This window comes from Sturnira hondurensis, unplaced genomic scaffold (genome assembly GCF_014824575.4).
Source record: "Sturnira hondurensis isolate 20B ecotype Veracruz unplaced genomic scaffold, ASM1482457v3 Scaffold0007797, whole genome shotgun sequence".
Classification (NCBI taxonomy): Eukaryota; Metazoa; Chordata; class Mammalia; order Chiroptera; family Phyllostomidae; genus Sturnira; species Sturnira hondurensis.
Window position 1 is genome coordinate 1,304,149 of NW_028080428.1, and position 133,643 is coordinate 1,437,791.

The 133,643-nt window shown below is 57.2% G+C and overlaps 2 protein-coding genes across 26 annotated transcripts; one reads left to right on the forward strand and one right to left on the reverse strand.

Moving 5' to 3' along the window:
• The first annotated feature begins 16,184 nt into the window (after nt 1-16,184).
• Nucleotides 16,185-23,748, forward strand: SLC22A12 (solute carrier family 22 member 12). Of its 4 annotated transcripts, none has more exons than XM_037053080.1 (11): nt 16,185-16,857; nt 17,571-17,674; nt 18,131-18,285; nt 18,363-18,531; nt 20,177-20,300; nt 20,470-20,585; nt 21,241-21,455; nt 21,935-22,043; nt 22,291-22,494; nt 23,016-23,120; nt 23,563-23,748. In XM_037053080.1, exons 1-10 carry the CDS (start codon nt 16,456-16,458, stop codon nt 23,077-23,079), a joined length of 1,662 nt encoding a protein of 553 aa, XP_036908975.1. In that variant the 5' UTR covers nt 16,185-16,455; the 3' UTR covers nt 23,080-23,120; nt 23,563-23,748. The 4 variants fall into 4 exon arrangements, with proteins under 4 accessions (XP_036908975.1, XP_036908976.1, XP_036908977.1 ...); XM_037053081.1 differs by lacking the exon at nt 23,563-23,748 and adding an exon at nt 23,404-23,556; XM_037053083.1 differs by lacking the exon at nt 16,185-16,857 and adding an exon at nt 17,248-17,345.
• A 3,659-nt stretch (nt 23,749-27,407) lies between these two features.
• On the reverse strand, nt 27,408-121,496 carry NRXN2 (neurexin 2). Of its 22 annotated transcripts, none has more exons than XM_037053096.1 (22): nt 120,753-121,494; nt 109,601-109,618; nt 104,759-104,788; nt 102,451-102,522; nt 97,774-98,075; nt 90,418-90,441; nt 82,659-82,820; nt 81,516-81,960; nt 78,502-78,888; nt 78,118-78,321; nt 71,958-71,984; nt 70,379-70,498; nt 69,587-69,968; nt 68,823-69,013; nt 66,980-67,153; nt 66,458-66,577; nt 53,175-53,356; nt 49,234-49,405; nt 44,923-45,012; nt 41,289-41,614; nt 39,037-39,115; nt 27,408-28,742 (listed from the first exon to the last, which is right to left on the reverse strand). In XM_037053096.1, the coding sequence occupies exons 1-22, from the start codon at nt 121,477-121,479 to the stop codon at nt 28,438-28,440; spliced, it is 4,539 nt and encodes a 1,512-aa protein (XP_036908991.1). In that variant the 5' UTR covers nt 121,480-121,494; the 3' UTR covers nt 27,408-28,437. The 22 variants fall into 22 exon arrangements, with proteins under 22 accessions (XP_036908991.1, XP_036908980.1, XP_036908990.1 ...); XM_037053085.1 differs by having other exon boundaries at nt 27,408-29,327; XM_037053095.1 differs by having other exon boundaries at nt 70,379-70,507.
• Nucleotides 121,497-133,643: the final 12,147 nt, after the last annotated feature.

Consider the following 133,643-nt stretch of genomic DNA (forward strand, 5'->3'; position numbering starts at 1 on the left):
CCCGCTTCCCTCTCACACCCAAGGCACCGCAGACCAGTGAAACCCAGTTCCAATCAAATGCCCTCTCTGCTGAACGCCCTCTGGTGTCTGGTGGTGACCGTCGTACTTCCCCCGCCACAGGCCCCCGTGGGTCCCCAGCCTTCCTTCACTAATAAATTCTAAATGGTTTAAATTACACAAAGTATATTATTGTTATCATGGAGTTAAATTACAAATTAGTAACCGAGCAATATCCAAAAAAGACCCCTTAAACTAAACAACACACATCTAAATGACCCAGAGCTCAAAGAAGAAATCACAACATCTGGCCAAGATGGAGGCGTAGGGAGAGACATCGTGCCTGCTCGTACAACCAAAAGAAGGACAGCAACATGGTTAATAACAAAAAACAACCCAAACTACCAGAAAATCAAATTGTATGGAAGTCCAACAACCAAGGAGTCAAAGAAGCATTCATCCAGACAGGTAGGAGGGGCAGAGGTGGGAGCCAGGTGGACAGAACTCACAGGGAGGCAGCAGCTGGTGGAGTAGACGGTCCCACATTCCCGTGCAGATAAATACGGAGGAACAACTGGGGAGTGAAACAGACCGTGCAACCCAGGGCCCCAGCGCAGGGGAATAAGGCCTCAAAACTTCTGACTGGAAAGATCTGTGGGGGTTGCAGTGGCAGCAGGAGAAACTCCCAGCCTCACAGGAGAGTTTGTTGAAGAGACCCACAGGGTCCCAGAATGCACACAAACCCACCTACCCAGGAACCAGCACCAAAAGGGCCCAATTTGCTTGTGGGAAGCAGGGGAAGGAACTGAAATCCAGCAGAGAGCAGAGCAAGCGCCATTGTTCCTTCTAGGACCCCTCCCCCACATATAGCGTCACAACCCAGCGACTGGATTGCCCCGCCCTGGCAAATACCTAAGGCTCCACGCCCTCAGTACATAACACGTGCTCTGAGACCAAAAAAAAAGGCCTAAATGAAAGAACAGATCAAAGTTCCAGAAAAAGTACACCTAAGCAACAAAGAGATAACCAACCTATCGGATGCACAGTTCAAAACACGGGTGGTCAGGATGCTCACAGGAATGACTGAGTACGGTTGCAAAATACAGAAAAAAGTGAAGGCCATGAAAAGTGAAATAAAGAAAAATGTAACCCACAGGGAACCCACAGTGACGGGAAGGAAACTGGGACTCAAATCAATGGTGTGGGCCAGAAGGAAGAAATAAACATTCAGCCAGAACAGAGTGAAGAAACAAGAATTCAAAAAAATGAGCAGAGGCTTAGGAACCTCTAGGACATCTTTAAATGTTCCAACACCCGAATCACAGGAGTGCCAGAAGGAAAAAAGGAAGGGCAAGACATTGAAAACTGATTTGAAAAAAATAATGAAGGAGAACTTCCCCAATCTGGCAAAGGAAATAGACTTCCAGGAAATCCAGGAAGCTCAGAGAGTCCCAAAGAATCTGGAGCCAAGGAGGAACACACCAAGACACATCATAATTACATTACCCAAGATTAAAGATAAGGAGAGAATCTTAAAAGCAGCAAGAGAAAAGGAGACAGTCACCTACAAAGGATTTCCCACTAGACTATCAGCTGATTTCTAAAAAGAAACCTTACAGGCAAGAGGGGCCTGGAAAGAAGTATTCCAAGTCATGAAAGGCAAGGACCTACATCCAAGATTGCTCTATCCAGCAAAGCTTTCATTTAGAATCGAAGGGCAGATAAAGTGCTTCCCAGGAAAGGTCAAAATAAAGGAGTTCATTATCACCAAGCCCTTATTACATGAACTGTTAAAGGAAATTATCTAAGAAGAAGAAGACGATCAAAACTAGGAACAGTAAAATGACAACAAACTCATAACTATCAGCAGCCGAACCTAAAAGCAAAAACAAACAACTACCTGGCTGGTGTAGCTCAGTGGATTGAGTGCAGGCCTGCGAACCAAAGTATCGGGGTTCGATTCCCAGTCAGGACACATGCCTGGGTTGCAGGCCAGTTCCCAGCAGGGGACTTATGAGAAGCAACCATACATTGATGTTTCTCTCCCTCTCTCCTTCCCTTCCCCTCTAAAGATAAATAAATAAAATATTGGAAAAAAAACAAAAAACAAACAACTAAAACAGGAACAGAATCACAGAAGTGGAGGTCATATGGAGGGTTATCAGTGGGGGCGGAGGGAGTAGGGGATGAGGTACAGGGAGTAAGAAGCATAACCCATAGGTAGGTACAAAATAGACAGGGGTAGGTAAACTACAGTATAGGCAATGTAGAAGCCAAAGAACTTACATGTATGACCCATGGACATGAACTAAGGGGCGGGAATGAGGGTGAGAGGGGGTGTGCAGGGCAGAGGGGAATAAATGGGGGAAATGGGACAACTGTAATAGATAATCAATAAAATATATTTAAAAAAGAAATCACAAAGAATTTAAAAATGTTTGGAAATGGATTTAAATATTTTAAATGACATCAAAATTTGTAAGATGAAGTTGAAGCAGTGATTAGAATAAAATTTACATCATTAAATGCCTACATGAGATAGGAATTCTCAAATACATCAGCTTAAGAAATCAGAAAAAAGAGGAGCTAATTTCTTAATGTAAGCAGGAGACAGAAGATAATAAATGGCAGTAATCTGAAAATCATAAAAGAATCACTGAAACCTGAAGCTGCATTGTGGAGAAGATCAATAAAATATATAAACCTCTAGACAGTATGAGAAGAAAGAGGGAAAAGACCCATCACCAATACCAGAAATGAAAGAGGAAGCATCACTAGCCCTGGCTGGTGTAGCTCAGTGGATTGAGCGTGGGCCTGCAAACCAAAGGATCGTGGTTCGATTCCCAGTCAGGGCACACGCCTGGGTTGCAGGCCAGTTCCCAGCAGGGGACACATGAGAGGCAACCATATATTGATATTTCTCTCCATCTCTCCTTCCCTTCCCCTCTAAAGATGAATAAATAAAATCTTTAAGAAAAGAAAGAGGAAGCATCACTACAAATCCTACAGACATTGAAATGATAAGGGAATATTGTGAGCAATATTTCACCAATAACCGCTTAGATGCAATTAACAAATCTCATGAAGGGTAAAATGACTAAAGCTCACTCAAGAAATAGATAACATTGTTAGCCCTGTATCTAGTAAAGAAACTGAATTTGTGGTTTAAAACCTTTCCAAAGAGACAACTACCAAACCTGGACGGTTTCACAGGTTAATTGTGCCAAACGATTTAAGCAAAAAAAAAAAAAGTACCAATTTTATTCAACATCCTCCAAAAAATTGAAAAAGAGACACTTTCCAACTCATTTGATGAGGCCAGCTTTAGTCATCTCCCAAAATCAGAAAAAGACATTAAGGGAAGTAAACTATAAGCCAAAATCTCTTACAAACATAGAGACAAAGATTCTTAACATTTAGAAAAAATCGACTTCTGTCAAGATGGAGGCATAGGTGGAAACACTGTGCCGTCTCCCACAACCAAGTTTGACTACAACAAAAGTTTTGGAGAACTAGAACACACCCAAAGACCAGAGCACGGAATTATACGGAAGTCCGACAGCTACGAACCGTTCAACGGGGACGGTAAGAGAGGCGGAACCAGCAGCGGAGCTGGGTCGGGCAGGACAGATCCCCCAACTTAGGCGCTAGGCGCTCGGGCAGCCCAAAGCCAGTCGGGGTGCAGGGCAGACTGACCAAGGTCGTACATTCACGCACAGTGCGACGGACCACGCAGGCCCCAGGGGACGAACCCAGTGGTGGAGGGCTGACAGCGGTGGCACACTCGAGTGCAGTGGAATGAAATGTGTAGGCCCGGTGACAGTGGTTGCTGCGGTGCCGGTGGGGGTAGCGGCAGCAGACGACGGAGGGAAGCCATTGTCCCTCTTTGACCCCGCCCCCACATACAACGTCACAACCCAGCGACTGAGTTGCCCTGCTCTGGTGAAAACCTAGGGCTCCAATCCTGCTACTTAACAGGCACGACCAGCCCAAAAGATGGCGCATGAGGAACTCAAAGTCCCAGAGCCAATAACCCTAAGCGACCAAGAGATTGCCAGCCTCTCTGACGCACAATTCAAGACACTGTTTATCAGGATGCTCACAGAACTGGTAGATTATAGTCACAAATTAGAGGAACATATGAAGGCTAAACTAATTGAAATGAAGGGAGATGCACAGGAAACCAATAGTGATGGAAAGGAAACTGGGACTCAAATCAATGGAATGGACCAGAAGGAAGAACAAAACATCCCACCAGAAAGGAATGAAGAAATGAGAATTCAAAAAAATGAGGAGAGGCTTAGGAACCTCCAGGACATCTTTAAACGTTCCAACATCCGGATTATAGGGGTACCAGAAGGGGGAAAGAAACAGCCACGAGTGGAAAACTTATTTGAACAAATAATAAAGGAGAACTTCCCCAGTCTGGCAAAGGAAATAGACTTCCAGGAAATCCAGGAAGCTCAGAGAGTGCCAAAGAAGTTGGACCCAAGAAGGAACACACCAAGGCACATCATAATTACATTAGCCAAGACTAAAATGAAGGAGAGAATCCTAGAAGCAGCAAGGGATAAGGGGACAGTCACCTACAAAGGAGTACCCATCAGACTGTCAGCGGATTTCTCAAAAGGGACCTTACAGGCAAGAAGGGGCTGGAAAGAAGTATTCCAAGCCATGAAATCCAAAGACCTACAGCCAAGATTGCTTTATCCAGCAAAACTTTCATGTAGAATGGAAGGATAGATAAAGGGCTTCTCAGATAAGGTCAAGTTCAAGGAGTTCATCATCACCAAGCCCTTATTATATGAAATGCTAAAGGGACTTATATAAGGAAAAGATGATGAATAATATTAACAGTGAAAGGACAGCAAACACACAGGTATTAACAACCACACCTAAAACAAAAGCAAACCAAGAGGACAGCTAGATCAGGAGTGGAACCATAGAAATGAAGATCACATGGAGGGTTAGCAACAGGGGGGTGGGAGGAGGAGAAGGGGGGAGAAGGCACAGAAAATCGCATAGATGGTAGGTAGAAAATAGATAGGGGGGAGGGCGAGAATAGTGGGGGAAATATAGAATCTAAAGAACTTGAGACACGCGGTTATAAACTAAGGGGGGAGAATGGTGGGGGAGGGAGTGTGTGGGTGGAGGGGAATGAAGAGGAAAATAGGACAACTGTAATGGTATAATCAATAAACTATATTTAAAAAAAAAGAAAAAATCTAAACATTTAGAAAATTGAATTCAGCAATATACTGTATTTAAAGAGGCAGTACATCATGACCAAGTGGAGTTTAAAGACTTCTAAATTATTTATTTTTAGAAAGAGGGGAAGGGAAGGAGAAAGAGGTGGAGAGAAATATCCATATGAGGGAGAAACGCTGATCGGTGGCTTCTCGTACACGCCCTGACCAGGGACCGAACCCACGACCCAGGCCTGTGCCCTGGCCAGGTAATCAACATGGCCCCCTTTCCCTTTGCGGGAGGATGTTCAACCCACTGAGCCATGCCAGTCAGGGCACCACGTGACGTTTTCTCCAGGAGTGAGAAGTAGGTTTAATACTCAAAAGCCAAGGTAGACAAACAAGATTATTAACTAACCATGTGGTCGTCTCCATAGGAACAGCATTTCGCAAAATTCAGTATGTATTCCTGATCAGTGGCGTGCAGTGAGCCGAGAACACAAGGGAACTCGCTCAGCCTACAAAGGGCACCTGTGGGCAGCCTAGAGGCAAGTCCTCCTGATGGGGGAAGGCTGGGCGCTGTCCTAGTAGGGTCAGACATGAGTCTCACCCACACGGGTCCGAGTCCGGGCACTAGGCAAGAAAAGCTAAATAAGAGGCTTACAGACTAGAAAGGAAGGCACAACCTTCGTTATTTGCAGAAGACAGAATTGTAGAAAATCCTAAGAAATCTACGAAAATGTTACTCGAAATAAGTAATGAGTTTGGGAAAGCTGTAGGCTACAAGGTCAATACATGAAATTCCATTGTATTACTGTGTGGTAGTAACAGTCGGAGACTGAATAGTCAGAAAACATCACGTCACAACAGCACAGGGGAAAAGTGGTATCTAAGGATAAATTCAAGGAAATAAAGGCCAGATCTGCACACTGAAGCCTACAACACATCGCTGAGAGACATCCACGGAGACCAAAATAAATGGAGAGATGGGCCATACTCATGGATGGAAAGACTGTAACCAAGACGGCAATCCTCCACAAAGTAATTTCCACGTTCAATGCACTCCCAGTCAATGGCCAGCCCCAAAGGGCCTGGCATGGAGGGTGGGGGTGGGGCACCCAGGGGTCCCTCAGGTCCCACCAGGCTCAGTGGGTAGTGGTGGGGACTGGGGGGCTGCATGCCTCCAGCCCCGTGCCCCCAAAAGGAGCACCCCAGCTTCTCCCTCTGGTCACTTGCAGCCTGCATGATTCTAAGAGCTGAGAATGAACCTGCTCTCAGACACACAATCATCCTGGCTTAGGAAAACCGCCTGGGAAGGTCAGGTTGGGAAGGTGAGACCCTGAGGACCCCTGCTTGTGCAGGAGAAAGAGCAGCAAAGGAGGGGGCGGATGTCTGTGGTGGGAGAAAGCAGAGGAGACAGGGTGGGGAGGCGGCTGCTGGCAGAACCCAGAGGCCAGAGGCCAGCAAGCAGGACCGTGCAGTTCGACGCAGGCACCCATGTCCTCGTGGCTGCAGACAAATGCGCCCTTTATCTCCGAGAACTGGGAGGACCCGGAAAATGGTGCATGTCTGTGGCATCTGCGTGCACAGGTGTGAGCGCATGAGTGCACCTGCGTGCAGGCACGCTGCATGTCCGTGTAAATAAAGGCTGGGGCTGACATTTGCTGTCCAGGACACGGCTGCATCCCGGTAGAGACGCAGGGAGAATCACAAGCCCTTGGAGGACAGACTCCGGCAGGTTCCCATGGCCCGGAGCCCTGCCCTCGGCCCCCTCCCAGGCCTCCCTGCACTGTGCTGAGACAGCACGGGTGGGGAGGGGGCCTGTGAGCTCTGTCCCCAGTGTCTGCATTGCAGGTGTTCTTTCTCAAAAAGTTAGAATTTTTTGTGAAAGCTTCAAAGCAGACAATAGCCCCATGTGGAATCACCTTCCGACCCGGATTTGCCACAGCCTCTCTCCATGGTGCACAGCCAGGTGCCTGTCCTTCAAATGGCATCGGCCCTGCCCGATCTGACCCTGAGGCCGCTCCCCCCGCCCCCTCCCCCAGGAGCCCTCCTCAAGTCAGCCTCCCAGGGCTCCCAGGCGTCTCCCACAGTCCTGCTCAAAAACTACGATGATGCCCTGACCTGTGTGCCTCAGTTGGCTGGGCGTCATCCCACAAAGGGAAAAGTTGCTGGTTTCATTCTCAGTCGGGCACGTGCCTGGCTTGCAGGTTCGGTCCCAGTTGGGGCCTGTATGAAAGGGAACTGATGGGCGTTTCTCTCTCTCACACGGATGCTTCTCTCCCTCTCTTTCTCCTTCCCTTCCCCTCCCTCTACAAATAAATAAGTAAATTCTTTAAACAATGATGGTGATGATGATGACAATGACGATGACGACAGTATTGATGTTAAGCACTCACAGGCTGCCAGGGACCTTTCTCAGTGGTGGTCCTACATAAACCCATTGAGTCCTCACAAGAGCTTTATAAAATCAGAACTCTCACTACCCCATTTTACACAGGAGGACACTGAGGCTCAGGGAGGTTAAGCCCCTTTCCCGAGGCCGCACAGCTCTGTCAGAGCAGGGATTTAAATCCAGACAGCCGGCTTCAGCGTCTGTGTGCACAGCCCTCGGGCCAGGTGCCTCTCAGTGCGGGGAGTCCTTGGGGTTGTCAGGAGCGCGGCCGGCACTGGCGCCGTGGTCTCCGGCTGGGTACTCCTCATCCGCAGAAGCGGAAGAGAAGGCTGCTGGATGTACAGTGTGTGGGCGGTTCCGGCCAATTCCAGCCACCATGTTTTCTGGTGAAGTGGGAGGGATTTTGCCAAAATTTTCCCTTTCCCCAGCTAGTCCTTGCATCCACCTGAAACTGCCCCTCTTGGCAGGCTGCAGCTCACAAAATCGGAAGGAGACAGCTTTTGGTAGGAGGACCAGGCCCTTCTAAGATGCAGCTGACACAGTGGGAACCTGCAGCAGGAAGAGGGGCCCTGAGGCCCAGGCCCAGGGACGCAGCACAGGGGCCAGGGGCCAGTCGGTGTTTGCAACCGGCCTTGTTAAAGTGTTGCAGCTGGCCCAGGTCAGCTGCGGACAAGGCCCTCACGGAGCGGGGCAAAGTTCAGCCTGCTTGTGCAGTGAGTTATGACAAGTCCAGTTCTGGTGGCAGGTGAGTATCTCTCGGTTGAATTTTAACTTGAAACGTCTTTTTGACACAGCAAGGAGTGTGAAGTCCCTTTGGTGAAGGAGGGCCAGACCTGCAGGAGCCGCCAGGCACATGGGGGGAAGGAGCCGGAGGGGCTGCCCTGGCCTACATAGAGAAGATTTGTTCGGGGGGCCAGAGGCACCAGGAAAGGGGTTCCTGGGAAGCCCGGACGAAGGTGGCTGTGGTCAGGGCTTCAGAAGCTCACCCAAGGGGGCCAATTAAAGCCACGAGAGACTCAGCCCCAGGCCTGGGCCACCTGCTCGAGATGATGTGGTACCAGCAGCCCGAGGTCGCTCCCAGCACCGCCATACAGCCTCTGCATGGGCCATGGGTACATGCGGGGGGCCGGGCCTCACCCTCTCCTGGGAGTCAGGGGCTTTGAGGTCACAGAGAAACGCATTTCCATGCAGCCACAACCCGTGACGGCTCTGGGATGGTGCCAGGCACAGGAAGCAGGGGTTCTGCTGACGAGTGCCCGCTGGGTACCTGGCAGGTGCCACACACAGCAGCACAGGTCGCGGTGGGCAGCTCCCAAAGTTGGCTGGGGGTAGGCCGCTCCTCCATCCAGGAGAATCTCTTACTGGCCCTCTGGCTCCATGAAGGTACAGCCAGGTTCAGGAGAGGAGGCCACGCTGGTACACCAAGAAGCCAAGGGGCCACTGCCCTGGACTCCCAGGCTGTAACAGACATCAATTTGGGGTGCTCTCTAGGGGGGTGCTAAGCTAGGGGAAAGGGAACCCTGGGTCAAGGAGGAGAGAACATGAGGGAAGGGGCTGCTGCTCAGAGGGGAGCAGGACCCCACGAGAGTGAGGAGGGGCCGGTGCTGAGGCAGGGAGTCGGCCTGGCCGAGGGCAGCGCCTCCCGGCGTGCTCCTTCACCACCGCCAACGCTCAGGCCAGCTCCGGAGTAAAGGGATAACGTTGGAGCTGGACCTGCCTGCGTGGAGCCCTGACTCTGCCAGGGCAGCTGTGCGACCCAGATCCGCCACGTTGAGCCTCAGTTGTCACACTGGTACGAGCGGGTGTAAGAATGTTGAGGGGTTGTTGGAAGGATTAAATGAGTTAATATAAGGACAGAACTTCGCATCGGGTCCAACACCGAAAAACGACTCGGCGACCCGTAGGTACCATCACCGTCGACACCACCATCATTACCATAATCATCACCAGCTGGCTGCCACCATCGTCATAAAGCACTGAGGCACTCCTCAGCTGTTCCGTGGGGAATTCTGAGTGGAGCCTGTGGCCAGCTCTGGGGCACATTGGTTCCCATGAGCAGTAGGGCTGCTGCGTTTTCTCAGGAGGGCAGCGGCCCACCCGATTAGGACTGCCCAGAACAGCAGTGTGGGAAAACAACAGCCAGGAGACCAGATGCTCAGAGGGTCTGGACAAGGAGTTGGTGTCTGGGGATCTAACTATCTTGACTTTGACACTGGGGCAGCCAGAGAAGGGGTCAAAGGGGAGGACCCTCGGAGAACCATGTCTTTTTTTTTTTTACGATTTTATTTTTAGATTTCCAGCCAACATGGAGGCGTAGGTGGAAACACTGTACCCCCTCCCACAACTAAATTTAAAGACAGTGAAGTTTTAGTAACAAAACACAGCCAAAACAGTGAAAAGTGAACTGTATGGAAGTCTGACAACAACGAACCACTCAGCCAGACCGGTAAGAGCAGCGCAGTCAGCGGCAGAGCGGGGGTCGGGCTGGAACGATCTTTCGGTCCGACCGACCCAGGAGCGGAGGCAAAGGTGGTTGGTTGGTGGATCCCAGACGTGGGGTGGCGACGGACCCACCCAGTGAGGGCACAGGGCAGCTGGCTGACTGTGGTCACACATTCGCACACAGATAAACTAAGCGATGGATTGAACAGTGAGACAGATTGCTCAGGCCAGGGCCCCAGCGATGGGGAATTAGAGCCTGAAAGCACCAACTGAAAAGACTTTCTCAGGGTCAAGGGGCCGGGAAAGGCTTCCAGGCTCACAGAGAGTTCGTTGGAGAGACCCACAGGGTCCTGGAGAGTACACGGGCCCACACACCTGGGAACCAGCACCAGAGGGGCCCAATTTGCTTGTGGGAAGCCGCAGAGGGGACCAAAATCTGAGAGAGAGTGGAGCAGAGCAAAGCACCATTTTTTTTTCCTCTCTAACCCCGCCCCCACATACAGCGTCACAACCCAGAGACTGAGTTGCCCTGCTCTGGTGAACACCTAAGGCTCCGCCCCTCATACATAACAGGTGCAAACGGACCAGAGCATTACGGCTCAAGAACAACTCAAAACTCCAGAGCCTATAATTCTAAGTGACCAAGAAATAGCCAGCCTTTCAGATGCACAGTTCAAAATACTGGTGATCAGGATGCTCACAGAATTGGTTGATTTTAGCCACAAATTAGAGGAACGTAAGGAGGCTAAACTGATTGAAATGAAGGGAAATGCACGGAAAACCAATAGTGATGGAAAGGAAACTGGGACTCAAATCAAGGGAGTGGACCAGAAGGAAGAAAGAAACAACCAAACAGAAAAGAAGGAAGAAATGAGAATTCAAAACAATGAGGAGCAGCTTAGGAACCTCCAGGACATCTGTAAACGTTCCAACATCCGGATTATAGGGGTACCAGAAGGGGAAGAGGAACAGCCACGAGCGGAAGACTTATTTGAACAAATAATAAAGGAGAACTTCCCCAGTCTGGCAAAGGAAATAGACTTCCAGGAAATCCAGGAAGCTCAGAGAGTCCCAAAGAAGTTGGACCCAAGAAGGAACACACCAAGGCACATCATAATTACATTAGCCAAGACTAAAATGAAGGAGAGAATCCTAGAAGCAGCAAGGGATAAGGGGACAGTCACCTACAAAGGAGTACCCATCAGACTGTCAGCGGATTTCTCAAAAGAGACCTTACAGGCAAGAAGGGGCTGGAAAGAAGTATTCCAAGTCATGAAATCCAAAGACCTACAGCCAAGATTGCTTTATCCAGCAAAACTTTCATTTAGAATGGAAGGACAGATAAAGTGCTTCTCAGATAAGGTCAAGTTCAAGGAGTTCATCATCACCAAGCCCTTATTATATGAAATGCTAAAGGGACTTATCTAAGAAAAGGAAGATAAAAAATATGAACAGTGAAAGGACAGCAAAATCACAGTTATTAATAACCACACCTAAAACAAAAGCAAACCAAGAGAACAGCTAGATCAGGAGCAAAAACATAGAAATGGAGATCACATGGAGGGTTAGCAACAGGGGAATGGGAGGAGGAGAAGGGGGGAGAAGGTACAGAGAATAAGTAGCATAGACGGTAGGTAGAAAATAGACAGGGGGAGGGCAGGAATACTATGGGAAATACAGAATCTAAAGAACTTGTGACACATGGACATGAACAAAAGGAGGGGAATGGTGGGGGAGGGGTGTGCAGGGTGGAGGGGAGTGAAGGGGGGAATGGGACAACTGTAATGGCATAATCAATAAAATATATTTTAAAAAAAGATTTTGTTTTTAGAAAGAGGGGAAGAGAGGGAGAAAGAGAGGGAGAGAAACATCAACATGTGGCTGCCTCTCGAGTGTCCCCTACTGAGTGTGGGACCTGGCACAAAACCCAGGCATGAACCCTGACTGAATCGAACCAGCGACCATGTGGTTCACAGACCCGCACTCAATCCATTGAACCACACCAGCCACAGCAGAACTATGTCTACTGTTGCCAAGTGGGCCACGAGGCCCATTTTACAGATGAGGGTATGGAGGCCCCCGGAGCCCAGATTCAACTAGACACCATGAAGCCGCATGGCCTCTCTCCAGCCCTGCTGGGGCCCTGGTCTGCGTGCCAGGTCCTGCTCCGGGCACGGTTGGGTGCGCGACAACTCAGACACAGCCCTAGGAAGCTTTCAGCCCATTAGCTGGCAGAGGGGAGAGCTCGAGGCTCGTGCAGCGGGAGGGGCTGTTTGGAGGTGTGAGGGGTAGGAGAGGGAGCAGCTGCTCCACCCGGGGGGCATGGATGGAGGCAAGAGCCCCCAGGTAAGACAGCCCACCAGGAAATGGCACAGGGCAGACAGGGCACGGGGCTCAGCCGGGCCACGTGAAGGAGGCAGGGAGCAAAGGTTTTGAGTGTGGGCTGGGAGGGGAGGGCTCAGCGCCTGGGCCGGTCTCTGAAGCACCAGTGAGTCTATGAAGGCTCTGAGCAGGAGTGACAGCTGGCAGCTGGTAGGTGCCTTCAAAGGGGCCAAACCAGATGGGCCTCTCAGGAGTGCGGCCCCACCTGAAAGAACCCCCCATGGCGACGAGGGGCAGGAGGGGGGCGGAGATGCTACATTAATAGTGTGTCCCAGGTTCGGGGAGCCCAGAGGCACAAGCAAAGTGAGCTGGCTGTGGCTGCCCAGGGACTGTCTGAGTCACTGACAGCACGTCCTCCTTCTGGCCTTCCTCCTGCCTGGCCTGGGACCAGGGGCAGCTGCTGTCGCCACAGGAGTTGGGGGTCGGGAGGAGTCACGGCCTGGCAGAGAGATTTGCTCACACAGTGAACCCCCAGGTTCCCCCCCAAAAAACCAACCACGTTGCCAAACAGCCTGCCTGTGTCCATTCCTGGAGTTATGACAGCCACCTGCTAATAATACCTCATGGTCCCCCAGGCTGGCCCCAGGTGCTGGGTACTCACAGCACCACCCCCCCTCATCTCCATGGTCACCATCTAAGCCAATGATGGCTGCCTCCCACCCTCCACCTGGACCAGGACAACTCGAGGATGTCACCTGGCTCTGGAGCACAGTGGCCTCCCTTTCTGCGTGGTCCTCACTGCCCTCTCATCTGTCATAGCAGCCCTTCCCCTGCACCTGCACAGCCCAGCGGCCCCACCTGCCTCCACCACCGTCCCCAGGCCCAGCCCGACTCCTGGTCCATGACACCCCTGGCCCTGGCAGCAGAACGGGGCACCGCCTGCACTCTCACCCAGTTCCCTGCCCGTGCCCTCTGCTCAATGGCCAGCCCTGCTTCTGCTTTCACTGGCCTGCCAGGCCCCGCAACCTCACAGCCACCAGAGGGTCCACAGGCCACGCCCACATGCCCCGCCTCATCTCCTGCAGCCCAGAGCAGCTCCTAGGGCCCCTCCCACAGCCTCAGGGCCCCTCCTGCAGTCCCACCACCGTGAGAACCCCGTACTGGAGACAGCTGTTCCCCGGTGCCCTCCCTTCCCTGCATGCCCACCCCGCCCGCCCGCCACGTCCTGGGGCCTTAGGACCAGTGCTCACCTATGAAGGTGAATGGAGACCACTCGTCATACCCTCTCGTCCCCTTCCACGGCTCGATGCACACGAGCACAGCCACCGTGCATCCAGCGGCCAGGGCAGAGCCACGGGGCCGGAGAGCCTGCATCCCCATCACGGCTTGGAGGAGGGCTGCCCACTGGTCAGACACTGCCATCCGGAACTCTCCACGATCCAGAAACACTTCTGTGGTGCTGGAGCCATGACTCGTCTGGGGCTTGGGTGGGGCAGCAGCTGGCATCACCCTAACTAACTGGACCGCCCCCCTTCCGTGAGTGACCGCTCGCCATCCTGCCTCACAGTGAAATCCTTCCACGAGCTCTCTGTATCTGCGGCCCCCCATCCTTCCGTCCAATTCCCCAACAATCCCACACCCATCTGGCCCACCCACTGCTCCCCAGCAATCCTGCCAGCCACGGCCCTCGAGGATGTCCACCTGCCCGCCCAAAGGTCAGTTCCGGTCTTCACCGCATGCCGGGTGCCAGCAGGACGTCATCACGTCGGATGATGTGTCATCATCTCTGTCACTGGGGACGTCAGCGCAGCCCTGGGTACTACCTCTCCCGCTTCACCTGCACAGCCTTTTTGGCTGGACCCTCAACTTCCTGAGCCCCCCAAGTGGAGATGAGGCCCTGGCGGGTGGGCTGGTTGGAGCATCGTCCAGTACATAGAGGTTCCGGTTTTGATCCCTTGTCAGGGCACTTATCTAGGCTGCGGGTTCAGTCCCAGGTCCAGGCACAGACAGAAAAGAACTGGTTGATGTTCTTCTCTTGCATTGATGTCTCTCTCTTTCCCTCTTCTCTCTCTTCCACTCTCTCCAAAAAGCACTGAGCAAATGGCCTTGGGTGACGATAAAATAAAATTAAATAAATAAATAAATAAACAAACAAACCCTGGAGACCAAGGGCCCGACGGGCAGCCTCGTAGCTGCCAGGTGAGCTCACCCAGACCTGGACTGGAAAGTGCCTCTGGGCTCTCAGAATGCTTAGTCCCCAGCCCCCCAAGCCCACCCCCCCAGAGACTGGCTGCCTCCCGACGCCCCACCTGGGTGGCTAATAGCCAGGTCAGTCTCACCACGTGCAAAACCAGACCATCGACTCCCCTCAACCTGCTTCTGTCCCCACCCATGTCCCCAGCGGGAGGCTGTCCTTTTCCTCCCCTCCCAGAACTCATGTCCAACCCACTCAAACCAACACACCCCGAGCGCAAGCACCTCACCCCAACAGCCCTGCCACCCTGCCCGAGCCTCGTCTTCACTCGTGGGGAGCACACACCGCCACCAGGGGGCTCTCCCCCAGCAGCCCCGAAGGGCTGGTCCTCACCCGTGTCTCATCGTGTCGCCCCCTGTACGCATCTCCATGTGCTGGCCTGGGACCGCTCTACCCTCGTGTATTGCCACTCCTTCCTTCGGTCTTGCCACTGCAGCCACACTGGCCTCCTCACGACCCCTAGTGCACACTGGGTACATGCTCACCCCAGGACCTTCCTGCTCGCTCTTCTCTCTTCCCAGAATGCACTTCGCCCAGGCATCTGGGTGCCTTGTTCCCTCACCCAACCAGGTCTCTGCTGATGTCACCTCCAGAGACATTGTCCCTTACTCTACCCCTCTGCCACTCTGCTTCTCTGCAAGGAATGTCTGTTTCTATTCAGCACATTGTATCCATTTAATTCCTGGCCTGTGTCCCCTCTCCCATGGCATGTCCTTCCACAGAGGCCAAGGCAGGGACTTTTCTTGTGTGTCCACTGCTGCTCCTCTGGGGTCTAGAGCAGAAGCCGGTCCACCTTCACTCAGCGATCCCCCTCAACGAATGAATGAGTCCCCATAATAATAAGAGAAGAGCAGACCACACCCTCCCGGAGACCGAGGGAATGGTCCGGCCAGGAAATGAGAAGGGGTGGTTAGGACACGGGAACGGCCCATTTAGGAACAACCAGATAGCCATTTGCAGTGACAGGCACAGATTCTGAGGTTACAGTCCCCCCGGCGTGGGAAACAAGACTCAGCAGAAGGACTGAGGAGCGGAACGAATTTGACCAGTGAGCTGAATCGGGCGCTGGACGTTGGAGCTGCCCACCTCCCAGCAGGGGCAGGGAGATTCTGATGAACCCTCAGCTGAGTGTGTAATAAGTAACTGAGACACCTGCTCCCTCATCCATTTGACCTGTACTGATTGTGTGCCTACTGTGTGTCAGGTTGCTCCAGGTGACTGAGGTACAGCACCGCACAGAACAGGGCTACCTTTAAGGAGCTCACAGTGCAGGGCTGGGCAGCCAGCCAGGAAGGAGCTGGATGTGGAGTGATGAGGCTGCGGGGTGCCGGGAAGTGCGATGGCGAGAGAGGAGCCTGCAGCCCCTGGCAGCCCTGGGCAGACCCAGCCCCCACCCCCCCAGCCCTCAGAGACCATGCTGCTGGCCTGGCCTCCAGCCCACGCAGGGCAGGGGCTGCGGGTCTTTTGCATTTGCTCCCTCAGATGCATGTTACACTTTGTGGAGGAAATGATTTCTAACCCTCATTCCACAAGTCCTACCTGGTTACACGTTAATTCCAGTCATGTTAACTTAAGTCTCCACTCTCTCCATGTCCCAAATTCATCTCCCTGTGATCCAGGGTCCCCTGCATCTCTGGGGAAGTGCCAGGAGCTTCAGGGTCATCACACCCAGCCTCAGGTCCCAGGTGCAGCCAATCAGAGTGACTGTGGCTGGGCGGAGCCCCAGAGGACCTGGCCAGGAGTCGGTGAAGTGGAGGGGCCCTTGCTGCCTCCAGAGAAGCAGGTCCTCAGGGTGGGCTCCGTGGCACTGAGCTGACCTGTGTGACACGGGAACCTCCTCTAGTCCCCTGGGGAGCTCCATGGCCTTTTCAGAACTCTTGGACCAAGTGGGAAGCCTGGGCTGGTTCCAGGGTCTCCAAACAGTGGCCTTGGTGGTCCCCATCATGTGGCTCAACACTCACAGCTTGGTGGAAAACTTCTCAGGCGCCGTGCCCAGCCACCGCTGCTGGGCGCCCCTCCTGGACAACAGCACCGCCCAGGCCAGTGGCCTGGAGGCCCTGGGCCCTGAGGCCCTCCTGGCTGTGTCCATCCCACTGGGGCCCAACCATGGGCCCCACCAGTGTCGCCGCTTCCGCCACCCTCAGTGGCAGCTCCTGGACCCCAACGCTACAGCCACCAACTGGAGCGAGGCAGCCACAGAGCCCTGTGTGGATGGTTGGGTCTATGACCACAGCACCTTCACCTCCACCATCGTGGCCGAGGTAAGGGCCTCCCCAACACCCCCCACCCCCCACATCCTGGCACCTTAGAGGCCAAAGTCACTGCCCCAAGTTGGCAGGACTCAGAATGGCCCAGTCCCGGGAGGCTTCCCCACTCGCCATGAGCTTCCAGCCACCCTACTGGCCACCCTTCCAGCCACCCCTCTATGGAGGGGTTGGTGGCAGAAAGCAGCCTACAAAGGCCCTGGCTGGTGGAACAGAAGGTGATACTGAGTGGGCACCCAGGGTTCCCCTTCTGCCACTTATCAGCAGTGGCCTGGGCAGCTCTCTCCCACGCCTGCCATTGCCCTGCCAGTCACAGGGATTCAGGGAATGTTCGATAGATTCCCAGAGGCGACCCACTGGGGTCATGAGACAAATCACAAGAACGTGGGGAGGTGGCTCTTCCCAGCCAGCGGGAAGGAGCTCTTGGTGCAGAAGCAGAAGGCAGTGGGCAGAGGAACCAGCTCCAGCAAGGCAGGGGAGGTCAAGTGAGGGGAGAAGGCTTGACCCCCAACAGGAAGGCAAAAGGGAGCCATGGAGCAGCTTAGGCAATGGCTGACAACCATCACTGTCCCACAGGGCACCTACAGCCCTAGAGTCGCCCAGCTGACCACCCACACCCAGCTCCCCAGGTCCCCCCCCCTCACTCCTCTGCCGCCTCCCACCTGGGCCTCCCTTACCTCCTGAGCTCAGCTCCCCCCCTCTCACACCAGTGGGACCTGGTGTGTGACTCCCAGGCCCTGAAGACCATGGCCCAGTTCATCTTCCTGGCTGGGGTCCTGGTGGGAGCCGCCATCTTTGGCAGAGCCTCTGACAGGTGCGTACCTCCCACCCATGCCCATATCCACGGGCCTGGTTGGCCTCGCCACCCCCTTGCTCCTAGATGCCTGGGTGTGGGTCTTGCTCCTGCCCCCTCCAGCCGTACAGTGAGCTGGCTTGGGCCCTCTCTGGGCCTTGAATTCCCTGACTCTCCTCGGGGGCTGCCGAGGGTCTTGCTCTTCTCAAACATTCACTGCTGAAGCCTGCTCAGCCACAGGCCTGCCTCCAGCTGCTGCTTGGGTGCTTCTGCTGACGGAGAGCTCATTTCCTGCCCAGACTGCCTTCCTGCCCACTCGTGCTCACAATCCCTGAGTGGATGAAGTTGGGGCTCTGGCCCCCAGTGTCATTTTCTCATCCCCTCTGCTCCATGTGCAGGGCGGGCTCTGGTGGGCCAGGCCCTGTGGCCAATGCCATGGCTGGCTGAGGACCTGGCTCCCTGGTGCATGTGTCACAGGTTTGGGCGCAGGCTGGTGCTGACCTGGAGCTACCTGCACATGGCTGTGTGGGGCACAGCGGCAGCCTTTGCCCCAACCTTCTCTGTGTACTGCCTTTTCCGCTTCCTGGTGGCCGTGCCTTCTGCAGGCATTATGATCAACACTGCCATTCTCAGTAGGTGCCCCTGCCCTGGGACCAAGCAGGGAAGGCTCTGGAAGGCTTCAGGGATAACCTGTATGGCTTCCTTGCAGTGATGGAGTGGACGTCTGAGGAAGCCCGAACCTTGGCGATGACTTGCAACTCCCTGGGATACAGCCTGGGGATTGTGCTGTTGTCCGCAGTGGCCTATGGCCTGCGTGACTGGATGCTGTTGCAGCTGACCCTCTCTGTCCCCTTCTTCCTCTTCTTTGTGTACTCCTGGTGGGTGTCATCCCACACCTCATGCAAGCCTCTACCCAGGGGAGCAGGCAGCACTCCTCTGGGGCTGCAGGCGGTGAGGGGTGCAGGGCTGAGGCGGGTAACAGGAGCCTGGCACAGGTGGCAGCCTCGGGCCTCGATGGTCACCCACTGGTCCAGGTGTTCAGGATGCATCTCCTTCATCTGCTCCTCCTGCTCCTCAAGGGAGCTTTCTTCTCCCTTCTGCATTCTCCCCCCTTCCTTCCCATCACCCTTCATGACCCCTGTCCCCACCCTGCCTGACAGGATGGGTGCCCAATGTGCCCACGGCTCTTCCTTCAAACACTGCTGCCCCAAACCACCTCCTTCCCCACCTTCCCTGGCCACCAGCCTCCTGCTTCCAGCAGCCTGTGTGACATTACCACAATTGGTGTCCCAGCACCAAAATGTATCATCTCCTCACCTGCAACTCCCCAAGGCTCCCCAGGGACCCTGGCGTTGGCAGCTGCCCCTCCCACTGCTACTGGAGTCAGTGGCCACAGCTCCTCCCTCTCCCTCCCCGACCCCCGCCCTTGGGTCCCAAAGGGCACTGGATCTGGTCAGCTCCACCTCTCCTGGGCACCTTGAATCCTCCCTCAGCCCCCTGTCCTGCAAACTCCAAAGGACCTCAGGTTGCTAGTGGGTGTGATGCAAGTGACCTCACCCTGCTGCTGCTCCCAGGCAAAGCGTGTCTGGCTGGTGACCTGCAGGACCAAAGCCGGGGGGTAGAAGCTGGGTGGGAGCGGTGGGCACCCCAGGGACCTGGGCCAGCTAGGCAGACAGTACAGGAGGTCTGGACTTGATATTGAGGGGATGGGAGCCAGGTTAGTGTGAGAGTCAGGGTCCTGCCTTGGGGATGGGGCACCAAATGACACCCAGACAGTGGCTGCTGTTGTCTCAGCTTGGACAAGAGGGACAAAGTGAGGCAAGGGACATGGGGCCAGTGGAGCACAAGAGCTACTAGGTGACAAGAACTGCTGACAAATGGGGAAGGGAGTGGACTGGGGATGTGGGGACCAAAGACCCTGCTCCAGACTTGAGCCCCAGGCAGGTATGAAGCCATCTGCAGGGAGGCACAAGGGGAGAGGAGCCAGCTCAGGCAGGAAGGTTCAGGCCAGAGCGGGGAGCATGGGGCTGTGTGACCCGTGGGAAGTGTCCGGTCGTGGATCAAGGGCCCTGGCAGGCCCCTAGCCTGTGATGGGCTGGCAGGACAGTGCTCCTGAACCACGGGGGTGTGAGAGCAACCGTGCTGCACCCAGGGCCACCTAGGCCCACCCAGGCCCAGCTCCCAAGACAGGCAGGGGAAAGGCCCTGGGGTCAGGAGCCAGGCAGGAAGGGGAGAACAGGGACCCCCAAACTCAACCCAGTAGAGGGAGAAGAAGAGAGGAGAGAGGAAAGACAGCCTGCTGGGGAAGGAGGGTGGCTGAGTAGCTGTGGCCACCACATGTCACAGTGTCCCTAGCTGCCCACCCACAGACCTTACCACACTGAGCAGTGAGGCCACCTCCTTGGTCAGAGGGGGGAAGAGAGGCAATGAGGCTTGCGTAGGCCCGACCCAGGGCTGACAATGCAGCCAGGCCCTGGGGGCCACAGGCAGTGACCCTCCACTTGTCCCTCGCCCCCACCCCAGGTGGCTGGCAGAGTCAGCAAGATGGCTCCTCATGACAGGCAGGCTGGAGAAGGGCTTGCAGGAGCTGCAGAGGGTGGCCGCCATCAACGGGAAGAGGGCAGTGCGGGACACACTGACCAAGGAGGTGAGCCAGGCCAGAGCCTTCCCCCAGGGCTGGACCTTCAGACCCACCCCCTGACCTTGCACAGGGCTTCTGGGTGGCCAACCTAGGGCTCCAGGCCCCTAGGATAAGGGCCCTGAGAGCCGGCCTGCCTGGAGCCCCAATGCTAACAGTGCGCTCCCCTCGCCCAAAGGTCTTGCTTTCAGCCCTGCAGGAGGAGCTCAGTGTGAGCCAGGCTCCCTCCAGCCTATGCACCCTGTTTCGCACCCCTGGACTGCGCCTCCGCACTTGTGCCTCCACTCCGAGCTGGTAGAGGTCTCTCAACCCCCACCCCTCCTGGGCTCCAGCTCAGTGCTGGCAGCCAGGGAACTTGGAATCAGGGCTCCGGCTGGTCCCACTGGCCCACAGGGGCCCCAGGACAAGCCCTGTAGCCCTGGCACCTCTATCAGTCAGGCAGGCCAGCCCAGGTGGGCTCAGGTGGCAGACAGTCCCTGCAAGAGTAGTAAGGAGGACTCGGACTACAGGCAGAGACGAACAGCCCAGGACGCTGAGAAGGCAGTCGGAGAACGCACTCCCACCAGCGCTGGGAGGACTCCGGGAGGAAAAGGGGCACTCCCCAACCCCAGGAGTCAGGGCCACTCAGCAGAGACTGAAACCACCCATGCTCCAAGGGAGTGGAGATGCCGCCATCGACAGGACGCAGCCACTGCCAGAGAGGGCATCTAGGAGACTGAGGGAGGAATATGAAGGCTCCTCCTCTGGTCCCGCCTCCAGCCTCCCACCAGTGCCTTCCATTGGCCAATCGTAATGAGGGGCAGCATGGCAAAGCACCCTGGGAAGTGTAGTCTGCAGAGACCACCCTCTACCATACAGAGCCTACAGCGGGAGGAGAGAGAGGGTGTGAGGACCATCCAGACATTGAACAGCTCACTCCTCAGCCGGATTCTACCTGTCCCGCCCCCAGGTTTGCCTTTGGCTTCACCTTCTATGGCCTGGCCTTGGACCTGCAGGCCCTGGACAGCAACATCTTCCTGTTCCAGGTCCTCATTGGCGTCCTTGACATTCCAGTCAAGATAGGTACCCTGATGCTGCTGAGGTGTCTGGGCCGCCGCCCCATACAGGCAGCATCTCTGGTGCTGTCAGGGCTCTGCATCCTGGCCAACGTGCTGGTGCCCCTTGGTGAGCAGACAGGCCTGGGGCACATCACTGCCACCATAGGCACCCACCCAGGGAGGAGGTGGGTGCTGAGCCAGGACCTGTGACCTCTTGCTCCCTCCTCAGAGGATGCCATTCCAGTACAGGGGCCCAGTTAGGAAGGAGGCTTCAGGGGTGACTAGGAGAGGTGGTGGTGGTCTGTCCTGGGCACTGGGAGCAGGGATGGAGTGGGGCAGCGCATGGCGGCACTGTAGAGATAAAATAAGACCTCAGAGATGGACAGTGTCAGGGAGGACTTCTGGATTCTGGCTCTGGCTGTCTGCGTGGGGAGCAGATTGGGGGCATCAGAGAAAGTGGCTATGAGGTCACTTAGGACATGGTGCCTGTGTAAGGTCTGGGGACACCCAAACGGAGGTGACTCACAGACACTGAAAGGTCAGGAAGAGCTTTCATCTGACCCTTGGCCCCCACTCCCATCCCTACTAACACTGTCTCTACTACAGAGATGAGGTACCTGCGTTCAGCCCTAACCTTGCTGGGGCTTGAGTGTATAAGTGTCACCTTCACCTGCATGACTATCTACACTGGGGAGCTCTTCCCCACTGTGCTCAGGTGAGGCTGTGCCTGGGCCCAAGAAGGGGGCTGCCCTGAGTTGGGACTGCATGGTGGGGTTGTGTCCGCAGACCTAGACATCTGTGCCTTGTGTCTCTCTTCCCTGTGGTCTCAGGGATGGTTGCCCATGTGTCTCTGTCTAGCCGGACCCACTGGACCTCCCTGGGCAGAGTAGGGCTGGTCAGAGTGGGAGGCCCGGGCCATGAGTAGGCAGCGTGGCCCCTCACAGGTACACCTGTGCCAACAGGATGACCGCCACAGGCCTGAGCCAGGTCGGGGCCCGCGGGGGAGCCATACTGGCGCCTCTGGTGCGGCTGCTGGGCAAACACCACCCCACACTGCCCCTGCTGGTGTACGGGGCTGTGCCAGTGCTGAGCAGCGTGACTGTACTGCTGCTGCCTGAGACCCAGAGCCTGCCGCTGCCCGACACCATCCAAGATGTGCAGAACCAGTGAGTGGGCCCAACCCCGGGATCAACATCTTCTCCTTCTGGAGAATCCCAGAACAGGGTGGCCTGGCCACCCTCCCCCATCACTGGACAAAAGTAGAGGCCCAGAGAGGGATAGCACTGTCCGAGACACTGCTTGAGAGAGTGGAGGCCAAGGCCCAGGTCTCCCAGCTGACAGTGTGGAGTGTGAGCCCTGCTCTTTATTCCACCATTGGAGGCCCTAATGGCCCAGCCACCCACAGCTCCACCTTGGGAGAGGTCAAGGGGGAAAGAGTATAGCCCTCTGTAAGATGGAGAACCCAGGGTGCAATGGCCATTGCTGGGTGTCCTCACTGACCCAGACTCTGTTACTAAAATCCCGTGTCACTGCCCACCCACCTCCATGGTATGCTCGGGGAGCTCGGGGAGCTCAGTCCTGGGCCCCTGAGAGCAGCAGTGTCTCTGAGTCCTCAGGATGGTTCAGGTGCCAGGGTCAGGGGGCGCTGCACCTCGAGACCCAACCCCTTGCTGTCTTTCCTGAACAGGGCAGTGAAGAAAGCAACACCCCGCACCCGGGAGCATCCTGTTGTAAGATCCACACAGTTTTAATCTTCCCTCAAGAAGAACCTTCTGTTCTCTGCAGAAGGCAGGTGATCAAAGGACTCAGTTTTCAGCCCAGCCTCTTCCTGTCTGAGGAGGCGCCTTCAACACACTAAGGGAGAAGGACGGTGTGGTGGACAGGGGCCACCTAGCCCCGACTCTCGCTGCAAAGAGGAGCTAGACCCAGGTCCGGGAGGGTCCTGCCTGTGCACCCTGAGCTCTCTACTCTTGGTGCCCAGGCTTGAGGCGGACCATCCCCTATGGTCATGACCTCTTCAGCTTCTCTCTGCAGCCTGAGGGCTCTGCACAGGTACTGTGATCTTGGCTCCTCAGGTTCACCACAAGGTGGCTCTGGACCCCTCACACCTCTCCATATTCCAGCCACGCTACGAGTCCTGTCTGTACCCATATCTTGTCCCTGGAATCCCCCTGCCACCTTCTCCACAGTCCCACTCTCAGTCTCCTAAACCCAGGCCAATGTCCTCATTCCAGGAACCCAAAGCCCAGCCTGAGGATAGAATGAAACCTGTACCCACAGCTGGGGCCATATGCCTGTGTCCCACCCTGCCAACCTGGGAGCCCCCAGAGGGTTGGGATGTCCCCAGCTGCCACACAGAGCCAGCGGAGGATCATCGGTGGGAGGGAGGAAAGAGAGCGAATAAAGGAACAAAGGACTGGACCTTGCAGACTACTCGATTGGCCCAGCAAATGCCCAGGCACAGGCCCCTTGCTGGCGTGGCCCTTTCCCAGGCCAGCTTTCCTGCCCAGAGAGTCCACCTGGGCTGCTGCCCTTTGTGGCCCCTGTGGTGGGCCATGTGCCACACTGGGCACATCAGGCTCTCATCTCATTTCATCTTTTCCTGAATCCTTCCAGGTAGACTTTGCCCTTTTTCACGGAGGGGAAACTGAGGCTCAGGGACACTGACTGCCTGTGACACATAGGTAGGAGGGGGCAGAATCAGGAATCAGGCCCTGGTCTGCAGGTCTCCAGAGCCCATCTCTGGCCAGAACACCCCCGGCCTGCCATCAGGCCTTACCATCCCTCTCAGGATAAGCGAGGCCCACGCAGGGTCTCCTGGCAGCATGTCAGAGAATCACCATGCAGAGCCTCAGGCAGGACAGGGCAGGCTCCAGAGGCCCCTCTACCAGCTAACAGGTGTGGCTGCAGGCAGGAACCCCTGCTGCCCTGTGGGACGCCCACCTGCCGTGTCTGATAGTCTCTGGGCCACGGGGCCTGTGTCACTGCTTCCAGGCACCTCAACGGAGGGTTGCAAGCTTCCACGTGCACACACAGACTGGTCATATGCACATACATGTGCGCACAGAAGACAGTTGATGAGAAAATAGAATAGAGCTCCTTGTTCCCCCCCCCCCCCCGGGGAGACAGGGTTACTCCCTGGCCTGGCCCCGCAGCTGGAGCCCCAGGGCCTCTGGGGGTTATCTCCTTTAGTCGCCTGCCTATGGCCAGCCCTCTGGGAAGACCCCTGGACTGAGGTTGTCCCAGCCCACCCTAGACTTTCCATCTTTGCCTACTGCCCAGCTGAGCCCTAGCTGTCTTTCCTACCCTTACTCAGCATTCCTGGGGCTCCAGGGTGTCCAGAAGCTTCCAGAAGGCAGAATCCAGGGCTGATGAGAGATGGCTCCTCCTCTCCCCTGGGGTGTTCTCCAGCTCACCAGGTGGTCAGAGGGGCCTTGCTCCTGGCCCTTCCCGGTAGTCACAATCTTCCAGGACCCAGGGCCCTGCCCCTCCGGGGCTACTAGAGGGTGTCATCACATGTCGGAGTGGGCGCCCTGTGAAGAAGGGAGGCCGGTCCTGCCTGTGCGGCTGCCACAGGTGTGCATTACAGCTGGGTGCTGCCACCTGAACGGCAGGCCTTCACCTGGGACACACCCTCTATTTCAATGCCTGCCACAGGGAGCTCCTGGCCCCGGGAGCTCCTAGAGAATGAAGGGGCCAAGGGGACTGGGTGTGGGGAAGAAGAACCCACCAATCCCCCCATGGTCTCTCCCCCTGTTGGTGGTAGAGGCCTCAGGCAGTGAGGGCAGAAACATGACTCAGGCCAGTAGATCACCCAGGAGGGCGTATGCGGAGGGGCACTTCTGGGCGCCTCAGGCTCCATACCCACCTCTAGGAGGGGGACATCCCGCCAGAGGAGTCCAGCACTGGCCAAGCTGCTGTTCCCTTTCCTGGAGGCTTGCATGACCAGGGCAGGTCTGCAAGGTCAGGCTTCAGCCAGACTTCACTTCAAGCTGCTTCCCCACACCCTGTCCTTGGTCCCCCCGAGGTGGAACCCCCTGACACATTCCTCTAAGTGCTGTGAAGGAGCAGGGTGCCTGGAGGTCCAGCCACCGCCAGGCAGCTGTTTGCACCCTCGTGGGGGTCACTGCCAGGCCACCCAGAACTCGAGGATCCAGCTTAGGCCCAGCTAAGTTCAACATCAGATGCCTAAGACAAAGGAGCTGAGACCAAGGGGACCATCTCTTACAGATGGGTAAACTGAGTCAATGGCAGGGTCCAGGACTCTTTCTCCTTACAACTAAGCTTTTGAGTGACAGGCGCTCTTAGCCTCCTGATGCAGAGAGGAAAGTGCCCAGTCCCACAGCCACACGGCTGTGAGCAGGACAGGTCTGTCCTGCATGGTCGCTGTCTGGCCCCCTATTTCTAACGGACTGTTTGGGGCTGTTCTAAACATTTATTTTCTTTCTTTTAAAAATATTTATTTATTTTTAGAGAGAGGGAAAGGAGGGAGAGAAACATCAATGTGTGGTTGCCTCTCACACACCCCGCACTGGGGATCCAGCCCGCAACCCAGGCCTGTGCCCTGACTGGAAATCAAACCAGAGACCCTTTGGTTCGCGGGCCGGTGCTCAATCCACTGAGCCACACCAGCCAGGGCTAGCAATTCCTTAAGCATGTTCCTTCCCTTCTTGACACCAAAGAACTACTGCCTGCCTGTTTTTATTTTCTTTGGCTTGTGGTGTTAGGGAGAGAGGTCAGCAACAGAGGATGCAGGGGCAGGGCCATCGCCTGCATGGGGACAAGACATTCCAGCAAGACTGCCCCAAGTCAGGGCCTCTGCCAGGATTCCACAGGCACTAGAGCTGACCTTGGGGGTGCCAACCTCAGGCTCCAAGAGTGTGAGCAGTGCGGGAATCAGGGTACCAGAGCCCCCCCCAGCCAGGGTGGCAGGTTTAGGAAGGCAAGGAGAGAACAAAGCCATGGAAATCCACACCCCTGGGAACTGGGGGTGGACCACTCCACTTTCCTTGATAGGACTCTGGGGGAGGACTCAAGGACCTCTGGGGCCAAGCCCCATAGTGGGGTGGGTCCCAAGACAAAAGCCTCACCTTAGGATGGAATGAAAAAAGGGGAGATGAGCCAACCTGGGTGGGCTGCTGCAGGCATTGACCCCAAGGGCCTGGGAAGTATCTAAGGCTCGGGAACTGGGAAACACCAACAGAGCTGTCTCGGATGGAAGCTCAGGAAACTGAACCAGGCAGTGAAAGGTGATGGCCAGTTAAGGGCACGAGAAAGCAGAGCCCGGAGGGGAGGTAAGTGGAAGGCAGAGGAAATCTGAGTGTTCAGTGAGTGGTGACCCATCACCACTGCCAGGGAGCACAGACCGCCCGCACTCTGCTCTCCTGCGGGTGCTCGCACACTCAGGTCCTCACCTCCAACCCCACCTGCAGAGTCCCTGCTCCTTGCGACTGAGAGGCTTAACGCAGAGCCCTCTCTCTGCTTGTCTGCTCCCGTGGGCTTGTCTAGTTTCTCCACGAAAGAGCAAACACCTGGGGATGAGGCTGCTTCCACCTGCAGCCCCAGGGACTGCCAGCGAGCCAGAGTGGACAGGGAGGCTGTGGCGGGGGAGGACCGGGTCCAGACCTCTAGAGATGTAAAAGGAGCAGACTCTGGAGTTAGGCAGAACTGGGGGCAAATCTGGATTCAGCTGCTGATTCACCCACCTTGAGACCATGGACCAGCCACTCGCCGGAGCTCTTGCCACCCAGGTGTAACTCTGCCTCTCCCACGAGCTGTCGTCACCACTAGGGGGCAATACGATCCTCCTGCCTCTGGGGATTCGTCTCCATTCACAGAAGCTAAGGTCCTCCAGTGGGTTGACCCAACCAGGAGCAGAGACCGGCCTTCCGGTCTGGAAGCCACCCCCCCACCCCCCCACCCCCCGGTGACGAGGAGACAAAGACAATTTGCCCTTGGAGCCCAAAGCCACGCTCAGCCCAAAAGTTTGGGGGGCTACTTACCAACTCTCAATGGGCCCAGAGCCAGGACCACTGTCCCAGCAGCTCCCACCCTGAACAAACTGCACAGGACCGTTGGGTTTGGAAAGTTTTTGTTTTCTTTTCCCACACATTTCCGGGGTTGGGGTGTTTTCCAAGACTCAGACACATTAACAAAGAGAAAAAATTGGGGGAGCAGGGAGCCCGTGGGCAGAGAAGTGACCCCAGCAGTCCGAGGGCAATGCCTCGCTCTCTCCCCTGCTGCTGGCGCCCACCGGGAGCCCCAGGCTGCTGCTCACGGTATCTAGATTATTTGTCTTTAATATATATCTGCATTTGCCTTTCCCCTCCCCCCACCCCCCCGCCCCCCACCCCCGCTCCTCCAGCAGTTCCCCCAGCAATGCACGTCGCCCGGCGGCACACAACAGAACAGGCTTCCCCAGGCCCAAGCCCCTTCCTTGGCCTGCACTAGGAAGGCACCTCCCCCAGTGGGCGGAGCCCCGGCGCTCGCGGGGCGCCTGCTGCCCCGCCCCCTCCCTCGCTGGGCGCTCGCCCACCCTCCCCCCTTCTCCCGCGGACTCTGGAAACCCAAAGGAAGGAAAGGGAGAAACCAGACACACACAAAAAAAGTGGGAAGGAGGATGGGGCAGAGAGACTGCAAGCCTGGGGTGGGTACTGGAGGGCTTGGAAGAGAAGGAAGGCGGGAGGGACAGAGGGAGGAAAAAGAAAAGTTGAGGAAAATTAACAGGACAAATAGTGGACACTTTACAAACCCCCCGGCCTTCCTTCCCGCCCAACCCCACCAAAATAAAACTACTCCCTTTAAAAAAATAAATCAACCCAGGGCTGTGAGCACGTGCCCTGCCCGGGAGCGCAGAGCGGAGAGGGACAGCCAGCCCTACGACTGACGATGCCGCCACCCCAAACGGCAGGACGAAAGGGATGAGCACGGGATTTTCCTTTTCTTTCTTTCTTTCTTTTTTCTTTTTTTTTTTTTGCGTTTCCTCTTCGTGAGAGAAGTCTGAGGCAGCCACGGAGTGGGGCCCCAGAGCCCCGGCAGGGAGAGGACCGCACCCTACTCCCGGGCCCTCCCGGAAGGGGCAGCTGGCAGTGGGACGAGGTGCCCGGGGCTCAGACGTAATACTCCTTGTCTTTGTTCTTCTTGGCCTTGCTGGGCGTCTTGGGGGCCGCCGGGGCCTTCTCCTTCACCACCGCCCCATTGCTCTGGGCCGAGTTACTGATGTAGTTCCGGCTCTGGTCCACCTGGTAGGAGCCCTCGTCGCGGTTGCGGTACTTGTACATGGCATAGAGGAGGATGAGGATGCAGAGCGCCGCGGCCGCCACGATGCCCACCACCATGCCCGTGGTGCTGCTGGACTCCCGGATCACCTCCACTGCGCCCGGCGGTCCCCGTTCCCCAGGCCCCGTGGGGTTGGCTGTGGGTAGATGGGGGAAGCCAGGGGCAGAGGTCACACCAGGGCGCAGGGGAGGGGGCCTCCGAGGCTCGAAGGACGTGGGGGCCCCGGGCCCCAGGGGTGGGTTCTCCAGCAGGGGCTGCAGCGGGTCTCGGTGGTTCATTTTGCCCGCTGGCAGGTTGGGGGCTGGGGCAGAAGGGGCTAGCAGCACCCCAGGGACGCCCGTGGCCCCATCTGTCCTGAGGTTGGGCCGGGGAGCGGGTTTGCGGGGTGAGAGGAGGGTGGTGCGGTCCGTGACCAGGGGGAAGGTGGTGTAAAAGTCCTCGTCGTCCGTGGGGGGGAGGCTGGAGTCAAAGACCTCCCCGGAAGCAAAGCCCGAGGCCTCGATGGGCTCTTCGCAGTCGCTGTCGTCCTGCTCGGCCTGGCACGGGCCCCCGGCGGAGGGTGGGCGGCGGGCAGAGGGCGGGGGCAGGGTGTCTTGAGTGGCGCCCACGCCCGTGAGGAAGGGATAGAAGGTGGGGGGTGGGGGCACGAAGGGGGACCGAGTAGCCACGGGAGGGGGGTCTAGGGAGTCCTCCGTGATAATGGGCAATATTAACTCTCCTCCTAGAACAAGAGAGAGAAGAGAAAAAAGAGGGCATCAGCGAGGGCCGGGGCGCAAGTGGCCGCCACAGAGAGAGAAACAACAGCCTCACACACCCAAATCGGTTCCAATTGGCTTTGGCGGAGACTAGAGCGGGCCGGGCCCGCCCGCCAGCCGGCCGCAGCACTGTGCTTTAAGCGGGCAGCGGCTGGATGCCCTGGGCACCCCACGCACGGGCTCTGTGGCTCTCTGGGTTTGGGTCTTTTGATTGTCTTAAGAAACCAAAAGGAACAGAAAGGAAAGGAAATAGAAAAGAAACGGAAAAAAAAACTCTACTGTTTTAAGGCTTTAAAAACAGATAACGAGAGCAGCATTTAAACAAACCTAACAACAATATCTTTTAGGATTTTTTTCTAGATATTTCTTTTTTTGCTTTTGTTTTTGCTTTTGTTTTTAAAAAAGAAGATAGCATACCACGGAATTCAGGCAACTTACATCAACAAATAGGCCGTGTGATTTTAGCATGAAGAAAAAAATTACAAACAGAGCTGTGTAAGCGGGTTCTCCCGGAAAAAATAAGAAAAAACAACTTTTCTGTACCACGTTTTCTGTCTATCTGATATCTCCCTCCCTCACTCTTCTCTCCCTGGATATCTGGCTGCCTCCTGAATACTCTCCTCCCTCACTCGTGCCCTCTCCCCCTTGAGAAACTAACAGCGCTGAAATCTGCAGTGCAGGCTGGTGTCGAGGAACGGTTACCACCACCTGGTGTCGGCGTGCAGAGCAGGGGGCAGTGGGGAGAGGTGCATGAAGGCGGCTATGTATCACTACAGGGGTGAGACGACTTGGGAGGGGATGGTCATGGGAGGGAGCTTTGAAGGCTACCTGCAGGTCGGCCATGAGGAGAGGAGACACTGAAGGTGGGAGGTGACAAGGTCTATGAGGAAGAGTAGGCACAGAGGAGACAGACACACTGAAGGAGAACCTTGTCCCACGGGGCTGTGAGAAGGGTGGGGAGAAGCCATGTAGAGGCAGGGTGGTGGGGAGGGGCAGGGAGTGAGTGAAGGAAGCGGGCAGGGTCACACAACTCCTGAGTTATCCCTAACTCCCCAACGTTCTCCTTCACCCTCCACCTCTGACCCCCACTGACCCCCCTCCCCCTCCCCAGAACCCCCATGGGCCACCAGGACCTGGCCAGGGCTTGACTGCCTCTGGCCCTTATTATTGTTAAAACAATAATAAAACAACGGAAAGAAGAAGAAAGCAAAAAAAGAAAAAAATACATACACAGCCATCTGGGAAGGAAGCACTTGATCATATAGGGCCCAAGGGAACGAGCAGGGAGGGTTTGGGGGGCATTTGGTCTCCTCCCTCCCTGGGTCTGATGAATGGGAACCCTGTGGCAGAAACTGCATTTCCCATCAGCCCCAAAGGGTGAGAACTGCAACTCCCATTAGCTGTTGGAGGGGCGTGGACCACAATCCCCATCAGCCCCTGAGTCAACAAATACAACTCCCATTAGCCCAGTGCCCCCACCCCACTCTCAAACCAAAGCACTGCAACCCACTAGCGATGGGTAGAAGGGAGCTGGAGCCCGGTTCTAGGAGGCCGGAAGTTTTCTCCCTAGCTCTCCCTCCAGCACAGTCCAAGCCCTGCCCCCATCTGGGTGCTCCCCCCTGGTCTCTGCAGGGGGCGACCTCAACCGTTCACACTACAAGCCCTCTACCCCCTCTGTAGTAAGCATCACCCTGCAGGGTCCTGGCGGCCCCGCAGCAGCCAGCCTCCAACCCCACAGCGCTTCCCTACCACTCACACGCCTCACTACAATACCACGAAACAGCTGCTACTGAAACCCCATGCTGCCTTCCTTCTCTGACGATCACTCCAGCGGCTCTGAGCTGTGGCAAGCAAGTCACACAGCATGAGGTGCTGGGTCTTCCTGGGGTCCAGGAAACATCAGGCAAGCTTGCCCCAGTGAGGACCTAGCAGAACCTGCAGGAGACTCCTCACTGCAAAAGTCCAACTGGGGGGCTCCCCCTCCCACTGGGCACTTGGGGGTGCGGACCCACAAAGTTGCTGGTGCTGGGACCCCAGGTCCAGCTCTATACCACAGGTGCACGTCGGGATGGGGTGTCCCTGGGAATCTGACGGGGACTCCAGACAGCCTCCCTCCCTTCCCCTACTTCATACGGCTGCAGCATTTGGGAAACATAGGTGCACTTATCACAGGTGCCACCCACCCTCTGCTCTGAAATGGAATGCCAGTGCCTACACCAGGCCCACTTCCTGGAGCTCCATTCTGGCCAAGGAGAGCACCAGCCACTCCTGAGCAGCTCGCCTTCCCTGGACCCCTGCCTCCTGCCAGCCCAGCAAGCTGAGCCCTTTCTGCCTTTAGGGAACAGAAGACCCCCGACTGGAACCCCACCCATGAATCCCATTCCCACCCAAACAAGGCGTACCTAGCCCCCAGAGGGGTGTCTAGAACTGAGGCCAAGTGTCAGGGACTAAGCAATCAGGGGCTTAAGTCCTTAACCACTGGGTGCCCCACCCAGGTTGTGAGGGCCAGAAGGCCACTAGCCCATAGGGCACCACATGCAAATGAGCAAAAAGGCGGCCTCTGGACTTAGGCGCAGCCCTGCAGACGCACAACTTGGCGAACAGCAGCTCTGCACACAACTGGAAAAAGGTCTTCTGTCCTCCTGGGGGACACAGCCCCACCCCTCCAGGGCCCAGGACATGGGGCTTGGCAAGCAGGCACTGGCTAGATTTCAGCCCCTACTCACCTTTTCCAGCAGAGAACACCTGTGTAACTGTGTGGCTTGACCAAAAGGATGGTGCCCCTCCCCGCCCTGAAACACCAATACTGCAAGGGCACCCACCAAGGGGAATTCAAGGTCAGAGACAGAGATACTTGTGTGTGCACGTACACACCCCTCTGAGGGCCTGCTCCTGTGTACCTGGGGACACATCTCCAAGAGTGTGTGTACACGAACCTCGATGGGTCTGAGCATGTGAGTGCACATCAGTGGGTCTGAGCAGACACGTGAGCAAGCAAATCCCTGGCTCAGAGCTCATGAGTACAGGTGTGGACGCACCACTGAGCACACATGAGCATGCCACCAAGGGTCTGTGCCCATGCCATGTGCTTCTGGGTACCTCTTTCCTCATTTTCTTTGTCTGCTGGGCAATGAAGACTATATTTCCTAGATTCCCTTGCAATTTGGTGTGGCCATACCACTGAGCAGTGGGCAGTACTGGCCCTTGAAAGCCTGTGTTCAATCCTCCTTCCAGTTAATTTGCAAACCACCTGTTAAAAACGGAGGAGCCACCAAATGGAGGGAGTGCGGGTTCTCAAAGCACCCCTGAGGCAGAGCACCTGCTGCTCAGGAGCACCTAGGCAGGGCTTCACCTGAGAAACTCCCACTGGGATTTGAGGGCTGTCACAGGGACAGATGTACTCTAATACAGACACCACTCCAGACACGAGGGCTACCAAAACCTGTGGCACTCGTGTAACAACCCAAGGAGAGAGATCTGGCCCTGGACAGATGAAGAGCCACCTGATGCAGTGCAGGACACGTGGAGGCTGACGCACCAAGGGAAAGTGACAGCGAAGTCAGGGAGGCAACGTTGGCTCTCACTTTCTGCTTTGTGTAACGTATTGCAAGAAGGGGGAATAGCTGGGCAAGAAGTGGGGGGAGGCAGAGAGGGTTAGAAGGAGCCCAGAAATGGGGGCCTGCAAGTGTCCAAAGAGCCACTGCTTCCAAACCCCAGGTTGTAAGACAGAGATCGAAATGGCTTTGAGGGGCAGTGGCCCAGTGAACCCCCCACATAAGCAAGGGGCTCAGCCTTGCCACGGAATCAGACCAAAGGTGTGGCCTCCTCCCCACCATTTCAAATGCACTCAGGATGGTCACCAGTGAATTGAGAGACAGGCATGGGGGCAGAGAAACAGGAAGTCAGCTGGCTGGGGAGTTGTGTCTAGGAGAGAACCCAGGGTACAGTTACTTGAACTGCTTGAACCTTTAAATGACGGTGGGCCCCCCAAATATGGATGAGCGGGAATGGGCTGTCAGCACAACAGGACCCCCAAAGAGGACATTTTTCCAACACCCACTTCAGAGGTGGACAAGGAGAGTGAAGACCAGAAAGGACCTTCCAGAAGTCAGCAACAGGGCCCCAAAGGAGAGGGGGCTCCTCCTAGACAGCAGAGCCAGAGGGGCGGGGGTGGGGGCAGGGCCTCATGCCCTGTGCGCTCCATGCTGGGTGACTTCTCCCACACCAGCAACTAGGAGGTGCACATCTTCCATCCTTCCCTTTTTTGAATGAGAGGTTTATTGTGGGTTTGCCTGTGGCCCACCGCTGTATTTGGGCATGTGCCCGGCTGTGGAAGCAGTGATATCCACTGTCCTTTCAGTTCATGAGTCTCCAGGCCACACACAGGTGCCCACGAGCCAGGTCTGAGCCTGATGGAGCGGCGGCCATCTCCCAGTCACCCTCACCTTTGAGAGCACAGCTCTAACTGGGCGGTGTTTTGGGTGTCTCCCTTGGGGAGGGGTGGGTGTGCTCTGTGGAAGGGAGGAAGAACGGAATGGGTATTGGTGATCTAAAAACCAGACTGCAGGAAAGAAATCACTAGCTGGCCACCATAACGGTTTCCGCTTCCTCCTGGGGCCCAGCAAGGCCATTCCTCCCGGCCTTCCTGGAAGGTAGGTGGTGGCCCTGTGGCTGGGCTCCAAAGGGCAGAAATCAGTGAGAACAGCACGCACCTCCCAGGCCTGTTCCATAAAACCGCCCCCCTTTGTGACCCTCCCCGTTCACCCCCTCCCAGCACAACTGAGAAAGTCACCATGTAAAGATTGTGCATCTCTTTCAAGATGGAGACTGGGCGCTGAATCAGCACATGGGGAAGAGAGGCCCACCACTCAGGAGCACTTACATACAACTTTGCATGACGGGGAAATAAATCTGTGTTAAACCACAGATGCTGTGGGGCTGCTGTCACAGAACTAGTGTCCCCTGAGACACTCCAGAATTGGCACACGTCAGAGCCTCTGCGAATCTGAGCTGAACGTGAGTCCGAGCAAATGTGGCAAAGGGCCCACGGGTCTACAGGACCCAGCCTGAGCGCACCTGAGCACCCCAGGCACGTGCATGGGAGCAGTGCTCAGGAGGGATGTGCACATATGGGCAGTTCGCGAGGCTCCTTCTGTGGGTCTAGCCACATGCAGGCTCACATGAATCTGAAGAGCTGTGTGTACTCACCTGTGTGTGCATTTGGGCGTTTTGCTGGGTCTGAACACAGGAGTGTGAGCTGAGAGTCTGTGATTGTGTGTGCCCTCCCACACGCAGCCACATGGGCACCTCTGAGCAAATGCTCAAGTGCAACAGTAGCTGTGTGGGCTTTGTAGACGTGTGTGGAGGGGGGACTATCTACATGCATGCCTGCCTTGAGGGGTCTGAGTGTGTGTGCTCTGAGCTCGTATGTGCACGTCTGGGCACATGGAGTCTGCCTGAGAGGTGTAGCTCACATCTTTTTTTTTAAGTTATTTTTTAAAAAAGATTTTATTTATTTATCTTTAGAGAAGAGAAGGAGAGAGGGAGAGAATATCAATGTATGGTTGCCTCTCATTGGCCCCCACTGGGAACTGGCCTGCAACCCAGGCACGTGCCCTGACTGGGAATTGAACTGCGATCCTCTGATTCGCAGGCCTGTGCTCAATCCACTGAGCTACACCAGCCAGGGCTGTAGCTCACTTCTGTGAGAATGAGCATGCATCCCAGTACCTGGGGACATCCCTTTGAGGATGTGTGTGCATGTCTTGGTGACTGTGAACATATGTGTGGGGGACTGTGGGTCTGAGTGCCAGGGGATGCTTGGGTGGGGTGGTGACACACACACTTCTGTGACCCTGAGCATAGGCCTGCACATTCCTGAACCCCCCATTTGTACATGTGTGCACCCCTACCTTGCACATGACTGACCTGAGCATGTGCACATGCATCTGTAACTCTAGAACATCTGTGAGCAACTGCATGGCAGTGTGTGCAGGGCCCTCAGGTCTGGGCACATGCATGTGCCTGTGAGCTGAACACGGACATGAGATTCTGGTTATCTGAGGACACATACGCATGGCTCTCAACGGCTTTGAGCATGTGTGTGTACATGCTCAGGCCCAAACATACATGCCTGAAATAGGAATGCTCCTAGAGGCCTGAGCGTGTGCATGTCATTCCAAACACCTGGTGTATCTCTATAGGTGTGTGCAAGTATACTGCAGGGTTTGCACATGTGCAGCACTGAGCATATCACATGCCTTGGTGCACGAGACATACTGAATGTGCACTTTTGCGCGGCTGAGTATGCGTATAAGTATGAAGCAAAGGGTCTGAGCAGGGGGCACCGGTGAGTCCATGGCCGTGTGCAGGAACGTGTGCAAGACTATGGCTCTGAGTGCATGCGTGTTTCTCTGTGAGATTGCATGTGTACATGGATTTGTGCTGCTGTGGGTCTCAATGGCCATTCTGTGTACCAATGTCTGGGGTTCTGAGCACATGTGTTACATAAGTTCTAAACATGTGTGGGTCTCTGCTGGTGTGGGTATGAATGACATGCACTGTTCTAAGTTTGAACATATGTGTACCTGTGCAAGTGGGTCCATGTGGGCTTGCTGACAGATCCATGTGTGCCTCTGGTCAGGTGTGTGTACATACGCATGTGTGCACATGTAGATGTGTGCCTCTGTGGGTCTGAGCCCGTGAGCACTTCCCGTGAGTCTCAGCAGGTGCAAACTCAGATCCTTACAGGGCCAGGCCCATAACAAGATGTGTGGGGCAGGCCAGCTGGGACAGTGAGCAGCTGGGGGGGCGGGGCGCAGGCGGAGGGGGGCGTTACTAACTACCCAGTGCACAGTGCCCAGAAGGCACTCCCCCTCAAAAGAACTTAAATGCTGCATCCATGAAACAATACTGTTTGACTGGTTTGCCAACCTCAGGTAAGATAACCATGTTAGATGATGGTCTCCCCAAGCTGGGGGAGGGGGTGTGGGTCCCAGGCCCTGCACAGGGGCCTGGGGCCGGGGAAAGGGTGGAAAGGTGAGCAGGGATGATACTAGCTTCACACCTGGCCTGAGCAGAGGACCCGACAGGTGGGAAGGCAAATACCCTGGGCTCAGCCCCGGGGCAGCGGCTGTCTCTAACCAGTCTAATACTGACCTTGGAGCCCAAGAGGCCGGGTCCTCTGCTAGACAAGAAGCCCCCCTGCCCTGGGGGCACAGGAAGTGTGTGTGTCTCAGCCCAGGGCCACCCCCAGTACGCGGCAGCGTGGTCTAGATCAGCCCAGGGAATGCTGGTATCGCCCCAGTTCTTGACTGGCTGCCCATCCCGGTGACAAGAATCCAACCTGAAGCATTTTAAGTGGCGTAAATGTGAAAGAGCAAATGCCCGCTCGTGTGGGGAGACCACCTGTGGCTCCAGTTGGTTTCCCCTGGGGGCTCAAGTGTGCATTATGCCTTCTCTCCCCTCCTACTTTTAGTATACGTGCTGCCGAAGGGAGCACTCTCCCCACCTACCTGTCCCTGCACCCAGCCTCTATTCTTCTTCTACCCGCCACCCTCCCATCACGCACTCAGCCCTTTTCCCAGGAAGAGCTGCCCGGCCACCCGTGCAGTCTACTTCGGCCCCTCCTCATTCCCTTGTCCCAACAAAGCCCACCTGTGCACACACTCAGCGTCACACCCAAGCCCCTAACAAGACTCGGGGCTGGGGCTGGGCAGCTAGAACCTCGGTGGACTGTGTGTGGCTCTCGTGTGGTCCAGTGCGCCTGTCTGCATGGTGGCCGTGTGGCCCAACTCCCCTCTGCAGGGTCCAGGGAGAGCAGAGACACCTCCTTTCACCCCGGCAGTCCCCATCCCAGAGCGTGTGCACAGGGGCACACATGTGTAAACACATGTAGTGGAGCTGAGGACCCCTTTCTCGTGACCCACGCAGCCCTTGGTCCCCTGAGCCCTATCCCAGGGCTCTCATGGACCATCCATCATCCATCACAGCCACTCCAGCAGACCTGGGCTAGAGGCCCTGTGTCTCCACGGGAAACCACGGTCAGTGATGAGTCAGAGGGGACAGGACACAGTGGAGGAGGAGTGCCATGTTGAAGCTGCCAGGTGCCCAAAACAATGGTGGAGTGTAAGGGCGCATTCCGAGCCAAGATCCCCCAGGGAGGCAGGGGAGCAGCCCCAACAGAGGGGCCTCCCCGTGGTGGTGGGCTTCTGTTCCAGGAAGCACGGGCCCTGCGCTGTGGACGGGGAGGTCTTTCCAGCCTGGCAGCCCAAGCCTCCCCAAGGCCCCAGGGCCCAGGACCACTGGAAAGAGGCCCCTCAGCACTGTTCTACCGGGGGCACACAGAGGACAGTCAGACTTCGCCTCTGGGGGCGAAGGAGGCCTGCACCCTAGAAACCCCCTTCCCTTGGTCTCTGGAAGCTGAGCCTCTGCTTCAAGGCTCCAGCCACACCCCTTCCATGGCTGTAGCCTTCCCTCAGCCTCAGCGTCTCCCCTGGGCCTGGCAGACGCCCCCCAAGCCCACCTCCCAGGCCAGATTCACAGGACATACCCAGGTCACCCTGCCTGCCTCAGGGACCACCTCACCTCTCTTACCCCGCATGTACCTGCCCCAACCTCTAGCCTTCCAGTACCAACAGCCCACCCACTCCAAGGTAATCAGGAGAAGTTTCTGCAAACCCAAGCAAAGGATGTGCGCTCCCGTGGGCTCACCCAGGCTGCCACTAAGGCCCATGCTCCCTGGATGGGAAGCCCGGTCCTTCCTCCATCGCCACCGCCAGCCTCAGGCACAATGAACTCAGCTCCTCAGCCACCCTCCCTGCCTGCTCGGACGAGCAGCCCTCGCACCCACCCAGCACGCTGCTCCACGCCCACAGTTCTCAGTCGGCACTCCAGGCCCACCCCACTTTGCCAGTCTGGTCTCTCTCTGGGGCTGCACCCTTGACTCCAACTGGAAAGAGCACACACAGGGTGGAATGCCACCCCCAGGAAGCGCTTTCTCCCAGCCCTGCTCTCGCCTGCTGTAACTCTCCAACTGGAAATCTGCGCCAGACCTCAGGTCCGTCTCCCCAGAGGGCCACATGTCCGGCCAAGGGGTACCTCCCACCCAGCTCACTGCTGGGCACCGAGCTGCTGTGCAGTAACCGCCCTGGCTTGGCAGTGCTGGCAGAATGTCTGGCCCCCTCCCTGAGACTGGGCAGGAGGAGGCTTCGGGATCCAGCAGAGATCTCCTCTACTAGTGACCAGGAGAACACCAGGCTCAGGGACTGATGGGAGTTGCAGTTCTGGACCCAAGAGCTGATGGAAGTTGTAGTTCCCAAACCTGCATGCCTCATCTCCTCTCCCCCAGGACTTATGGGAGCTGCAGTTACTCAACTTTCTAGGGAAAAGTCTCCTCGTTCCCTCCCAGCACCCCTTGGCTCTTTAACCCCAGGACCCCAAGCTAAGGACCTCACTACCTCTGAGGGCTGGGACACCAAAAGGCCAGAAACTACCTCTCCAGGGGGCACCTGAGGGATTGGGGTGGGGCCCAGTAGGAAGGGTAGAGCTATGAGGAAAAGCTAAGGCCTAGCAGCAGGCCCCTTGGGCTTGGGCCAGGTGGAAAGGACAGTCGCCCCCCCCTCCCGTCAACAGTGCAGTGGGCCCCGGGGCAGGGGAGGGGGGAAAGGTACTCACCAGTACTGGGCTCACACTCCTCTAGGTCCTCGTCATCGCTCGGACACTCAGCCGAGGCCACCAGGAGGTCATCTGTGTTCTGAGGGGTGAGAGGAGGGGTGGGGAAAGAAGAGGGTCCCAGGCTGGGTCAGTAGACCCCCACAGCCACCTCTTGAGGTGAGGGATGGCATGGGGGACAGGGGCCTAGGCCGAGACACACACCCTGGCCCATGTCCAGCTCTCTCATCGCTTGGTGGGTGTCTGAGGGCCCTCATTTCCCTGGTTCCAAAGGGAGACTAAATAGCTCCCGCCCAGCAGTGGCTCCCTATGGCTCCTGGGGATCGAAGAGACGACAGCATGTCCAGACATCTGGGGAGACTGGATGACACACCTGGGGCCTCAGGGCTAGATCAAGGGGACCCAGGGACATTGGCACGACAAGGCACTGGGCCTCCAGAGGCCAGCACAGGCAGGGGCAGGGAGCAAGACCTGGAGTTTGCTTGGCTGCAGCCTCACAACCCCATCACCCTCATCTCTCTCCCAAGCCGTTCCCTGAGCTGGGAACCAGGCTGCACACAATAATTAGGGCTGTGGTTGTCATGACAACGGGAGTTGGCTTTGTCAGCATTTTCTCTCCTCCTGATCACAAAGAAAGAGAATCCCCGAGATGAGTGAGTGTAAGGGGGAGGGATCCTCAGAGGGGTGTCAGAGGAGAGACCTAGGGAGGGAAACCCAGGGCCCAGGCAGGAAGGGAGATTGAGAGACTGACGGGTGTTGGAGAAGCCTGGGGTGGGGAAGGGATGAAAGGGTCACACTCTGCCTCTTCCCCACCCCTGATCCTCAGATACTGCTGTCCACCCCCAAGGCCTTGGCAGGGCCTGGAGGACCCATTTTTAGTCTGTATCCCTGCCCCCTCTTCACCAACCTGCCCTGTGGGGGCTTCTCCAGCACAGCTGTGACCCCCAGGGGTCCGACCCCTCTCTTTCACCCGATGGTCTGCCCATCGCCCTCCCACTGGACCTGGATGGCTCTTCTAGCCTGTGTTTGGGTGGGTTGGGTGCCTAGAGCCAGGCCTTTCTCCCAGGCCAAGGCCTGGCAACCGAACCCCGTAGGTGTACTGGGCAGTGAAGGCAGAGGGGAAGGAGGCCCAGGCTTATCGTTCCTGCCTGGAGCTGGCCGGATCTTGATGGCACAACCTGGCCAAGATAAGGGGGCCTCGATGGAGCTCATTGAGCCCAGCCCTCACCTACAGAGGCTAAAGATGGGCTCGTGCTGAAGGCAGGACACATCCCCATGTGGCCCCCAGACCACATGAGGGGACAGAGGTCCCTCTAGGGGCAGAGGCCCAATTGCCAGGGCAATGCAGGGCCGAAGAAGCTTGGGCAGCGGGGGCAGGGTGACTAACCCAGGTCCCGGGTCCCTGGCTGGAGCACTCCTGAGACCAACAGTTAGAAAACTCAGCCGGGCCCTTAGGCTACCTCAGTAAGTCACACATGCTCAGTGTTTTCACCCACCAGGGAAGCCAGGCCTGCCCTGCCCCAGGAGGGTTTCATTCTCCAGGTATGGCCCCTTCTGGTGTTCCTCTGGGTAAAGGGAAGATAAACTCAAATCCTGGGCTTGTCCGGACCCAGGGAAGGCACCTGCACAAGTGGGGCAGACCCCAGGGGAGGATAAGGCACCAGGGGACTGTCTGCATGGACACCCACAGGGGACACTGGGGCCTGCTACACGGTGGTGCCCGCTCGAGGTCACAGGACTTGTGACAGCAAGGGACTGGACTCGCGTTCCCACTGCAGGGACTCCAACCATCAGGAGGAGGTTGCTCTAAGCCTCCACCAGTCCCCAGACAAGGGCGCCACCACCGGCTAAACCTCCAGCGCCTCCACTGCTGTCACCTCTGTGCCATGCCCAGAGCAATGCCATCCTGGTTCCGTCTGTCTCCTGCTTGCTGCCCACGCAGCACTGAGCACGGCTTTCGTTATGCAATGGGCAGGGACATCACTGCAGCCTCACCCCGAGTCCAGACTTCCTCCCTTGGGTGGGGTGGTCCTCCCTGGTCCAGCTGGGGTACCAAACTGCCCCTCAACTCTGAGAATGGCCCCCTGGAAATGGTGGCCACCTCCACATCTGGGGTCATCAGAGCGAAAGACACTTCGTGAAAGGAGACCTTGCCCACCGTGTCTGAACCATCACCATGATGAGGACAGCAGCCTCCAAGATCCCACCATGAAGACATCAGTCCAGTCCCCCACCCAACGCTGGAGGGCCCTCACCTGGGTGGTACTGTCCCTCAGCGTTGGGGAGCGGCCCCGGCGTGTGGTTGTAGTGGCCATGGTGGTGGTGGTCTCCATGATGGTGGTGGCCATGTCCGCCAGCAGGGTGGTGGCCGTGGTCTCCGCACTGAGCAGCACAGACGGCCCCTCCCCCACTAGGCGCAGGTGGCCCTCGGTCCTCACGTTGGGGTCGCTCTCGGCGGCCAGCGCCAGCACCTTGAGCCCATTGTAGTAGAGGCCAGACACCTGGCCCTGGAAGGGGCGGCCCTGATCCCGGCCCCCGATCTTGATGGCAGCCTGGCTGTTGAAGATGGTCAGCTGGCGGCCTGGCGGGGAGGGGAATGGGCAAGGGTGACAGACAGAGGGACAGGCAGTGGGGGAAGACCAGAAAAGAATGGGGAGAATGGAGAAGAGCCAGAGGAGGGAAGAGGAGTCAAGGTGAAAACCAGTGAGTAGGGGGGGGGGAGAAACGAGGAAGGGGCAGACACCAAAGGGAAAGTCCTTATCAGCCACAGGCCCCAACTCAGCCAAGTGGGGACCCCAGGGGAGAAGGTCCCCAGGGCACACATGGGCTGGGAAGGGGCCAGCTCCCCGCTCTGCCCACCATGCTCATGCCTCCGACCTTCCTATCCCCTCTCCTCGCCTGCTCCAGGGGCATCACACCCCCCTCCTTTCCCTTCCCTCAGTTTGATCCCCATCTTCGCCCCCTGCTCCCCCAAGCGCCCCATACCCAGCTCCAAGCCACGGAGCACTCAGAAGCAGCAGGTAGAGCACACACAGAAGCAGAGACAGAGAAGGCGACCACCAGGCCGGGGGTCAGTGCGTGTCAGGCAGAGAGGGAGGCGAGGCCAAGGGACGGACAGGACAGTGCATGGGAGGAGGACAGTGCGAGGGTGGGGGAAGCCTCGAGGACCTCACTCTGCCCTCCCGGCCACCACAAGGCCCTCTGACCTCTGGCCAGGCTCCCCACTCTCCTCCTCCCCTCCAGGCCCCACAACGCCCAGGCATCAGGCCTTGGAGGGCAGAGGCCTCCCTCGCACCCCCCCGCCCCGCCCCGCCCCCCCCCCAGGCCCCGGATGTGCAAGCACAGAGCTGGAAAACGTTAAAGGGACCTTTCTTCGCTCACTGACAGCCGAAAACAAAAGCGCTCCAGCTCCAGTCTCACTCCTCACTCAGCAGTTACACCTCCGAATTCCCACCTGGGTGGGTTTTTGCTGTTCTGTTTGGTTTTAATGGATCTGGGGGTCGGTTTAACCCTCTGAGTTTGTTGCTTTGGTTTGGTTTTTAGAAAAAATATTTATTATGTTTAAGTTTAGATTTAACTTTGGTTTTGGTGTTGCTTATTTTGGGGAGGGAGGGGCGCAGACCTACTATGCTGCCCCCTGCTCCTCTGGGCCTTCAGCTGCTGGCTCTGGGGGGGTTTAAGACCTGGCTTAGCCCTTGTTAGCCTCTGGTTAGTGCCTCGTTAAATCTGGTTTAGAGTTAGGTGCTTGGAAGCCCCGCCCCTAAAACCTGGGCTGAGGACAGTCCAACTTGTGAAACCCACACTCTCTTTTGAAACACACATTCCTGGGACACCCACCCTTCTCCTGCCTGGCCTCCAGCCAAAGCCCAGCCTCCCTACGTCTGCACGGCCCCTCCAGTGGCCTCCCCCCTTCTCCAGCACCCCCCTCAGCCCTGGAGCAGCACCTCCATCTCACGATCGGGGGGCTGGGCACTAATAAGTGGGGGTGGGGCTGGGCCCCGCAAGCTGGGTACTAATAAGTGGCGCAAGAAGGTTCATAGCAGCCAAACAGGTTTGGGAAGGAAACATTTCACAAACAACAGGTTCCCTTCTCCTGGGACTTCCCAGAGCCTTTAGAAAACCAATGTCCCCGTGCCTCTCCACACAGGAAGAGATGGGATTCAGCAGCTCCCAAGCTCACTTCACAAGTCCCTTGACTGTGAAGCATCTCATGGGACTCATGCTTCACAGGACATATTTTGGAACTGAAAAATGGATTCATTCAATAAATATTTATTGAGCACCTACCATACGCCAGGTGCTGACAGTAAAATAATCCCTCCAAGGATGCCAAGCCTGTTCCCCAGTACTCTCCGGCTCCTTACTGCATTCGTCCTCACAGCAACCCCTTGTGAGAGAGGCTGAGAGGGCCTCCCTGTCCCTTCCTCTCCAGAAGGGTACTGAGGCTCAGGAAGGTGTTGACCCTCTTGACTAAGACACGTAACAGGTCAGTTCCTCCTTCCACAGTTGGGGAAATACTAGAATATTGAGCCCAATGCTTCACTTCACAAAAGAGGAATTAGCGCCCGGAAGAGCAGGTGTAGTAACCACGCGGCTGGGGGAGGACAGCCAGGGTTCCCGTCACCGGGCTGAGCTCTTCCCCAGTCTGGACCACAAGTCCTGCTCTGCCTCCCCCACCACCCATAAGGCCTGTCCTGCTCCCCCTACCCCCTGGGGTCCCAAGTTGTCCCAGCCTCAGCCCAAGCTGCTCCCTTGGCCTCTCTAATTCCGGGAGAGGGAGGTGGGTAAAGAAGAGGAAGCTACGTGGGTTAGCAAACTTGGCCCCTCTGGCCCCACCTGCCATGAACTCCTCAAAGGGTTAAAGTTCGCCCCGCTGGAGAGAGCCACCCAGTGTGGCTGGGGGCTGTAGGTTTTAGCGATGTCTGTTACAGTCCCTTTAACTTTTTGTCCTGTTCCGAATTTATCACATCTGGTTATCAGCAAGTTTAGTCCCCGCTGGCTGTGTGGGGGCTGGAAGTGGCGTTTGGGGGTTTTAGTTGGGGGAGGCCCCAGTGGACATTTAAAAGCACAGTTATCAGCTGGTTAGATGGAGGTTTAACAGTTATACTTCCCCCCTAGAGTTTAGCCTTAGAGGTACAGAGCTCGCCCCCTCTCCAAAGGGAATGGGATGGCTTTGCCCTTGGCCCCAACTTCCCTTGGTGACAAGTGGCCTTCTCCCTCATACCCAGCAGCGCCTCACCACACGGCCTCTCCTGAGAGCAAGTGTTCTGTCTTCAGACACCCCAGGGGGTGGCTCCCTCCTGCCCTCTCCCCTCACTCCCCGCCTCCAGCCCAGCTACTTCTGAGGAGCTTTCTGGGCCATGGTGGGCCTACTGCAGACGTGGTCCTACAGCCACTCCCCTGGGGGGCGGCTTTTCCAGTAGGACCTGAGGCCCCCACTGTTTCCTTTTCTCTTCAGATGAAGTCTTCCTACCCTTCTCTGGATCCTAGAATCAGCATTTCCTGCGCCCCAAAGCCTTCCTGCTTCTCACGCCCTGTTGCCCTTGGCTGGCCCTTGACTGGCCCTTTACGAAACCTCTGAGCTGACCACCACCCCCCTCCTGCCCTCCAGTCTGCTTCACGCGGTGGTCCAGGAATCTCAGATTGTCCCAGTCCTGTTTCGGGCTTAGAAAGAGACGAGAACTCTCGTAGGAAAACCCCGCCCCTGCCCCGAACCGCCACCTACAAGGCACAGATCCTTGACTACGGAGGGAAAGGGGGCCTCCTGGCGGGACAATGGTCCCTTCTCTGGGGTGGGCAACGGGGAAGGCGTGGGTGGGAGGAGAGAGCTCTGCACCTTTAAGATCGTGTTTAAGTTAACTAGTTGGTTAGTTAGTTCTGGTTAGTTACCTTTGTCGAGCAGCCACTCATCTACTACTCGACCGAGCCGGTAGGGGATTCTCTGTCTAGCAATCGCCAGGCGCTCGTTATCAAAGTGTCCTTGGAGAAGTTTAGAGAGACAGTAGGTTTCTCAGGCGGCGAAGTCCAAAGGAGACTCAGAGAAGCAGCAACATCCAACGGACAGGGGCGAGGCCCACCCGAGGCGGGAGGGGCAACGCCAGGTCCCCGGTCCCCGGTCCCCGCCTCCTCCCCTAGGCTCCTAGCCTGAGCCAGCCCCACCCTGGGGGCAGGAGTGACCCAAAGAAAAAGACATGGACAGAGAAGAAAAGGAAAGGGAAATGACAGAAAAGGCAGCTGGAAGGTCAAAGGTCAGAGGTTAAATAGGTCTGTCTGTGCTCAGGCTGTGGGCCCTCTTCCTTCCCAACCCCAGAGTGGGGCAGCAGGCGGGAGGGGCATTTAGCAGGTTTAAGTTCGGGGGTGGGCAGCCTCTGCGGCCCAGCTGGTTACTGCATTTAGAGGGTGGTTTAGAAGTGGGAGGGGCAGGTTAAGCAGGGGTTTATGCGGCATTTAGGGGGGGGATGGCCCGACACACTCATTTAACAGTGAGATTTAAAAACCACTTCTCCAAGCTGGTCTCGGATCCCTTTGCCTTCCTTGCTCAACTCCCAGCTTTCCCCTCACCTCCCACGCCACCCCACAGCCCTGACCCCACCACCAACTTCCACCTTGAACCCTCCAGCCCCGCCCTGAAGGCCCCCAAGCCCAGCGCTGCCCTCACTGTGGGCACTCCAGGCCTCTCACCCTGGTTGCTGCTCCTGTCTACCAGCACCACTGCGGTGACCTCCCAGTGCGGTGCCTGGAGTGGCAGCTGGACTGTCACCCAGCAGCTCCACCCACCCCTCTTCCCTTCTCTCCAGGATCTCTACGCCATTTCACCTCCTCTTCCACCCCTTCCTCCAGCCAGTGTCCCCTCCCTGCTGGCGCCCTCAGTCCTCCTCTGTCTGGCGGCACCCGGCTCTCCTCCCCCGCCACAGCTCCGCTCTGAGACCTTCAGGCTCCTCTCTGCTCAGGTCCCCTCTCCTCTCTGCCCTGTGGGCCCAGCCCAGCTCCTGACCCCTCTCACTCACAAGCCTTTCTCCTTCAGGCTCTGCCCCCACACTCCCTAACCCACACGCTCTCGATTCTCAGCTGGTCACCCGGATGTGCACCTGTCCCTCTCTCCACTTGCCATTCTGCAGGCCCCGCAGACAGGGAAGGAGGGTGTGTGTGCGCGTGTGTGCGTCTGTGGACAGAAGTTTGTCCGTGTGCCCAGGAGTTCTGTATGCTCCTCCCTCACTGTGGGCTCAAGGCGATCACAGTAGGCAGCCGTAGAAATGGCAACGATTTCCTTTGGGAGTCTGGCCACTCTTCCCTTGGAAACCACTTACATACTACTCAGTAACACACACTTTGGGTGGCGGAAGGCTTTCCCTCTCATCTCCCACTGCACGGCTGCGCTCGCCTGCCCAGTAATGCCCGGACCTGGGCCTGGGCCTGCCTACAGACACCCCCCTTGAACAAGCCCACCACACGTGTGCACGGCGATGATGAGGCCACAAGACACTGCCTTCCCTACATATTCAGGTCACTCGTGTTTCAGTCAAAAATGAATCATTTGTTTAGTCACTCAACAAACATTTCTTGAGTGCCTGCTGTGTTCCTGGTGCTGGGCATGAGAGATGGAAAGATGAAGGCCTGGTCCTGGCCCAACACGAGCCCCGGCCAAGCTGGGAAGACTGGCAAGTAACTAGTAGTGTTCGGTGTTCTGTTACAGGTAACACAGGACACCCCATCCTGGGGGTCATGGTAGGGGTGGGAGGGGCCAAAGAAGACACTGAAGGAGGAGAGGAGGAGTCAGGCAGGGAAGGGAGGGAGGGGAAGTTCACATGCAGCGGCAGAGGGGCAGGAGGCATTCAGGGACCTACCTGCGCTGGGGTACTTGTGTGTGTGTGTGCACGCGTGTCTGTGTATTTGCCCATGCGTGTCCCGAGAGGAAAGGAAGGACGTACATCTGCCTCAATGCGCTCATAAGGATTCTAACAAATGCTCTTTGCTGAACCCCTCCTCTACGCCATGCCATTCTAGCGATTGCCTTGGCTTATCTCAGAAATTCTCACAGGACAGCCATGAGGCGGGTATTAGGCCCACTTTCAGAGGTGGGCGCTGGGATTCAGAGAGGCTAGAAGACTCTGCAAGGCCACACAGCTCGCCAGGAGGAGATCCCGGACTGCAAGCAGGTCCTGCCGACTCGAGGTCCCTGGGCTCTGTCTCTGGGCTCCCTGAGCATCCGGGCACCGGGGCTCTCCTCCCACGCATGCTGCCAACCTGGCCTGCTGCTAACCTAGCCTGCTGCTGTGGCTCAGGGTGACACTCAACTTCCGCAGAGGACCTGCTCACAGTGCACACAGGTGGCCACCGGGCCCTCGGGTTCCTCTGTTTGCCGGTGAGGGGGCACCAGCAGTCTTTGCCACTCCGCCCAGACGGGGTCCCCGAGCAGGGGAGGGCAGGCGTGACTCCTCCAGCCTTGCCTCTGGCCTGCTGGACTCTGTGGGGAGAAACTCAGGATCTGAGCTGTGACTCCACGTGGTGAGGCCTTCATGCCACATCCCCACTGCAGTCCAGCCCCGTCCAGCGAAGCCTGGTGTGCGCACTGCTATGAAGACCCCTCTGGTGGGCATGCAGCTAAGAGGGAGACAGAGAGGTCTGCTGCCCACAGAGCAATCGCACCCATACCACCTGGCCTGTCAGCATCTGTGCACGCGTGGGACTCAGCATAGGTACGCCTGTGCGTCTGAGCGGCCTCACACACGCCCCGGGCCCTGGTGTAGGCTGGGGTCCTTGCCAGGGCTTTTATCTCTCGTGTCTGTCTGACCAGAAGAATAGGTGTTTGCAGCCATCTGGGTGTCTGGGGTTGGCCCATGTGTCCATCGGCCTCTGTGTTCATTAGTGGGCCATGTGGCCCTCCAGGCCTGGGCACTGCCCGAGAAGGTCTGGGTACAGGCTCTGTGAGATGTGAGCCCACACGGGCACCTTTCTTCCAGCCTAAGCGAGCCCATGAGGGTTTGCACACCTGCACCTTTCACTGTCTTTCTGCCCTCACTCTTCTTGGTCAGCGTGGGGCAACTTCTCTGCCTCCTCCTCAACTGTCATTTCTAGCTAAGAGAGGGACTGGGGCCGTGCATGCTCTCTGCTTCTCAGTCAGCCCCCAGGTACACGACTGCAGTGTCTCTGAGCCCACATCGCCACGTCCTGTTTCTGTTTCCCTGCAGTGGCTCCGGTTCCCCTCCCTCTTAATCTTCCGCACAGAGGCTCTGTCCACCCCTCTTCTCGCTGGCTGTGTCTGCGTGATAGCGTCTCCAAGTCTCTCAGCATCACTCCAGGAGCCGCCTCTGCCTCTGCTGGTGTCTCGGGGACTGTTTCCGTGCCTCTCCATCGCGGCTCCTCTGGCCCACTCTCTTTCTAAGGCTCTTTCTCTGCCTCCCTCCGTATCTTACAGAGTCTCAGCTCGGCTTCCTCATTTCTTCCACGTCCTCAACCCTGCCCCTCTGTGCTCCTCAAACCTTGGTTTGTCCTTGGCCACCACGGCTGTCACACCACTGAACTGGGTCCGTTTGCACTACTGTGCTTGCCTCTCCCTACCAACACTGTGGACTCCCTGCCAGCAGGGGCTGTGTCCCAATCACCTCTGTGTCCCCAGGGCCTAGCACAGGACCTGATACCTAGTAGGTGGTCAATAACAGTTTGTTGCATGCACTCGACCTTATTTTTTTCACTCTTTTCAACTGCCTCTCTCTCCCTTACCCTCTGAGACACTGGGGTCCCTTGTCTCTGGGTCTCCATGGTTACTTCTCTTCCTTTATCTAGATCTCTGATATGGATCTTTGATTTGCTCTTTGTAAGGACCTCGGTTTGTACCTTGGTTCTGTCCTTGAGAACAGCTCCACCTACTTGCCAAGATATGTTTTGGGTTATTTCCGAATCTTCCCTCCTTGATTTCTGCATCTGCCTCTCCATTCCCACCTGTGCCTGAGCTCTGAACTCATCCTCTCCTCAGTTGTGTCTCTCTGCTCCTACCCTTTCTCCTCTTCTCCCTCGGCCCCAAACTGGACCCTGGCCTTACAGCTCAGCCCCGCCCTCTGCCTCCCAGTTCCCACACTCCAAGGACCACATCTACCCAGCCCTACAGAGGCCAGCCCTGCAAATCCCACTGGTTTTCTTTAGCCACGCCCATCCTTATCCCAGCCCCAAGCCACACTTCCTCCACGCACCCGGGTCACCTACCTGCTGGGTACCGCTCATTGACTGGCCAGCTGTCCACCTGCAGGGTGGCATTGCCACCACTTCTAGTGAAGCGCACCACATGGTATTTGCCGTCACTCACGATGGCATTGGGCTCATCGATGGTGATGTCGTCCGTGCCCACATTAAAGATCACCCCCACAGTGCCCTGGTCCTGAAGACAGAAAACTAGAGGTCAGTGACTGGGAGGGAGCAACTGTTCACTCCTAGCAATCTACCCGCGATCACCACTGGCCCAGCCCCAGGGCATGTCACAGCTTCCCAACACACCTCTCTGGGTCACGCTTTCGCTGGGCCCAGCCCAGGCTCCAGAGAGGCCCTGCATGGGGAGCCCTGCAGGGCCACCCAAGATGCAGATCAGGGAGAGCCTGCCCGAGACGTGCCAGGCTCTCTCCGGGCGCAGTCCACACATACTCTCTTCATCCCCACACAACCCTCTCAGGAAGCCTGCAGCACCCCGTTTCACTGAGGAGGAAACCGAAGCTCAGGAAGTTAAGAAGCATCCCCAAATCTCACAGCTCATAAGAAAGGAACCCCAGATTAAACCTTCATTGGTCTGACTTCAAAGCCAAGGCTCTCTCCCCTCTGCCAGCTGGTCTTGGGAGACAGACTCAAATGGCTGGGGAGGGGGGTGGGGAGACACCGGCACAGGCTCACTCGGGCCCCCTGGGTCACGCGGTCATGAGAACCAGACCATCACAGAACACACTGCACTCCCGGGGTCTTCCTGAAAGACTGTTCCCATCCTCCCTGGGCATCTGGAACCACCTCCTACACCCGATGGATATGAGCAGCTTCATGGCACTGGGGGTGGGGATAGGGCAGCTCACAGATGTGGCAGTGATTGGGGACTGGAGAGTTGGGGAGTGGGATGTGCAGCTGTGGCTCACTTGGAAACCTACACCCCATCCCATCCCCACCTGTGGGTCCAGTTCTCCTAGAACCTGGGAAAGCCGCGCGTGCACACACAGAGAACCATGCACGCATGCAGCATCTCTCCTCAGAGGCAGTAAAGCAGGGAAACTGAGGCTGGGCCTGCCTAACAAAGTACTAGCAAGCCCCACCCATCCCCCACCCACTGCTGACAACATCTCAGGATCTGAGTGCTCGTCTGCTCCCACGAACGTGAGGGGAACAGCCGCTGCTCCTCAGCACTATTGTTAGTAGTAACATCACCTAGCAGAGTGTCAGCCCCTTGGACGCCTCCGAGGGTTTCTCCCCATGAGGCTCAGCTGGGCAGGGAAGGTGGTCAAGGAGCAAGTGCAGCCTGGGAGCCGGGCAGGCAGAGGGCCAGCCAGGGCAGCCGGAAGGCAGGACACCTGGGTTTCCCAGAAGGCAGCCGAGCTCAGAGCCCTGTACTCCGGGGGAGCGGCAGCTCCCCAGAGCTGCTCCCGACGTGAAGTCGGTTGTCACTTCTGTTAAAGTCATTAATTCCTAATTCCCCAATTACCTCATTAGGCGGCGGTGGGGAGAACGCGGCCGCTCCTACAGCAAATAATTATGGGAGTCAAAATTAATTTGGCAAAGTAGAGCGACGCTTTATTAGAAACGTCAAATTGCTTTTCTCTTATTTTGCTGCCGCCTCCCCACTCTCTGCGAGCTGCTAATGACGCTGTGGTGGGAGCTGATGTGTCACCAGGGGGGAGGGAGCTTGGGGGCTGCTCCCCAGGGCCTGCAGCCCATCTGGCGCCCAACTCTCCCCCGGGAGCTGGCCTTCTCTGGTGGCTCCTGCATTTCCTCCAGGGCCCCCACCCTCATCGGGCTCCCCATCCGAGCACCAGGCACCCGTTCCTCCCTGCCCTCAGCAGCACCAGGCACCAGGCACCAATAACCCTGCACCAGGCAAGGTGTGGGGGCAACTAATGGGAAGGGAAAGGAGACCTCTTCTCCTAGCACTCTGCTCCCCCTACCCTTTCTCCTTGGCACTTGCCCTAAACCTACAGGCAGAGAGACACACAGAGGGTGTCCAAGAGGCAGACACAGAATGCACGTGGATCAGCACATCCAGGGGGGTGACCACAGACGACATCAGCCAACACAGGGGCATCAGCTGACACTGAGTGCTGCCCAAGGGCCGGGTGATGTCCTAGGTGCCTCACGTACGCGGTCTCGTTTGAGCCTCCCAGCATCCTTCTGCCCTCCAGTCATGTCACTACACAGATGAGAACTCCGAGGCTCGGAGAGGGGAGGGGGCTGCACAAAGGCAGAGCAAGGAAGTGGCAGAGCTGGGACCCAAGCCCAGGCTCCCCGCTCCAAAGCCACACATAGCCTCTCACATGGCCCACACATGGGGACTGGGGAGCAAGAATAGCAGCCCCTAGTCCCAGAAAGGGGCACAGAAGCAGAGTCCCACCTGCCCTGTGTGGCCAGGAGACAGAAACAACAGCAGACAGCACTCCGCCAGGGAATGCAAATATGAAGCGACATACCTGCCACAAACACAGTCTTTTTCTTCATCCCTCATGGTACCCCACGGTCACACCCTCACTCCTGACACAGTCCCCATGCCCCCGTGGTCACTCACACACACTCTCTCGCTTGCCCGGGCATGGAACTCCGGGGCTGTCTCCCCAGGCTACTCTTCGCGCTGCACCCCTTTCCTCTGCCCACCCAGCCCGCTCTCCTCCCGCGCAGCACCCAATAGCTGCCACTTCCACTGCAGCTCCACTCTGCCCACAGGACATCTCTCCTCACACCTCCCTCCTTTGCTCCCTGGTGTTGGGGGAAGGGTGTGCGGCCATGGGACCCTAGGAAGCTGCTGTGTAAAGCGGGTCCAGTAGCCACCGCCCTAATCAGATGGGGATGGCAGGAGCCCAAATAAACCTGCTCCTTGGCTTCCCTGCTGCCCTTAAAGCCCTGGGACTCCCTCGTGGACCTTTCCAGCACACAGAGCCTGGCCTGCCTGCTCCCCGCTCCCAGCTCGGGGGTCCTGGCCGGGTCAGTGTGGGGGCTGTGGGCACGGAAAGGAGGGGCAGTAAAGGGCTGTATAGGTGGAAAAAGAGACTAAGGTCAGAGCCCCAGGGCTGAAGCCATGGGGAGGAGACAGGGGAGAGGCTGAGCGCAAAAACAAAAAGAAGCCAGGCCAGAGGCCACAGGGAAGAGTATAGGTCAGAACCAGAGACGGGAAAGAGCAGGAGAAGAACAGGGCTTGCCTGAAAACTCGGTCTAGGGTGAAAACCATGAGGACAGGAGTGGCGGGCATGGCAGGAGGCCCCGAGGGAGGCACTGGGAAGGAGTGGAGGTGGAGAGAGGAAGCAGGCCCTGGGAGGAGGTGGGCAGAGAAAGGCAGAGTGGGGGCCAGAGGTCAAGGTGGAGATGTGGCGCTGGGTCTAGAGGTCAAAGCAGAGTGAGCACAGCCAGAGGGTCTGTAGGGGTGGCAGGCTCAGAGGCGGCTGGGAAAGCAAAGGTCATAGAAACAGAGGTCAAAGGCGGGGCAGAGGCAGGGTGAGAATTTGAATATGATGCAAAGCACTAGGGTGGGCTGCTTGGGACAGAGAGGAGGAAGGAGGGCGGCAGGGACAGGTGCAGGACACAGAGGCCGCCACGGGCATTCTAGGAGTGAACAGGCAGCAGCCCAGGGCAGCCACTGACTTGGGGATATTTCTGAAGGCTGCGAAATGGCCTGGAAGACTCAAGGAGGCCCTTAACTGCATTTGGAAAGGTCAGAAGACACAGGTGGCCTCTAGGAGTGCAGCACGGGGCACTTCCAATCAGCAGGGTGACTCTGGGGGTCTCATGAATAACCAGGAAGGGAAGGGGTCGCAGAGGCAGAGCTACTGAAACTCCAGGAATCGGGGAACAGAGGTTCCAAGGGCTTTGCTCAAGGGGAAGATTTGAGGGGCTGACCCCACGGCAATGGAGGGATGGGTTGGGTTTGGGGTAAAGGGGCTGGAGTGTCAGAGGCCAGGGCCCTGGGTCCTTACGATATGCAGCTGCAGGTAGTCTCCGAGGCCCGAGGCGCTGTCCACCCGCACCAGCACAGCGCTCCGCTGGTGCGTGCTGAAGCCCACGGCCAGGCGGTCCATCCTCGTGCTCGGCCGGTCATTGGGGGGCCACGTGTAGGTGATGAGCGCTCCCCCCTTCCCAAAGATGTATGTGGTCCCGGCTGTGGAGAGAAGGAAAGGGAGAGGGAGACGTGACATCAGGAGGGCAGACCAGCAGGCCCCCAGGGCCAGGACGAGAGCACTGGGACCCCACGTTCAGGGCGAGGAGCCGCAGCCTGGGTGCCCACAGCAGCCCCAGGCGCTGCAGTCCCGGGAGCTGGTTGGCAGGCGGGTGCCCGGGTGAGAGCTGTGCACACGCAGGGACAGACGTAGCTGCCTCATCCAGAACTCTGCCTTAATTACAGCAGAACAGAGGTAACAGAGGGAGTGCGACAGAGACAGCGAGCCCACAGAGAGGTTGCAGGCGGACCAGAAGGACTTCTGGGGGCAGGGAGGACCCACGGGGCCTGAGCCTGACCCACTCAGCTTCTCCCAGGGCTGGCAGAGAGGACAGATCCAAGGTGTGTGCCTCAGTGGGGCCAGAGCCCAGCAGGCGCCCCGGCAAAGGGAGCCCCAGGCGAGGGCAGGAGGAGCAGCAGGGGCTGCGTTCCATCCTGACTCACTGCACTAGGCTGGCCCCCTTCCAACACCTGCCCCCACCTCACCCAGCCCCTCTAAATCCTGGTCCCAGTCTGCCCAGCAGTCCCTGCTTCTACTCACAACTAGGGGGCTGCCTGGGTCCCCAAACAAGGGGGTCTTGGAGCCCTGCCCAGAAAAGAAGAGACAGACATGGGAGTTGGGGAGGCGGCTGAGACTGACAGCCAGAGGAAGAAGAAGGCAGAGAGACAGATGGACAGAGAGGGACAGAGAGGGGTGTAGGTGAGAGAAAGCAGGAGAGTGGGAGCCCGAGATGAAGGCTCCTTCCCCCTGCCCCCCCCACCTCTCTCCCGTCTCCTCTTCTCCATCAGGCTGCCGGGGGCGGGTGTGAGGTCCCTAACGATCTCAGCCCCAAAATAGACCCCATTAGTCTCCATGTTCCCTCCTGCAGCGGACTGGGTTCCCTAGGGGTAGCGGGTGGGGGGCTGGTCACCCAGTCTCCAGGAAGGGAGCCTTATGCAGAAGGCCTGGAGGACCCGTGCTCTGGGGCCTTCAGAGAAGGGAGACAACAATCCTGCATTCTTTAGAACCCAAATGGAGCAGATGAGAGTCATAAAATGCTTAATTAAATAATTAGCTACTAATGACTCCTCTCAAAGCATTTCTTGGGGGGGAGAGGGGTTCAAGGGGGATTTGTCCAGAGAGAAAGAGAGGGGCAGATGGGGCCAGAGGGCAAAAGCCTGGAGTAGACTGGGAGAAAAGTGGGGCCTGGGAGGTGGCAGAGCTCTGGGTGGGATGGAAAACCTGGTCCAGGAGCTGGGCTCTGGGTTGGGGGGGGGAGGAGCAGACCTGCTCTGCCAAGGTGGTAGCCCAGCTGCTAGCACTCGGGCTGGGCCCCTCAAGCACCTCCAGGTCTCTCCCCCCAGGGGCTCAGCAGCCCCCCTGTAGCCAGGCAACATAGTTGAGGGATAGGGGGCTCTAGCCCAGGAAGTTCCCAGGGACCCCCAAAAGAGCGGACTCCCAAGAGCTTTGGAGGGAGGCACCATCTTCTGTCCCAGGGAGGGCTGAGGAGGGCCAGCTGTAGCCTGGGTCCTGGCGACGCAGTGGGGCCAGCAGCGCCCTGGGCTTAGGGGCAGCAGGAGCTGCCCCCCAGAGAGCTGTGGCGATGCCCTCCATCTCCTCAGGCAGGGCCAGAGAGGAGAGAGGATCCCGGGGGCAGGACAGGGGTGAGAGAACCAACCACCTTGACGTCTAATAACTGACATCTTCCCACAGTGCGTGCCCAGAAAGCACCTCTCACACCTCTCACCGAAGGGGTAAGGCACCCCTCCTACTCTATCCCACTGAAGGGCCAGTGCTGAGAGTTGATTCCTCAGCACGAGACGCCCCCAAGACTAGGGTGGAGAGCTGGATGGGAGCAGGGTACAGAGGGAGCTGCACCCCCACCCAGGGTGGGCCACCTGCCTGGAGAGGGCAGGGCCTGAAGGCCAGAAGTAGGGTACACTTCCACCAGTAGTGAGTCCCTCCACTCCCAATGCAGCACTCTGGAAAATCAGCTGTTTCCATGGCAACCGTAATACCCAGGGTCCTCCCTACTCCCTCCACTTACTCACAACCGCGTGGCCAAATTTGGGGCTGGAGAGGAACAGGGGAGCTAAGATGCTGACCTTCCTCCACAACCCCTCGACCTCCCTCACCAGAGACTGCTACCTCTTCATCCCCTGGGCTCCGGGGTCTCCCAGGGAGACGAAGGAAGGGCTTATGGGGCTTCTTGGGCCCTCAAACCAGCAATGGAAATGCCATCTACTTGGGGCCTGCTCCCAATCTCCCAGGTCAAGGGGGAAGGAGGCTCTTTCTCCTCACTCAACCCCTCTGGGAGCCCACACTGCACACTACCCTGGGGCAAGCCCTGCCTGAGCCCAGGGAGGGCCTGAGGGGCAGGCAGTCAGATGTCCCACTGGGCAGTGAGGCCCAAAGGACCAGAGTTGGAGTCAGCACTGCGAGCCCCAGGCCCCACAACACACATGCCTGGTGACACACCTGCAGGCCCCACACCAACACACAGGCAGAGACGCACCAAGCTGCACACAAAGACCTGGCCTGGAGAGGCAGACCCCCCCACAGGAGACACGAAGCACCCGGCACCCTGGCGGTGAGCACACAAAGGCGGGGTGGGCGGCGAGGGCAGGGGCTGGCACATGCAGGGCAGGAGGGCGCATGGTCCCGCCCCTGAGACCCAGGGCGCATGGGCCACCTGCCCACGGCCTCCCCATTTCCCAGCTCCAGAGCCAGGCCTCCCCGGGGATTTATGACCCAACTGGTCCCACAATGCAGCCAGTTGATTAAGCTGGGCGAACCTGTAAAAGCCTAAGGGCATTTATTACACTGGGGGCAGGGAAAGATCCAGTGGAGAGACATACTTCCAGGGCCGAGGACATGAAGGATGAATGGTTTATGGGGCTGGGGCGGCAGTAATTACCCTGGAGAGACATTTCTCTCCCCAGCGCCAAGATCCCGCCAGAGGGTGCAGAAGTCAGGTAGAGAGGACAGCTGGACTGGGGGGGCACGGACAGTGTTCTGCCAAGTGCCCCTGGTGGGACCCTCCTGGGCCTCCGGGGCCTCTCGCCTCTGGCCCCGCAGGCTGTCCTCTGCCCTGACCACCAGACAGAGTCCTAGGGGGAGGCACAGAGATAGGACATCCAGGTCTCCACGCCACATCTAGAACCTCGGGAAGGTTCTGGAAGGGGCTACGGAGTCAAGAGGGGCCTAAGCCAAGACGCAGGTGTTGCGCTGGAGTGGTCCAGACCACTGGTTTTGATCTCCCCAGGAAGCCTCTGGTGAGCGACATCACGCATCATAGTTCGGGGCTGCCGCACACCCTTGAGGCCCAAGACAGAAGCGCTCTGGTCCTCCACCCAAGGGCCTAGCGCTGGCACCTTCTGCCCACACCCAACAGAGTCCCTTCAAAGCCTCCTAGACCCAGAAAGTCACTGATCCAGTAAAACACTCTAAACGATCAAGAGTCTTCCATGGAGTTCCCACACACCTGCGCGCTAGAGAAAAACGGCCAACCATTAGTGATGGTTAGCTAACCCAGACCCAAACAACACAATTATCCCGTGTAAACACCCCGTGCGCAATGCTCCCGTGGTTAAAACTGCATGTGCAGACCCTCCAGCTGCCCATCCTCCTGCAGCAACATGAGCCATGACAGAAATCTCCTTGTAGATCTAGAATCACAAGAGAACAGAAAGTCCCACGCAATCCAGAAAAGCCATGCTCCTAGGTGCCCCCGGGCCACCCCCGCTCTCGTACCCAGAGCCTCACAACCCAGGGGTACGTCCACAAATGCAATTTCCAGGCTCAGCCCTCCCCTGATCTAGAATCCCAGCGCAACAGCCCCTTCAATGTGCGAGCCCATTCCTGGCCATAAACCATCCAGTCAGAAATCCAAGGTAACACACTCACATCCAGAATCCAAATAAATGCCAGCCCTCTTTATTAGCCAGAGGGATGAATCCAGAACCCCTGGAAGCTACTGACCCAGAGCTGAGCTGGGAGCGACCCCTCCATCCCTGGCTTCGGAGGGGACCAGAAACGAAGGTCGGAGGCTGAGAAGCTCCTCAAAGACTGAAACCAATGTTGGGGCCAGGGACCAGGAGAGTGTCACCTCTCAGGCCACTTTTAGGGCCCAGGCGTCCTGGTCCCCCTGAGCCTAGACCAACACCAGGTGCCGGAGTGTCTGGGGGCATCTGGAGAGTGGGAGGGGTGTTATGTAATGGGGGCCTGGGAGGGGTGGGGGTCGGAAGGGTCAGTGGAGGAAAGGATGAAGGGGAGGAGGAAGGGAGGCCAGAAAAAACACGGCGAGACCCCAGGGGGGGAGTGGAGCGGCAGACCCACAAGCAGAGGCTCCCACACTGGGGGCGGGCACTAAGGAGACACTGGGACAGGGAGGACAGGTCTCCCCTGGCCTAGAAAGGTCTCCCAAGTTGGCCTCTTCCTCCAGCCAGGCCTGAGGCCCTAAGAGAAACCTGTCCTCTGCCACCCCCACCCCATGGCTAAGGTGAGCAGAGGTGGGGTTCAGCCATGGCAGGTAGGCTCCTCCCTACTCTTCTCTCTGCCCTCTGACCCTCCTTCCTCTCACGGGCCCAGCCCCGCCCGGGCCCCTCCACTCAGTCTCCCACCACCTTCCATCCCTGTCCTGGGTGCCCTCCAGCTCCTCCTCTGCTTGCACGTGGCGCTGGGCAGACATCAGCCCTCTCGGGGGCATTCTCTTCCTCTGCCCAGCAAGGGGGTAGCCATCTCTGAGACAATCCCAACACCAACATACCATAGGGTCCCCCACTAATGCTCTTTCCTCCATTTTCTCTCCTTTTTCCGTTCTTTCCAACCTGACTCCAGAGCCCAGGCCCCTCCTTCTAATCTGCTCATCTCCCTGGGCCAGTGCCTCTCCCCTCCTCTTTGACCAACTCTCCTCTCCAACCCACAACGCTCTCCTCCAACACCCCCGCCGCACCCCTCTTCTCTCACCCCGCTGTGCCTCTCCCCATGGCTCAGAAAGACCATGTCTTCTCTGGGTCCCTTTGGGAGCAACACTGGGCCTGACGGGAGCCCAAGGGGACAATGAAGAGGAGGGAAAAAGGCGCAGAGGACCACGGAACTCACGGGAAGAACCAGAGTGAGGTGTGGGGTGGACAAGCGGAAGAAAAGGAAGAGATGGGACGATGCTGCGTGGTGAGGGGCCTCGCCGGGACAGAGGGGGGACCAGACAAAACTCTGCTGGGGCAGAAAGAAGAGTGCAATGAAGAGGAGACTGGAAGGGGCCACTCCTGGGAATCGGATGAAGAGAGAATAGAGACATAGAAAATGAGAGAAAGATGAAGTAGAAGAAAAGCAAGGAAGAGTAAAAAGGGGTGGGAAGTGATGGGGAACGAAGACTGGAAAGCGAGGATGAACAGATGAAGACCAATAATGGGGGGCAGGGGCAGAGACGAGTGCAGAAATGGAGGCCATGATGGGCCTCAATGGGAAGGGACGAGGACACAGCCACAGAAGATGACGGAGGAACAGAAATGAGCGAAAAAATGAGAGGTGATGGGTGAGCAGGAATGGGAGGTGGTGGGAGCACAGGCGTTGGAAGCAGCGAGGGTGCAGAGGGGCGGCTGGTGAAGGTGTGGTTAGGAGAGATGACGGGGTCGAGGTAAAAGATGCCAGGGGCATGAAGGCGTCCGAGCGCCCAGATGGGAGGCGATGGGGCTACAGAGATGGGAGGTGACCAGAGTCCCGGGTTGGAAAGCGATGAAGGTACAGGAATGGGGAGTATTGGGGGACTGAGACGGGGCCAGAGACGGAAGTGACAGCGCATGAAGATGGGAGGTGACGGAGGCGGAAGTGGGAGGCGATGAGCGGTTCGGGAGGTAAAGACTTGCAGAGGCGGGAGGTGAGGGAGGCAGAGGAACGGGCGCAAGGGGCCCATGAAGGTGCCGGCAGGGCCCACAGGTGGGAGGTGACGCGGTGCACAGAGAGGGGAAGTGATGAGCGGGCTCAAGGGGCATCGGAAGGTCTGCGGGATGGGCGGTGACGGGAACTCCTCGATGGCCTGTGAAGGAGAGACTGAAATGGAACATGACCGAGTGCCGTGGAAATGAAATAGAACGTGAAGAAGGACAGACATGGGAGTGACGGGGAGCACAGAGAGTGGAAATCACGGGGGTGTGGTGGGGGAGGCGTGGAGAACGTGGGGCTGGAGATGGAAGGCGGTGGGTGCAGAGACTGGAAGAGATGGCAGGCAGGCGAAGGACCTGGAGGGCCCAGGATGTGAGGTGATGAGGGGACTGAGATGGGAGGGCATGGTGGGCAGAAACCAGAAGAGGTGACAGAGGTCAGAAGTGGAAGGGGGTGGGGGTGGAGAGCAAAGGTGAAGTAGGTTTTGAGTTGGAAGGGCAGAGGGCTGAGGTGAGGTGACAGCGGAGGTGACAGGAGCGGAAAGCAATGGGGACTGACACCAGGTGAGGGAGAGCATGGGGAGGGCAGCTCCAAGCCACAGGGCCACAGAGGTAAGAGGTGCTGGCGACCAGCAGCGGACAGCAGGCGTGGGGCAGAGACGCAGGCGTGTGGGCAGGCGAAGCCGGAGAGGAAGGCAGTGAGGCCGAGAGGAGGATGGGACAATGGAGGGAGGACTGGCAGGTGGTGGTGGAAGGACAGTGATGGGGAAGAAGGGAAGGTTGCTGGGGGGACGGGGTGAGACAGAGGTAGTAGGTGAGACATGAGCGAGGAAGAGATGGGACATGTCAGAGGCAGAGCTGACAGATGGGCACAGAGGTGGCAGAGTGGTTACAGGGGGACAAAGCAGGGGGACAAAGGTAAGAAGATAACGGGGTACACAGATGCTAGAGCAGCAACGGGAAGGTGAGGGTGAGGTGGAGGTAAGCCAGATGGAGAGAGAAGCGGTGGAGACGCAGGAAGTGATGAGGAAGAGAGCCTGGGGAAGGGAGAGCTGGACGATGGGGAAGGGACAGAGACAGGGAGGTGATGGGGGACGGAAACATAACGGTGATAACTAGCCAGAGTGCGGGAGAAGGAGGGGAAGGGGAGGCAAAGAATGAAAGTGGTGAAGACAGAGATGAGGTGATAAAGAGATGGGGGGCAGGGTTGTGAGGAAGAGGCGAGGGTGGGGCTGAGAAGATGGGAGCTGGAGATGCGAGGTGAGGGGGCGCGGGCCGCAAAGCAGAAGGACTGGGCCTGGGGCACACAGGCTGGGGTGCGGCCCGCGGGGGCCCTGGGGGGCCAGGGCGGTGCACACCGGCTGTCCGGGGGCCGGCCGGCCGATGGGCCCCGGCACAGCCCGCCACTTACCGTGCCCGCCGCGGGTGAGGAAGGGCATGCGGTTGATGGCGATGGGCACGGTGCCGTGCTTGCTGTGGAAGTGGTGGACGTGGTGGGTGNCGCAAAGCAGAAGGACTGGGCCTGGGGCACACAGGCTGGGGTGCGGCCCGCGGGGGCCCTGGGGGGCCAGGGTGGTGCACACCGGCTGTCCGGGGACCGGCCGGCCGATGGGCCCCGGCACAGCCCGCCACTTACCGTGCCCGCCGCGGGTGAGGAAGGGCATGCGGTTGATGGCGATGGGCACGGTGCCGTGCTTGCTGTGGAAGTGGTGGACGTGGTGGGTGGTGCTGAGGCTGGAGGAGACCCGGGCCCCGTCGGCCGCCCCGAGCAGCAGCAGCAGCAGCAGTAGCGGCAGCAGAGGTGGCGGCGGCGGGGGCCCGGCTAGGGCGGGGGGGCAGCGCGGGCACCCCCCCGGCCCGCTCCCCCCGGGGGGCATTTCGGCCCGGGGGCGGCCGCCTCACAGCCCCATGGCCGGGGGCGGGGACGCGGGGCTGCGAAGCCCCGCGAAGCCCCCCTCCGGCTCCGAGCCCCGGGAGGGGGGGTAGGGGTGAAGAGAAGGAAAACCAGAGCCCAAGCCTCGGTCCGGAGCCAATGAAATCAACCGGATCCCGCCGGGGAACCCGGGGTCTGCAGAACGGCAACGCCAAGGTCCAGAACGCCTGGGTCCATCGCGAGAAGCTAAGGGTCTCCCCGCATCCCGGCGGGGTCGGGGCGGCACAGAAGGCCGTCAGAAACCCGGGGGAGCGCCTAAGGGAGGGGGCATAGTTCCGGGTGGAGAGGTGGGGAAGGCGAGGGGGCCAAGCAGGGAGGGGACCGGGCGGGGGGGGGGAATCCTGCGGAAAAATCGAGCTGGGGAGGGACTGAAGCAGAGAATCGGGAACCCGACGGAGACTAGGGCCGGCCGCGCGGCTGCCGCCGCTGCGGCCCGACGGAGGCCCGCGCAAAGGAGGGAGCGGCCAGGGGGGAGGAGGGGCGGGGGAAGGGGGAAGGGAAGCAAATCCGGGTGAGGGGGGAATGGAATGGAGGGAGGGGAGAGGAGAGGAGGGGAGCAGGGCTGAGCAGAGGAAAGGCGCGAGCCTGCGAGATTCCGGCGGAGCGATGGAGGCAGCGGAGTGTTGCTGCAGAGGCAGAGAGGCTGGAAGGGAGAGGGAGGAGGGAGACAAGGAGGCAGGAAAGGAGGAAGTGGAGAGGGGAGGGGAGTGGGAGCGCGGGAGGAGGAGGGAGCAGGGCGGAGGGACCGGAGCGGCTCCCGGTCTGCGGGCGGCGCTGGACAGCTCCGGCGCGCGTCACCTGGCTAGCCCGCTCGGCGCTCGCCTCTCCTCAGCGCGCGCTCCGCCTCTCCCTCGCGCCGGGGCACGCGCGCCCCTCCCGCCCCTTCCGAAGAAGGGGCCTTGCTGAATAATTGAACAGGTCTGAGGCTAGCAAGAGAGGCGGCTTTCTTCCTCCTCCTCCCCTCCCCCGCCCCGCACCTGGACGAACCCCAATAGTGCTTGCTGGTTTGGCGTGCAGAGATGTGGCTGCCAGACACCTCTCCACGCACCCCTCAGAACACACGTGCGCGCTAGGATGTGCATGGGCCTGGAAATAGAGACACACGTGCCCATACAGGCATCAGTGTGTGCGCATGCACACATAGGCTGAGACACATACATGCATACATATGCTCATAGAGACTGGCACATGAACTCACACTCAGCCGAGCATATGCACATGGTCACAGAGGCATACACAGGCACACATACATGTTTGTCACAGGCAATGAATGGCCAAGTACACACAGACAGCTGCTGCAGGCTCACCCCCCAAAACCAGGGTCATCCATATGCACACACTCAAAAATACTCAGGAGTAAGACACAGCACACACGGAAGTCTCCTCACCACCTCCCTAAGGGGCAGCCCCTAACCTCCTGAACACTCCTCCTGGACTCCTCCAACCCCTCCTCTCCACTCTCCCTGCTCCTCCCCCAGCCTCAACCTCTCCCTCTGAGGAGAGTTTCCAGGACACCTGTCCACTGAGTGTCCCACTTGGGACAAAACCCTTCCTGGGACGTTTATGTCCAGCTGAGAAAGTCACCTCTGCTAGGTGTGCCTCCACTGGGATCTGCCCCCCAGACTTTTGGGGGTCTCTGGGAAGCACCTGTCATAGCCCAGGACGTAAGTGCAGGCAGGCTCCCTTCCCTTCCCGTCATCTGGATGTCACCTCTGCACCATCAGCTTGGGTTCTGCCCAGAGGATGCTCTGCTAGGTCTTGGGAGCGGGGAGTAGAAAAGTGGGAAAAGAGGGAGGGGAGGTGGAGATAGACCCTCGAAGGAGTCAGGAAGATAGGGTAGTAGGGTGAGAAATGGTGAAGAGGGGGCAAAAGGGAGTAGGGGAACAGGAGAAAGGTGGAGGAGAAGGGGGGAGAAAAGGGCAGCTCCTGCTTATTGACTCTGAATTCCATCTGGGAGCAGAAAGTGTCACCAGGAGCCCCACGCCTGCTGCACGCAGCTCCTGGATGGTGTCAGGACCCGGGACTCATGACCCTTTGTGGGTCCCTACCCTTGCTAGATGCCAGGACCCCTTTTGACAGTGGCCCTTTGGAAGTGAAGAAAGAGTCCTCAGAGGTACCCAAGAGGAGGGTCCGAAGTGGTGTGTGGCCCCTGGAGGGAGGAGAGACTGCACAAAGGCTGGACACGTCCCCCCCAAGACTTGTCCTCCTGCCCTCTCCATCCCATGCTTGTGCCCCGGGCTCTGAAATATAGACTGACACAGCTCTGAGCAGGCAGAAAATTTATGGTCCCAGAGGGAAGGAGGGAGGAGCCGGTAGCAGAGGAGAGGAAGGGAAACCGCCTAGAGGCCAATCAATATCAGTGAGTGGGAAGTGGAGCGAGTTGGAGGGGGGTGACACTGGGGAGTGTGGGGGGAGACAGAGGGTAAAAAAGAAGGGAGACAGAGGTGTACGAGAGATCAATAGAGGCTGCAGAGAGGAACAGAGCAAATGGAGAGATGAGAAACAGCGGGGCAGAGACGGTGACGGCCTGACGGCCTGGGGGAGGCCTGAGACAGGCTCTGAGAGACAGAGCAGCAAGCAGGCCCAAGGGGAGCCCCTTGGCCTGGAACCTCAGTCCTGGGGCTTCAGCTGCATGTAAGGAAGTATCTCTCCTTTTGGCTCCCTTCCCCTCTCACTGCCTATTGTCTTATTCACCCTCTCCACTTCCCTTTCTCATGGAGGAGATGGGTCCTCGCCCTTTGAGCTCTCTCCTACCTCCCAGAACAGACTCCTGAGCCTAAAAGGGACACAGAGATCCCTTCACCACCAGCCCAGTTTAGTTCCCACATCACAGATGGAGAAACCGAGGCCATAAATAGGGAGACGTTGGTCTGCATGTTGGACCTCTTTCATCTCAGCCTCAACCCACCCCACACCCTCGCCCCAGCCAGCTCCACACCCCAACCTCACCCTCCGAGGACAGGGTCAGGCTCTCTCCACCCTGGCCATTCCCACCCATGTCCCTCTCTTCGGGTGAAGAGCCCTTTGGTGCCCAGTGCTGCCCCCAGGACCTTCACTCTCAAGGGCTGGGTTGGGGACAACTGAACAGGCCTGGGCCTGTTTCCTGCTTGATGTTGAGCTTCAGTGGGGCCTCAAGAAGACCAGTCCCAAAGAGACAGCATGAACACGAAGCAGTGCCAACAGGGAGAACCAGGAGGAGGGGCAACCCCGAGAGAAGAAGGGGGCTGTGGCTTGGAAAGCCCTGGCAGAGTCCCCGACTCTCAGACGCCTGCCCCGTCCTTCAGCGCAGAGAGCTCAGGGGAGCCCCAGGGCCAGGGTTCGGAGGCTCCCAGGTCACACCCACCTTGTTTCTACGCCCACGGCTCTGCCGCCAGACTGCAGACCAGGGTTCCTGCGCGGTGCCACCTGCCCAGCCCCGCCCCCCCCACCTGGAACCAAAGAAATCCCAACCTCTCTTCCCTGCTGAAAGATGGGGTGATTCCCTAAACCGGCATTCGTTTCTAGGCCCCCTTCCAGAAGGTTCCACCATGAAGCAGAGTAGCGACCATGGGCAGCAGTGCTTCTCGGTCCTGATCCCCTGCACCCTCAGCAAGCCAGGCCCACCGCCCGCACCACCAGCACCCTGTGCCTGCGGGTTCCCCCGGGCTCTACCACCCGCACCCCGGCTTAGGGCAAGGAACCAAGGTCTGCTTCCTTGTGAGTTCAATAGGATGGTTGGTCTCCAGCCCACTGCCTTCTCTGAGTAACAAATTATAAGGGCTTTGCAAGCTCCAAAACACTAAACATCAGTGAGGATTGTTATTATTAGCAGCAAAGGTACCACCATCTTCCGATCTGCACCCAGCTGAATGCTCTGGAGAGGAAGGGGCCCCCCCAGCCCCATCTCTATTCCCAGCAGCCAGGGCTGGAATGCCCCTGAGCTGCCCGTTGTCTGGGGGTTTTGGAAAGTACCCAGAATGGCAGGTCAAATGAAGAAAATTCTGGGGGATGGGCAGGGCCCTACCTGAGGGCACAAGGATGGTGTCAAAGGAGATGGGCTGAATATTTTTCCTAGGGAGAAGGAGAACCATGACCCACGCAAGAGCCGGTTCCGGAACCAGTCCACTGCATAAGAAAATCAGGACTCTGCCCAAATGACTGTGGCTTCAAGGTGTGGCACAGCGGCCGAGGTGTGAATCCCCGCTCTTAGCCCCAATCTACTGTTGACTTCCTCCAGAAATCCACTCACCCCTCCATGTGTGTGTGTGTGTGTGTGTGTGTGTGTGTGTGTTTGGGGATCTTTCCTCCCAGGCAGCTGAGTGGTCACCTCCCTGGTCTCTCAGCAGGGCTGACGCCCTAGGAAGGACCACTGAAGCGATGCCTGAGGGAGCAGCCCATTCCCCAGCCCCTGCCCCAGCCTGATCACCCAAAGGGAGCTCCAAACGCCCCTCCAGTAGGAGGCTGCCTCTGCCCCTTTTCTGCCCCAGCCGCCCTCTCCCTGCCAAGCTCTCACCAGCTGCTGGCCACCGGCCACTGGGGACCGGAAACTGCTGCTGAAGCTGTCCTGGGGTGGGGGTAGGGGGTCAAATAATATGCAAGTTGGCAGGTAGATACCCAGCCAGGGAGTAGAAGAAGCAGGCAAGGACACTAGGGAGTGCCCTTGTGGCTCCAAGGGACAACCTGCAGTTGGGGTTCTGGGTGGGGGGAGAGAACAGCACACCCAACGCCCAGGGAAGCCAGCTGTCCAGTGGCCTGGCCTCCTGGGAATCTCCTGAGTCTGCCCTGCAGGGCATGGTCCTCTCCAGGCAGGAGACAATAGGTGTCCACTGCATAATTCTGAGGGCACCAGAGAAAAGGGGGTACAGGTCAACACCAGCCCCCGACCAGGGGCGAGAGTGTGTATGTCTGAGCTACACATACATACAACACAGAAGACCATGGCCAAATTTGCATCAGGAGAGCAACAGAGGCTGCCACCTTCGGTTCTGGGTGAAGGGAGCAGTGTCCCGCCAGCTCAGAACGAAGAAGAGAGTCCATCTATGAACGGGTCGCCCCAGATATTCGGGCAGCAGCCCTCCTGCACAGGCCTGAGAGAAAAGACTGAGAGGGCACAGTAGCCAGCAGCTCCCCTTGGGCTCTCAGGACAAGGAGGGAAGAGGAGGAAGCAGGCATCAAGGCTCTCAGAGACCCTACCCCCTCCCCAGCTGTCCCCAAGGCGAGGAATGGGCCCGGACCTGCCCCTAGCAGCCCCAAGCCTCCCCGGCACTCACGGTCATTGCAGACAGGGCCTCCGTAGGAAGTCATGGTGCAGTCACAGGTGAAGCCATCCCACTGCTGCAAGCAGACGCCCTGGTTGGCACAAGACTCTTCGGTGCAGGTGGTGCTGGGGCCTGGAAGAAGCAGGAGGAAGGAACACACCATGTTCAGCTAAGCCCCCTTCTGCCCAGAAGGTACGGAAGCTTCAGGACCAGGCTGAGAGATCCTCCTCTCAGATCTGCTAGGCTGAAAGGGCCAAGTACTGATGAAGGGGGAGGGGGAGGGGTGGGGAGGGGGAGGGGTGGGGGACGGCTCTAGGACTGCCAGGCTTGGCCTTGAACTGTGATAAGGGGCCAGGGTGGGAGGCAATGAGGACAGCAAGTGACCCTTCACCCCCTGTACCCCTGCTCCAGAGCTGAGGGGCAGGCTTGTGCAAGGCCTGAGCAGAAAGGCCATTTTGCTGCCTTGGTGTGTGTCTGCAGCTGGCCCTCCTACAGCCTGCAGGGTCACACCTAACTCCTCCACCCTGCACTCACCGTCACAGCCCCTCTCCACCTGCCCGATGCGGTGCAGGGCATCAGCGATGAGGTCTGGGAGGCGCCCGTTGAGGTCCACTGAGGCCAGGCAGCCCTGAAAGCCATCCCGGGAGGCCACCAGCTTGGGCAGGTTGCTGAACATATTCTTGCTCAGACCACCAATGTACAACTCCCCTGCAAAGGGAGTGAGGTCAAAAACCTGGGCCTCCCAGTCCCAGTTCCCCTCCCAGGATTTCACATCTGGTTGTCAGATCTTCCTGCACGTGCAGTGTCCCAACCCAGACTCCAGTTTCCTCTACGGAGAGCCAGTGCCTTACACAGCCCCACCCCCACCTCTTTCTTCATCCTTCTCCACCTTGCCATCTGTCGGCTCCTCTCCCAGAGAAGAAGCCCAGATGCAGGGGGTTGGGGAGCTGGGGGGAGATGGGAGGGAGCAGCTGGAGAAAATTGCTCCACGCTCTCTCCCACACATCTGATTCCAGTTCCGGCCTGTAATCAGGCCCTTTCATAGATGTGCAGCCCCAACCCCCTCCCACCCCTGTGCCCCCCTTCCAAAGTCTCCCATCCCCAGAACTCCTTCAGGCCTCCCCCAGCCTCTCCCTACTCTGAGTTCTCTCCTGGCAGGTGGGGTTGAAGCCCAGCTTCGTCTCCCCAACTAAGGTTTGACCTGGAGACTCTGGGTGACATGGGGAACTTCTCCTCAGGTCCACCTGATCCCCACACCACTGCCTAGCCACCTCAAACATAACTCCCTGGACGTTTTGGCCAGCCCACAGTAGAGCTTCAGCAGGTCAACCCTGATGTCCTGGCCGTAGGCTCAATGCAACACAAGGCAGGCCCAGAGCACCCTGGGTTTGCAGCCACTGTGGGTTACCTGTGGCACATCGCCCCCTTCTGGGAGCATGGAGAATTGACAGAACCATGCCATGAGATCTGCCCCAGGATCTGACCAAGCTTCCAGTTCCAGCTCTGCTGCCTGCTTACTTGACTTCAGGCAAGCCATCTAGCTCCGAGAAGCCTCTGCTTCCACCTCTCCAAGAGCAGGATGAATCAACAGTCTCTGAGGATCCCCCTCAAGCTCAGACAGTCTGAGTCACATTGATACCCATGGGTCCCTAAGGAACTGAGCGCTGCCTTGGGCTTATGAAAGAAATTGCCCTCATTGCCCCACTGGGGTCTGAAATAGCCACAGGTATTGTCCTCACTCTTGTTCCACAGCCCAGATGCAGGCTCATCCTCCTCTTCCCTGCGCTCTGAACTACCCCTTCTGGGCAGATGATAACTACTTCGATGGGTGCTGAAAAGGCCCTGGGAATGTGGGTCTTGGTGTAATGCTAGCCCACCAGGGAGCCCTGGGCCCCGAAAAGTGCCCAGAGCCACCCCAGCCAAGGCCCACGGTATATGACCAGGGCAGCATGCAGGAGCCCAGCTACTGCTCCTGCCTCCTCCACTGCCCCTCCCACCCCTCTCTAAAAAGCACCTGCCAGGATGCTAAGCTCCCCATTCTCTCTCCAGCCCCATCCAAGGCAGGCTTCTCCACCTCGGAGGACCAAGGTCTTCGGGGGGCCTGGGCTACCTACTCCTAGCTCTAGAGCAAGGCCACCAAACTCCCCATGAGACACATCCTGTGGCCAGGCCCTCAGTGCTGAGAGGACAGTCTTGCAGGAGAGGTGAGCCGACCTCTGACAGGGGCACGTAGTGCTGGACACAGTGGGAACAGGGAAAGGTGGAAACCGTGGGCGAGGGAGGAGGCAGAGTCGCGCTGGCGGAAGAGCACCCAGAGCAGGGGTGATCCTGCGGGGCTGAGGGGGTAGCTGGTCTAGGGCCAGGCCCCGGGCCCCACCTTTGAGGTCAAGGTTGCGGGCGCCATTGGAGTGCTGCGTGACAGTGCGGGAGTCGATCTTGAGCGTGTGCACATTGCCTGGGTCCCTGGACACCACCACGTTGTGCCACTGGTTGTCATTGACCGGTTTGTCCGAGTTCCCCTTCATCAAGGACGGGCCATTCCCCAGGTCAAACACGTAGTGGATGTACCTGCCCCATGGTAGGGAGGAGACACTGGGTCAAGGTGGCAGCGATGCTGGGAAGGAGGGACTACAGCTGGCAGGGGCCCCAGGAGGAAGGGGTAGAGTGGGAGACCTCCCAAGGGAGAAACCCAAATCAACAGCACCAGGACCCCAGTCCTGGGGAGAACATGCAGAGGGAGGGCCACTAGGGAGCTGGGGGGGGGAGAGGGGGGTGGAGGCAGCACGGTCTCCTGGGATCAGGGACAGGAATGCTCTAAGGTGGGGTTTTCTCGGGTAAGAGAGGCCACGGGAACACGGCCCTGTCTTCTGCTGGTAGAGAGGGCTGGAGGGCTCAGGCCCAGACAGTGAATGAAGAACAGACACAACTGGAAAAACCCTGGCAAGGAAGTAACTGGGGAGTCACCAAGGCAGGAGAAAGGGTGCTACTTCACCATCTTGGCTGGTGGCTGGGCCCTGAATCAAGCTTGGCCTGCGGCTGGCGGGGGATTAGACATCCCAGCCAGTGGCTAAGGGGCCCTATCTTGGCCAGCAGGGAGAGGGGACCACTTCCTTGACAGCAGTGCAGCGCCCAGCACCTCACCCCTTGACCAGCTCAATGACAATGAAGTCGTTGCCGTTGCCAGAGTTGAACAGGAGAAGCCCATCAGGGGCTGTGGTCTTGAACTGGAAGAAGAGGTGCATGGAGGCATAGGCTTGAAGAGTGGCAAGTGCCAGGTAGCTGCTCCGACTCTTGAAGGTGACAGGATCTGCCACAATGGCACGTAGGCCAAAGCGAGCATTGAGCTCGCAATAAGTGATGTCCCCGTCCTTGCACTGGTCCATGTAGGGCTGGCCGTTGAACACCAGCCCACTCAGGTGCCCGATGAAGTTGGAGGGCACCACAGAAATGAAACGCCTCTCCGTCATGATGCCCGTCTCGATGTTGTAGAACTCCAGCCGCGTGTGGGCTCCTGCCATCTGTCCTGCTCAGGACAGGAGACAGAGATGAGGGGTGCGGCTTTGGGGCACAGACTATAGGATCATTTCTGAGGTTGGGCCATGGGTCCCCAGGAGCCTCCCCCACACACAGGGCCACACAGCAGAGACATCAGCAAACAGCCCCCAGGTAGGTGCTGACAGCAAGCATGGCTCCTGGATCCAGGAGAAGTGGTGGGACTCGTTAGTCCTGGGTTGACAGGCTTCCAGACACTTGCTGCCTGCAGGCAGTCGAAATGGTCCCCGGGGTCCAGCCCCTGTAATATACCACCCTTGAGGGAGAAATGACAGCAGCAGCTTGAGAGAATGCTGCCCTAGGCAGTGGCCACCCAGAAGAACAGGGCCCAGAACATGTCACTTAGAGACATGTCCACCTCCCTGGCCGCAGACCACCTACCCTCCACAGTCACGTTGTCCACAGACAGCTGCAGGTTCCTGCCACGCCGCACTACCCGCACCGTGTGCCACTCGTTGTCATTGAGTTTGTGCCCCGCAAAGAGGGTCTCAGGGCCTTTACCTGCAGCACCAAGGGGGGAGTGAGCGTGGCACCTGTGCACTCCCGCACACCCTAGCCCAGGCACAGAGCCTCACCACCCACAGACATGTGCAGGCAGGCCCACACACAACCTACTGCACACATTTGGCTGGGCCACACACCCATGCACACAGGGACACACAGGAACAGGGCTTTGTACACACCCAGACACACTCAGTACTACCACTCTGTGCGGTATCCAAGGGCGCTGTTGGAAGAGACTCGATGTGAACCATGCCTTGTGAGGCCCTGCCCACGGACACTCCCAACCAGCACCTCTCCCAGTCTCCTAACGACTTTCAGTGTCCGTGTGTTCGGCCAGCCCCTAACCTTCCGGCATGCACCCACAGACCTAGAACTTTCAGAGCCTCACCACACACCCGCTTCCTCGCTGGCGGTGGAACCTCCACACAGACATACAGCCCCCCATCTACATGGGGACCCAGTGTGACCTTCCTGCACACACAGGTTAACTCTATACAACCTGACATGGAACCACGCATGGCACATTCAGCACCATGGCCAGAGAGGAGAATGGTTTTTTTAGGAATTATGACCATTGATCAAGACCAGGATTATCTGCTTCCAAGCCTAAAAAAGATTTATCTTTAGAATGGTGCTGAACCTTGCAGCGCTCCCAGTCACCCCTGGGCTCCCCAGTGCTCAGGCCAGCAGGGAACAGGGCTCATCATGCATACGCACGCAGGTACCACTCACAGAGACACACTCAACACACAGAGTCCCTCAGCCTACACCTGCCCTGTTCCTGCGTTCTCCTACACGACCTCAGGGCACGCCATGCAGAACCACTGTGAGACAGCATTGAGACAGGACACTGGGATGCTCAGAAATGTCCACGCACTCTCCATCTCACCCTTGCTGACAGCCTCACTGTCACTCTGAAAGCACCCCCCATTTACAGAAACTCGGCCTCTAAGGGACACAGGCCCTGGGAGAGCTGTTTTGAGGCCCTGACCAAGCAAGCAGGCCTCCACTCCTCGCAAGTCACATCTTCTTTCCTGCGTGCCTCGCCCTCCCCCTTGTGGTCACCTGTGGAGGTGCAGCAGAATATCCTAGTCCCTCTCTCCAGCCCCTTCCTGTCCAGGAAGAGTGGTGGGCCATCCTAGGGCAGGGGTCACCAAGTCTCTGTCCCACCCTCTTTGGGATGATGAGATTTCCTGGCCTTCCTCTCCCCAGACCTGGTGAGCATGCTGACCTCAGACCCCCAACAAACTTGCCCTGGTTTGGCTTCATTTGGCCCATTCTGTCTTCCACAGCCACACACCCCCCCCCACTCTGGCTCCCCTCCCCACACCCACTGCCCAACCCCCACACAATACAGTGATGAAGGCTTCTCCTCCCCCCACCATCCCTCCCAGACCCCAGTGTCCAGAATCCCAAGCCCCTTGGGGCTCTGCCGAAGAAGAGGGAAGCCACTTACTGGGTGCGCAGCCGACGCGCAGGCAGTCTGGGGGGGCCATGGGGCGGGCAGAGGGGAAGGGGAGACAAAAAGGCAGAACAAGTTTTTTTTTTTTTACATCCTTCACAGGGAGGGGTGTCTGCAGGCGGGGGTTCCCCCCCGGGGCCACTTTCCGGGGACCACGCGTGCCCAGGTGCCCTCTCTCCCCTTCCACAGTTGGGTCCCTATACCTGCTGCCCCCAGAAGGGCTCCAACCCTCCCCAGGGCTGGGGGGCAAGGCAATCAGGTGACAAGAGGGCTTGCTTCTCCCTTCTTAGAAGGGCCCAGGCCTCTCCTGTCTCAGGGAGATGGGCACCTTGGGAACCTCAGTGTACAGGGGATCATCGGGGGCTGAGGGCTTGACCAACCCAACACCGCCCCATTTCTGGAAGGGAGATGCGCAGGCCGGCCAGAGTCCCTGCCTCCCCTGCCCTGGGACAACTCCCTGCTCAGAGCTCAGGTTGTGGCACATCACTACCCGTGCCCTCTGGGCTCTGAGCTAAATGGAGAAGTCTGCCCCAGGGTCCCCTTCCGGTGGCCATATGCCTCCCAAAGTCCCAGGGGGCTGGCACCACCCCTACAGGAACCTTCTTTTTACCCTTCCTAACCCACAGGATGCCAGGCTGTCACTGGGGACCTAGTGGCCCCTCACCCTGAAGAGGAACTGGTATTTATCTGTTTCCCTAGGAGGAGCTACGGCCTCATAGATGGGGACACTGAGACCCCCCAAAGCATGACTCTGAGGGCACAGCAGGTCATGGACCAAGCAGGCACCATAAGCAAAGTCCCCTGCCCCTGCCCCAGTGTGGCTGTCCCCCAACTCCAGGCTCTAAGTGCCCCACATGGCCAGAAAGCAGGGGCTGTCTACACAGAGCTGCAGCCTGGGCCTCTGGCCGATCCCCTGCTGGGGCACATGAAGCCCAGCTGGCCAGCCCTGCAGAGGGGACAGAGTACCGGAGCCGTGAAGTTGGCAATTAGGGTCCTGAATGTCTTGCTCCTTCGGACCCAACAGGCAGGAACTGCAACGTCCTGCACCAGGAGGCAGAAAAGCTGGGTCCTAATCTCATTTTGTGACGGGCAAATCTCTCTAAGCCTTAGCTTCCTTTCCTGTGATCTGAGGGGCTTGAACAAGAGGATCCTGAGCTGGGAGCAAGAAACAGGTATTCACTGGGCTGTTTCTTGCCTTTCAGAGGGGACAGGGACAGTCACCAGCCCTCAGTTAACAGCAATATCGTGGCATCCTGTGACTTGTGCCAGAACAGGCTCTGCCAAGAGCCCCAGGGGCTAGAAGGCAAAGGGGCGTAGGGGAACCTGGCATCCCTGGGCCCTGAAGGTCCCTGCAGTGGAGGCAGGCAGACTCCCCTGTGGCTCTGGGCGGCACGGGCCCTTCCGACAGTACAGCTGAGTTCCACACGCGTTGTCAACCGCAGCAGAAGAGTGGGGGGAGCAACCGGGACCCTGAGCCACAGCCTGGCACCACGGGGAAGGCTGAGGAGGCAGGAAGTCAATGGACAGGCACAGAGGGGCGGGGGGGAGTCAGAAGTTCCAGAAAGAGGAAAGAGAAAAGGCACAGAGAGAAAAAGAGGAAGAAAAGGGGAGCAGAGAGGAGAGGAAGCTGGACAGAGAGGGGAGGGGAGGAACGTTGGGGGAGGGTGCCAGGCCTGGAGTCAGGTCCCAGGGGCTCTCTCGGGGCCAGCAGAGTCTTCACCAATGAAGGGTCCAAAAAAGAAAAAAGAGGGCCGAAAGGATAGGCTGACTCCAATGGGGAGAATGCCCAGGGAGGAGTTCAATTCTTTCCCCTCCCCAGCAGGGGAGCACCAGGAATGGGGAATCCATCTGTCCAGAGAAGAGGTGTCAGCTCCAGGCCCACCCTCTGCAGTGAGCACACTCTCAGAAGCCCCTGCTCTGATGGGGTGTGAGGAGAGCAAACTCTGGTTGAAGATGGGCACCCCAAGAGGGAGTCAGCGCTGTCTGGGAGGAAAGCCAGGAATTGCAAGTGAGGGGGAGAAACAGCCCTCCAGTGCACCTCCCCGCCCAGCTCGGGAGCGTGGGCTGGTAGCCTATGGACTAGTAACACGCTCCTCGAGTTCAGGGATTGGACAGAAGCGACTGGTCTGCGCAAACCCACCGAGGCCCTGGTTGGACAGAGACCAGGGTGAGGACATGAATGTGTGATGGTACCGGTGGGAAGAAGTCACCTGCATGGGAAGGAACTCAGAGAAAGAACCCGGCTACCTGGGCTCCATCTGACCCCCCTGCCATCCCCATCCCCCACAGATGGAGGGTGTTGTGGGGGGCTTCTATGCAAGGAGCCTCAGGAGCCCACTGGCTGGAGCCCCATCTTAGAGGTGACATTGCAGAGTGGCAGTGTGCACTCCTGGCGCAGCCCTCATTAGACCTGTTGCCCCAGGAGCCCAGCCAACAGAGGGAGCTCTGACCAGCCCCAGGTAGGCACGAGGTGCCCTTCCATGGCCCCAGGGATTGAAGGGATGTAATGTGTATTTAGCCTGGCGTACAATGTGAACGAGAGTCAGACTTGCTCTGTACAGCTCAAGAGGGCAGAACTAGGTCCACAAGTGGGCATTTCAGAAGGGGGGCTGCCACCTAGGCAGAATGACCCGATGATTAGAATGGCCACCTCAGAGACAAGAATTCCTGACACGGACGATGTCTGAGCACAGGTGGGGAGCTTCCCGAAGTGCTGAAGGTGGTGGCTTCCGAGGGCCCCTCCAGCTCTAAGATCCTTTCATTACAATGTGCCCTTCGAGTTACTGACAGGTGGGAGCACATGGGCACACCTGCTGCAGGGCAACTCCAAGGAGTGTGAGGAGGAACAGGTGGCCGGGCTGAGTACTGGCCCCAGGGGCCGCACCCAGGGCAGAAGGAACCCAGGGACGGAGGTCACACTGGAACAAGATGAGGAACCCAGAGGACTCCAGGCGACCGCTCTGCTCCGGGGCTGCAGACAGCAGAGCCCTGGGAACCTGCTCAGCATCTGCAGAAATGCTGGAGCCTGGGGGACAGGGCGGGAGGCACAGCCCGGCTTCTCCGGCAGGTTTCTGTGGCAGCCTCTGCCTGGAAGGAAGCAGCACAGCCCCGGCCCCTCTGGGCCTCTCTGGCCTAGCACACACCCCACCTGCTGAGACAGGCACTCGGTGCCTCCTCCCCCACAGTGGTCACTGGCAGACGGCTCCCTCTTCAGGACAGAGCACCGCGTCCGTCGACATCACTCCACTGAGCACCTGGGGAGCAGCACAGCCACCTGCATACGGCTGGCTTCCCTTCCCGCAGGATGAGACCACGAGGCCGGAGGCCAGGCCCCAGCAGGCTTCTCTCCATTCCCTAGGAGCAAGTCCAGCCCAGGGCTGGGGCCTCAGTGGTGCTGCTTGTCTGTGAGGCCCCGCAGGCCCTACATAGCATGGGGATCACAAATCGGATCCTGAAGTGGGGTCACCAATGTGAGAGGAAGCAAGCCTCCGGCCTGGCTCTAAGCTACCGTCCCTATACAAGTACGATTCTCCTTCAAGAAGGCTGGTGAGTCTCTAGCACGTGTCTTGCATCTGTATAATGCGATCACTTCCATTATTCCATTTGAGCCTCAAAACTATCACAGAGAGTAGGCAGAGCAAAGATTCTTGTCCCCATTTCACAGAGAAGAAAACAGAGGTCAGAGAAGGAATGACTTACTCAGTCGTCAAGGAGACCAGGACTAGAACCCAGATCTCCTGGCCCCGAGCCCACTGCACTTCCCATGGCGGCCCAAGGCTGAGTGGCTGGGTGTGGACAGCCTGTTGTGTCTGTGTGACCACACAGTGACCACACAATCCTGTATATACACTTTACTTGGTATTTGTGGGCACAGCTTGTCGTGAGCCATGTTAAAGATAGCATCTCTGTGGATGGGACTAGGCACAGACAACGGGGAGAGGCAGGTGGTGAGAACTGTCTTGCTGACCATCAGCCTGAGAACCACCTTGCTCTCTAACTTCTAACTACTTATCTGGCACAGACAGAGAACCACGGCCATGGGAAGCCATGGCTGGTGTGGCTCAGTGGATTGAGCGCCAACCTGCAAATCAAAGGGTCACCAGTTTGATTCCCAGTCAGAGCACATGCCTGGGTTGAGGGCTAGGTCAGATCCCCAGTAGGGGGCACACAAGAGGCAACCACACACTGATGTTTCCCTCCCTTTCCCTCTGTCTAAAATAAACAGGATCTTTCAAAAATGCATAAGTAAAATAATATAGTAGTGTTTAAAAAAATGGCCATGGGAAGGAGAAAGTAGACCCTAAGGGTGAAAGGTCCTGAGGACCCCCAGAGCATGTTTTTCTGGCCAAGGACACCGCCCCCTGTCTAATCTAGAGAAACCCAGGCTTCTTCGTGGGGGACCTAAGGCAGTCCAAGGGCGGGACAAGCATCTGCCTGCCTGGCAAACAGAAGGCCCCCGAGTCCCCCTGCTGTGTCCCCACCACACGCAACCCTGGGCACACAGACCTAGGTGGTCCGAGCAGCACAGGGCCACTCAGGGCATCCTGGACTGGTACCTCCTCACTCCTGTGACCGTTTCGGGGTGCCTGGGGGTGTTGAACAGACCCGTAGAGGTGTTTCCCACCCCGCCTTCTCCTGCAGCGCTGCCCCCCGCCACCCACTCTGGGCTGTGATCAGGGCTAGAAGCAGAGCTTCAGGGAACTGTAAAACCACTCCAAGACCCTGGTTGTCTTCACGCCTCCCTGCCTCCAGCTCCCATCTCGCTCTGTAAATCCTTGTCCTAGGAGTACAAAGGCCAGGTGGCCAAAGGGGGAAAGGAAAAAACATAACCTAAATGTATTAAGTTCTTGGGCCCTCAAAGGGCCACAGTCTATCCCACGAATGCCCCGGAGACCAGCATTAGCTGAGATTTTAGGTAAATATCGAGAAGCCCAAAGCTGTGCTGTCTCCAGCCGAGGGTCCTAACCTACCCAGAAGAGCCCCCCTCCTCCTCCTGCCCGGGACAGGAGTGCCCTCGGTGGCCTGAGTCTTCCTACCCCGCAGGCCCATGGTGCTGCTCATCTTTGCTTAGAGGGGCTGGTCGGAATGGACAGATGTGACCCCCGCCTGGACAGCCCAGGAGCTTTTAACTTCCCTGACCCAGAAAGTTCCATGATGGAGGGGCCTCGTCTCACCCGCTACTATAGCCCCACGTTTGGTATACTCCTGGCACCCATAAGGTGTCCCATAAATATGAGCCAGATGGGCGAGCCTGCTGTTTTCTGTTCGCCCAGCAGGCCTCGAGGTCCTGCCCACATGGCACCCAGAGGGCTGTGGGGTGAAGTGGAGCGCGGCCCGCTCTGGGCAGGGGCAAAGGCACGAGCCCTCTGAAAGCAAGGGCCCCCACGCCCTCCCTCCCACCCCCAGCTCGGGTAGAGGCAGGCAGGAAGGCACTGAGCTCTAGGCAAAGGACCTGAGTTTGAGCCTGGGCTCCCCGCCCCTCTACTCCCATCACCCCCACTAGCTTTGTCACATTGGATAAGGCAGCATATGAACTTCAGTCTCTAAAACAGGGACAGTAACACCTCCCTGGTCCCACAGGGCAGCTATGGGACTCCAACGTGAAAGCAGACAAGAGGAAGAGGACATGTCTCGAGGTATCCTGTGCTGCGCGTGCACCTACACACAGAGACACAGACATACACAGCTCTTTAAGCACCGGGCCTACGAGGGCAGCTGTGGGGGGCGGGTCCTCCTCAGCTCCGGACCTGCTGCTGCACCGAGCCCAGGCTCAGCACCAGGGCGCTCCCCCAGTGAATGAACCACCCATGAGAGAGAGGGTGAGGCAACAACCCAGAATGAGCTGTCGGTGCATGTGTGCACGTGCACGGGACGGAGGCCGCCGAGACCCATGTGAGAACCAAGGAGGGCAGCTGTTGTACCTCGCACTCTCTCAGACAGCTGGTGTGGCCACATGTGGAGCAGCCCCACACGATGCTGCTGAGTGCAGAGCTTCACCCTGCACCGGCATCCTCACCGGGATGGAGCTCTCAGGGCCCCGACCCTCCCTACCTGCAAACTCTCACTGGGCCCCCACCAGCTTCTCCAGACAGAGGGGGTGTGAGTCAGAGGCGAGGTCAGGGAAGGGGTCAGAAGCACAGGGTGGGGTGGTTACCGAGGTTGACAGTGAGCTTCATCTGGCCCCCGTCCAGCTCGAGGCGCAGGGTGTCGGCTGACTCCCTGGATGTGGTGGCCATCATGAGCCCATACGCCCGCTGGGACATGAAGCGCAGGGACACGTCCTCCGCCTCCGTGTGCATGGCGTTCGGCAGCATGATCTTCATGTACATGGAGCCGTCATAGCTCAGGACCGTGGCCTCTGCCCCAGGGGTGGGAGGAGATCAGGGTGGGGGACAGGCAAAGGCCAGTGGAGGGAGAGAGAAGATGGAGAGAAACATTACAAGGAGGACAGGCCCAGGGCCCGTCTATGAGGGGCACCCTGAAGAGGAGGGGCCGTGGACATAGGCAGCAGGACACCTGGGATGGAGACCAGCCTCACCTCTCTCACAGACCCGCCCCAGAAAGCCGGTCCCGACGCAGTCACAGACGAAGCGGTTCCAGCCCTCTCGGCAGACGCCCCCGTTGCGACAGGGGGCAGACGCACACTGCTTCAGCGTCTCCCGGGAGCAGAAGGGGGCAACACCCACAGCCCCCTGTGCCTCGGCCAGGCCCCGCAGGTCTCGGCTACGCCCGTCTATGAAGAGGTCCCGCACACAGCCCACATAGCCAGCCCGAAGCGCCGCTGTCCACACCTCCGGGGGCAGGGGCATTTCCACTCGCCCCCCCTCAGGGAGACCGCCCAGGTACAGCTCGCTCTCCAGGTCCAGAATCTCACTCTCCCCAGTGGCCAAGAACGGCGTGCTGCGGCTGTTCACGGAGATGGAGCCTAGGGATCAAAACAAACTGAGCCTCAGTGAGGAGGGCCAGGTGGAGAGGCCACAGGCCCGAAAGGATGGCTGACCTCGAAGCCAGGCCTCTCCACCCCACACCCTGCAGCAGCCCTGGGTGGGAAGCTCAGCCTCACTCCTCTGCTCAGATACTGTCTGACGAAGGTACTCCCAAATTCAGGAGCTCACTTGAGCCAGCTCCAGCCCAGCTGCCATGTCAGGTCCAGACTCTTCCTTCCCCACCTGAGCAAGTCCTCGGAGGATGCACAGGAAGGAGGTGGGCACACCCCAAAAGGGCTGGGTCATTCACAGCTCATTCTCCCCCCCGAGTCCCTTAAACCAGCAACTAGAGGCACAGAACCCTAGGGAGGCTAAAAGGGTGGAAACTAGGGTGTCCCCCCAGCACTTACTGAGCATTTAGGAGTACACGCCAGATGTGTAGCGCTTGACTGACACCACTTCAGTTTCACAGTAACCCTACGAAATTGGTCCCTCCCAATCCCACTGTGAAATGGCAGAAAAGCCTTAGAGAAAATGGGGGACCTGCCCAAAGGACCACAGCAGGTGAGGAGCAGCACCAAAGCACCCCACCCAGCCAGGAGCCGCCGCCCGGAGCCCACTTTCTCCGCCCCCCAGCCTGGAGCCCCTCTGCGGCTGGTGGACAAGATGGGCAGGCAGGTCAGCTCCTGGGGCCTGTGAGGCAGGACGGCAGCCAGGAGAAGGGGGGCAGGCCCGGAGCTCGGGAACAGTAATAGTTCTTTGGAAGGAGGAGCTGGTTACCTTAGAAAAAGATTTGGGACCAGGTAGGCCTTCAAAGGTTCTACTGAGCAAGAGGAGATGAAATTGGGGATAGGCCTTACCCCAAGGCCACTCTAAACATGGAAGGGAAAAACCCGACTGTTCAGCGATGGACGACTGGGCAAACAAAATGTGAGGGGTGACACGCAGTGGAATATCGCTCAGCCATAAAAAGGAGAGAAATGCTGGCTACAGCATGGGCGATCTGTGGAAATATTCTGCTGAGCGACTTAAGCCAGGACCAGTGCTGCACAGTCCCACTTACCGGAAGGGCCTGGACCAGCGTTCAGAGGCAGGAAGCAGGGTGGTGGTTGCTAGGGGCTGAGGGAGCGGGATGGACGTTTGTGTTTAACGGGGACAGACGTTCAGTCTGGGGACATGAAAACATTCTGGAGATGGGTGGTGGTGGTGGTTGTAATAATGTGAATGAACTTGACGCCACTAAACTGTGTACTTAAAATGGCTAAAATGGTAAATTTTATGTTATGTGTAATTTACCACCATTTTTCTTAACCGTGGAAAAAGTCAGAGAGCTTTATCAGAGTGACTACCCAGGCTGTGTTTGTGTGCACGATGGATGCGGGCCATTGGACAAGGCCAACGTTGGTCAAGACAGGGACCCAAGGACCAGCCGGACCCAGTGGGCAGGCTCTGGAGTTTTGTGTGAAGCTAAGGAGACCAGTTCCTAAAGGCAAAGTGGAGCAGAAGGCCCAGGGCTTCTGTGGAAGGCACAGGCAGCCTTCTGGCCTAAAGAGTTACTGATCACGGGAGCGGAAACGCCAGGAGGCAGCACGTGAAGCCCCCAGGTGGCAGCAGGAGACCAACCAGGGAGGAGCCCACGCATCATCCAGCCCTGGGAAGGCAGCTGTTCTCTGAGGAAGGGAGAGGAAGAAACAGCTGGCCTGTGAGACGTGGACACTTCCAGGGCCCATGGCTGCCCCCCTCCTCCCGGGTGTGGGCGGATGGTCACCCCACCGGGCGAAGGCCTGGTGCAGTGACAGCTGGGGGAAGCACACAAATTTAGCTGACATTAGGAAGTGCTTACATTGGATGATATGTCCATTCTTGTTATATCAGTTCTCTCTTTCTCGGATACGTCTCACGTTCAACAAGATGAATTAGGCAGAAAACAAAAAACAAGAGGGGGATGGGAAAGGGGGATGGAAGGTTCAAGGAGAGGGGAGGGTGGCCAACGGCCACAGGAGGTCCACCGAGTAGCACCCGCCTGACCTCAGCACTCTCGGCTCTGCTGCTGCACTGTGCTGGAGTCCCCAAGGGGCAGCACTGTCGGCTCCCCCGCCCCCACCAGAACGGGGGGGGAGGGCTCCGTGACAGCCGAGACTGTCTAGCTCCCGGCGCTCCCCACTCCAGCACCTGGGACAGCGCCTAGCAGAGCGCGTGCTGGTATTTCTAAAGTGAATTAATCCAACAAAGTTGGATGTATCTAGACAGAAGGGAGGCATAGTTGGGAAGAGTTTTAGGGGAATGACACATCGACTCTGTGGGGACACCATGCTAATGCTTGTACAGTGTTCTCTGTTTTCCCCTCTTGGTGACCCCGACGCCATGATTTCCGTTATAGGTGAGGAAGCTGAGCTTCAGTGGGGTTCAGTGATGGGCCTAAAGCTACAGTAAGTGAGAAGCACTGAGGTGTGAGCTGGGGTGTCCAAACACTATGCTGGTTGCACCCCGGGCACCACAACGGGAGTGGCCCTGGAGGGGCTGGGAGGGCCAGAGGGGTGGGGGAGTCCAGGAGAGACCTGCAGAGGACAACAGGGCACGGAACAGAAGTGGCCAGGGTGAGGGAAGGGACCAGAGGCCTCCTGACCTTTGCGCCCGTCCCTCTGGAAGTCCACGTGGCACCACTCGCCGTCATTGACCTTGCGGCTAGACGCCCGCAGCTTGATGCCCCCGGAGCCCATGTCCAGCAGAAGGTAGAGGTAGCCATCCAACAGCTCCATGGCAAAATAATCGGCCCGCTGGGCAGAGCTGTGGCTGCCCGTCCCGGCCCCGGCCCCGGCCCGCCGGCCCTGGCTGAAGAGCAGCAGCCCATTGGGCTCCGTGGTGCGGAAGTCCAGGGAGATGGAGCCAGTGCGCTTGGCACTCCAGCGGGGCAGCGCCACAAAGGCCTCGGGGTTCTCAAAGGTCACGGGGTCCAGGGCAGCCACATCTTCGCAGCGAAATGACAGGTCCCCCTGCAGCTTCATCTTGGGGTCCCCTTCTTTTGCCAGGCGGGATAGCTCCAGCTTGAAGTCATTATTCTTATAGACCACCTGCAGGGGGGGACGGGGTCCAGAATGAAAAGGCGGAAGGGGCTTAGGAACCTGGCCACTCCTGCCCAGCAGCTGCCAGCACCATGGGACCCTGCCACCCAGCCCTGGGGGCTCCCTGCTCAGCACCACCAGACCACTGGCTTGGCCTTTGTTCTAGAACTTCACACACAGAGGCCATGAACAAGCAACTCCCATGCCCCATTTATTTTCTCTGTCCTGTCTTGCCACCCAGCACTAGAATGGGGCCCATTCCTAACACTGGTGGGGAGATCACACCACCATCTAGCTGACGCTGCCCAGCTGACAAAGTCTTTTCATTTACACTCTCATCTGTTCCTCACACCCACCGTGAGAAGCAGGTAGTAACCGCTCATTTAGCAGATGAGGAAACGAAGAGTTAGACAGGTCCAGGGACTCGGCCAAGGTCACAGAGCTAGTGAGTGGAGGAGCTGGGACTCAAGCGCAGGGGTTTGATCTTCACGTGCAACCCTCTGAGAGGGTGGGGACTTCTAAGGTCAAGGACGAGAGAGAGAAGCCTCCCGATGCAGTCAATGGCCTTGGGTTTTGAAGAGAGGTCTCCCACCATGGACTTGGAAGGCACAGAGGCCCAGGAAGCTGGCCAGGTCCAACTAAACCACACCGAAGACAGGGATAAAGGATTCCCAGGCTGACTGCAGCCCCTTCCTAGCCCTACTCACGTCCTTGAGGCAGCCCATGAAGTTGTTGCTGACGGGCGAGCCTGGCAGGTCGGCTGTGTTGGGGCTGCCCCCGATGTAGAAGAAGTCGTCCGAGCCCAGCATGGTGTAATCCTCCTGCGTGTAGCCTGTGGTGGTCAGGATCCCGTCCACCGAGATGGTCACCTGCCCAGCCCAGGGAGTGGGGGGAGAGACAAGGAGACAACTGGCATCAACTCCCTGGGAAGAGTCCAGGGCTGGGAAAGGGAGGGGCTGGGGGGCAGAGGGGGAGGGGGACCCCCATTTTTATGTCTGCTTGTCTCAGAGGAGGAACAGTGTGGAGGGAGAGAGGGTAGGGGGAAAGGAGGCAGCACAAGATTTGATGGTGTCAGGGTAGGCGAAGGCCCGCCCCACAGCCCCCAGCTCAGCAGGCGGAGGCCTGAGGGCACTGAAAATAGTGCTCACCAAGAACCGGTTCCTGGGAGTGGCTCCGAATGGAAGTGGGAACCCCAGGGCGGGCTCCAGTGTGGGGGATGCAAGTGGCACCCTCACCCCCTCCTCTTGAAGACGTTCTCTGGGCCCACACGTGGTTTCAGAGCCTCTTTCATAAACAAGACAGAGACACCAATTCTCCTCGGACCTTGGTGGCTTCGACTCACCTGCAGCTCCCCGTTCAGGGTGCTGAGGCAGCCTTTCAGTCCCTAGCCCAGTAGGGAGGCGGCAGAGAGCAAGGACACGAGGAGCAAGAACTCAGATATTCCTGGGGAATCTTGGAACTTACTGGGGAACACTGAACGGCCTTCAGGGCTGGTTCCCACCACTACGCCCCTTTCCTGAGTCAGTCTCCTTGCCCCCAGGGCCTTCTGTGTTCAGGTCACTCTCTCGTCTCCCAAGGAGAGGGCAGTACTGTACCTAGTCACCAGCCTGCCCTCCTCTCCTTGCCTTCCCTGCTGATGCCACCATTGTACCCTGGGGAGTCAGGGCCAAGTTAGGAAACAGAGGGGGACAAAGCTGACCCTGCACTGAAAAGTCAGGTGAAAAAACAAGATGAGTAAGAACTGGGGGGCACGTGGTGTTCCAAGGAGGTGAGGAGGGCTCAGTAGTGGCCTGGGGGAGGCAGAGTGACCCTGGCAGGGAGTGGCAAGTGCAGGGAACTCTCAGGCAACCCACTCTCCAGGCAAAGGCCCACCTGGCCCCTGAAAAGTCCACAGGAATGACCCACGAGGGCTCCAGACACCCAGCCAGGTTGTGGGGAAAGAGTCAAACTCTGTGGGACCAGGAACCCCCACTCTAGGAAGGCTGTCATTTAGGATGGGTCAGTTGGGAAGAGTGGGCAGGTTCCTGCAGAGGCCATCAGGGAGTAAATACGTGCTTCCGAAGGCCATGGTTCACCCCACTTCTCACTCCCTTAAAGTGCTTCGGCACCCCCTTTTCAGGAAAAGTCTGGAGACTGCGGCCTTCCAGTCACCAGCTGTGGCATCGCCACCCTTAGAAGTTTATCTGCACAGGCCACCAGCCATCATCCGGCAACCAGTCTCCAGAGTCCCACTGTCATGGGGGCAGAGGAGGCTACTGGGACCCCCAAGGGACATGAACAGAATGGGAGCAAGGGAACCACCCCCACAGGACCCTTGAGTCCCCCTCGTGCTGAGCTGGGGCCTCCCAGTGAGTGGGGAGGGGGCTGAGCAAAGCCAGGGCCGAAGGGGCCCCTCCAGGGCACCATCAAACCTTGTGCTGGGGGAACTAGGTTCCAGGGCAGGCAGTAAGGGGGTATCTTTGTGGAGGGGGGTGGTTTGAAAGCTTTTGAGTCTGGGTTTGAGGAGAGGGCTAGTCATTATTCTTTCTTCTTCCCTCCATCCTAGCTGGGAAGTGAGGATCTGGGTAGACAAGGGGAGGGTCACAGTATTAGTCACAAAACATGCAGACGAGATCAGACTGGGCAGAAGGGGGCTGGGGAAAGGGAAGGGGGGGACTGGGCTGAAGGGGTGGGGACAAGACAGGGGGGCAGGGTGAAGGGGTCTCCCTGGGACAAATTCCATTCCATCCTGCCCTCTACCTCCAGTCTTGAATTGGGCCACTAATTAGCTCCTGAGGCTGCAGCTGGTCACCCCAAATAGACGATCAGCTCCTGAAGGACAGGCCCCTAGGCTGACATGTCCCTGTAACCCCACTAATCCCAGGACAGTCCAGGGACACATCATAGTCATTTAAGGCAACATCAAGTCACCTCATGATTCGGGGCCACACTTGGATGTCACTGTCTGTGCCCCATGCATAAATCCTACACCTTGGAGACTGGTGGGCAGAGCCTCGGGCCGCCTCTAATTGCTCTAACGCACCCCTGCCTCCGCCTCTACACTCGGCCTTCCAGTTCCCCCCAAGCCTCTTAACCGTCCTCCCTCCCCAGCCGCAGCTGCCCGGGCACCCGAAGGCTTCTCCTTGGCCCAGTCCATTTGGCCAGTTCACCTGCCTTTGCCCTCTCAGAGTTACAAGGACCTGACTGGAGGAGGAGGGGTGCACTCCTCAAATGCCCTCCAGACTAGGGGCAAATCTGACCGGGCCTCATAGCTTCATGCAAATCACTGCCACTTGGGGGCCCCTAGAAGAACAGGGTCGCCTTAATCACCCTATCTGTCCTCCAAACCCACAACTCCTTCTTTACAGCAGCCCTGGCCCAAGGGGTGGAGGAGAGGGGAGCAGGGGGTGGGGAGAATCAGGAGATGCACGGAGGAAGGGCGGTCAGCCTGGGGTGGGGGGAGTAGAGAAAGTGGGGAACGGGCACTGGGTGGAAAGGAAGCCAAAGGGCAGGGAGGGGAATGGAGGAAGGTCTCTGGGGAAGGCAAGGGGGAGATGACAGATTAGTAAACCCAACTGTTCCCTCAGACAAATCAAAGTCCAGACACAAAAATGGCGGGTTCGTTAGTAAAAGCAGGAAACAGGGAAATAATTCCCCTGTCCCCCTCCACCCTGGGGGCTCATGATGCCCCTGCCCCCCAACCCCCCCGCGCAGCTTCTGGAAGGGGAAGGGCCGGCGGGGAGGAGGGCGGGGGGGCCATGCAACACAGAACAGCCACTGCATCAGGGGCACGTGCGGGTTAGAGGGCCGGGGTGGGGGCCGGCCCAGCAGGGGAGGCGAGAGAACACAGCCACCAGTGAGAAGGCAGGAGGGCCAGCGAGGTAGGAAGAGCAGAGATGGAGGCAAAAGAGCCGTGGGGGTGCAGGAAGGAGAAGCTTCCTTCCAGCAGAGGAGGGGAGAGGGGCCTCACTAGGACGGACATCTATGACCCGAGGAAAAAGGGGAAGGAGATTGGACTCAGACCGTTCCCACCGGAGGGTGACCCATGTGCTCATTCCCACGGCCCATTCACCACTGATCACGGACCGCAGACACACCTGCTCATACACCAGCACATCCCACTGAAGGCGGCAGGGGGTCTCGATGGGCTCATTTCCAACAGCACCCTTTTCATCACCAGAACCCTATAGCTCGGACCCCAAGACAGGCAGAGACTCTGCACCCTGCCCACAGCAGTCCACTCAGCCAGTCCACTCCACACAGACAGGCCGGGCCTGAGTGGGGACCAAGTAGGCCGGGAGGAAAAAGTCACAGCTCTGTCTGGGAAGAGCCGTGCCCGGGCAGGGAGCACAGCAGACGGGGGAGCCCAGCGCCCAGTGCCCCAGCCCCAGCCCCACGCCCCAGGAGCAGAGAGGGTGGCTGGAGTGCCAGAAGGGGCAGCCGACCACCCGGGCGGGCTCTCAACCCTCCCCACTGACCTCACCTCTCTTCTGCCCTGCTTGGCCCCCTACTTAGGCAGCATGGTAGGGTGTGAAACCAGGCCCCGGCCACAGACATGCCCCAGGAAGAAAGGGAGGAAGAGCGGACCCCCTCTGGCATCCCCCAGGACCCTCCTTAGCTCCCTGCTGCGATCACAGTCATGGGCCTCCTTGGAAGGGGCTCATTCGAGGGAGAATAGATGGAGTCAGGGCAAGCACTTCCAACTTGTGGGTGGGCTGGATGGGCTTTGGGGATTCATGAAGCCCCTTGATATTGTGGGCAAAACTGCATCAACGGGCATTTTGTTTCCCTGTGAGGGGCCGGGGAATCTGTGTCGTCAGATTCTCGCTGGGTTCCACGAGCCAAACTTGGTTAACTTAGAACTGAGTGGGGTGGGAGCAGACAACAAAGGTGGCGGGGGTGGGCATCCGAGGGAGGTGAGCAGTCCCGCTTCGTGCTGACATTTAGCCAGGTGTGCGGATGGGGGAGAAACTAAGGAGAGAAGCCGGCTGGAAAGACAGCAGGAAGATGACTGAGCCACTAGGCACAGCCCAACGGCCAGCCCTGGAGTCCGGGTCTGGTCAAGTTTGGGAACAGAAACTTCAGGTCAGAAATCCTGAGTCCTTTAGCCTTTCCTGTATTCTGGGACAATCCCAATTCACCTCTCTGACTCTCATCTGTACAAGGGGTTTAACAACTTCCGTCACTCTCCCTTCTCTCAGGCTAACTAGGAGGGTCACGAGACAGCTGGAATGAACTCACGGAAACCTTCCATACCTGGCTGTGTGGCCCAGGCTTTCTCTGCGCCCCAGTCCCCTCATTTGTTAACTGGAAATAATCTCTGCCTGCTGCCTGCCATCTAGACATTCATCAAGTTTAAATGATGTTCAAAACCTGAGAGCTATTTAGAGGAACCAAAACCCCAGTGTGTGCACAAAGAACCGTTACTAGTTTTATAAGAAAACTTCCAGCCCTGGCTGGTGTAGCTCAGTGGATTGAGCACGGGCCTGCAAACCAGAGGATTGCAGTTCGATTCCCAGTCAGGGCACATGCCTGGGTTGCAGGCCAGTTCCCAGCAGGGGACGCATGAGAGGCAACCATACAATGATATTCTCTCCCTCTCTCCTTCCCTTCCCCTCTAAAGGTAAATAAATAAAATGTAAAAAAAGAAAGAAAGAAAGAAAACTTCCATTGGCCTGACCACACCTGATCCAAACCTTGGCCTTTTTTGTCTGTATCCACCCTCTCCCCGAGGAAGAAAAGAGTTAGTAAAAAAATAAGTACTGAAGCTGTTGGAACCCAGCTGCAGAAGGCCTGGGAATCAGAGAAGGCGGAATCCTGTGTATTTTGGTGCCCTGTTCTCTGACTTCAGTCCTGGCCTGCAGGAGCTGGTCCCTGCAACATTTTCCTGAGGGTTTATGAGTCTACTCGGTCCACCCGATTGTCAATAGTGATGCTCACACTGGAAAGTGTAGACTTCAAAGATGGAGAATCTAGTAGCAACTTCCTGTGCCAGGGAAGAAACCAGACAGGGTCCTTTGCTTCTTAATCAGCTTACCCAAGTCACCCCATCACCCTTCGTCCTCCCCAGGCCCAATTCCTGAGGCACTCTGGGGTTTCATGAAGTTATTTTAGGACTAATTCCTAAGAAACAAAGGCAATAGGGTCTCCAGTGGGTCCAGCAACACTGTATTCTCCAGGGTTTGCTGTGGGAAGGGAACTGCATCTTTACAGAACATCCCTGCCCTGGAAACACTGAGATAATCAGTTAGCACTTTATAAAGCCTAATAAAATTAGAATTCCCTTTACAGAGTACAAATGCCTCCTCTTCCATTACCCTCCCTGACCTTCACATTGACCCCATGAAACAGGTAGTGCAGGTGCATCACCAGCCTGTTCGGTAACTGAGCTTTAGCCCCGGGTCACAGGTGCAAGACTGGCAGGAAGGTCTGCAGGCCCTGATTCCCGGATGGTGCTTGGGGTTTACCACAGGGGCTTATCTTGCCTCCCCCTTCTGTCCCCAAGTCACAGTGAAGCTCTGTAAAGAGAAGTCCCGACAGGCACTTGATGGCCCAGTCAGAGGTGTGGGCAGCAGCAACATCCTAGAAGCATCCTCTCACCCCCTCTGGACAATGGATACTGGAGGGGTGGGGCTGGGACCCACCAATGGCTCCATTTGAACTTGGGGACGACTGGGAGTGACCAGAGAAGATCTTGGACTGGGGACAGCTAGGATGGCTACAGCCATGGGCACTGACTCAGGGACAAGGCAGAGGACAAGGTTACCACGAGTCTGTGGGTGCAGGGAAGCGCAGACCCACAAAGCATCAGGGGAGGCCAGGCATGGCGTCAGAGGTAGAGCCTTCTGGGGAGATGAAAGAGCCACTCAGACTGGGGGCCTATCTGTCGCACGTCTGTCCCCGCCAGCCAGGCAACCACATGGACCTGGCAGACTGGGAAGGCCAGGCAGCTGCCCCAAGCAGCGTGGGCCCCACGGGAGCAGACACGTCCATCTGCAGGGTCCCCAGCCTGGTGCTCGATCACTCTGCATTATTAATAGGCGATGACTAACCGCCTGCTGCCGCAGACCAGGGCTGGGCAGGCCTGAGGGAATCCCAGGGGATGGCGCGCAGCAGGGCCTGCAGGCGCACTCGGAGGCGAGGCGAGGCCAGGCGCGGAGCACAGGGCCAGCCCCAGCCCCCTCCCGCTCCTGCCCCCCAACCACCTCCACGCAGAGCCGCACCAAGCTCAAACACACGCACAGTTGCAGAGCCTCCGCTCACACTGGCCAGCAGTTACATGTGTAGCGTCACCGGCAGAGTCTCACAAACACACAGTGTAGTCGCCCACTAACACCCCCTAAGTGTCACACCAACATTTACACACACTTGCACCCACACACCAACACACACCAGCTGCATTTATATAGACACCCACACCAACACTCACAGGGACTGAGCCCAACCCAAATAGAGGAGCCTGGGGACAACCACCCCAACTCCACCCCTGCTGGGCCTCCTCTCACCCCGTCCACAGGGAAGGAAACCAACCCGGGTCACAGGCCATGCTGGACAGGCAGGGAACAGAGAGGGGAGGAGAGATGGAGGGGAAGGAAGACAGTGTGGAACACAGTGTTAGTCAGAGCAGCAGAGCCGTGGGGGGAACTGGACGCTGTCCCTGGTTGGGGGGGAAGACCATTCGTGCCATGCAAAATGTGCGGGAAGATGGAACCAGGAGCCCTCGAGGTTGAGAAGTGAGGGTAGGGAGTGTCACCTCTTCTCTGGCAGCCAGCAGGGGGCAGCCCCCAAACTGGTATGAACTGGTGATTTGAAAGAGCTGTCTGGGCGGGTCCCAGGCAGCTGCCCGTCTCCCAGAGCAGTTTCTGCCCCCTCTGGGGGACCGGCCCAGCTGGCAGCCACTGGAGGTCTCACCCCCAACCCCCTCCCCCAACTTAAGGGGCCTGTCCAGGAGCTGACAGTGAGCAGAGCAGAGCATGTCATGGGATGGTGTTTTCCATGGATTTTCAGGAGACCAAGAAAGAAACTAAACCAAAGAGAATAAACGGGGGGGGGGGGGGGGGATTAACAAAAAAAANGGGGGGGGGGGGGGGGGATTAACAAAAAAAAAGCAATAGAAATAAGCAGCCTGGCATCGGGGCTGGTCTAACCAGAGCCGATGAACTTGGGGCCTGCCCCCAGGTCCCTCTGGCCAGGAATCTGAATTCAGGAGTCAGGAGTTAGAGCTGGGACAGGCCAAATTCCTCGATTTTCATTTGTCTTTGGATTTGAGTTTGGACCAAAAAAAAGAAAGAAAAGGGAAAGAGGAAAACTAAAGGAGAAGCAAAAATCTAAAGATTGTCCAGGACGCAAAAAAGGAAGAGCAAAACAACCAAAACCAAACAAGGAAAGGAAACAAAAGAGGGAGAATCAAACAGTTAAAAAAACCCACGGCAAACCAAACGGTAAGACAATTAGAGTGATATCTACCAGATAATGCAGTTTGTTTACCATAGCGTGTCCAATCCCTGCGTGCTTCACCGGAGATAGAGGGAGGGGGTGGGGTCAAAACAACAACAACAACGAAGACAACAACAAAAGAACAAAACGAAAAAAAGAAAAATAAAATGACCAACTGTGAATGAAACTCAAGGAAGAAGGAAAAATATATATCCATATATATCTGGTTGTTTGTTCAGACCCTCCCACCTTAGGTTCAGCCAAAGTATTTTGTTTAAAGAAAAGTAAATCATGATGGGAAGGAGAAATAAAACACACACACAAATTAAACCCCTTCATCTCCCAATCCCCCCCCACCCCTCCTGTGGATTCCTCTTCCCCCATCCCCGCCCGGAGGAAGAGCCTGCTGCAGAGAAGGGGAACAGTTAAAGACCTTGGTTAGTAGAGAAGAAAACAAAAGAACTGGACCGAGAAAGCAAAGACTTAAAGATGGTCAACATTCCGCAGATGAGACAGAAAGGTTAGTTCAGTCTTTCACTCATACCTTGCCCCACCTGTCCCTGCCCATCCCTTGGCCCCCTGGGTTATAAGCGTGTTAGTAACACACACAGAGTCGGCAACGGGGTTTTCCAACAGAGGGTGAAAGAGGGAAGGCGGGGAGTTAAGAAGCAGACCCAGTGATGCGGTATTAGTAAACCCTATCGGCTGGAAGGTTAGGGAGTTGAGGGGAGGAAGGGAGGAGCGCACAGGGTATGGGAAAGGGATGGACTGTTGATGTGGGTAGGACAAGGGAGTTTACTGGCTAACTGGTCAACCAGATGGCTTTACAAAGAACTGGCTAAAGAGCAAGTTGGTGCTGGCCAACTGGCTGACCAATGGCCATGTTGAGTTAATGGGTTCACTGCTTGGTGACGGCCAGCTGGCTGTCAGGCTGGGAGGAGTGGCCCGACACCCCTAGAAAATCACAGTAGGGGCTAGAATGACCAGAGATTTCATTTGGGGACAAAGGGAAGGGATTCCCAAGGAGCATAGGATGGGATACTGGTGTCTACTCTTCCTGGGGATGGAGGACAGGCAAATAGAACCAAGGGGGGAAGGGCAGCCCCCCTTTTATCTATCTCCCTCCCTTGAGAAAGGAAGAGAGTGAGTTGTCACTGGAATGAGGAAAAAGAAACCTTGCCCTCTGCAGGCGGACAGAGGGTTCACCCTCAAATCGTATGTAATCATCCCCAACTCTCCTCCCTGCCCCCCCCACTCTCCCACCCACAGCTGACTCCCCTTTCTGCCTAACTTGACTTTTCAGAGCCCACGTTTCCCAGAAAGTTCCCCAGGTTCTTCAACCACAGCACCCCCCATTTTCTTACGCTCCTCCAGGCAACTGTCCCTCCCAAAATTAAGTATCCAGCACCACCACCCCTGCCAGTCTCTGGAACTGGTAAGGTTTTCCCAGCAGCCTAGCCTCCCCCATGCACACCCACAGACCCCTGAGCCTCCACTCCCCACAGCCAGCACCAGAAACTCACCCACTCCACACCACACCACAAAAAGGAGCAGAGGCCGATCTACCTCCAAAATCCTTTACTCCTCCCTAAGCTATAAGCCAGCTTATTCTACCCCCAAGTTCATTTTCTCTTCTCGTGGCCAAATACAGGAGCAACAACCACCTTCGAAATTACCCTGGTTTTTGGGGAAGAGATGTCAAAAGGACAGAGGCGGCCTCGCTGAGACTATCAGCAGTGGAAGGGCACTGTTGCCAAATACTGAACTGCACACCCGAGAGTGATAGTGAGGTGGGAAGGGATTCTAGGGACGGCTCCATTAGTTGGAGAGTTATAACCAGTGGGCATGGGGCTAATTCAGTAACACAATTAATAAGGGCCTCATATAATTAAAAATAACAGAATTCAAAATTTAGCAGCTAGAAGGAGAGTGGAATAGCCAATATTAATTCTTAGATGCAGAAGCAGTTTACATAGCAGGAGGGCACGAGTCTCACTGTGGGGGCAGTGGCTGGAACAAGGGGACAGCGGGTCACTCAAGTATCAGCACTACCAGTTAGCAGGGCTATCGGGAAACGAAGAGGCCCACTAGTCAAGACGAGGAACAGTGAACTTCAGGACAGCTGAACTGATTGCACCCAAACAAGTAAGGGCTGCCTGGTATTGCTGTGCTAGTTGAATAAGGTAGGAAAAGGGCATTGGAGAGGGAACGCAACTACCACTGCTTTTAAATTAGAGCTCATTGTGGAAACTAAAATTTAGGAAAAAAACACTTTTCAACTTTCCTGCGCAACTTCCATTTTAACAAATAGAAGAGCAAACTCAGAAATAAGATTAAGAGAGAAGAGATGGGAGTTCAAAGCCTGGGCCTTCCACTAAGGTGTCCAGAGATACAGGGTGGAGTAGGTGACAGGGGGCCCCCCTAGACCTAGGGATCAGGGGTCCAGAACCCAGTCTATGGGGATCGTGCCAGAGGGGGCAATTATGGCCAAATGTTCCAGTGGAGCTCCCACTGAAACCCCCTCCCGGTGGCCTGTGAGGTGGCGACTCGTGCCTTCGCAAATGACAGGATCTGGAGAGCTGACCTTCGGACTAACAGATGCGCAGGGAAGGGCGTCCTCCACTCACAGGGACAGCTCGGGAGCACCAGAATGGCAGTCATGGAGGGGAGAAGTCACTCACTGCTTCAAGTGCGGGCTCCCCAAGGCCCCTGAAGGGCCCTTGGGCCAAACTATATGCCGTCTCCACCTTGACCTCTGAGTGTAGCCCCAGCCCCTCGAGACAGCCTAGAGGGAGATCACACACACAAATGTGCATGAAGGCAATCTCTGTGGAGCTGGGGCACGACACGCTCAGGACAGAGAAAAGAGGCGCCGCTTTACTCAGAGATAAGAGAGGTCCATTTTCTAAGAGATGAGCGGAACATTCCGATGGGTGCAAGGTTTGGGAACATCCAAGAACGGCAGAACCACAAGACAGACTACAGCCGCCACTGCGTTTGGTGCCAATGATGACCACCAGGAGGCAGAGATCGGAGTGCCTGCGAAGTTAGGCAGACTCCCTGTTGTACCACTCCCTGACTGGATAACTCTGGGCGAGCCCTTTAACTTGCCGGGTCTCAGCTTCCTCAGGGGTAACAGGGGACTACCTCCCACTTCCCAGGGTGTAGAAACATTAGTGAGACAAAAAAGGGAAATGAGACCCTTGATGTGAAAGGCTGGGAGAGGAGAGAAGGGGCAGTGCCCCCAAGGAGGGCCGTACAAGAGGGACACGGTCCCATGGAAACGCAGAGGAGGGGATGAGAGAGGCTTTGTCCTGGCTTTATAAAGCGAATAGGAGTCTTCCGGAGGGCAAGAGGTAGTTCAATGCTCGTATGAAATAGATCTGCTGGGTCCTCGTGTCCAAAACCCACCAACTGGCTTCAAGAAAGAGCCCAACTGAACCAGGAAAAAACAACAACACTAGAAGAACTACGAACACTCAGTAGTTGCTGGCACTGAGCCCCTAAGGAACCTACCAGCTAGAAGGAGAGACAGTAAATGAACACAAACATTGACCGCTCAGACGGAATGTGAGGACAGCGCTGGAACACGGCAAAGAACCAAGACTGGTTGCAGGTGGGAGGATCAGGAAGGCTGTGTGAGGAAGGCGGCGTCTGGGCTAGGCCCGAAGGACCGAACAAGCCCCCAGTAAGGAGAATGGCCCAGAGCCCCTCGGTGCTCAGAGGGGTCGGCACCGCGCTGCACCGCATCTCCTCCGTCAGCAAAGGCACTTCGCCCATGACGCGCTGAGCGCCGAGAGGTTACCTAACTCGCCTCAAGCCTCTCAAACTAGTAGCAGAGCTGAGATTCGAACCCAGCCTGTCAGACTCAAACCCCAGCTCTAGGCAGAAAGGAGGAGAATGGTGGTGGTGGTGGGAGAACCAAGGGAACGAAGGGAGAGCTAGGGCAGTTGGCCCCGATGGAGTATGTAGAGAAGCACAGTTAGATCCTCTGACAGGGCGTCTGAGCTGCTGGAGAAGACTGGCCCCGGGCCAGAAAGTGGAGGAGGGAGCTCCAAATGCCCAGAGGACCCCATTTTGCGGGGACTGCCTCCTTGGGGCCAGGGGAGCTCCTGAAAATCTCCGCACTGAGAAGCCAGGCAGGAGGAAGCACATGTGATACTTTGGTAGCCGGCTTTCTTCCAAATTTGGTGCTGGCTGGTGATGACACAGGTTTGCACCCGGCTCGCATGGTGCTGGGAGGTGCACTGGGGATGGGAGGAGAGTGGACCCAGAACTAAAATAGACCCCCGGGAATCCGCAAAGGTAACCATTCCTGCAAAGCTCCCCCAGGAGACGTCTCCGGCCACAGTGGCCTCAGGCGGAGTTCGAAGGCAACAGAAGGCAAGAGCAAGGTGCTCTCTCAGTGAGGCCTCCTCTGGTCCCAGCGGCTGTGTTCTAAGAGCCTCTGGACGATTTCAGGGGCAATTCCCTGGTTCACAGAGAAGGGGGGAATTCTGCCTCCTTCCAGTCTTTGGAGCTGGCCTCTTGACCCAGAGCCAAGGGGGAAGGAGACCCCCTCAGTGCTCGTTTTGGGGCAGGCCCTTCCACTCTGGCCTTTCTAATCACTTGGGAGAACAATGTGGAACCCAGTGTCCTCAGACCCTGCCATCTACCCTGTAAGGGAGACAGATGTCACTTCTTACACTACCTCCCATCCTTGCTCTTGCCCACAGAACCCGGGGAGACAGAATACTGCTTTAAAACCACCCACCCCAGACCAGTATCACCCCTCCGATCACAAAAGGGTTTTCCCAACCTGAGGACACCATCTGGACACTGCACAGACTTTGGGGGCAGGGTTTCTACCCCCCAGCACTCTGACACCTGGGGCCGCATCACTCTCCGCCGTGGGGCTGTCCTGTGCATCGTGGGGTGTTTAGCAGCACCCTGGCCTCTACCAGTAGCACCCTCTGCTGAGCTGCGACAACCCAAAACATCTCCAGACGTTGCCAAATGTCTCCTGGCGAGAGAGGGGCACACCACCCTCCATGGAGAACCACTACTTTAGGGACAACAGGACCCAGTAACTTCTTCTTAGAAGCCCTGAAAAAGAGGCAGCCGAAGGTCCCAGTGAGGACTCAGTGAATACAGAGCACAGCCCTGAGGCTCACCTCCCCCAATGGTGCAGTCACCAAGGAAGGGCTGTGCCTCACCTTACAGACATGGGCTAGTGAAAAGACACCCCCAGAACCCCTCTTTAAAGAGGGCTCTCCATCAAAGTCTTAAGCAGATACCCTCTCAGGGCCCAAAGGCCTACATTTGGGTCAGCGTGACCTGACTCTGCTCTGCCTCATCTGGTGGGACAGGCTGGGAGAAGTCAGTTCCCTCAGTTACCAGTTGGGACCCACGACTCTGTGAGCCCCAGGAAGAGGCTTCCTTGGCTCGCCATCTACACTCCGTGCTGCTGAGACCAGGCCTCATCCCCGCTGAGCCTTCCCACCCTGCTCGGCCACAGACCTCTCCCTCCTCTCGGTGCCTCTCTAGTTCCTAGAACATTTAAAGTTCCTGCCACTCAGTTGGCACTTGCATGGCTTTGCTGGGTTCACTTTTAGCAGACACCCCGTCTCCTCCAGGGCTGGTAGGGCAGGGACCTCTTTCCCCTCCATACCCCAAATGGACGCACAACGCATTTGTTGGCCAAGTGACAGCGCTGGTCCTGGGGAGGGAAAGCAGGCAAGAAGCACCAAAGGTAATGCCCCCCTACACACACTCTCACAGTAAAATGTGTGCGGCACATAAAAGGATGACAAAGGGACAGACACTCTCAGGTTTGCGCAGGCGGTCGGGGAATGATGGGACTTGAAGAGAGGCACTGCACCGAGGAGGAATGCCCCCACCACGCTCGCCACTTACAGAGCACGGGGACACCAGGCCCAGGCACCTGGGCAGAGGCCCAGCTGTAGAGGTAGCAGCAGGGGGAAGGAACGGCAGCCACCCTTCCTCACGGCCGGGAAAGGAACTACTGGAGAAGCCCCATGAGATCACCGGGGTTGAAGGAGAACAGGTAAGGAGAGCGTGTGGTCAGCCAGAATCCCGACCCCTATTGCCCAGCCTTTCAGGGGAGGAGGCGGAGATGATGATGAACAGGAGAGACAATGGCAGGCCGGCCACCACACAACCAGAACCAGAAGCACAGGGACGATAACTAGTAAGGAAAGGGCTGTGAACCAGCAGAGACGGCGCCTCCCAGGGCCGAGATGCTGTGTTCTCCAGCCACACTGCAGTGCCGGAGGTGTGGCCGGGAAAGCTTCCCTGCCGTCAGCCACGAGAGAAAGCAGTGGACCCAAGAGAGAAGGGCCTGCAAAAGCCGGGCACCTGATGAGCAGGGACAGGAGTCAGCAGGTGGAGACAGGATGCACAGTGGCCTCTCCTGCTTTCAAAGAAGCATCTGGCTTGGGCCTGGCTTGAGGCGGGAACTTCTCAGGGCTGGAAACAAGCTATGCTGTCAGGCAGAAGCCTGGCCAGAGAGATGGCCTCCCCTGTCATAGCCACTCTTGGCCTTGTGAGAGGCGAAGAGACTACTAAGGGGACAGAGCTGATGCCCAGAAACAGTGGCACCTCTCCGCAGGCGAGTCTGGGAGCAGGAGCCGAGGGGACAGTGTGGAGAAGAGCCCTGTCCTGCCTGCAGGAGCAGAGCCAAGAGTCTCCTCTGAGTTCCCACATGGGCTGGCCTGGGAGCCTTGGAAAGACAGCCATGGACTGCTGAGGCGGCCTGGGCTCCTTTGGAGGGACTAGAAGAAGGGAAAAGAAAAGGGAGTGTGCTGCCCAGAGGAGAGGTGGGCTCCAGCCCCTCTCTGTCCGGCGCCCCCCTCACCCAGCTGCTGCCCCTCCACCTTGTTCTAACCCAACCCCTGCCTCTGTCAGAGAATGGCCCCACCGAGGGGCGGGGGCAGGCCACACCCTGATCCCACACATACCCCAGGCTTTTGTTTGTGCCTTTCTGCCCTAACTTCGGGACACCCCCCACAGCCACTCCACCCAGCCAGTGCCTCCTCATCCCAAAGCCCCCCAGGGCTCACCCATCCAGGCCTCACTTCACCCCTTCCAGCTCCCGAATCGCCCTTCTGCCAGATCACCTGCTTCCTTAACCCCAGCCCTTGAAACCCCAGCGACTGCCACCAATCGGAGCCCAGCCTTTCCCCATCCCTCAGACCCCTACCCTGGGCAGCTCTTCAGCCACCTCCTTAGCTCCACTCCCTTGTCCTTGAAGCCTGCTGGCTACTGCCACACTCCTGGACCGTCGCAGTCCCCAGTCTCGCTCTTCTCCAGAGCCATTTCTCAACGCTCCGCCCTGAAACCTCACACCCGCACTCCCATGCTGTCCCAGACACAGTTGGGCCCTGGCCTTCTTCTTGCTCCCCCTACCTGGCGCAGGTTTCGGGTGACCCGGACGTCGTGCCAGGCATTGTCGTTGAACTTGCCATTGACAGGCTCCACGAGGGCCTCGAAGGCTCCTGAGCCGAGGTTGATGACCAGCCAGACGGCGCCGGACTTGAGGGACAGGTTGACGTAGTCGGCCGACTTGCCCGTGTGCAGCATCAGCCCGTTACGCTGCAGGGTGCGGAAGGCCAAGGTGATCTCGTCTGTGCTGCTCTGGATCGGGTTGTGTGACAGGTCGTAGCAGAAGAACTCATTGCCTTTAAAGGTCGCCACGAACTCCTCCTTGCCTGGACGCCGTGGTGTGGGGAAAGGGGACAAGGCTGAGTGGGAGAGTGTATGCCAGACCACCCTCTTCCCCTCCGGCAGCTTGGGCATGGGTCCCCCGTGGCCCCAACTGCAAGCCTTAGGCCCTCTCCCCTCCCCAGCCTCTCCACCCTCCTCTCTGGACCCTGCCATCTCTGCTGTCAGAAGTCAGCTTCCCCCATGTGCATTTCCAAGGCAGGAGACTGCTAAGTAGTTCTCACACTGACAGCTGACAATTAAGCTGCCACAGGGCCAGGCAAAGCAGCCATTCTCCCTGTCTCCTCCCCCACCAGCCTTCCATCAGCCACTCCCCCTAACGAAGGGATGTGGAGGACACACAGGCTCCACCTGACTTCTCCCCATGAGGCCGCCTCTAGGGCTGGGGCACCAAGGTGCCCTGAGCGCAGCCCACCCCCTTCTGCTGCCTCTGCTCAGTGACGACCTTCTTGGCCCAGGGACAGTCTCGGGCCTCACCAGCAGGGAGGCAACTAGTAGGCCTGCTGCTGAGAAGAATATGGAAACGATGGGAGGAGGAGGCAGGGGTAGGACATGTGGGAAGGCAATGCAGGTGACAGGGATGTGCCCAGGTAGCAGCAGGCCACTGGGGTGCTTACAAGGAGGCTATCACGCCAGCTATCACCCTCACTCCCACTTCCTACTCCAACCTCAGAGCACAGCAGATATGGGCCCTTAGGCAGAGAGCCACTGAGGGACCCCAGAGAATGGGTGTGAGACCCAGCATGCAGGTGATTGGCTACGGGTGAAAGGGCAAGGGCAGGCCTGGCTCTCATACATGCGCGTGTGCATGTGTGTGCACAGGGCTCCTTCCACAGGCACTTTTTTTTAGATTTTATTTATTTACTTTTAGAGAGAAAGGAAGAGAGGAAGAAAGGAAGAGAAACATCAATGTGCAAGAGTTAAGTAATCAGTTGTCTCTCACACGCCCCCAACTGGGGACCTGGCCTGCAACCCAGGCCTGTGCCCTGACTGGGAATCGAACCAGCGACCTTTCCTTTTGAAGGCCAGCGCTCAATCCACTCAGCTTTGCCAGCCAGGGCCCAGAGGCACTTTTTAAGCAGAAGCAAAAATGACTAGGAGAGCCTTAGGGACATTTAGCATTCTGTAAGTGGGTGGCAGGTGAGAGGTCAACGACCCAGTGGAGGGAAGCTGGGGCTTCACAAGCCAGAGCCCACACAGAGAGAAGAGATTGGGACAGGGGGGCGAGGAGAGCAGAGAACCTGGACTCTGAGAGCGACCGCTCTTCCTCCCAGCAAACGGCTCGTCCTGTCCGCCTCACAGGAACAGGAGTGCTGGCAAAGGCCTTTATGGTGTGCAGGGGGTGGAGTATAGGCCCCCAGGTCTGGCAGGAGCAAGGCACAATGCAGGGGGGGCACCCATGGCCCTCATAAGGCACCTGCCAGGCCAGGCCACAGCAGCAGGCACCTCATGAGGGATCGGGCTCTCTGGGTGCACTTTCTGCCCAAGCCCCTCCCCTGCACACACAGCCCCGCTTCTCCCCGTCCGGGCAGGCTGCCCGTAGACTCGGTCCTTGCTGCCTCCGGATGCCAAAGCACCAGCTGCTGCCCCAGAGCCTGGCACCACACTTACTGCAGCTGGCAAGGCCCAGCTTCCTGAGGCCACGGGGCGGCAAGGCTGGTGAGGACACAGGCAACGTGGGGACAGTTGAAACTCTGCTCTGCCTACCTCAGGGCTCCAGTGGGAAGGGCCAGGGAGAAGAAAGGGGGAGGGTCAAACCAAGACAAGAAGGGGAAGGTGTGGAGGGAGAGAGAAAGATGGACCATCGGGAACAGAAAGGAAATGGTGAGGGAGCAAGAGGTGACAGAGTAAAGCAATCTGGATAAAGATAAGGAGCAAACTGGGAGGGGACCGGCAACGGTGATGGGAAGAGGGCCAGCAAGGAAAGGGGGACTGCGACCTCTAAGCAACGAAGCCAAGGCTTTGTCAGGATTTTACTGCTTCCATAGCAACAGGGCCTGCTGCTGGGACACTGGCAGGGGAAGGAGAGGCAGGCTCAAGGACCAGAAAGGGGACCCTGTTTCACCTTGGGTTTGCCACACGTACTAGTCTCTCCCAGAAGCCAGGCCTTCCCTCCCACTCCTTCACCTCCACTTCAGTCAGAGGAAATATCGTTAAAGGGGGTGTCAATCAGGAAGAAGGGCAAGAATAAGGCAACCACGTGAAAAAGTGATTGGGACAGAACAAAAGGCCAGTAAAAAGGAGAGAGGCAGGGCAGGGGCTGGACCACAGCTGCCGCCTCAGCAAAGCGGAGAAATGAGGTCGGTCTCCATTCCTCCAGGCTCTGCCTCAGGTCTCCTAGGCAAGGTGGCAAAGCCACTCTGCAGCCTGAGTCCACATGTTCTCCAGTTCCCTATGCAGCCAGAGACGCTGGAAGGCCCAGAGATGAAAGAGGCTTGAAGCAGCCAGAGGAAGCCTGAAAGAATTTCAGGAGATGGAAGAGAAAACCCGAAAGTGGTGGGAAACACAGAGAGTCTCTAAGTAGGGAGGAGACCAGCAGGACCTCAAGGGATTTTGGAGGGACTTTCAGGGCAAGGATGTGGAGGTGGCCCAAGCACAAACCAGACCTGGGAGGAGCAGACCTGAAGCACCAGGGGGCGCTCTCCCCCATCTCGCAGCCCAGACCATCCGGAAGCAACCACCCCAGCAGCGCTTGAGCAATCACAGCTCCTAAGAGCCCCTGGTCCGCGAAGGGGGCTAGTCACTGATGCGAGTTTTCTCCCAGGTCAGGGAGCGTGGGGCCCCACAGGTGTCTCAGTCAAGCCGAATGTGTCTAGAGACCAGTTGTGTGGTCCTGGCTTTCTGAGCGCTGTAAGGGACAGCGCAGCTGCCTCCTTTCCCAGCCCAGCCAGAGCCCTCCGGGAAGGTCTCCAGCCCCCTCGCCCCTCCCTGCTCTCAAGCACTACAGCTGTCTGTTCTGCTCATTTGGCACTCACTGCCGAGTAACATCTTGTACTGCTCCCCTGAGAGGAAGTGTGATGTGAGAGAGACCTGGGCACTAATGCTGGCTCTTCCACCAGCTTTGTGACCTTGGCCAGGAGGCAACATCTCCCAGCCCCAGCTTTCTCCCCGGACAAAGGAGCTAATCATCGGCCTACCTCGCAGGTTGCTCTGGGTTTTAGAGAGAGAACAGATGGGTGTGACTTCCTAAGCTGTGAACCATTCCACGAATAAACGACTCTTGTGCGGCTGTGTAAGTTTCTGTGTGTGTGCACTGCCTCTCTCTCTAGATCAATGAATACATTAACTCCTCTGGACAGTCTTCGCTTTTCATATACTTTGCATGTACCACGCGTTATTGTACTTATTTGTTAGAATGTCAATGAGCCCCTTGAGAACAAAGACCATTTGCCCATTTAAAATCACTTTGCTGAGCACGTGCCTCCTCCTGTGCCAGAAGCTGTGTAAGGCAGGGGGGCACACAAATGAAGAGACCCGAGGGGGTCCTCAGGGAGCTCAGTCCAGTGAGGGAGGCAAACAGGTAAAGTGACAGTTACAACACAGTGGGACGAGGGACTAATGGATGTGTAGACAGGGGGACACCGAAGAGTGTCTGGGGTCGCCTGGGGAGCTGAAGGGCTCCTTCCAATGTGGATGGTCTGGCTGCTTTTCCAAGAGTCAGCTGAAAGATACCAAATGGCTGGGAAGACAGCAGGGATGGCGGAAATCCAGGCTGACAGAACAGCGAGTTCTGAACAAATGCAAACAGGACTCGATAGCCCCAGTGCTTGGCACCCACCGGTGTTCCTTGAAGGGTTGCAGAAGTACCCTGACCACTTCTTAGGAAAGAGGATCTCTTAAGAAAGCAGCCTCAATGCTTAAAGTCTACAGCCCTGAGACAGGCTCAGGGCCCCGCATTGGTCTTGGGGGGGCTTTGACAGGTGTTAGTTTCCTCCTCTGTAAACCCAGGGCAACATGCCCCTCCACGGAGGGTCGTGGAGGTTCAGTGAGGTGATGCATGTGATACAATCGTATTATAAATGCAGCACCTGCCACCCAGAATCTGATGATTAAGTGGGGATGGGGGTTCCCCAGCTGCCTGGTCATTCCATCAGAGAAACATACTTTCTAGCAATGAGTCTAAACAACCACCACAAAAAGACATCTGTATTCTAGACAGAGGTCACCAGGACAACTGAGCTTTGGGAAAGAAGAGGAGGCTTGTGGCCCTTCACACCAGGGCAGGTATGGGGGGTGCAGGCCTACCAGTCCCTGTGGGCCTCAGAGAGGGTACACCTCTGTTGACTAACCACCCCCGTGGGAAGTGCAGTTTGCTTGCAGTGAGTGAGGGCTGGGCTCCCTGGGGACTGTGGTGTCACTGACCTTTCGTCGGCTGGTGCACATCACTGGCTGCTCCTCTCCCGGCCCCCCCCTCGGAGAACAGTAAGGACCCTACTGGAGAAGCAGAATTGGGGAGTCAGGCACGGGGGCTACCCAGCCAGTCCCACCCCAGCCTTGAGGTGATGGAGGGGCCTTTCCAGGGCAAAGGTCCTCTTGCTTGGAGGGACAGGTTTGGGGCCAGAGGAGCTGCTCTGGGGACTCACTTGCTTTGGGGACTATAGGGATAGAGCCTGTGGACAAACCAAGGATTCCATTGGCCCCAGAAATCCCATCAGACTCATGACCACCAACTTCTGCCCTTTGCCCAGGCCCGATCCAACTAGGGCGGAGACCGCACTGCTGGCTCAGGAATCCCCTCCACCTGTGCACAGAGGACAGCCCCCCATGGTCCGGAGGTTGGGGGGCGGAGCCTGAGCTCGCACTTCCTGTTCCTGTCTCATCCTTCTTCCTACTCTGTATCCTGCTCACACCCTCCCTGCTGGGTCAGAGTTCATGCTCTTCAACTCATTCAGAAGCCTGACACAGGCACCCTTCCTCCAAAACTCCCCAATTCACGTACACACACCCCTCTTCTGATCTTTGCCTGTCCTCGAAGCAAACCTGGCTCTCCATCTGCACCTGGTTCATTTACTACAGGGAGTGCTTTTGATGTCACCTTTGTCCACATCTTTGCCAGTCAGACTATGGGGCATCGCAGGGGCAGGACCACAGTTTCTGCTTGTACTCTGTCCCTCCACGGTGCCTTCAGAGGGCTGTGCACACCAAGGGAGGTCCTGACTGGCTGGGTCTCATGTCTGGGGGAAGGCCCCCCGGGCAGGTATGCCTGGGTTCCAGGTCAGCTTAAGTTCTTCAGCCACCCACCCATGCCAGTGATTTTGTGTGCTTAGCACCCAGTTCCCAGGCACTCACACCTTTTGCCAGACCCCATGGGATGGCTTCAGGATGAGGGGAACTCAAAAATGGAGTTTAAAAGTCCCTGCACAGGCCCTCACTCCCACCCAGTCTCAAATCCCCAGAACTAAAGCTAGAGTGACCCCTGGACTATGGAGCTTTCAAGGGCGGGGGATCCTTTTGGTCCTCAGCTATGACAAAGGTGGGTCGCAGCCAGGACTCCCAGAGCCAGGCACTGACAGGCAAGAAGGATGTAAGTAAACCAACCAGGTCCGGACTCCCCACTTGGGGCTTCCTCTCTCCCCACATTTCTTGCCATAATTTCACATCCTTGCCAGAACCATGGGCCCCTCCTCCCCAGACCTAAGCCCATCCCCAAATTCCAGATCTTAGTCTCTCCCCACAGCTCAGCCATCCTGCTGGCCTTTCCTGCCTACAGGCTGAGGACCCCACCTCCTTCCAGCGGAAGATGAGCCCCAAGAGAGGACTGCTCTGGGCAGGGGGGCAAGTGCCTATGGGTCTAGAAGGCCAAGTACACTAGCTTGGCCTTCAAGAGAAGGCCAAGAGAATCGATGGCAGGGATCCCTGGGGGAGGTCATAGCTGGCAGGGCCCACAGTCAGGACTCCTGGGCTCTGCCTCCAGCTCCTGAACACCAGGGCTCTCGAAAGGGGTAGGGACTTGGTGGAGGCCAAAAATAGAGCAGTCCCAAGGATACCACCAATCAGAGTCCGTGTAATCACTAGAAAGTCACTTCGTCTCCCTGAGCCTGAATGTCCTCATCTGTTAAACAGAGTCAAGAGATGTCCCAAAGGTACAAGGGTGAAGGCATGCAGTGGGGCAGCTGTGGAAAGGGGGGTCCCATGCCAGCACTCCCCTACTTTTCCCGCTTACTCCATTGTGGATACAGGGGGCCACCCACAGCAGCTGGGCAAGGGGAGGGAGGCTGCCTACAGTCCCCTTTCTCCAGCCCGTGCTTTTCTCTTTTTATCTGGATTCATACAGAAGAAAGAATGATCAGAATGAGTGGAAGAAAATAAAATACCACTATGAGAAATTAAAAAAACCAAGATACACTACCAGGAAAACGCAAAAAGGTGGCTGGAGACAACGGCAGGAGTTCAAACATCTCTTGATGTCAGAAACCAAGGTGAGATGAGGGCGGATGGAGTGAGGCGGGAGAGGGAGAGGGGAGAGCACAGACACGACCAAACCCCCACCCCCACCCCAGCACCCCCCCCCAAAAATAAAGACATGGCAGAGGAAGGGGTTGGGAAGGGAAGGAAGGAGGTGGGACAGATGGAGGAGGGGAAAGAGGAACAAGGAGAGGAACAGAAAATCCAGGCGCAGGTTGGGGGCAATCCAGTTCAATCCAAAGCAAACCAGAACTTCAAACCATACCTTCGCTGTTTAACGTCAGGTGAGCCGGACCTTGGAAAGGGGAAGGAGAGAAAGAAAGAAAGGAAAAACAAAAAAAAAGCAGAAGAAGAAGAAGAAAGAAAGAAAAGGGGAAAGAAACAGAAAACACCAGTCATCAAAATCAGCCAGAGAGAGGGGAGAAAAAAGCTTTTGCTGCCACAATTTAAAAACCCTTTTTAACTTGTGACAGACATCGGGGGAAAGCCCCAGCCCGAAGCTGAGGAAGGGGCCCGATGCCGAAACAGAGGGTGGAGGGCATGAGGGGGGAAGAGAGAGAGAAAGAGAGAGGGCACCAGAGAAGGGGAAGGGTACAGGCAGAGCCAGAGGAAGAATGGGGCAGGGAGTCACTGCAGGAGGAAGAGGACATTTTGGTTTCTTTTTTTCCTTCTTGCCGGAAAAAAAAAAGGAAAAGGAGGAGAAGCATGAGGCTGGGAGTGCTGCTTTTTCCTTTTTCTTTTTTTCTTTTTTTTTTCTTCCGGGAGACGGAGAGAAAAAAAAACGGTCAACGAGAAAAACGATTCAGATGGAGGAGAAAATAAAATACGACACAAAAATCAAAGCCACCTGGAGAAAGAGAGAGTGTCCCGTTAGCGTGGAATTGAGTGGGCAAGGGGGACCTCCAACCCCACCCCCCGCCCCATCCCTGTTACCCCTATGACCCGGGCAGAGAAGGGGAAGAGAGGGGACAGGAGGAGCCTGGGCCTAGAGGGATCCCCCGCCAAAGTGAGCCTTGGGAGAGCATCTGTCCAGTTCCTGTCCTCCCAGCTGCTCCTCCCACAACCTCTGTGTGCATAGCAGGCGCCCTGCATGCCTGGGTTCTATAAGGAATCTGGGGTTTGGGAGCATAAGGTGAGGTGGGAGAAAGCACAGTCTAGGGAGACACTGGAGCAAGGACGGGGAACATGTCAGGACTAAGAGCCTGGAGCCAGCACTCTCGGACGGCAGTGGGTAGAGAGGACAGCCAAGACCCACGGCAGGAGGCCCGGGTCTCTGAGAGGCCAAATGCCCATAAGTTGTTCTGTGGACCCCCTTTCTCCGGCCAGGCTGTGTCTGAGAGGACCCAAAAGCTGGATTTTGAAAATGGAAAAAAGAAACCCTATATCCAATACTATGAGCAAGAACATCTGGGATTACTTTCAGGGTTACCTTGGCCCCTTAAAAGAACCTGGTCAGCCCTGACCCAGGGCACCCCTTAGCCTTAAGGTAAGAGCCTCTGGTCCACTGGACCAGGTCCCCAGTCCCCAGAAGGCACCAATCAAGGAAAGCTCTCTCCAGAGAGGCTGGCAGCCCCAGGCTCCACAGCTGGGCTGAGACCCCAGGACCTGAGATGACAAGCCAGCCCCACTAAACCTCAGGCCCCCCAATCCCCTCACCCTTCACCCACAGTGTCTGGCCAAGAGACTGGGAAAGGAAGAAGCCTGCAGTCAGTACCACGTTGCCCTTAGAAACCATCCCAGCTGCTGTGGCAATGGGATGGATGTGGGCTCTGGGGGTAAGAAGCAGAGCCAGGGCATGGGTATCAAGGGTAAAGGGCCCCGGGTGTCTTAGAGATGAAGCCGAGGGCCAGTGAGCCTGGGTTCATGAGGAAGGCAGCGAGGAGGCCAGGAAGGCGTGGCCTGGGGCCAAGGCCGGGATCATGTGGAAGATGCGGGCAGATGGTTCGTGCTGCCCCCTTCTCTCTCGGGCACATCAGTTTCTCCCCACCTTTGAGTCTGAGGCCAGTTGGGAGTGGGGGCCACAGCTGCTGAGGGCTGCCTCAGGACAGAACAGCTCTCAGGAAGACACAGGTTTTATCTACAAAATAGGAGGGGCCCAAGCATTTGGACTGAGTCTTTTGTCTTGCTCTGAATGCCCCCACCAAATCTTTCCTCAAGAACTACCTGCATCCACTTCCAAACCCCTAAATCCAGAACCTAGACCAAAGCCCTAACCCCTCATCTGGCAAAAACAGACTGGCTCATATGCTCCCACCTTTGGAATTCCAGACCCAGGAGCTGGTGTCCTGTGGACCTGCCCTCTGTCCCCTGCAAGCGTGTGCTGGGGGGAGGGGGGCGCGGGGGCAGGGGTGAGCAGCATCTCTCCCCTTGCAGACCCTTCCACTGCCCAGCTCCTACTCAGCCTCATTAGCATGCAGCACTCTCCCTCTGTCACCACGGCAACCAGCTGCTCAGCTCCCTCAGGCGTGACAGCACCAGCCATCTTGGTGAAGGGGAGGCCAATTCCCTGCCCTGTCTCCCACGGCTCAGCCCAACCTGGCCCTAGGGTGCTCTCCCCACCTAGCCATGCCTCCCCACCTGGCCCTGAAGCCTCTCCTCCCTCCTCATGCCCAGCTCCCACTCAGTAGGCCCCTCCTCATGTCCACCTGTGGCCCCAGGCCCTCCTCCCACCACAGGAGAAGAGCTGGCAGTGACGAAGGATGGCACTACCAAAGGTCCTTTCTCAGGGCACTTTATCTGGTTGTTTCTGTGTCTTCTTTCTGCTACAAGAGGCTGGAGAGAAAGGAGGTGGGGCAGCCAGGATCCCCCCAAAGGAGATGCTCAGCAGGGGGCTAAGGAGCAGGATGGCTGGGCTCCTGAGAGAAAGCCAGGCCTGAGACACAGCATCAGGGGGCAAGAAGAGAGGGTGAAGCGTGGAGGACTCAGAGATCTGAAGGGGGCGCTGCACAGTCCAGAGCACAGTGCCACAAAGGAGGACCCCCACCCCCACCCCCTAAACCACCATCTGCCAAACCCACTCTCAGTCTCCCTCCCTTCCTCTCCTACCAAACTCCCAAGAGGACCGGCATCGAAAGAAGGAAGCCAGTTATAGGGGACAAGGTTGAGAGACACATAGCAGACATGTCACAGAGACACACAGAAGTATCACATCACTAGGTTTGTACACACGCACACACATGCATTCACACTCACACAGCTGCAGACACACACACCTGCACAGCCACTGACATGCAGGCTCACTCAAGGCCCCAGCCAAACGAGCAGATCACTGTGCCGCCCCCAAGAAATGACTGGGTGACGTCACAGACCTCATTCCCCAATAATCCCCAAAGCCCAGCCCCCTTCTTGTCCCTGCAGATCCTAGTCGCTTGGACAAGAACTGCTCCCTTTTCCCTCCCCTCCTAGCTCCAGTCTTCTCCCCGCCGCAGCCCCCCAACCCACTCCTCTTGGCCAGGATGTTTTGCCCTTCCCGGTGCGATCCTCTCTGCCCCTCGCTCCGTGAGCATCCTCCCTGTTCCCACCACTACGTACCCCTCTCCTTCCTCCTGAACGTCTGCCCCCTCCTCCATCCCCCCAAGCCTCTCTCCTCTACCCTTTGCTCCCTTCTCTTGGCTTCCCTTCATCTCTCCCTTTGTTCCTGAGCAGACATGACATCAAGAGCAACGAAAAGTCACATCAGCACTAAATCTTATCTCCAGTCCTCAGAAGGCCGCGTCTGCCCAGACACGCAGACTCTAGCGCACGCAGAGGTAAACACTGACACACGGAGACACAGACACAGGCGGGACAGGTGCAGACAGAGGCAGACGCTCCGCAGAGGCACAGAGATGGGGGCCACACCGCAGGAGACATGGCGGGGGAGGTGCACGCTCCTCCACATGCAGACGCATGTATGTACAGACGTGCACAAAGGCCCAAGACACAGCAGAGCAACAGAGCTGTGTGCACATGTGTGCACACAGATACACACGCACGAGGATGCCTGCACACTAGGACCAGGGGACCTGAGGACATCCACAGAGAAGAGACATCAACCAGAGAGACTAGCCAAACCGTGGACGCCACCAGGAAAAATGGATTCTAGCCCTACACTCAGGGAGAGAGCCCTCCCTCCTTTCTTTCCCAGGACTCCTGCTCCCCGCCGCTGCGCCCGGGGCAGGCCCAGGGGCCTCCCACTCTACTGCTTCTCCAGGAAGAGAACGTGGGCAGGTCTGGTGCCTGCCTTCCCCGCGATGGCCATGAGAGCTGGCCGGCAGCCCAGCCTCAAGTCCAATCACCCGACTCAGTCTTCCCTCTCCCTGACCTACTCCACCCCGGAAGAAGAAAAGAAACAAAGAACCAAACCAAGGGGGAAGGCTCAGAGAATGTCAGGAACCCAAAGAGGGCCTGGGGAAGGACAGAAACTAGAGACAAAGACAGAGGTCCAGGGACAGAGCCCTGGAGAAAACCCAGAGAGAGAGAAAAGGCAAAAGAATGAGAAGACAGGGAAAGAATGGATAGAGAGACCCCAGAGAGAGGCACCTGCCCCACCCTTGCCCTGGGCTGAAGGAGAAGCAGACTACCAGCCCACAGGACAGAGGACAGGGGCCTGCTGCAAGTGCCAGTCAGAGCAGAGAAGCTGCCACCTACCACACTCGCTGACTGGGGACAGGGCTCACCCCCTGCCTGGCCTTTCCAAACCCCAGCAAGGATTCCGCCCAAGCACTGCTCCCAGCCCACCCAGGTCAGATCAGCACGGCTCTTCTGAGCTTCCTCTGCTGGGCTGGGCAAAACAGTGTCTCCTCACTCACTTCTGGGCACTTTAGAACCCTCCAGCCCCACCCTCCACTCACAATCCCTGTCCCCTCCCTAAGGAAGAAAAAGAAAGGCCAGTTGGCAGACTGGCAGTGAAGACGAGCAAGGGCCTGCCCTCTGCCTGGCAGTTCTCCCCGCAAACCAATAAAGAGGGGAAAGGACAGAGGTGGGGCCAAGGCCTCCAAGGGGACATCCAGACATCCTTCCCTGGGCGTGGGCTGGGGGGGGAGCCCTCAGGTGGCCAACGATACCCCCCAAATAGGATCCCACAGCGATCGATTGGCCACTTCTGTGACCAAAAGGTATCACTCACCTTCCATGGGGTGCTCCTCTGCAGGCCAGCAGTGTTCAGCCAGGGGCGAAGCAGAATGAGAGAGAGAGAGAGAGAGAGAGAGAGAGAGAGAGAGGCTGTTAGCAAGGATGCTACAGACAGGGCTCCAAGGAGACTGATGGGTTCAAGGTCTCCAAGCCCACCCAGACCCTGACACAGGCCACCCAACTGGGAAAGGTCTGCTGGGGACGAGACAGAGACTGAGACCGAGGTGTTTTTTGAGTCTATGCCTCAAACACAGCTTCACACAGCCCAAGAGGACCCAAGCCTCATATCGCATTTCAGGAAACTAAGGCCCAGGGCAGGGAAATGGCCACACAAGGTCACATGGAGACTCGGAGGCAGAGCCAGGAGCCACAGTCAAGCATCTGGCCCCTCCAGACACTCTTCTCCCCTGCATCCCGTTGCATCTCTGAGACAGATGGAGACACTCTCACATGGGGCTCACCAGAGACACACACACTCATGCTCAGTGACACACTGACACACATAGGCACTTACTGATCTACAGACATGTGTAATCTCTCACTCGGCTCACATCCAAAGCCCTTGCACACAGGACCCAACTGCGCCCCACATGTTACCCGCCCAAGGGAGAAAAGTCATGGGTATGCAAATCAGAAAACACCCTTTCGCCCCAAAGTGCTGTGCGACTCCCACAGAGGCAGTTCCTTCCACTGACTGAGGCTCCCGGAGCAGGCTGGGCACTGGCCTACCTTGTAAGAGGACCAAGTCACCCTTGCAAACACTTCTGCCATGCCCACCTGCTGGGAGCCGTGAGAGAAGCAACAGGCAGGAATAGAAACAGCACAGGCTACAAACAGACCCGGAGGGAAACACACACACACGTGGGCCTCAGGATACGCACGCATACACACAAACAGCTCTTCACTACATAGTTAGGCCTGGAAGCACACACCGTCTCCTCCTACCTCCAACCTCATTTTGTTATTTGCTCACTCGATCTTCAGGGTTTAGCTATCCTCCAGGAACACATACTGTCATTTATCATAACTTATGCCACCCCCATTACACACACACACAGGCTGAATGCAAAATCAATACCCACACAGTGATCTAATGCACAATATTAGATGCATGCACCACCACCCCACACGCCCTCCGGTGGCTGAAGACACACCCTGAGATGAACATAGTTCCCCTTTTTTCTATCTGTCTATCCATTTATCCACCTGCCTATCTACCCATCTACCTACCTCTCTCCCATTTTCTAAACCTACCCACTCAAGCCTCTACATAGCTAGATGTGTCACAGACACACTACTACACAACACAGAGCTGCCAGCTTTGTCCCTAAAAGCTGTGTATATGGCTTGAGTAAACTGAGTCCCGTTATATTTGTGGGTCCTGGCTAACTGAAGAGGCCCTTGGGAAAACCCTTGGGCTCTCACCAAGAGCCCTCCGTCAGTCTTCTTCGGCCCCAGTGTGCAAAGGCCCTGGTCGGTCGGCACAACCATCTCTCCGGCACCTGCAGGAACTAGGAGGCATAGTGCCTTCTAGATCATCCAGCATGGGGGTATTTCAAAAGGTGTTGCCCTGGGTCCTGCTATGCTCAGGGAAGTGGAACAACCAGGTTTGGCCTGCTGCCCATACAGCCTTCCCCTCTCCTGGCTTCTGAGAGGTGGCACCCAGGGACCCACTGGCTCCACTTTCTCTGCAGCTCTTTGCTTTCTGCTGACTAACCTGTGCCCCGCACCGGCCACCCTGGGCCCCTGCAGGCTCAGTCCCAAGCCCTCCATACTCCTCTCTCTCCTCCAGCCCTCCTCGGTGACAGATCCCTTTTGCCATTTAGGAAACCCCCCAAAAACTGTATTTGTACAGGCCCAGACTCTTCCCTGGGTGCCAGCCCTGTGTGCTCACCTGTCTGCTCAGCAATTACTTGGGCAGCTCTCTGCCATCCAAACTCTACCACTAATGCCATGCTCAACACCTCCGCCCCCACAACAAAGTGCCTGTTTCCCTGTGTTCAGCAAAGGCACTGCTTCCAGCCAGCACTTCCTGAGCACCCACACTCTGCTAGGCTCCAGAGGTTCATCAGTGAGCCCCACTCCATACAGACCCTCAGTACATGCCAGTGTGCCTCCACCTTGCAGCAGCCTGAGTGAGCTCCGTGGTATTACCTACCTCCTTTGGACAGACAAGGGTACTTCCCCAGGAGCACAAAATCACCTTGGCCTTTGTCCTCTGCACCGCTAAGTCGCCACAGCCCCACCCTCACCCCGGGTTTCCTGCATTAGACTCCAGCTAGTTGGCCTCCCTGCCCATCCCCAGCCTGGCTTTCTTGGCACCAGATACACCTGACCAAATACTGTTGTGACCAACACTCACACAACACACGCATGTGCACACTCGGAACTTTTTCAGTGGCTCTGGTGCAAACCTCTCTTCTGATCTCTTGACCTATATATCCACCTGCGTTCAGAAAAGCTCTACCTGAGTGTCTCATGGGTTTCTCACCCTCCACATGTCCAAGATCCATCCCATCCCCCCACCCAAGCCCTCTCCTCTACCTGCATTCCCTGAGCAGGTTAGGCACCCGGGAGTCGGCCGGCTCTGTTTCCATACCAACCCAGGTCCATTGGTTCCTTCTAAAACCTGAAAAACTGAACTAAGCTCCTAGAAACCCTTTTCATCCCTCCATCCCCATCAGCGCGGCCCCAAGGGCAGACCCCCATCAGATCCTCCCCTCAGGGCATTAATGAGCCTCTTAAACAACCTCCTCTACAGCCAGTCTTTTCACCCTGCAGCTCATAGTCCAAACACCGCCAAAGCGGTCCAACCGAGTCACAACCCTGCATACAACCTTCCCGGCTTCCCAGCACCTACAGGATAAAGTCCACTGGTTTCAGGAAAGTCCATTCACAGTTTGACCACACCTCCCGCCAACCTCCTTTCCTGCAATAGTTGAGGCTTCCAGCCACACCCAATTTCTTCCCATTTCCCTAACATGCCAGGTTTCTGCACATATTTTGAAATGCCCTTCCCCATCCTTATTCTTCTCATCCTCAACATTCTGGAAAAAGTCGACTCTTGCTTTCAGACCAGGTCAGTACAGCGTCGTCTGTGTTCTGAAGTGACCTCCCAGGCAGAGCAAGCCACCCCTCTTTCGTGCCAGCTCTCAATATGTACATTGTGTTGTTATTTCACTTATCAGATCTGTCTTGCGATTGTGTTTCCATCTCTGCTTCCTGACTGGACTGTGAGATATCCAAGAGCAAGGACAATGTCTCATTCATCTCTCTATATCCAGCTGCTATAGCACAGTTCCTGGCCCAGGAAAAAGCATGGCTGTGTTTGTTGAACGAATGATAAAAAGCACATCTCATGTAATGAGCACTTCAAGCGTGCCTGGCTCTTTCCATGCACTGTATTGTTTTCTCACCACCATCCCCTCATCAGTGGATACTGCTGTGACTCCCCTGTAGAGACAGGGACACCAAGGCTCAAAAAGTGGAAGACACTTTTCAGCGTACTGTTCATTAGGGACAGAGCCAAAACCTGAACCCAAATTTGTCTGGCTTTAAAACTTCCAGTGAAACTATATTCTTGGCCTGGAAGTCAAGACTTCTAGGAGTTCACTTGATTCCACAGTTCTGATTTTTCTCTCTCACAAAGCACAAACATCTTGGTCTCCTCGCCACCACCGCCACCCCCCCGAGACACGTGACTCACACCCACTGTCTGGTACACCAGACTCCTCATTTAGGCTGTTTTCCTTATGGCAAAGCCCCATCCTTTCCTGTCCACCTCCATCAAGCTCACTCAGTCATCCTTGATCTAGCCAAGTCCCACCTCCTCCTTGAAGACTTCCCTGACCACTAGGATTAATAATTATATAGCCCTGTCCAGGAAGCTAAGTCAATTGGAGCATCAGCCCATACACCAAAAAGTTGGAGGTTCAACCTCTGGTCAGGGCACATACCGAGGCTGCAGGTTCGATCCCCAGTCTGGGCACCTACAGAAGGCAACTGATCAATGTTTCTCTGTATGTGTGTGTCTCTGTCTCTCTATCTCTAAAATCAATAAACATACCCTCTGGGGAGGATTTTAAAAATAATAAAATTATGGTAGCATTTATCGATCACTTAGATAGTACCTGGCACATTGTGAAGGATTTCCATATATAAACTCATTTAGTCCTTTTTTTTTCACTTAGTCCTTTTCTAAAAATTGTTATTCAATTACAGAGTAGGACATTGAAGAACAATGCGATCAAGTAAACTACCCAAGTTCACACAGCCAGCGAGCAGCTAAGCCGGGATTCAAACCCGGGCAGCCCATGCTCTTAGCCACTCTGCCTCACGAGGCTTTCCCGGGGAGCATCCACCCCTCTCCAGAGTCTTACAGCAGCTGCTCCCGGTACGGCTCTCCCGAGCAGTCGGTCCCATTCTGCCCGGAGCCATTTCCAACTGCAGAAACTGTCAGGACCACAGATATCAGATGTTAGAGCTGACAGTGATTCCACATTCATGACCTCATTTATTCAATTTTCACACATATAGGTTGTGACTGCCCCACCAGAGGGCATAGATGGTACAGTCTTGCCCAGCATCAATTTGTGATTCCAGCAGATCCGTGATGGAGGACAGCAGTGAAGACTGGAACCAAAGAAAAGACAGGGTTCTGAGCAGCCAAAACCGGCATCACAACAGTTATACAGGGAAACTGTTATGTTCTCAGACTCTACCCAGACTCCACTTACTGTGGGCGACACACACAGTCCTGACATGCTGGGGAATGCAGAATTCCAAGTTCACAAACCGACAGAGCGGTAGATATGAGTTGCTATCTGACAAGTCCTCCTACGGGCGGAGGTGGAAAAGCCAGGAAAAGCTAATATAAGAATTCAAAAGTCCAGCAGTCAAGCATCACTTCGGGCAGGGACCAGCCTCAAAGAAGGAACAATCCAGTGCAGCACCTGAGGGGAATCACGACAGCCTGAGTCATCCGGAAGACATTCCAAATATTATGCTTACGGAGGCAGGGAGGCGTGCAACATATAGAAAGATTTCCATCTGGATGTTTTGAATGTTAGTGAGCTGTATAGTTTAATGGGGAAAAAAGGCGTTTTCCAGAGGGAGTCCTTCCAGGAGGGCTCAGAAGGCTGAGATTTTCCTGAAGGATTCCCACTGCCCTCTCTCAGTGCTGGGACAGCTGACCAACCAATACAGGATCACCCTCATCACACACTGGCTTAAGGGAGAAGCTGTGGCCCGAGAAATTTGGGGTAGTGATTGGCTTCTGATCAAACACAGTCCCCAAGCACCCCAATAAACCAAGTGCAGGTAATCCATGGACACAGCTGACAGACCACTTCTCTGTTTTGGAAGCAGCATGGACAAAGAGGGGACAACAGGTCCCGGAGTCAGCTCAGGGGTCAGGCCGAAGCTCTTCTATTTCAGGAGGTGGTCACGGGGATTCAATGGGATAAGGCAGCCAAGGCACCTCGCAAACGCCCACTGGCTGCCAGCCCCATGCTTTCCGTCCTTGCCTGTGTGATCTGATTCTCTTCTCGTTCCTACTGCTCCTTCCCTGTCTGCAGCTGCTCCTCTCTCTCCTCCTCCCTGTTGGATGCCTCTCTGAAGTCTTTCACCTTCTCCTTGGCCACCTCATCCAGTTCTAGAGCTTCAAATACTATCTCTCCATGCCTGTGGCTCCCAGGTGGCCATCAGCAGCCCCGCCTCCCAGCCAAAGCTCCATCTCATATTGCCTTCTGGGCACCCCTGTTGAGGAACACCGGGGCCACCACAGCTCAACACATGCACGGCCTGTGGCCAAGCCTGCTCCCCGCCTGACTTCCCCCTTTCCTTTCCCCCACCCACCATCCTTCCAGCCATGCAAACCTGAAATCTCATCATCTCCGGCTCCCGACTGCCTCCACACACAAGAAGCAGAGACCCACAGCTTCACCCTCAGCAATGGCTCTCAGCCGCTGCTGCCATTGCTGTCAACACAGCTGCCACCACCCTTCCTTGTCACTCCCCAAGACAACCAAGGATCGGGGCCTCTACATCTCTTTCCTGAACTATCTCCGAACTGATTTTTCTACCGCATAACTCTATCCCCTATCGTCTATTCTACACCTCACTCCCAGCTTCCGAAACAGCTCTTATTATTCATATACCTGCTCAAAATTCATTTGTGGCTCCATCTGCCAATACTCTGTAGACAGTGTCCAATAAATGTTGATTCAATGACTTAGATCAAAACTCCAACGTGCTTCTCCTGCTTTAGGTTCCACCATTTTCCCAGCACTCTTTGGTGCCCCTCCGCGGGCATGACTACATGGCCCCCTTCTATGCCTTCGTTCTCACCAGTTCCTTTGCTTGGAATGAACCCCCCCAAATCAAACTTACTAATCAATGCTCAAGGCCAATCTTAAATAGCATGCCTTTTATTACTGATCCTCCCAACTAGCAAACTCTCCCCTTCTTCAAAACCCCAAGAGTATTCTGCCTGTAATAGTATCTACCACTTACTCACCACTTATTACGTATCAGACACTCATTTAATTCCCATAAGACACCTGTGAAGGAAATATGCTCATCCCCATTTAGGAAGAATTAGCCTGAAGGTTAGTTGAGTTAGCACTCTTCACTCTACTAGGCACTGGACCTCAGTCTGTTAGGTTGACTCATCTGATGTCACAGGCCTAGTAGTGAGTAGAGAAGTCAGATTTAAACCCAGATCTGAGCCTCAGAGTCTGTGGTTTAATCACATGGCCTCACTGCATCTCTTTGGGTATATATATATTACACAGTTTTGCATTGTCCTATATGCTGGGCTCTGTTCTAAGCACTTCACAAGAATTAGCTAATTTAATTCTCTCAACAAATCTAAAATGTAGGTACCACTACTATTGTCCCTATTTTACAGATACGGGAACCAGGGCAGAGAGAACTTAAGTTCAAGGTCATTGCCCAGGCAGTCTAGCTGTAGAATCTGCTCTCTTAACCACACAGTAAACAGGCTTTTTGGTTTTTCTGTTTATTTGTTTTAATTAAAGATTTCACTTATTTATTTTTAGAGAAAGGGTAAAAGGGGGTTTCAAGAAAGAGAAAGAGAAACATGAATGTGTGAGAAACATGGATCAGTTGTCTCTTGTAGGCCCCCAACCAGGGACCTGGCCTGAAACCCAGGCACATGTCCTGACTGGGAATCGAACCAGTGATCTTTCACTTTGCAGGACGATGCCCAACCCACTGATCCACACCAGTCATGGCTAAACTATTTATTTGTTTGTTTTATCTACTTCCCCAATTAAACAGTTGACTCTTGGAGCAGCTTATTCATCTCTGATTCCCCTTCGGGCCCCGACATGAGACCTGTCACAAAGGAGGCCTTGAAAGCTACCTGTTCAATGAAATCACTAACGAACTTACAAAACACACACACAAGACACGTGCATCTACCTCACTGCCAACACGCACTTCACCACCAGTTTCATATTTCTCTCCCAAGCCAGGCACACACACGACACTGTCCCGTACCTCTGTGCATCCACTCCTCTGAAGGTCTCCCACACACCTGCACACACTTCTTGCTTGATCACTTTTCAGCCCTTTCTCTACACACTTGAGTGACATGAGGAGTTCACATGCAACCACTGCAAAATTCCAGTCTACTGCATCTAAGCTTTGGCAGATGATCAGCAGATACACGCTCTCAGTTGTTCATACAGACAGCTCAGAGGAAAAAAGAAAATCTGCTAACACGAAGATTCTTACTCAGTGGGTGTGCCCAGACCTGGGAAGGCAGGGGGGCATTCCAAAGCATCCACAAATCCACGTGCACACCAAATACCTGAAAGCAGGTCAGTATGTCTTGCATACAAAGCTAAAACTATTTTTTCTAATGTATATTTGATTAACCACAATGGCAAATATAATACCAAAGTCATCTAAAAGCTACCCTGAATTCATAGTAGCTTTGAGTCATCTATTTTCACACTAAACAGATATAAAAAGAACTACTATTTGGAAAGGGTACTGTGAATTACTGACTTTAAAAATGTCTTTAATCTCAGAAAAAGTTGAGAGCCATTCAAAGCAGATAACAATGAAGCACCTGTGACTTCCAGGGAAGCTTGGGGATCCTGGCCCTGAGACCTGTCTCAGAGGTTGAGAGCCAGGCCTGCTTCCTTAAAGTCTTCCTCCCTCAACCCCAATACCCAAGGATGGGAGCCTATTCCTTTCCCCCTTGGCTAGATGACAATGTACTGGTAGAAGTTTAATGACCGCAGGACATTACAGGAGCTGCCCAGAAAACAAGGAACAAAAATAAAAGGAGAGGGAATGGAGTCACAGGGTGGGGAGCGGAATCAGAGCTGTCACCTGCAGAGGCAACGCCCAAGTCCTCCCACAACATACATCTGAAAACATACACGTGCATATTTTCATATGCATATACAGCCTTACCTGAAGCCTGTAATCTCTCAAATACATAGTAACGTGTCTTCATTCATTCCACAAATCTCTATCAAACACCCACTAAGTGCCTGGTACTATATTAGGTACAGAGAATGCAAAGATGAATATCCCCCTGCCTTTTCATCGCAGACGATGAGCCACTCCCTCAACAGATACTGCACACACTCCCACACGGCTGCACCCCTGCCCCTGCCAGCTGTCTGACACCCATCTAACATTCCCCTTTCCTTTTTCTTTGCGAATCTCACACGCACACACAATGGGTCAGACACACAGCTGCCTCTCAAGGCTCCCACACAACTGACACAAACATTCTTCCGACACAGAACATACACATCGGATACACAGAACAGTCCCTCTCAACACAGGTACTCAAACACATCTCAGCCACAAAGCCACACAACCCTCATTCAGAAGCACGCACTTTGTCTGGCTCACTGGGAGCCTCTGGCCAACGAATCCTTTCAGGGAACGAATGCAAGGGCTCTGTTTGACCAGGGTGCTTCTGGCTGCATCTCTCATACGCCCAAGGCCTGATTCTGCACGGGGACACTGGACGGATTACTGTGACCTTCCTCTCTGTGGCTCAAATTTCCCTCCCATAAAGTTAGAAGGGTGGTTTGTCCTATGTCCCTTTTTTAACTTTATTTTCATTGTTGACATTATTACAGATGTCCCCATCACCCTATTTTCTTAGGAAGGCTTGAAGGGGAGGCATCATAGGAACCACAGAATCACAGAAAAGGACTCCTCGCAGAGCCCAGTGTCTTACTGAGGCTTCATATAACAGCACACGCCCACGGGCTCCTGCACATGAGCACATGCCCTTACATGTGAGCGCTCTTCACTCTACTAGGCACTGGACCTCAGTCTGTAAACACTACTGTTCAAACAGTCTCATTCACACACATACTCTCACGGGCCTCTGCATGCAGGCAAATGCGCACACAGACGCCCAATTTCACAGTTTAGGGAGCACCTGAGCTCCTTGGGGAAAAGGCGAGAAGGCGTCAGATTAATTTAATACACACAGTTCCTGAAGATATGGCCCCACAACCTTGTACAAATAACCCCCAAAAAGCCATCCAAAAACCTTCCTTTTACATTCCTCTACCATATACAGACACACAATCAAAATACAGTGCAAAGTGCGGGTTTCCCAAGCCCAGGGCTACACTTTGAGACTCGGCTCCTCCCCAGGCTGTCCACATGCTGGAGGCCACGAGGACGCACAACCCCGAAGCAGTCCCGGGCCACACTAGCTGGTGGGCATGCACAGGCATACGCACACCACCCCCAAAGACTCCCTCTCCGGGCAGACACACGCAAATGCCACGTGGCCCACGGCTTCCGGGGTCACCGAGGGAGAGGAAAGCATGTCTATCTGCACACGCTAGCAGACAGCAGCCGCCACTGACCCGGACGAAGAAGACGGGGGACCTCTCCCCACTCCTCAGCCAGACCAAAGTACAACAGGTGCCTTGAAGTCCCTCCTCCCACCCCCACGAGAACCACAGCCCACCCCAGGCCCGGGGCGCCCACCACCTAGTCCCCGCACGTCACCCCTCTCTGCCCCTGGCAGCTGGGGAGCTGGCGGGACCTCTCCCTCCCTTAAGCCTCCCCATCAAGGCCCTCCGCCACCTCCCGCGCCACCCCCCAGCGTCCCACCAAGCCCGCTCCAGACCGCTAGTCTCTCTCCCAAAGCCCGGGCTGGTCAGGGCTGGATGTTCAAAACAGAACCTTCCGCTCCCCGCCTCTCGCCCGGGAGAAGCGACCAGCCATTTTTTCTGCCCCTCAGCAACTCCGTCGTCTCCTAGTCATGAGCCGCAGAAGCCTCAGCCACCCTCTCCCTCATTTTCCCTTCACTCTCCGAGGGGCTCTGCCGATTCTGTGAAAAAGAAACACTCGGTCCCCTCCCTCCTGGAGCTTGCAGCCACGGCTCGCAACCCGCACTAGCCTTCATGCGACTTCTTGCCCTCCGCCCAACGCCCACCGCCCCGCTCGCAGCACAGCCTCAGAGGCATCTTCGCGCCCCTCAGCCGCGGAGGCTCCCGGACGCTGTCCGCAGCATCTGCCCCGCCCTCCTAAACCGACCACGCCCCCGCCCACAGGCCACGCCCACCGCCGGCCAGGCCCTCACGGGCCTCGCCGCCCCACCCCCGGCCGCCCATCCGCCCTCACGGCCCTAAGTAGCCGAGCCATTCAGGCCCTACCCACTTTCTTCAGGACTTGCCCACAGACCCAAGACCAGTCGCCCCCGGAGTCCCCGCCCTCAGGGCCCCGCCCAATGCCTCGCATAGGTCCCACCCACACAAGCCACATTCACAAGCCCACTTAAGGAGCCCCACTTCCCCTCACCCGCAGGACACACACACACTCCCAAGTGCCAGACCTACACTCTCTCGCCAGGACCTGACTACTCACAAGGTAGACTATCCTGAGTGGAGGGAGGTTGGCCCTAGAGGCCACGCCCACGGTGGCCACGCCCACACTCTCCGCCGCACCCAGCGGCTCCTGCGCTCACTACCTACCTATTCACCTGCACTCTCCCCAGACAGGCATCCTCACTCGGGACACGCCTCACAGTCCTCCGGCGGTGGTGCACACTCGCAGGCTCCGACCCCGGGGCACCTCCAGGCCCTCCCTCCCGCAGCCAGGCGCCCCGCGGCGGCTCCCCGGCTCACCTTCGCTGCAGAACTTGCCGCCGAAGCCCGTGTGGCTGCAGTCGCAGCCCACCTCGCCTGGGGCCAGCACCGTGCAGAGGCCGCCGTTTGCGCAGGGATTGCGCGCGGGCGCGCACAGAGGGTCGGCAGCGGCTCCGCGTAGGCCCTGGCTGCCCAGCAGCGCGGGGGGCCGCTCGCCCAGCTTCAGGTTGGCCAGGAGGCCGCGGAATGGCGGCTCGTACTTGACGGTGCTGAGCGTGAGCGCCGAGAGGCGCACGTCGGGCGGGATGCCGCCCACGAACAGGTCGCTGGCCACCTGCATCTCGCGCCGCTTCGAGCGCACTTCAGCGGCTCGGGCCTCGCCGTCCACCGCCAGCGCCGTGCGTCGCGCGTCCCGGGTCAGTAGCACCATGTGCCAGCGGTCGTCGGCCACCGGCGTGTCCAGCTGCAGCGTGGCCGGCTCCGCGCACGAAAGCGTGAAGCGCAGCCTCAGGCGCCCATCCACCAACAGCAGCTCCAGGAAGTCGCAGTCACCGCCGTCGTCCAAGTAGAGCAGCAGCGCGCGGGTGGCGTTGGTGCGCAGGCTGAAGCTGAGCTCCCCGCTGCTTGCCGCGCCCGCCCAGCGCGCGTAGCGAGCCCACTGCCCGGGGCCGCCGCCGAACTCCAGGCCGCCCGCGCCCACTGCCAACATCAGCAGCAGCAGCGACAGCGGCGGCGATGGCGGCCACCATGGGCTCCCAGGCGCCATGCCTCCGGCGGCCCCGGCCCCGCCCGGCCCCCGGCCCCGCTCAGGCTTCAGAGCCGCGGGCGCATGGGGCGGGGAGGGGGCCGGGCGCCCCCGGCACCGAGCGGGGCTCCCTCGCCGGTTCACAGTGCCATGGGCCTGGCCCTGAAGCGAGGCACGCAGAGGCCCAAGTGCCGGCTTCCCGGAGCCCCGGCGGAGGCGCCCCTCCCCCGCTGCGGGCTCTGATGGAAGATGGGGGAGGGATGCCTGCGAGAAAAGAGAGAAGAAAAAGTTAATGAGGAGCTCCGGAGAGGGGAGGCCGTCGGTGTCTAGCTCCCCACTCACATCAGCAAGCGCCCAGTTGTTTCCCTTTAGGACTTGAGGAGCTGCCCTGACCTGGGGAGCAAGAGACACTACGGTGGATGGGAATGCAGGGGCTCAGCACTTGGGGAGAGATGGCATTCCCTCGGGGCATTGTTGCTTGGAGATGTGGCCAGGTACCAGTACACTTGGAGCCCAACCCAGATGCCCTCCTTCTCGCTTCCTGTCAGGACCAGGGCCAGCTCCTCCAGCTGGTGACCCTAGCCGGTTCCTCTCTGAGCCACCCAACCCCTGTTCGGGCTCCTACCACCAGCCCCGGCTCTCTCATCAGCTGCTGATGCTGGATAATGAAGTTGCTAAATAATTCATTGGGATTAATTAAATGTCAATCCGTCAATGGTATCACAGAGTAATCCGGCTGGGGAGGGGGTAAGGGAGAGAAGCCAGACAGGACCCAGGCATCCAGGCCCCAGGTCCTCTCCATCCACGTAAGGACACAGCCATTGGGCTTCTTTTCTCCAGTCCCCACAGCCACACCCACCCTTTCCTGGGCCCCAACCCCACTGCTCACTAGCCCAGATGCTTCTTGAACCTAAATGTCTGTCACCCTCAACATCCAGCTCCCCGATCCTCCGCCTTCAACCTGGCCCAATACTGGGGTTCCTTCCCCTCTCAGTTTCACCCCTCCTCCTCATCCAGGGCTGGGGGAGCCACCAGGAGGCAGGCAGGCTCATTTGCATAAAATTGCCTTTCTGAAATGATTACCCTTGTAACTGGCTGTCAGAGAGCAATTTATACCCCACGCAGGGGAGGGGAATTTGCATCTCGTTAAACTCCAAGTCGTAATTATTTATATCCAACAACCCTCCTGAATATTGCATTGATTTTATTTGGGGGAGGGAGGAAGGGAAGGAGTGGGGAGAAGTCTGAGAGAGAAGCCTGGAGGGGCCACAGTTTAGGAACAGACAGGAAAAGATTGAAGGGGGAAGTGGAAGGAGATGAACTGCACGGCAAGTGACAGAGCCGGAAGAGTAATGGAGGAGTAAGGTGGCCTGATGGGGAGAAAAGGAAAGGGAAGGTAGATAAAATTAAATTCCGAATTCAAACTGCATTTGTCAAGGCCCTGCATGCTGGACAGTTTTACAAATGTCATTTTACTTCATCACTCTGAGAAGTCCCATTATTCCAATTAACCACTGGGGAAGCCCACACAGAGAAGACCAGGCACTTGCCCAGAGCCACACAGCCAGTCCACAGGGAACTGGGACTTAGACCCATGTGTCTGACCCACATCTGTCCGTCTCCATGGAGGAGATGAAGGGCAGGGCAGCCGCAGGTGTAGCGCAGAGAGGGATCTCCAAAAGAAGAGGAGAGGGGTGGCTTGGAGATGGAGGAAGTTGGAGGGGTGTGGTGAGGAGTCCAAGAGCTATGTGGGAGGAAGCTGGGATATGAAGGAAGAGACAGAAAGCTAGGGGCTCCCTAAAAATCTGTAGCGAGGGGGAGGGCAGGGATGGTTGAGGTGACATGTGTGCAGAAGGAAGATGGGGCAGAGAAGTCCTCAGGGCCCCCATAACCCAGCTCTCAGGTCCTTCCATCTGGCTCCTTCCCACTCCAAATCCTACAGACTCCAACAGGGACTCAAGTGCCTCTCCAAGGGCTGCCCCTTCCCAGGCAGGGGCAGAGGCGATCCAGGCTGCAGCCCCTCTCCCTCTAAATGCTGTCGGGTTATATATAGCTTTGCCACTGCCTCTCCTCATTGGGTAAAGGAGATAATTAACATGCGCAGGCTAATTAGCCAATCAAATTAAATGCAGCACCTGCTCCCAGCCTGATTGACGCCTTTTCCCCCAAATACATGCACCCCCACTCCAGCCCACAGCAGGAGAGGGGGGACCTTAAGTTTGAGGGGATGGCCAAATTCCCCCTTTTCCAGAAGGATCAGCCAGTGACCCTCAGCAGATGCACAGCCCCTGAGTGACATCCTTCCTCCCTCCCTTGCTAGGGTCTCGGTCTCAGTCTGGCCTTGCCTCTCTCAGCCTCTCTCCCAGGCCCCCACCTCTGGACACTATTTTGGGGAGGGAATTAATTAGCTATTGATTTCCACTGGCACAGGAAATAGGATTTCATGTTGCTGTCCACTCGCCCCTCAGCTCAGGAGAGGGAGGGGATCTTAGTTCCCTATCCAGTCCCTCTGTCATACATCCCCACCTTCTAGAGAGAGGGCAGAAGGGCGCTTGCTCAACGCCTAGGCGCAGAGTCTCCCTCCTTCAGGAAACTGGCAGAGGACGGGTAGAGGGAATGATGGTAAAGAGGCCTCCAGAGACCGGGAGGTGGAGGCTGGGTCCTGAGAAACAGAAGGAATGTTACCTGATTGGGGGAGGGGGTGGCAGCAAATTGAGAGAGCATCTAGGAGGGGGCGATTCCACTGGTCTGTGCGTGCCAAGATGTGCAGGGACAACGTGGGCAGGAAGGGGGTGCTATGTGCAGGCACGTGTCTGTGAGCCCGCTGTGGGGATGGAGGCTGAACTTGCGAGTGCCTCCAGGAAGGGGCAAGGCCAGGGTCTGGGTCTGCAGCCCCTCAAGGTTCATTACTCATTCTCCCCACAGCTCCAAGCTCTGCAGCACAGGCCAGCTTGGCTCAGTGCCAGGGGCACAGGGGCTGCAGGGCTGGCCAGCAGGAAGCCCTAGCCCTCTCTGCATTCTCTCCCCAGGGACCCAGAGACCACTGGGGCAGCTTGAGGCTTGCCAGGCAGATTGTCCCAAGAGGAATGTGAGCTAAGCGGACACCTGGGTCCTTTCTGCCCCACCCTACCCTAGAGTTCCCAGGAAACCTGCTGCTTTTCACCATTCTTTTCCCCTCCCTTTGGCCTCCTCACTCCAGGCCCAAGCTTCTGCTGACCCAGCCTTCAACCTACCCTTCCTTCCAGGATGCAGGGGGTTCCTGCTAAGCAAGAATGCCCCTTCCTTCTTCACCTCCTGTTGCACAGACAGCAGCCGGCCTCAGATCTCCCTGCCATGGCCAGGGCCATTGCCTTGCACAACTGTATTGAGTAGACGGAGCCCCTGGAGTGGCACAAGGCCCCTCGCCCAGGCTCATGCAGTGCAGTGGAAGGCCCCTGCATGCACAGAGCTCAGGCACCGTGCCCCGAGACCCACACTTCTTCACCAGTGCCTACTGTCAGCACGCGAAAACTGACTGGCCAGAGCAGCCTTGGGATATCCTGCCTGCTCACTGATGTCACTGCGACGCACTCTGCCAGCCACTGCTGGCCCAGGGCCACTGCTCCACTGGGGAACCGACCTCACCAGTGTCATCTGGGATTCTGCACCCAGTCAGCACCCAGAGCCCCCCATCATGGGTGGACCTGGCAACCTTGAGCCGATGGTGATGGGAACTGGAGGGGGTAGGGGTTGGGGTGACTCAGCTGCTCTCAGGACCTCATGCTACTCTCTTCCCCACTAAATCCTCTCCTAGACTATTTCTGGGTCCTCCTCGGCTGACAGCCTCCTCCTCGTCTTCCCACGGTCAGGCCAGGACCACTGCAGCATGGGGGCTACAACTTCTGGGCTCCACGCTGAGCATCAGAGGGAGGCTGGACCACCAGGTGCATTTCATCCTCCAGTTCCAGGAGGTAGTCCTGTCGCCCTGGCTTACAAACAAGACACCCGCATTTAAAATGCTGAATTCATTTGCCCAGGTTCAAGTGCAAGTAAGAAGTGGCCTTACTCTTCCCCTGCACTGGCCGCAGGTCACAGGGCAGGGGCGGGCTCAGAGCCCACCCTTCTCTGATCTGGCCACAGGGGCCACTGCTCTCTCCAGATGGCCCGAACTCTGAGTGTGCCACTGGGAACAAAAGACACAGATCTCAAAGACAACGAAGCGCATCCCTCTCCTTTTCTGAGGCAGAAACTGAGTCCCAGAGAGGGATAGTGACTGCCCAAGGTCACACAGCAGAGCAAAACGAAAGCCAAGGCCACTGGCCTTCCCTTCTAGATGCTTTCCCCTGAGCCTCCCATTCGACCAAAGGCCTTAGCTTCCCTATCACCAGTGCAGACCGAGCAAATGGATGCAGAATCCAGGGTGAGATAGCCCACACCCACCCCAGCAAACCTCCCCACCAGGAGCCTTCTCCTGGCCTCCACTCAGCCCCTTCTCCGGTCACACCTACACCACACTCGCCGACACCTCCAGCCACGGGAATGCCAGCCTCTGGCTGTCCTCTCCTCACGCCAGCTCCCTCTCATGCCAGCTGGGAGTGCGACAGCAGGGGCCTCCCCCAGGCACCAGGAAGGAAGAGCTGGGTTTACACACATTCTGGTGGCCCCAGAAGGCAGCCCGTGGACAGGTGGGAGAAGTGCCTGTAATGAGGAGGGAGATTTTGGCTGGAGATAAAGAGAAACTCGCTGGCAATCCAAAGCATCCAACAGTAGAGTAGGCTGCCTCCGGGGGATGGTGAGTTCCCCGTCTGCGGAGGCGTGTGAGCTGAGGCGGGATGACTACCGCTCAGAGATGCTCAGGACCGGGCTCTTGAATCATCTGGGAGGGGACACCAAACTATGTGAGCCCTTCCAGTCATGGAGGGTCCCTCTCCCCCGCAAAACCTTAGGCAGCGTCGGCAGGCTGCAAACAGTCCCACGCCCCCTTGCTGCTCCCTCCTTCCAGCCCTCGAAGAGACAAAGAAGCCCCCCCCGAGCACGTCCGTGTCCAGCCACACCTCAGCAGTGGGCCAAAATGAGGTAGTGCAATGACTCGGGGGCTGGGTTCAGACGGCAAGTCCATTTTTCTAGCTCTGTGGCCTTGGGCAAATTCTTAGCTTCTCTGGGCCTCAGTTTCCTTACATGTAAGACAGAAGTAATGGCAGTGCTGTCAAAATTAAGAGTTGCCGTGATACATGTAAGGAACTTAGAACAGTATCTAGCATAGACTGAAATGGAAGAGTAGGTGTCGTATCAATGACTACTTCTAAAACTCCTCAGCATTTTACAGTTTGCAAAACAGTTTTACAGATAGTGAAACTGACACAGAGGAGAAGGGACACCCCCGCCCCAAGGTCATCCAATTGGTAAGTGGCAGAGCTGGGACTTAGATTCCTCCCCCTGGGCCCTCCTCCCTACTGGGTACCACCTGCTGGGCACCTCCCCTGCCCAAGAAGATGGAAGAATGGGACAGTGGGTCTGAAGACTCGTGGGTGTTCCCCAGTAGCACAGGCTGGGCCCATGGGTCCCCCTGAGCAGGTCTCTGTGCCCATGGAGAGAAGCATGGAGGGGGTTGGACACAAGAGGTGGCAGCTTGAGGTGCGCGTGACAAGGCTGCTGCCAGGTGTGGGGGGCCGAGGAGACGGGTGGGCTGGGGACTGAGGTGCGACTGAATGACTCGGCAGAGTGGGGGGCGAAGCACAGTTGCCTGGGGGCTGGGGGAGTAGGCAGTGGGAAGAGTGAGCTCACCCCTCTGCCCACCCCTGTGCTGCATACAGCCGGAGGTTTTGGACCTGGGTGGGTACACCCAGCCATGCAGAGGTGAAACCATGCACATGGTTTCTGGGGCAGGCTTATGAGTGAGCGTGAGGTGTCTGGGAACGTGGTGTCCGTGAAAGGTGTGCGTGTGGATGGTCATGACAATGACAATACAAAGAGCGGCTGTTTGTTGGGGGCTTTCTCGGTGCCTGACAAGAGCATCGGAGCAGGCGAAGCTCGCGGAGCAGCGCTGAGCACAGAGCCAGGCTCACAGCAGGCCCACCGTAAACACAGCTGTTGCGACTATGATTATTGTCACAATCATCTCATCTAGCTCTTCATAAACCCCACGAGGTAGATGTGAGGACCCCCACTTTACAGATGAGGAAACTGAGGACACCGGAGGGCAGAGCTGAGCCCGTGCAGCCTCACTCTCCCCCTACCTACCTCACCACGGTAAATGGTGGTGGCGGCAGCAGAGACGGCTCCGGAAATGACAACAAGGTGCCTAGCCCACGCTACATTATTTGTTGAATGAGTCTCCGAAAGCCCACAGGCCTGTGCGTGTGGACAGGGCCAGGCCGGGAGTGCCCCAACAGATGGAGCAGCAGGGCTGGCTGCGCGTGAAACAGTCAGGGCGTCCCCGCAGGGCTGTGCTCAGGAGCCGGGAATGAATGGACTGCATGGTCAGCACTGGGCAGGGGTAGGGCCCCAAGGGTGAGGGTTAGGTGAGTGCTTGGGTGGGGGCGTCTAGAAATGGGAAGGTTCTGAGGAAGGCCAGGTGTGGCCAAGTGGTGGACTAGACCAGAAGGAATTATGATTGAGGGCAGGTAGGAAGGCCTGGGGTTTTGGGGGGCTTTATGAGGGTACAATGATCTGAGACAGAGAGAGAGAAAGAGAATGAAAGCGAGAGAGAAGCTTAAGGGGTGAGCCAAGGCTTAACGGGGCTGTGAGCATGAGTGTGTGCCAGTGTGTGCACACAGGTGCACACACAAAGGCTGAAGCAAAGTGCTTAGGACCAGAGGAGAATGGGGTACTCAGTGTGTTGGGGCCGTGAAGGGGTAGGAGGTGTTGATGTATCTGGGAGGGCGTGCGTGCGTGGGTATCGGGGAGGGGAGGGCGTGTCCCAGAGAGCAAAGGTGTGCATGGTAGAGTATGGGTGTGCCTGAGATGACTGCGGGAACCTGGGCAGAGAGACCATTGGACGGGGGCTGCGAGGGCTGACGGCGCGGTGCTGGGGCTCTGGGGGCATGTAAGGGCCATGTGTGTGGATGTGCATGATAGCAAGCACCTGGGAGAGGTCTCTGAGGCAGCGAGGTGGCAGTCTCTCTGGGCAAGGAGTGTAGGCGGTGTTCTGCCAGGAGGTGTATTGTGTACGCAGGTGTGTGTGACTGTGTAGGTGTGTGTCTAGGTGGGTGTCACAGAGTGTATGTATCAGTGTCAGGTTGCCTATGTCACTGGCAAAGGCGGAGAGAAGAAAGCAGCCAAACCCAGGTAGAGGCAGAATCTGGAGGAAAGAGAGGTCCCCAATAGCCCCTCCAGGACCCAACCCCTCCTCAGGAACCCAGAGTGTGGATTCAGCCCAGGCAGAGAACCCAGAAGAGGCCGGGGCTCCTTGGGAGAACTCCCAGCCACCAGCTGACAGTGACCACAGGCCTCTGTTGGCCAGCCAGTCCCACCCACCCCTGTGGATCTGAGGACAGGAAGGGTCTGAGAACACCTCCTCTAGCAGAAATGAAGGAATCCCCGCCATACCCTTCCCCTACGCCCAGAAAAGCTGCCCAGCCTCAGATGCCAGCGTCCCTGGAGGAATTAGGGACCTGAGTGGCTGAAGCACCCAAAAAACAGAAGACCTCCTGGTTAACAGAGAAGCCAGCCCCCTTCTCTTTTTCTACTCCTCTGGCAAAAGATAAAGAATGCAAAGCCCTAGAGTCCACTCTCCCCCAAAAGGAATACCCAGACACAGGGAAGGTGGACAAGAAGAAGCAGGAATGAATGGGGGGTCCCCGCCCACGGACCCCACCCCCCAACTCACACAACACCAAAGGTGCACAGAAGCTCCCAAGGCAGTCAGGCAGACTGGTGACCCAAGACCCATCCAGCCACTAGGACCGATTTCATCACTCCAGGTCTGGACAGCTTCCCCCTTCACCTCCAGGCACCGAGACACAGACCTTGCTGGTTCAGTGAAGCACCAAATGCCCTCACCCAGGACTCAGGTGGGGTTGAGAGCAAAGAATACAACAGCTCCCCAAAGCCAATTTTGTCTCCAAGGGTTCAAGGGCTCATACCCCAGCCCCCAAAACCGGAGGCAGATGTCTATTTCTGCTAGGGGAGGAGGCTGGGACATGAGAAAAAGCCCCCTCCCCTTTGGGGGTGGAGAGCAAGCCCAGGGGCCCGCAGCTTCCTTTCCCTGCAGCACTCTCTGACCATAACCCTGTCACCGCCCCAGTGCATTCCCACCCCGCACACAGCCCCCTCCTACTGATTTCCCAGTCTCCCTCTCTCATGGCCCCCAACCCTCTCTGCAAGCTTCCGCTCCTCTCCCTCAGCCCCCCATCTTTTCTGGCTCTCCACCGGCACAGACCCATCTCTGCCTCAAACACCTTGGCACCTTCCCCTCTGCTCCCTCCCAATAACCTCCTCTCCTTGGCTCCCATCCCCCAGTAAAGCCTGGTCCTCACTGGTGCCCCCAGCATGAAGCACTTGGCCTGGCCCCTGCTCCTTGGGTCTCCACTACTCTCTTTCCGTTCTCCAGCACCCTGTCCTCCTCCCACGAAGCCTGGCTCCTCGCTGGTTTCTCCCCTGCAGACCCTTCAGAGCACAACAGCTCCCCAGCCCCTCTGGCTGAGCACTGCTTCCAGCCCTCGGGGCTAGCACAGACTGGGGAACCCCCTCTTCAGAGCCTCCCTCGCAGCCCTCCTTCTCTACTCACCCCTCCCTCAACCTCCATTCACCCCAGCTCAGGGCCAGTGCCCCTTCCACAGGGAGGCTTCGACCCCCAACCCCCAGTGCCTTAGCCTCTTCTGTCACCCAGCCAGCCTTCTCAGCGCGGCAGCGCCCCCGCCCCCCAATCCACCCTTCCTGCCTCCCCCGCCTCTCTGGTAGCTCCCCTCCCGTGATCGGCTCCCGCCCCCCGCCCGTCTCCGCCGCAGCAACCCCCCCCCAACCCCGTACCTGGTTCTGGGAGCTCCAAGAACTGGAGGGTGGGGATCAGAGCCCCGGAACCGCGGCGCCTCCGGCGGGTGACAAAACAGGGGCCAGCGGTGTCGGCTGCCTCGCGCCTCTCTAGCTCCCCGCCGCGTCCCCGCCCGCCCCGCCGCGGTGCCGCTCGGAGGAGGATGCTCTTCGAGTCAGGGCGGCTGCTCCCGCCGCCGCATCCCTGCAACACCGACTGACGGCAGCATCAGCACCAGTGCCCGCCCCGCAGACGCGCGCATTGGACCAGGATGCGCTAATGGACGAGCGGCGCAGCCAATGAAAAGGCGTAGAAGTCGCCAGTCCCGCGGCTTCGCGGTCCAACCTCCTCCCCCGCGAAGGACCCAGGCGTCCCGGCCCCAAGGCATCCGAGGCATTCCCCGCCTTTCGTGGTCTTTAGCCCTGGCTCCTGGGATCCCAAACAGGCCGGCCCCCAACCCAGCCCCAATGCCTTTTCTGGAAACCCAGGCGCGAATTGGATTGGGTCCTCGTCCCCGCGTCCCCCAGCCGGCGGGCCCCTGTGGCAGCTCCCAGAGCTGGGACGAGCCAAAGGGGAGACTCTGGGCCTCGACTAGAGGCACCAAGCGAGCAAGACTGGTGTGGGACCCGAGCCGCAGCGCCCTCTGCTGGCTACGCCCAGGGGAGGGCCCAGACTAACAACGAGCCTAAGGAAGGGGTACCCTGCCCGTGACTGCTGGGGGCTTCTTCAAGCCCCTGGCCTGGCCTCCGCCTCCCACTGCCTGAGGACTCCCTGGCTGCCACTTGAGTTGAGGAGGGAGTGTCTTTGCTGGGATAAGGACGGAGGTGGTGGGAGAGGGAAAGGTAGAGAGGGGATGGGGTAGACCCAGGGGGTTGGGGTTTCAACAGCCCTGACTCATGGGAATCCCAGAGTTTGAAGCCTGATTCCCAATCCTTCCTGAATCCCTAAACTGCGCTGAGAGTAGGCTTGAGGGCAGGGATGCGACTGCACATTGTCCCGAAGGGAAACTGACAGCAGCCCCCTTTTCCATTCTCCCTGCCATGAGTTGCAGAGTGAGTGCAGTGCTGAAGTGAAGTTCTTCCCTGGAAGGGCGTGTGCATCACAGTGCTTGTGTGTTGGCGTGGGAGGAATGGGACACCCCTTCACACACTCAGCCAGTGAAAGGTGGACCAGGCACCTAGTGCGTGCACCACAGAGTTAGGCAGTGGGCTTCTGAGTGATGCAGTGTGTGTGTGTGTTTTCACCAGACCACTCTGCCAGCTCACTCCAGGATCCTGATTTCTGTTGCAGGGTCTGTGATCTGCACAGTCGGTGGTAGTCGGTGCTTCCTTAGCCAGAGGAACATGCAAGAACACTCACATTCAGCCACCAATGCATGCATGGGCACACCAGGCACACTCACAGCCATGCACACCTACCCGCACTTACACATCACTCCCAAAGCAACAATGGGGACAGCTGCAGAAAGTCCCCACCACAGGAAGCACATGCTTGCTGGAGAATATATACAAACTTGTTCACACAGGTGCCTGTGCACTCAGAAGCAAACGCGTGCCCGGGGGGAACAGGTGCACACAGAGGCCCTGCCCACAGGTCATGAGGCACCTAGCACAGAGTGGCCAATTTCTGTGAGGACACCCACCCGCCCGGTCTCCCTCCCCAGCCTGTGATGGAGTGACAGGGGGATCCAGGCTGCGGGGGTATTTTCTAGGGGTGAGAAAGAGAGATCCCTGAGCCAGATCCCAGACCTGGGGCCCACTCTGACCTTGGGAAGACCCTCAAGCTGACCCCACCAAGGCCACTAGAGGAGCTAAAGAATGGGAACTGCTGAGTCAGGGCCGTGGATTTGAAATTACCTCTCTGACCCCACAGCCCACTGCCCCACCTAGCCCCCATGGCTTCTCTTCCTACAGATGATACAGACGGACACACGCAGACTTCTCCAGCCAGGCACAAGAGCACAGACCAACAGGTGCGGTGATTCACAGCCTATCTCCCAAACCCCTTATAGGTGAGAAGGGGTGGAGGGAGGGCAGGAGCAGGAAAGAATGCAAGTGTGAGCATTTGTCTCCTGTCCCCACCCCCAGCTCCCTGGGCCACCTTTGCCCATCAAGGGCAAGAAAGGTCACCTGACAGCTGCTATACCTCCCTGCCCCTCCCCCAAGCTCCAAGGATATTTCCCCCAAGGTTCAGACTACCTGATGCAGTTGGGACCCACCAACTTGAGACACCCTGCCCAACAGACCCCCAGCCAATGTGGCCCTTCTCCAGTCACACAAGGTGGAGGGGAAATGCAGCAAATACAGGTGTGTGTCGGTGTTCACACAAGCACACACAATGTGAAGCTCATATACCATATTCACACATGCACCCATGAAAAGACAGTCCCACATCACCTTCACAGGCAGGGCGGCCCCGGCCCATTTATGCACACACACCACATTGCCAAGAAGCCAGGCTGGGGCTGGGGGCGGTAGGAAGGGTAGCTGACCAGGCTGCAGGGATGGAGGCAGCATGGGAGGCGGGCAGCGCTGGGAGCGAGCTGCTCTTCACAACACAATCGCCGTCTGTTGTTATAGCAACTCAGCCCCCAAATCGTGAAACGGATATTACAGCCTGGAGAGGGGGAAGGGCGGGAGGGGGCTGAGGATGGAAGGAGGGGCAGAGCAGGGGACCCAGTGGAGGACAAATCTGGGGGGTCCAACATGGGTTTGAAAAGCAACAGGGTGGGAGGAATCCCAAATGAGGAACAGGCCAGGGGGAGTGGGGCCTCAGAGGGGGAGATGGGCATTGGGTCAGGGAACCCTGAGGGAGGGGGCTGAGGCCATTGCCTGCATGTCCACAGATACTGTGCTTTGCAAGTAGGAGTCAGGTGCTCAGGTCTCCACCCAAATAGCCAAAGTAGGACATGTGATGGTTCGGGGGACTTGCGAGCTCCCACTCCCAGGGATGCTATCTGGAGTCTTCAGACCCCAAGGGCAGCCTGGCCCAGCTTCAAAATCTTTAGATGACCCTCCTTTACCCTCCTAACCTAGACCAGCCTTAGAAGTGGCCTTAGCCTTACTCAGGTATCAGTGGCCCCCTCAAAAAAAACCTCCATGCTGCAAACTCGGGAGGGAGGAGCTGGGTTGGGAGGCCACAGGACGCTGAGAGCAGGATCAATATGCATTTCCTCTGGAAGTCACTGTCCTTCCGGCTGGCAGCAGCACCAGGCAGGGAGGCTGCAAACCCAAGG

What these genes read in the sequence shown, in the direction of transcription:
- SLC22A12 (XM_037053080.1), top strand. Translation starts at nt 16,456, where the DNA reads ATGGCCTTTTCAGAACTCTTGGACCAAGTGGGAAGCCTGGGCTGGTTC. An exon ending in GGGACACACTGACCAAGGAG is followed by an intron (nt 20,301 to 20,469) that starts GTGAGCCAGGCC and finishes CCTCGCCCAAAG; the next exon opens with GTCTTGCTTTCAGCCCTGCA. An exon ending in TGTGCCTCCACTCCGAGCTG is followed by an intron (nt 20,586 to 21,240) that starts GTAGAGGTCTCT and finishes TCCCGCCCCCAG; the next exon opens with GTTTGCCTTTGGCTTCACCT.
- NRXN2 (XM_037053084.1), bottom strand. Translation starts at nt 121,479, where the DNA reads ATGGCGCCTGGGAGCCCATGGTGGCCGCCATCGCCGCCGCTGTCGCTG. An exon ending in CAGGGATTGGACACGCTATG is followed by an intron (nt 82,821 to 90,417) that starts GTAAACAAACTG and finishes TGGGCTGGGCAG; the next exon opens with GTGACCATCTCGGTGGACGG. An exon ending in GAAGCTCACTGTCAACCTCG is followed by an intron (nt 71,985 to 78,117) that starts GTAACCACCCCA and finishes TGGCCCCCCCAG; the next exon opens with ACTGCCTGCGCGTCGGCTGC.